This window comes from Brassica napus, chromosome A10, assembly GCF_020379485.1.
Source record: "Brassica napus cultivar Da-Ae chromosome A10, Da-Ae, whole genome shotgun sequence".
Taxonomy (NCBI): domain Eukaryota; kingdom Viridiplantae; phylum Streptophyta; class Magnoliopsida; order Brassicales; family Brassicaceae; genus Brassica; species Brassica napus.
In genome coordinates this window covers 12,956,463-13,079,278 of record NC_063443.1, presented here as the reverse complement: position 1 = coordinate 13,079,278, position 122,816 = coordinate 12,956,463, and the positions used below count along the sequence as shown (strand labels likewise).

Sequence of the window (122,816 nt, the reverse complement as noted above, 5' to 3'; positions counted from 1 at the left end):
AGAACTTATAAGAAATTGGAAGAGATCAACTCAAACTTTTCTCACCATCATCGATCTGAGAGGTGGTTCCTATGATGAGCTAACAACGGAGGTCTCAACGAGAAGATGATGATGTGCGACGTCTCACCTTCTCGACCCTCCTCGCAGAAATCCAGTTTGCAGCAAATCAAAGATATGATTCTTACACTGAAGAATCTGAGTTCAGTAGAGGAATCATTGATTATATGTATGGTTTGGATATGTCTAGCAACGGATGGTGTCATCCCATCAAAACTTGGAGAACTCTCAAAACTACGAGCTATGAATCTATCTCGCAATTTCTTGTTGAGCTCTATACCAGATAGCTTCTCAAAGCTGTGTTTTGTCTTATTACTTACACAAGCCTCATATCTTCATACAGGTGGCAACTCTTTGATTTGTTTCCAATGGATTCCAAAAAGATGGATATTGGCTCTAAAGATTTGATCAGCAGTCTACCAGACGTATTTATCTGCCACATCTTATTCCTCTCCATAAAAGATGTTGCTTTGACTTCAATTCTCACGAAAAGGTGGAGATGTCTGCTAGCTTTTGTAACAATCTCGATCTTGAGAACACCATCTACGACCTTACTAAAATGGGTAGACAGAAAAGGCTTCATTTGCGTAAAAGCTTTAAGCTTTTGTGGATAGAGTCATGGCCTTGCAAAGGACGCTCCGTTGAACAAAGTCTCTCTATGGTGTAGAATCGGTTCTGGTCCATCTCGTGTCAATGGTTGGATATTCAAGGTGTTGGAGTGTTGTGTTGTTATCTTGATATATACATCTCTTCGGCAGACAAGTATCCATTTCCTCGACAGGTTCTGACGAGCAAGACGTTGGTTAAGCTGAAAGTAGCAGGTACATATGAGTTTGTCATTGATGTCAAAGAAGTTTCTCTTCTAAAGCTCAAGACTTTGCATATGAATGCTGTTTCTTTCGCTGAAGAGAATTTTATAATATGAATGAATCAGTGTTAAAACAAACAAAAACTTCCCAATGTGAAAGCCATAACAGCAACTATGTTACCATAGAGAATTTCTTCAAGTCTATTCACTTGTTTAGCAGAATTAAAAGGTTGGAACATAATATATTTTTGGCAGAATAACTTGTTTCAAAAAATATCACAAGCTTTCTAGCTTCATTTAGTGCTCTTTGTTAATGTTTGTTTGATATAAACTAACAAACGTTTTTTGTAGTTTAATGGTTTAAATTATTACTAAAATATTTTTGAAAGATCTTATCAAAACCTACCGAATTCTCCTTTTAAAATTCCCATCAAAATACTTGGATTCAATAAAACCCTTCATCAAAATCTTTGAATTTAACAAAATCATCTAAATCTTAAAATCTTGAAAACCTTCTCAATCTCTAATTCAATAAACTCCCCTAAAGATTTTAGAAGTTCTAAAGTCTGATGATTGGTAATAATTTGACTTCAAAAGCTTTAGATTTAATTTAAAGTCTGAACAGCTAAACTCCAGTCGGACCCTAGATCTTATATAGTTTCTGATATATTTTTATCGAACTAGAAAATTGAGGTTTTGTTAGTTCGATTTAGTTTACTTTATTTTTGTAGAACATATCTAGTTTTTTTAGTTCGATTTAGTTTTAGCTTCACATATATTATGCTTCGTAAAATCCTGTTAGTTACACGTTCTTCAACCAAAGGTCCATAACGTAACCTTGTGTCCTTGTCCGGTTGAAACAAACTTATATAACCCTAAGTTTATAACTTTATACGACGTTTAAGTGGTTCTCCTTTGTCAAAAACTTACAACAATAATATATTTTCTTACTCATCAAATGAATGCTTTTACTAAAAGTTTAAATGCGACCTTCAACATTTTTTTAGTGTAAGTAGCATGCGTTGATAGATGATCATCACTCGACAAGAAGCGCCTTAATAATGTCTTCACATTTCTGCTCCTCCTCGCTTAGAAGATGACCATAGCCTTGGACTTCGTGGTACTTAATCCATGGAAGCTTCTTTGATATGTATTCATTAATTTCGCGTGGAACAAATCTGTCTTCGGTACCTTGCCACATGTGGACTGATCCTCCACCTTCAGTAAACGGGTTTTCCAATTCAGTCGGGTCGAACTCCCATGTCGCGAATCCAGCGATCATGTCTCGGTGAAGACATTCATGGTCTCCCTGTTGCCGGACTTTTTCCTGGGGTCCACATAAATCATTAAAATAATATACAGAGTCAAACTGTAATACCTTTGAAAATGAAAACACTGCAAAGGAAACCGATGGACCATGTGTTTACTTTGATCCATGTGTTTCAAGAGGGATCAAGGCTCTACTATCAACGTCTTCTATGTGTTCAGTTTATAGTTTAATCCATATTAGTTGAAACAGGTCGCATGCAACCCTTTTTCAATAAGATTTTCATTTTCATTTGGAAAACATTTTTTAAGTTTTTACCGTTTGGGGATTCGGATTCTCCAACATCTTCTTTATGATGACCAAATCTGTATCGCTCAGTAACGCACTGTTCCCAGAGATTATACTAGAAGACGGAAACCATTTTTGAGTCAACCACCAATACAAGAGCCAAGGAACATAATGAGCCACTCTAAACGTCCACCGGACATCTTCGGGCAATAGCTTGAACGCTTTACACAAGATGTCCTGAGGCACTTTAGTCCACCAATAGCTGACAAATGGAACCACTAAGACTGCTCCAGCTAATCTATGCATCACCAATTAGGAAATTAAAATAGAAAGCGTAAGTACGTAACACGATGATTTCAAACTTTTACCTGTGGGGAATATATTTGAGGCAGCTATAAACCGAGTAAGCACCGACTGATAACCCTATAACATAGAACTTTGGTCCGATGTTGAGTTTATCAGCGAGTTCTTGAATGTCATATGCTTCGCTTTTGACCGTTCGTGAAGGGTGTGGATCACTTTCTCCATACCCTGCTCTATCGAAAAACAGAAAACATATCCCTAGTTCCTCAACAAGATCCTGCGACCAAAACAAAACTAAACTAAACAGAAAAACTAATAGCTCAATAAGATCATTGCAATTGAGGTAGGGATTTTTCAAAAATAAACTTGAATTCAAGTTTACATATAAAATGTGAATAATTGTTTATCTTTTCTGATTCTCACAAAACATTTTTGTCGAATAAAGGCAAACCCAGTTTTAGCTTTTATTTGAGTTTGGTATGCCTTTACATGTAAATGATTTTTTTTCCAAACAAAGTTCACACTGTAAGAGAGTAAACACTTGTTTAGCTTTTATCACACTTGTTTCTCTACTTATTTAATTCCCTTTCCTTTTTGGAACCATTGTAATGATATCCTGTTAAAAGGAGGAAGAACAAAAAGGGAATAAATAATATTATTATTAAAAAAAAAAAAAGTTCACACTGTGAGTAAACATTTTCTCACAACACACATAAAACAAAGACAAACAGAGAATTATCTTTTATCTTTACGTTTACACCTATAATGTTTTTCTCCATAAATCATATTAGAAAGGAATAAAACATTGCCAAGTTTTATAAAAAGTATTTCGTATAGCTTAATAAGCGACATGAGATTTTACCCTTAACAAAAGGATTTTGCATAAACGAGGAACCAGCTAAATAAATAAAAACCAGAGCGTACCATACCTTAGAGATGGGAAGTTCCATGTCTTTGGAGTTGTTAAATCCATGAACAACGATGATCTTGTGATTAGCACTGGCTCTATCAACGCCAGATTCTCTATAAGCAAGATATCTTCCATCACTGAGCTTGATTCTCGGAGAAGTAATCGGAGGACCGTGAGGAACGCCGCAGACTCGCGGCGGTGGAGGCTTCAATGATCGGTAAATGTAGCTTGCAAGGCAGACAACGATTGCAACGATCACTGGAAGCATCATTATTGTTATATAAACCTGAAACAAAATGAGGCTTGAGTTAAAAATGCATAATCTTGAACTTGATTGAACTTAATGAACTAGAAATATTAGAGAAAGAGAGAAACCTTGAGGGATGATGCCTTTAGGATTAGGTTAAACTATAGATCTCATATAAGGGAATAGTTACAGAGTACTATCGATTCCTCTCTTTTTTTTCTGAAATTACGAGTTTATCACGAAAAGAGTAACATAAAGAGATGAGTGATGAGAATGAAAAGAGACACAATCACCGTCAGATTGGAACCCACTTGTTGTCGCAGCAGACAGCAGGAGGCATGGTAGTCTAGCCACGCATTATTGTGACGTTGACATGCGTGTTAATTGCTGTCCAATCTCTTATAACTTTCATACATTTGTTCTCGTGAATCTTAGACTATCAACAATAATTTTTACTTTCAACACCTTCCATTTCATCTTCTCTATTTTTCGCATCCTTTTCTCTCTTTTCTATCAACTAATTCAACAATTACTTAATTTTTTTATTCTACAATAATTTGTTGAAAAAAATTTAATACATTTTCCTATAATTTTTTTCTTTCACAATTTTGCTTTCTTATATGTTTTTTTCTTTAAAACCTATTGTTTAAAATTAAATTGCAATAGTTAAGTTGATTAAAATTAAATAACAGTAATCAATAGTTGGGATTCATTTCATTAGAAAAAAATATAAAAGCAAGAGTTTAATGGAGTATAATAGAAAATTTATAGTACAAATAGATGATTTTTTTCTGTGTCCAAATCAAATGACACAAGTCTCTATTTATAAAATGATAAATTTTGATGTAAAAATAAATTTTAGAAAATTTACGTGACAATTTATCTCAAATAATTCAGATAAAAAAACAAATCAGAAATCTTTATGACCAATAATTAAATGACAAGTGGTCATTAAGGGCTCCACTTTATAGATTCAACATTGTTGAATTCTTTTAACCATGTTTAATACACTTAGGGGGGCGACTGGTTTTCCCGCTACCAACCGCAACCACCCGCAACCACCCGCAAATGCAGCTTTTGCGGTTGGTAGCGGTTGTCGGCGGTTTACAACAATCACTCAAATCGTTCTAAACCCCTTCAAATCGCTCAGAATCTCATAAATTCAGAAGCTAACTCCAGCTAGCGTTTGCGGTTGCGTGCGGCTACGGGAGGGTAAAATTTTTTTCTTTTTTTTAAAACAATATATATACAAAAGTAAAAATATTTAATAAAAAATTTAAATTGAAATTATGAAAATATTAAATTAATATTATAAAATTTTATAATAAAAACAATTTCAATAATTTTTCAAAAATTAAAATTACAACTTTCTAAATACATGTAAATATTGTTAATTTATAAAATGTAAATATATGTAAATATAAAATTTATATTTAGAAAGTTATAATTTTATGATTTTTGATATTTTTATAATTATATTAAATGTAAATATTGTTAATTTATTATTTGACTGTTACCGCATTTGGTAGTTAACCAGTCATAAATCACCCGCAAACGCACTAATTTTTAACCGCAGTACCAGTCGTACAAATTTCTTAAAACCGTTAGAAACTACAACCGTCCGCATCCACAAACTCCCGCAACCGCAACCGCAACCGCTGCGTTTGAACGAGTCAGGCTCTTAGTGTACCCCACCACTACATATATATATATAATATATACATACACATATTTATATTTAAAACTCCAATGGGTAGAACTCTCCATTAGAGGTGCTCTTAGAATTCAATTTGTTTTTCAATAGACCATTGTATTCTTTCAACTATTGAATTTTTTTATTCAATAAATCATTATAGATAGTCTTACGGAGGTGGATTACATGTTAAAAAGTAGCCAAAATTAAATAACTATACATATAAAGCTAACAAATAACTTTGAACAGTAAGATATTATTTACTGCTAAAACGTTTCCAGCTAGAAAATTTTACCATCTTGAAAAATATTTTTTATAAAAGAAAACGAATATTATATCTCAGTTAAAAACAATAAAACATTTTGAAACAAAATATGAAATTGAAAAATCATTACTACCTATTCTCTTTTCTTCTTGCTTTCTATCTTTTGTATTTGATATTTTCTAATTATTTTGTATTAGATTTAAGAACAAAATAATTTTGAGAATAATCTGTGACACTGTTGTGAACAAGGCCCAGTCCAGAGAGAGGCCCAAACTAAAATCCATTGCCAAGAACATTGACTTCTTTACATAAAAGATTTTGGTTTGGTTCAAGAAAGACTTCGGTTTTCCTTTCGAGTTAATTTTCCGGTACGATTCGGACTGAAACAACGTTTCTCGATCAGAAAGACACAAATTATAACCAGCGCATTAAGAATTTTGAGAAGGAATTAAAACTCAATTGAACCCCAAACCGAAATAACCGAAGCGGCTACAGAACGACCACAGAAACAGTGACACGGTACACATTAAAGATCGAAGATAGCAACATGCAGAGATTTAAAGAGATAAAAACAAAGAAACAACTCGAGACCAAAACCACCTGTCCAGAGAAAGACACCCATTACGACACGTGTCGAACCCCTACATGCTCCCGAACACTTGTTTATCCTCGGAGAAGACAGAGCAGCCCTCTCACTTTCACACTGCACCGTTAAAGACAGAGGACCCTCTCGTCTTCTATATTATCTGAAAAGAAAAAGTGACCTCTGTAAACACTCGAAAACACTTTGATCTTTCTTAAAATCAGACAGTTAAAAAGATTTGGATCGATGAAGGTGCACGAGACAAGATCTCACGCTCACATGTCTGGCGACGAGCAGAAGGTTTCTACATCAAACGTTCTTGTGATTTGTATTATAACGTGTATATATTATATAATATATTTCACTGTTTTCTTCAGAAGGGAAACTTGAGGAAGCACAAAGCAGAAGGGAAACTTCCAGAAGCAGAACAGTCTCCAAAGAAGGCAAAGTCAGAAAAGGATTCCGTCAACGGCACCGGAGATGAGTATAAGGAGTTTTGCAAAGCGGTGGAGGAGAATCTGTCCGTTGATCAGATTAAAGAAGTTCTTGAAACCAACGGTCAGGATTGTTCTGCTCCGGAAGAGACCTTGCTAGCGCAATGGTCAGTCTCATAACTCGTTTGTAACAACTTCTTTTCTTGTAATTGTTTTAATGTTTTGAAAGTTTATTTTTTTTCTTTCTTGAGCAGCCAAGATTTGCTGTTCTATGGGGCTTTAGATAAATGTCCTTTATGCGGAGGTAATCTCATATGCGACAATGAGAAGAAGAGATTCGTATGTGGAGGTGAGATTAGTGAGTGGTGTAGTTGCGTGTTCAGCACGAAAAGTCCCCCTAGGAAAGAGGAGCCAATTAAACTTCCTGATTCGGTCATGAACTCTGCTATTTCTGATGTAAGCTCAATCCATAAAGCCCTCTCCGCATAAAACTTTTTTTTTCCGGTTGTCTTATCTGTTGTTGTTTTGATGTAGTTACTCAAGAAACACCAGGACCCGAAGACTAGACCTAAAAGGGAGTTAAGTTCTGATAAACCATTCACGGGGATGATGATCTCCCTCATGGGACGTCTCACGAGAACACATGTAACGTAGCTCGACTCTGTTGGGCTCTTTATTGCGCTGCTGCTTCCGTGTTTTACACGCTTAAACATTTGTTTTCTCTCTGTTGTTGTAGCAATATTGGAAGAATAAGATAGAGAAACACGGTGGGAAAGTCTCAAACTCTGTTAAAGGGGTGACATGTCTGGTGGTTTCACCGGCTGAAAGAGAACGAGGTGGTTCTTCAAAACTGGTGGAAGCAATGTAAGGGAAAAGAGTTTTCGTCATAGAAGCGATTTGGTTCTGCTTTTAAAATCATTAAACTTGGTGTTGTTACTTGTGACTCAAGGGAGCAAGGTCTACCGGTTGTGAGTGAAGCTTGGCTGATCGATAGCATTGAAAAACAAGAAGCTCAGCCACTAGAAGCTTATGACGTGGTCAGTGATCTCTCAGTGGAAGGGAAAGGAATCCCATGGGACAAGCAAGATCCAAGCGAGGAAGCAATTGAATCCTTATCAGCTGAGGTTTTCAGTAGCCCACCTAATTGATTCTAGCTTCAAATACGACAGAGTATCTGATTAGTGTTTGATGTTTTCAGCTAAAAATGTTTGGGAAGAGAGGAGTCTACAAGGACACAAAGCTCGAGGAGAGTGGTGGAAAGATCTTTGAAAAGGACGGGCTCTTATATAACTGTGCGTTCTCACTATGCGACTTAGGGAAAGGGCGTAATGAGTATTGTATCATGCAGCTAGTGACGGTGCCTGAAAGCAACTTGAACATGTACTTCAAGAGAGGAAAAGTAGGAGACGACCCTAATGCGGAAGAGCGGCTTGAGGAGTGGGAGGATGAAGAAGAGGCCATCAAAGAGTTTGCAAGGTTATTTGAGGAGATAACAGGGAATGAGTTCGAGCCATGGGAACGTGAGAAGAAAATTCAGAAGAAACCTCATAAGTTTTTTCCCATTGATATGGTAAAGGCCCTTGTACCTTGCACCTCAAGGTTTACCTCTTTGGTATTGTATTGTGTAAAAATGTCTAGTGTTTTGGTTTCTACAGGATGATGGAATCGATGTGAGAAGTGGAGCACTTGGACTAAGGCAACTCGGCGTTGCTTCAGCTCATTGCAAGCTTGAATCGTTTGTTGCAAACTTTCTTAAAGTTCTCTGTGGTCAAGAGATCTACAAGTAAGTTTCTTAGCACAAACTTTCCACTCTACTTGTGAATGTTCTGATCTTTGGATCTTTTGTTTCAGATATGCATTGATGGAGCTTGGTTTAGATCCGCCTGATCTTCCTATGGGAATGCTAACTGATATCCACTTGAAACGATGTAGGTCTTTGTGGACTAACTAAAATCTTTTTATACAGTTCTTGCTGTCATATTTTGATTAATGTGTCTTGTCTCTATATTTGCTTTTAAGGCGAGGAGGTGTTACTTGAGTTTGTTGAGAAGCTGAAGACAACAAAGGAGACTGGTCAGAAAGCTGAAGCAATATGGGCAGATTTTAGCTCACGGTGGTTCTCTTTGATGCACAGCACAAGGCCGATGCGCTTGCATGACTTCAATGAACTCGCAGATCATGTAAGTAAAACTAATATTCTGTCTTTATTACTTATGTTATACGTCAGTAAAATGAAATTTTATAGTACTGTATCTATGTGGTTGCAGGCTGCGTCTGCTTTTGAGACAGTGAGGGATATAAACACAGCCTCACATTTGGTAGGGGACATGCGAGGAGACACACTTGACGACCCACTGTCTGATCGGTACAACAAACTTGGCTGCAAAATCTCTGTGGTTGACAAAGAGTCGGAAGATTATAAAATGATTGTGAAGTACCTCGAGACTACTTATGAGCCGGTGAAAGTCTCTGACGTTGTAAGTTCCTGTTTCTTATGCATGGACTTGAAAAATAAATGAATGTTGTAGATAATTTAGCTACAATGATGTTTTGTGGTGTTGTTTCAGGCGTATACTGCGACAGTGGTGAATGTATTCGCAGTTGAATCAAAAGCAATTCCTTCTTTAGATGAGATCAAGAAGCTACCAAACAAGGTTCTTTTATGGTGTGGTAAGGAATCAAAATCTGTGAATACTGTTTGTTCCTTTTTGTGAAACTAGTCAAACTCAATATTTTTGATGTTTTACTTCACTCAGGGTCTAGGAGCTCAAATCTATTGCGACACATCTACAAAGGGTTCTTACCTGCCGTTTGCTCTCTTCCAGTCCCTGGTTACATGGTAATAAATGTTGTTCCTGTCTGGCCTTTTTCTCCATATGCTTTGATCTGAACACAGATTATTGTGTGGTGGTATTCTTTTTATTAGTTTGGGAGGGCGATAGTATGCTCAGATGCAGCTGCAGAAGCAGCAAGGTACGGTTTCACAGCTGTGGATAGACCAGAAGGGTTTCTTGTGTTGGCAGTGGCATCACTTGGTGAAGACGTTAAGGAGTTCACAAGCCCACCAGAGGACACAAAGACATTGGAAGAAAAGAAGGTTGGAGTGAAAGGGTTAGGAAGGAAGAAGACTGAAGAATCAGAGCATTTCATGTGGAGAGATGACATCAAAGTTCCTTGTGGAAAACTAGTCCCATCGGAACATAAGGACAGTCCTCTTGAGTACAACGAGTACGCAGTATATGATCCAAAACAGGTAAACAAGGCAAACCAAATCTGTTTTATGTTTTACTACACTTAACTATGTTGCGACTTATTAGCGTATTGTTTTTTTTTGCTTGTCAGACGAGTATAAGATTCTTGGTGGAAGTGAAGTACGAGGAGAAGGGAACCGAGATAGTTGATGTGGAACCAGAGTAGATTCAGATATGGGCCGAGACGGTTTTTGGTGGCGAGAAGAATCCATGGGCGACGGTTTTTGGTGTTTCATGTGTTTGTATATTAGGTTTATCAATGGCGAATGTATTAGAAGTAGTTTTCTTTCTTGGGTTGTAAGGAAAATGTTGACCTATATGCAACTGCTATGCTGTGTGAAGCTTTTTGCCATGTATATAACATTTACACAGTTACTGTATGTTCCTGGCTCATGACTTCACAACTTTGATATGGGATGGGCTCAAGTTAAAGGCTGTTTTTGTCATCTCGACTAAAAGCTGTGTATAATCCAGAAAACACGTAAGAATTCCCAAATATTGAATGTAGACGCTGGCATGTTATTTGACGTTCTTTGGCTCATTAGTATATAGGGTCTACATCGATTAGTATGTTCGTTTTGCTTGACACACAAGCATAAGGTCTATCTTGGTTACTAGACACCGAGCGGTTTGGGACTTTGGGTGGTGTGAAGCCACCGAAGACGGCTCTTGGTGTGTTCGTGTTTTCTGTATTAGGTTTACTGCAGTGGCTAATGCAAAAGTGATTTATTTTCTTGGGTTGGAAGGAAACTATTAAATAACTGTTCTGCTGCGTGAAACTTTTTGCTACTATATATTCACACCGTTGTTAACTAATTTATACTGTTAAAAATGGTCTAAGCTGTGTTTTTTTTAGTTTACTGAGATTGCAAACAGGTTGTTAACTTGCGCATTACGTGTAGTTAACAATATCTAGCCAGAAGCGTATTGATTTGTTTCTGGATGTTTCCGTCTTTCAACCTTCATTTTTTGTTGACAGAACATACATTTCTATTCTGATCAAAAAAAAAAAAAAAAAAAAAAAAAAAAAGAACATACATTTCTGTTTTTTTGCATTTTAGTTGTTACCATAGATTTGTGAGCAGAGCAACGTTTAAAAAAAGAGCTTGTCGATTCTTGGATTGTTTAGTGTTTACCGTACAACAACAAAAGACGTACATATCCATCTCTGTGATCATATCACAACTGATCCCAAAATCAAGTTATCAAGACAGCTTTCCAAGTTTAAGGTAATTTAGCTGTCTCTGTAGATCCATAAGCAGGCATCAGCGGAAGAAGTATCTATGTCGTTGAGACCCAACTCCTCGTTTTGCTCCCACGACCTCTCGAACTCTTCATCTGTAGTTCAAACATTAACAACACATGTTATTCAAAGCACATGTGAGTAGTATCTTTAGAGTCAATTTCATAATGCTATTTACAGAATTCAACAAAACTTCAAATCCATCTTTCCAAGACATAAGTAACTCATTTCTAACTCTGATCTATAATGACTGAAATTTAAACCAATTTAGGCAAAACGAGGAACTTACATGTAAGCTGATGATCATCTTTGATATCATCTGTTACTGGTGAAATAAAAGAATTTGCTAATTCATCATCAAGAATCAAAGTCCATGGCTGCTCTAAGCTTAGGAGCTGCAAGAAAATAAAAACGAAAATCATTATTTAAAACCATGTGACTTAATCCTTTGGTTTTTTTCCTGCTCATCAAGAACAACAAAGATGGTTACCTTGGTTAGCCTGGATCCAAATTCTTTCCACTTGTTCTTCTTACTTTCATCTAGACTGTCACCAAATGTGAACCCGTGAACTCTCGCTAGACCTGTTACCACACTTGGGATCAGTACTTAAGAGCTATATAATTCAATCATTGGCAATAACGAATCTCGAAATGCTTCCATTATCGAAACAATGAAAGCTTTGCAAGGCAGAATAATAGGATACTTGGACTTGACTTATGCTATGGTTTAGTATTATATGTTCCACAATACTTGGACCACTTAAAAAATGATTAAGGCGTGGACAAAAGATAATGTTGAAAGATGAATACTCACTTTCTCTGATCTGTGTGACCAATCCTTCCACTGTTGTTACCATTCCACCAAGTGTACCACCAGCTAGCTCCAGATCAAGCTCTGGGATTTTCACTCCTGCTGTGTCCGACTAATACACGCGATAAACAAAATGAACCATTAATAATATACTATACTACGAAGGTATTGCTCCAAAAATACAACATATAACAATCCATTTCATAGCCCTACGTAGTGGTCCATAAGGTTGTCTACTCCAATATATACCAAAGGCTGAGAATGAAAATAAACTGAAGTAAAAAAACTAACCTTGATAACATCTCGGCTAAGGTCAGCGACGTTCTTCACAGAGAGAGTAATTTTCTTTCCCTTTTCAGGAATAGCACCACCAGGCTTCAACTGCTCACGATTATTACCCCACAAAAAAAAGTTAATAACCTTAGACATATGTCTGCAACATATCTCTAGCAAGATCAAACCCAAAGGTAAACCAACCTCAGAATTGCGATAGCCACAATCCTCACATGTGGATGCCATGACAATAACCTCCTGAAAGTAGGGGATTTCTATTTTCTGTCAAGTGCTAAACAACAAGTATAATAGGATAGGAAACTTGTTTCTGAAAAGGATACTAGTCACGAACATCCGTGTCTCACACAGCTTCGTACATGCTCCGCAGGTTGAAGGGAAAGTCATCACCTGTTAGTTAGAACAATTGTAACGTCTTTTCTCGAGTGATCATAACCTTTAACATTCCAAAAGTTATAGAATTCAGAAGTTCACCTCTTCAGGCGCAGAGTATCGGAACAAGTTATCGGAAATATCAGTGTTATTACTCTGAGCAATAGCTCGATGACCACCTGTTGCTCCGATAGCACCGTGAGGTGTAGAAGTTGTTGTTGCAGCAGAAGGCGCGCCAAGGCCTCCTTCTGATTGTGATGGGTCAGCAAGGTATCCAAGTGTTGCTTGTTGCTCTGGGGTTCGGTCGTAGAATTTGATGGTTAAAGAGGGATCTGATGATGGAGCATGTCTGCCATGTTGCAAGAACTCGTCATAAGCAAATAAAAAGAAACATAACTTCTTCTATCTTTGGTCCTTACGGGTTTTCGATGAAACTGTTTCCAGCAGGATCATCCAAAATGAAGGTGAAGGGTGTCTCCGCTTTAGCACAAGCTCTCAGTTTGGACAAGAATTGGTCTATGGCTTCAGCAGTTTTGGGATCAACTTTCTGTGTGCAGCAAAAGATTTAGTTAAAGATTCTTTCCTGTTAATATAAAATAAATGTGAACTTTTTACCTTGCGTTCTTCTTGAAGGGCACTTAGTTCATCGGCAGCCCGTGCTAATATCCCTTCCACCTGTATATTAAAAACAAAAACAAGAATTCGAAATTTGGAAACTTAAACCAGAAACAAAAATTTTAGTTTGTACTAAAGAAATAAATACCCCAAAAATGAAAAAAAATGAACTGTTCATAAATTGTGAATCATAACAAGATGAATAAAAGATATCAAGGACTTACAGTAGACAAGCTTCCGCGTTGGGCCTCTGGTGGAATCTCAAAATCCAGTTCAGGAATCTGAATGCATATATTCGCAAACTACTATCATTTTTCAGCTTCAAATTACTACTATTTTTCATAATATGAGAAGCAGGCTAATTCACCGTTTTCAGAAAGATTAGGGGAAGCAAATTCGTATAAATATGCAGGAAGCGGCACAAGTTTGCAAAATAAGAGTGTACTTTTGATTCCATAGAAAGACTCACCCTAATAGTGGCTGATTCAGATTTCACAACTTGCCTGTCAAATATCTGCATTCACATAGAAACAAGAAGGTACAAATTAGCTTAAGGAGCGAGAGAGACAACAAAAGCATGATATTCATGTTCCTAGCATGGATTTGAATCAATGTATAAACCTTCACATCGCCAGCTGGAACATCTAGATGGTAACAGCATCCTTGGGGTTGAATCTTGCCCGCAAACTGAACTTCATTGTTCCTACAAAATGGATAAGAGATTAAAAAATATGAAAGGCTTTTACCTTTTCAACTGAGAAAAAAAAACAGAAAAATATTTAGTGATTGCACCTTTCTCCGCAATGAGGACATTCAAACGCAGATATTAAGACCTGTAAGCTATAGTAGTTTAGCAGTGCGATTTGAAAATTTATAAATAGAACGTACAAGTTTCTTTAAATCGAATAATTGATACTTTGTAAATCTCTGAGTCTGGAAATGAACGAAAATTAGTGAGATCTACAAAAAGAGTACGACATACCTTTCTGAAGTGAGGAATCAGGGTCAATAGAAATCTACTTGTTCCCTGGTAAAAATAAATAAGAAGCTATTTTATGCACAGAAGAAAAGCTCACCATAAATAGATTTTTTTTCAACTAATTGCCACTGACTGAACCAAAAATATCAATATACTCTCCGCAGGTTTCTCAGTGCATCATACAAAATATTGCCAATAGGTTGTATTTCATCCCAGCTACATTCCAATAACAAACCCGAGAACCATTGGATTGGAGAAATAAGTAATGATATCTATGTGCTAAGTACAGTTAATAAACTATTGGAAACAAGGTGAAAAGACTGAACAGAAACTAGCATGTCTTGTTCCTAGACATTACATTAGTTAACAAAGGTTTCATCAAAGTATATATAACTCATCTTTTCCTGTGACAAGGGCACAAGGACTACATAACCAAGATCATGAATCTCAAAGAAAACTAAGTAAGTATGCGTGTGCAAGAGAGATAGAGAGAGAGATGTACATTTTCATGGCAGCGCATGCACATGCTCTCAACAACATAGAGAGGAGCACCAAAGGAGTGATCCGCGGAAACAGCTTCAACCACCGATCTAACATCAATTTGCTCATCTTCTCCGTTGTCCATCATCTCTCAAGTTTCTTCAAACAATCCCAATAAGGAAAACAAAAGATTAGCTAAAAGCAATGATACTACTCTGTCTCCATCAAAAAGCTAATTAGGTAAAATGATTATGAGAGGGTTCCAAAACCAATCCATAAGCTAAGAATCTATAAAGGGTCTCTACAGAATCCATATTTTGAAGAAGACGAAGATGGGGCCGTTGCAAAGTTTCGTTTTTTGTGTGGAAAATTGCAGGGAAAGGAAGAAACTTTATTACAAGTATTGGAAAGGTTTGAGATATACATAACCATGTAATGCAAAGCAGAGGATATAGGACAGAAGAGCGAGTAGAGATACGGAACAGAGAGAGAGCTTTGTACCTCGACCAGGTTCGGGAAAGAGCAGAAACAGAGAGAGAGCTCAAGCCGCCGGGAGAGTAACGACGATTTAGGGTTCGTTAAATTTACTCGCCACGACGCCGTTTCTAGTATTTCCAATCATTAAAACGACGTGGTATTAGAATACATTTGGGCCACAGCAGACCGGCCCATTAACACAACCAACCCCAAGTTAAGCGATGACAGGTTCTTGGAGACTTCAATGTATAGAACTAATTCGGAGAAAGAGAACCTATAAAGGAGAAATTATCATTTCTAGTTTTCTAGTCATAGTTTTTTTTTTTTTTTGCTAAAAACAAGGTAAAAAACTTAACAACAAGTCATAATTTAGTCATAGTATTACGAACTAAACAATATGCTTGTATAATTTTTTAGTATGTAAATGGAATAAGGACTACACAAGATGAACATTTAGGGGTATCTATCACTTCTAGTATTTAAGTATATAATAAGTTAAAATACATCAGAGATGAAATATCAAGTAAAGAAAAGTTCTCAATTCCGTGTCAATTCAAGTTTAAGCATCATTAAAATTGTTGTGCGACTTCTCCCGTCTGCACTTACAATCCTAACTCTTATGGTTTTTGAGTCTTTTGACCAGGAAGTGAAGCATCTAATGGATTTTTTATTTTATAGTATATAATATAAGCTATATACAATTGGTCTTTTAAGGTCAGTTTCTAATAAGTCAGCCATAGACTATATTTAAGTCATAGAATGTATCCGCGTAACGGTTGGGATGTTGGGTATGGGTTCAGAAGTTTTAAGGGTGTCCACTTAAATTCACATTCCACATGACACCCATATCGAAACTTACAATAAAGGGAGAAAATGCATTGAACTAGACATCGTTCATGTGCTGTACAGTTAGCAAGTGTCTTAATCTCTCAATAAAATGTCTCCGTAAGTCCACTACAGCCGGTTCCATATACCTATCTATTTCTTTTTCGTTTATTTGGGGGCACAAAGATATGTACCCTAATAGTTTGAGTTGATGTTAATGCTGTGATATTATATCCAAATTCAAATACGATATAATTCATATTACGTAACAAAAGGAAATTCCATCCATGTATTATTGAGAAGATGTAGACAAAATATGTCGTAGTTTATGTTTGTGTCGATAAGCAATGATTTAGTGAAAGTTTTGTCTTTTTGCTCTAAATAATTGTAAATATAACTTCAGTTTTAATTATTAACATGTTATAAACATGCCATACATTTATATATAAGTGAAAGTTTTGTCTTTGTGCTCGAATATATAAATGTATATATAACTTCAGTTTTTTTAAGTGTTATAAACATGTCTTTCATTCAAAGCGCCCCTTGCATAAGGCAGATAAAGCAAAGGATTTAGGCCACAAATTTTGATTAGTTTTTAAAGGCCACATCTTCTATGTTTTTTAGTAAAACTGACTATGTACGTTTTAATTTCTTAGCTGTCTTAAATTTCATTCTTTTAAATCATTTTCAGAAACAAATTCTTTGTTCTGGTAACCTTTTTAATTTTGTCATCGTGAGTTGAACACATTTTTTTGATTTAAATATGTTTCATATTTAAAAACACTTTTTAAGATATTTATAATTATTTACATTGAAAATGTTTTTGCTTTAGGCCACCAAAATTATTGGGACGGCATTCATTTATCCTATATATTCCAAGTAGTTTCTTTTTTTTTTGCTAAAAGATTATATATTCCAAGTAGTAGGTTTAAATTTTAAAACGATTTTGTTCTGCTACTGGTAGCTTCAGTTATGCTTCCAGTTTTATTGATTTGAAAATATTTTAGTTTTCGACCTGCTAATGTTATATACTTTCAAAGTTCTTAACACATAATATAATATACAGGTACGAACTACATAGCTGTCGTGCGGTCCGCGTATACGCGGTAGTCTTTGATTCTTCTTTGCCTGTGTAAAATTTACTCTAGAATTGTGATGTGGATTTTTAATTTGTAGCTATTTGATTTTAGTCTTAGAATACAATTCACAGTTGAGATGGTCTTTAACTTTTTAAAAGTATAGGAGCCTAAAATCATAGCAACCTTGTTTCGAGTTCACATAAGGTGTCTAACCATAGGAGCTCAAAACCACAATAATAACCTTTCTTTCAAGTTTACATGGAATGTTAATTTGTATTCCGTAGGTGTTTTATGAGAAATGGATTTTACAAAATAGTTCTCACAAAACTAAGTAGTTTGTTATCCATAAACCATAAGGTTGAATGGTTGGTTGGTATGTAATGAACTTCGGGACCAGTGGAGAGAGGATAATCCGTGTGGAACACTCTGTTAAAAAAAATGATGAGTTAAGAAGAGAAAAAATTGTGGAATTACTTATGGGCTAATTGGCTGAGTAGCTACAAAAAAAAATAAAGTCAAGGGAATGGACAAGATTTTGACGTAATGCATTCGTTCGCTTTTTGCCTTCTTTTCTGCCGGTTATGTCCTTATACATAAGAAGTTACCGGTTCCAACTCATGGAAAAAACAACGTGGTGATTTTGTGTCCCTTAATAACAATGACACACTTTATAAAGCGCGTGGGTAAACCATATTCAAAAGTAAAGGAAGGAAAACATGGAGAGAGACGAGTTGATGAAAAGCTTAAGTGTGAAAAAAACAACGGTGTTTAACGAAGAATGCAAGAATGTAGTTCCATACTATATATTTTAGATAGAATTCAAATATATGGGAGACGTTTCCATTCGACATGACTAACGTAGAATAGAACCCTGTTTGTAATTTAGTAATATAATCACGAACAAAGACAGTGGAGTGGGCGGTTGGGGAGAGGCAATGATGGATTTACTGCAATAAATTTACAATTGTGGTTTACAACTCTTCTGTTTTTAAGAGTAGGAGAAAGCCACAAGAATGTAGTTCCATACTATATATTTTAGATAGAATAATATAAGTACAAATATATGGGAGACGTTTCCATGTATATCTTACATACATATGACGAATGTTCTGTTCCATATCACCTAAGTAGTATAGGATTATAAATCCACTTATAATCCCTAAATACTAAACATATCCCAACCACAATTCCTAGATACTAAACATTATCTCAATCTCACCCAACCCCTAAATACTAAACCCTAAAATTTAATCAGTAAACCCTAAAAACAAATATAAACAATAAACTCAAATATAAACCCAAAATCCAGATAGAATGGAACAAAATAAATAACATAGTACATATTGGTGAAATTATGAAATGTCTATGATTGCATAAAAAAGTTAACGTCGACAATAACCATACTTCCCCACCTTCTAAATACTAAACCCTAAACTCTAATCACTAAACCTTACCCAAATATAAACCCTAAACCTAAATATAAATCATAAACCCAAATAACATGGAATAAAATAAATAACATAGTACCTATTGGTGAGATTATGAAATATATATGATTGCAAGGAAGAAGTTCATGCCGACCCAAAACCATACTCCCTCACTTTCTAAATACTAAACTCTAAACTTAAATCACTAAACCCTAATCCAAATATAAACCATAAACCTAAATATAAATCATAAACCTAAATATAAATCATAATAAATATAAACCTAAATATAAACCTAAATATAAATCATAATAAATATAAACCTAAATATAAATCATAATAAATATAAACCTAAATATAAACCATAAACCTAAATATAAATCATAATAAATATAAACCATTCGACTCAACATCACATTGTATTATGTTTTATCTGATGTCATAATAAATTTTATTCCATTTATGTTTAATATACTATTTCTCTTTACAAAATCATATACACATCAATATAAAATATGGAAAGGTCAATACATTCAATATTGTTTGTCATTCACAACAATAAAAAATAAGTATATCTGACGACATCAGTGAAGATAGTACATGCAACCGCATCGGAGAAAATAATTTTGTTGTTGATTCACTAGATAGAAGAGAAGAACATACAGTCATAGAATTATGAGAAGAGGGACAATTGCGGCAGAAACGAATACAATAGTTTCGATTGTATAGATGGAGGTGATCGCCACTGAACAAGTCATGTCACTCGCCACACAAGTCTTCAAAACTCTATTATTCACCACAATCCTTCACCATCAACAGAGACAATTTCATCAACAATTTCATACATCACAGAACATCACGTATTAAATTATGATGATTAATTATGTGGTGATGTCAACACACATTATTTTTAAACTGAAAACCACTTCTATAACATATACTATACTATTAACATAATAATTACTATACTATGCGGGTAGACATATGTACTACTCCATTTATATACAACACAGTCACCCACCAAAATATAGTTTATATATTATGGAAATAGACATCTATACTACTTTATTTACTTCTATATAGTATATTTTATTTACAAATTCACACAAACAAAGTATTAGAGGTTGACATAGCTATCTTCATCAGGTCTATTTCCATGTATATACACAGTTAACTATATTGTCATGCAAATGGAGTACAAGCACCATGTATATAAACAGAAAATCCCAAACTTCTGGTTTCTTTACTTTACAATATCAGATTCCGACATGTAATATGTAATGAATGAAAATTCAGAAAATTTAAGAGCAGTAAAACAACTTACATAATAGGCAATGTGAATTTGTGTTACCGCCGTTACGGTGCCGTCTTACTCACGCCTTTTGTCACCTACCGAGCCTTCGATAATGGTCTTCTTCTCCACAAACTCACCAAAAATGTAATCGGTGGTGTCTTAATCGCTCAAATATGAAGATGAATCTATTGACCTTTCCATATTTTACCATTTGCTTTGTTAATTGTGTGAGAGTAACTAAAGGCCACGTCTTTCTTTTAGAATCACTAGTTAATAATTTAGATTATAATTTTTTTGCAGGTTTTACCGGTTAAATGAAAGGGTAGGATGGCAATATTATAGAAAAGACACATTGTGTATCGTTATATTAGGGAAATTGACTACTTCATGAATTATCCTTTTTTTCTTGGTTATACAGGCATATTTCCCATTACTTATCCTCCGTTTTTAGATAAATTTGAAAAAGAAAAAAAATGTATAAGACCCTAGGTGGGATTTATAACACACTTCAAATATTTTGAAAGGAATAAAAATTACACTTTTAGAAAACTTATAATAATAATATTTTTAATAAAACACCCTTTAACACAAAATTAAAATACCTCAAATAACTAGATAAATTTATTGTTATTTTAAGGCTAAGACGGCACTTGATGTATTTTTTACTTGGGTGTTCTTGATCTACATAGTACATACACAAATTTGAAAAGACTATAACATTATGGTAAGATATACACGATTACGTGAAAACTCTTGTGTTTATTTACGTAAATGAAAATAAATTATAAACTAAACTTTAGAAAGTTTGGTGAAAATGTAAGGGCAAAGTTATTCAATAGCAATACACAAAAACCGCTATACAGAGTTTTTCTGACAATTTTAACTTTTCATGGACATTTCTATACCAAATCAACCCGAACTCAATATTTTTTGTCATCACTAAAATGTACACTAACTTTTAACAACTTAAGCATTTGGTCTATAACGATTTAGGATGAGAAGCCATTGTCGAAAGTTCAAAGACGGGTCCAACCCCACCTATATTGAAACTCAGCTATGTAAAGTGTATATTCAAATGGGTGAAAATATATATGATATATCATGCATAGATGAAAGTGAAATGAGAAAATTTTATATAAAAATAAGCCTTAAACCTACTAATTTTTTTTTGTGTGCATAACTAGAATTAATTTCACTGAACAAGAGACGGTACAGAGACCAAACCCGGTACAAAGTCTGCAAGGGCTTGTTTGTTCATTTAGTTTTGTAATGGAAGATATAACGGCTCACAACTCAAGATGTCAAACCTCTTTGAAATGTCAAAGACACGCAAATAGTTGCCGTTCATATTTGCCAAATTTCTTCTAGATAGACAATAGTTTATTTAAATTATATTAAACGAATATATGTATTTTATGTGTTTTCATGCAAAAGCTAATCCGACCGGAGTGATAAAATCCCCAACTGTTTGGAGCAACATGTACATTATGTAAATCCTTGTATATATAACATGGACGTAATGTAGATTACTGAGCAGGAGAAGAATTCAAAGACAATGGGAATCAATTATATCAATGTAGGGTAAGTCCAAAATGGAGGTACTTGCGTGGAAAACATACCTCTTTAGTTTCTACTACCAAACTTTATTGACACAATAACTAACTAATTGCAAACCCTTATAAATTGACGGCAAAGGAAGTATAATTATCGGCAGCTTTCAGCTTCCAACTTTTAATTGCATATATATTACGTGTCGTCCGCATGTTCTACAAGATTAATCATTACTAGATTTTGATATGTGCATCTGCACGAAAGTTTACTTTATCTTTTATATAAATATATATTTGTTGTAAATAGACAATAAACAGTATTATATTATTATATTATTATATGTTATTTTGTTTTTTTAAGTATAATATAATATTTCATATATTACTTTTTTCTAAAAATATATTACTATTTATTTTTCATGTCACTGTTATATAATATCATATATGTGTCATCATATAACTAATCGTATTTTATATGTACCATCATATAAGTAATCATATAATTAATAGTATTTTATATGTATCATCATATAAATAATCTTATATATTATATTTTAAGAACTTAATATGAAATATAAAAACTATAATTTAGGCTCGTGGTTGAAATTGGACTTTGTATTATATTTTTTTTATATATTTTTTTAATAACAAATTAAAATGGTTTTTCAAAAATATTTTAGTAAAAGTCAATTTTTGAATACATGTATAATTTTGAATCAATTTTGATATAAAAGACGAGCCAGCATAAGTACACTTGGACCAATATTATACACTCGCACACACAGAACATCCGTGGTTATCCGTGTGTGTCCGTCAGCACACACATGACGTCTGTGGCTGTCCATCAGTACACATATCAGCACATTGGTCCTTGGACTCAGCACACTGGTCCTTCCCGTGGACTGTTCAGGTGATTTTGGTCCACGTGGGCTGTCTGTTCAGTACACACAAGACGTCCGTGGGTGTCCGTCAACACACACAAGACGTCTGTGGCTGTCCGTGTGTGTTCGTGTGTGTCTGTCAGCACACACAAGACGTCCGTGGCTGTCCATCAGTACACATATCAGCAACGTGCTCCTTGGACTCAGTACGCTGGCCCTTCTTATGGACTGTCGGGTGATTTTAGCCCACGTGGGCTGTCTGTTCAGTACACACATGACGTCCGTGTGTGTCCGTCAGCACACACAAGACGTCTGTGGCTGTCCGTCAGCACACACAGAACGTCTGTGGCTGTCCATCAGTACACATATCAACACGTTGGTCTTTCGACTCAGCACGCTGGCCCTTCCTTTGGCTGATTTTGGACAGCCATAGACTGTCCTTGAACTGCCGATCAGTACACATATCAGCACGCTGACCACACATATCAGCATGCTCGTCCTTCCCATAGACTGTTCGTGTACTGATTTTTGACAACTGATGCACCATGTCAGTATACATATCAACACTCTGGCCCTTTCCGTGAACTATTCATGTACTGATCTGGACATGAGCTCGAGTTTTGGTGGACTGGACTGTCCAAGTCAGTCTGATTGAGTTCGAATGAACTGATGGTCCAAGTGTACTTATGCTGGCTCGACTTTTACTAAAATATTATATCAAAATTGAATCAATTTTTGAATATTATGTATAATTTCGAATCAACTTTGAATTAAATTTGAATCAATTTTTCAAAACACTTTCTAAAAGCACTTCTACTTTAATAAGTTAAATAATTATTTTAGACTAAATATGTTTTTAGGTAATTTGATTGGACTACTTTTCGTATATTTTAAAGCTAGCCCAAATATATAGTTTCTCATAATATAATGGATTTCTATTTTTTCTTAATAACTAAATCCTATTACTTTTTTTCTAATATACTTCTATCCATGTTTCCAAACAATATTTTTTTTACTGCTATTCATGTTTCAAGACACTTCTTAAAGGTACTTCTAGTTTAATAAGATAAATTATTTTTTTCCTAATATACTGTTATTCATGTTTCCAAACAATATTATATTTTTTTTACTGATATTCATGTCTCCAAACACTTTGTAAATGTACTTCTACTTTAGTAAGATAGACTAGGTAATAACCCGCGCCTTGCGTAGAATGTGATTATTAATTTTGTTATTTTTAATAAAAATACTTAAATCGGTTTAATCTAGATATTGGTTCGGTTTTAAGTTTTTTTTCTTGGTTTTAATCTTTTAAAATATAACTATTATTTTAAATTAATATTCATTCTAGTTTATTCGGTTAAAATGTTTGATTTTTTGATTTTTTCGATAAAAACCAAAAATTAATATTATTTGTTTATTTTCATGTTATAAATTTTAGATAGTCGTCATGTCGAACCAATAGTTTCATATTATAGTTTTTAAACAGATAATAGTTTTAAAAAAGAAAAGAAAATTATTAAAACAAATCATTTCACTACAATTTGGTCGGTAGTGAAAAAAACATTAAGAAAAATATTCCAACTTTCAAAAAAATTAGATACTTCAGTAACGGATAACGAATCGAATCAAAATTTATGAATATTTTGCTCAACTTTATCCGTAAACAATAAAAATAATATATATAGTTTGGTTTTTGATTCGTTATCTATTTTTATTTGAATCAAAAAATCTAGAGTTTTATTGGAACCATATATGTGAGTTTTATATTAAAAAAACGCAAAGTAGATAATGTGAACACATTTATGAATATAGTGTAAATGCGTTAGCATACTTATTATCAAATCATTGTAAGATTACCGCGTGTCTATTATAGTGTGAATGCATTTATTAAAATGTTTCTCTTTTAATACATAAGGATATTAAGTTAAACGAGTTGAATTTGTTAATTGAAAGCTATACAAACTATTTGTTACCAAAATAACCTACGTCGTATAGTTTTTGTTTCCAAAAGTTATGGCCATAGAAACCAGCAAATAAAACTAGCAGATGGAATTTGAGTGGTGCCGTATATATGCTGACAAAATAAATAATTAAAAAACATTATTGATTGTTTTTCTATACATAACGACCATTAGAAGACTAGGTGATTTTGATTGACGTTTATACGTTTTAGTTTTGCTCTATCTGCTGCGCAAAACTAAATCATAATTATCTTGATTATTTAATACAGATATGGATCCATGTTTTAAAATCTATGTGATGTCCGGAAAATGATCTATTCATGGATTGTACCTCTTCTAGGAAAATTAGTTTGGACCTCTCCATAGATCTGGGATACCCCCAGATTAATCAAAAAATAATGATCATTAGAAAAAAAATGAAAAAACTGCACCGTAAAATGTAAACACAATGCGGGCATAGTGGCGACAGCAGTGATGCTCACTTATAGACACATGGACACCGATAGAAATTGTCTTAGATGTGCTGGCCTAATAGAGTCGATTAATTATCTTCTTTTTTAATGCCTCCCAACTCTGCAGGTTTGGACTTTATCGGACTATACGTCCCTTCCGGATTACTTCCCGAGTACATCTATATACCAAAACATGAACTTTCTGTTTTGGAAGAGAAGATAGATGGCTCCAGTGAGACCACAATTTGATACATTCCCATGGATCTATTGGTACATTTTGAAGGCGAAGAACGACAAACTATTTAATGGAAAAGTTGTATCTCCGATTGACACTCTCTAAAATACGTCTCTTGAGGCAGAATGTTGGAGGAAGGCTAACGAAAAAGAGAAAGCAAACAAGGATCATGACGATCCTCCTACTATAAAGGTTGATACATTGCTTCCTTTGATACCTCGAATACCTACATGTCAAATTGATGCGTCAAGGATCGATAATAGCAGTGTTAGTGGCTTAGGGTGGAGTCTTAAGGATCAAATGAGTTTTGAATATTTCGGATTACGGACGTGCAGCAGGAACCTCTCAGCTTTGCATGCTGAAATGAAAGGTTTACTCTGGACAGCCTCATGTATGAGAGACATGAAGATATCCTCGATACGGTTCGAGACAGATTGCTCGGACATAGTGGACATGATTACAAACCCAGAGGATTGGCCAACATTCGCGACAGAGATCGAGGTGTTCTAAAGATTACATGAAGATTTCGAAGATGTGAGACTGATTCATATTCCTCGGAGTAGGAGTGGTCGAACGGACGCGTTAGCAAAAGATGCTAGGCTAGAGGCTATATTTTTACCCATGTAAATTAGATTCGGTCAAACAGAAGTACTGCTTGGAGAATCGGTTCGTCTGACCATCACTTGATTTAGCTTAAATGGGTAGTAGAAAAAAAAACGTAAACACAGTAAATGGCTGAGTATCAACCGTAGCACATGGAACAGAAAATCTTTTCATAATTGTTGTCATAGTTAGCAGCTCTAAAAATATAGATATCAAATTATCTACAGTTAGTGTTAATAATTTTGTTTCTTTACCTACCATCAACTGTCCCAATAGTTTAATGGATCAAATACTTTCTTGAGTTAGTATGAATTTCCGGGAATCTTTCCTTTTTTTAATGATGCGGCGTAAGATACAATCATAAACATAGTTTAATTGTGAAATCTATTTCGGGTAGGTTGTTGACCTGATCTCTAAACATCCGATATCACGTTAACGTTGTACGAACATGTCTCATGTTTATGAATTATGAGAAACCTTATCTATAATTCTAAGCACAATTTATGTAATGAAATCTATTAATTATAGGTGTTATGTCATTGTACAACTATCCTCATTACCACAAGTAATAAATGATTTCAAAGGGAGGACTGAGATAGCGAGATGATGGGTCGGCATGCAGTCACGTTTCTTAAATGGTGATATTTGATATTTGTGATTCTGAAAAATATTTATTTAGTAATTAAATAACATCCAATATTTTCTGTAATTAATGGGTAGGTTGGTCGATGAAGAAATTGTAAATACGATAGGCAGTAATAAGGATCGCAATGTTTACGAGTCTATATATAGTAACCTTAACTCAGAAAGCTTCAAGTCACCCAATACAATCAAGTTTTGTCTGTTTGTCTTAAGTTGATTGAGTATAATTTGTTTCAATATGGAATCCAACTGTGTTCAGTTTCTTGGGGACAAGACGATTCTCATCACCGGTGCTCCTGGTTTTCTTGCCAAGGGTACGTTCTTTCTACATCTTCCTGCACTTCGAGTCTGGTTTTTATACCATAAGATTTTATCATTCAATAACCTGATGAAAATCTCGTAATCGATTATATGCTTCATACTATTTTCTTTGAGAAAATGCTACAGTAAAATGCTTCAAACTATCTTTGTAGTTATAGAGATTCTTACGATTTTAATTTTCTTCCGGGTGGAATTGGCTATTTTATTGTATGGTTGCCATCAATATAACTTTCTTGTAGCTAGTGAGTATCTAAACATTTCATTGATCTTTCCAAACGAAATTTTACCGGTCGGTATGTATATATGCGTTCCTCGTTTCAATTGATATATAAGAATAACTGTGACAAGTTTTTTGAAGATTTAAAAAAAAAGTTTTTGAAGATATATACTGATGAATTTTTCATGATTAATTATCCACTTCATTTATTGTCACACACCTTATAGATTTATGTGGCCCATTCATATTACATATATCTTCAACATATTCAATGAGTTCCTATGTATTATATTATATTTTAAAATTTAGTACTTTTATATTATAGAATTTGTTGCGACGGTGAAATATATATGCTTGCTTCATAGATTCTGCGTTTCCGATTTAAAAACAAAATTCCTACGCAAATTATATATATTATATTTGCACCAAATATCACCTAATAATATAACTAATGCTCCTTAATCATTATGTTTGATGAAGATTGAGTTTATAAATCTTCACATATTTTTTTTTTAAATCTGGGAATGTATGTATGAGAGTTGTATTCTTGTAGACGAATAGTATTTAATTTTACATTCTGTTGATAAGTTGATTTTAGTTATTAGTACATCAAAAAAGGAAAATATTTATTTCTTAAAACAACAACTCTGGAAAAAGTAAGAAATAAATAAACTTTTCTTGAAACAACAACTTTTGGAAAGTCAGAGTTTTAGATACAAGAATTACTTAAAATCTCTTGTGTGTTTTTCTTTTCTTAATTAGTTCTAGTAGAGAAAATTCTGAGGTTGCAACCAAATGTGAAGAAGATGTATCTTTTGTTGAGAGCTTCCGACGATAAGGCAGCCATGCAACGCTTACGTAGTGAGGTATGACATAAGTTAATTAATCAAATCCCATAACTAAAACACTTATTTACGTAAATAATAACCCTAGAGGTGATCCATCTATACTATTAAAGCAGGATCATATTGTCATAATTACCTTAGGGGCATGTTTCCTTCACTAACATTGCATGTTTCATTAAGGGCAATTAAGTAATATTAATAACAAATCTATATTGGGTCATTATTTTTGGATCCAGCCCAAATCAAATCTCTCTTGGACCATTTGGGCCTATTAAAAAATCAGATTCAATTCTCACTTTTTTTTCCTTTGGACCATTGAGTCCAAGTTCAAATAATTTTTTTTCAATTATTCTTAATTATTATTTTTTTCTTTTCTTAATATAATTTAAGCATTCATAAAAATAATTGAATTTTTTTATTGAAAAGTATAAATCTTTATTAAATGTATATAATTTTTTAATTAAAATATTAACCCCATAATAAAATTAATTTATCAGAGTTATACCAACTTAATTCATTAAAAAAATAAAGTTTAATTTTTTTTAACATAAACAGTCATTTAAAATGAAATACGATAAATAAAGATAAATTTTTTAAATCTTTTATAAAATAAAACACAAATATATGAAAATGTGACATTTACTAAATATTTGTCAATTGAAAAAAAAAAAAAAAAAAAAAAACCCGCGCTTTCAAAGCGCGGGTCAAAATCTAGTTACTTAACTCAAATGATATTGACAATATATTTGCTTTGTTTACAATGATACAACAGGTTGTGGAGATAGACCTTTTTAGGGTGCTGAGGAAAGATCTAGGTGAAGAGAATCTGGATAAATTAGTGCATGAAAAAATCGTGCCAGTTCCCGGTGATATATCGGTTCATAATCTGGGATTGAAAGACCCTGATCTTTTACAACGGATGTGGAATGAGATTGATATCATCATCAATATCGCAGCAACAACGAATTTCGATGAAAGGTATGACCCAAAAAGTTGTATAAGTGATATATACTTTATATAATGGTTAAAGTTATAACATGTGATTCTTGACGACTACTTTAAAGATACGATATCGGTCTTGGCATCAATACATTCGGAGCTCTCAATGTTCTCAACTTTGCCAAAAAGTGTGTTAAAAGACAATTGCTTCTCCATGTCTCAACCGGTGAGTTTAATATTTCTCACAAAACCCCATCATATATGTACCAACTACCAACCTGGCTTACCTTAATTTGCATTTGTTAATTTAGCATATGTCTGCGGAGAAAACAAAGGACTATTCCTGGAGAAACCATTCAAGATGGGGGAGAGTCTCAGCGGGGATAAGAAACTAGACATCAATGTAGAATTCGAATTGATGAAACAGAAACTGAAAGAGCTAAAGCATCAAGATTGTACTGAAGAAGAGATCTCACAGTCGATGAAAGATCTTGGAATGACAAGGTATGCGGCCTAATCATACCCTAAATGTTCTTAATTAAATGTTACTTTCATCATACGTTATTCTTATAACAAAACAATTTTCATATAGGGCAAAGCTTCATGGATGGCCAAATACATATGTATTCACCAAAGCAATGGGAGAGATGCTAATCGGAAGCTCTAGAGAAAATTTACCACTTGTTATCATTCGTCCAACAATGATTACTAGTACTCTCGCCGAGCCGTTTCCTGGCTGGATCGAAGGATTGAGGTGCGAACCGGTTAATATCATAATTCTTTTTTTTTAATATAAATCAAATGAGTATGTCACGAGTTATATATAACGTGTTAACTCAAGATTCATATTTAATAATTTTTACTATGACGTTCAGAACAATAGATAGTGTGATTGTTGCATATGGCAAAGGAAGGCTCAAGTGTTTTCTTGCGGATTCAACCTCAGTCTTTGACCTTGTAAGCACAAATCTAAGCATGACTCGACACCTAATTCAATTTATAGCATATTAAATAACACATATATTACTTGTTTAAGTTAAATACATATAATCCTCTTATAACAAATTTATGGAAAGTGCTACATCATTTTCAGATACCAGCGGACATGGTGGTAAACGCAATGATCGCAACCGCAACAGCTCACTCTGGAGAAACCGGGATCCAGACCATATACCATGTCGGCTCTTCTTTTCAGAATCCGGTCACGTTTGGACAACTCCATGACACCGCGGCTCGTTACTTCACTAAAAAACCTCTGGTTGCTCGCAACGGCTCACCAATCATAGTATCAAAAGGAACGATTCTACCCACCATGGCTCAATTCAGCCTCTACATGACCCTTCGTTACAAGCTTCCTCTGCAGGTACTTTAACCTCCACTCTGTATATATAATAAAAAAATCGATAATCATTTTGATTTAGATAACATATGTATAGTATAGTTAAATATTCGGTGGTAAACCATTCTCCAGAGAGAAAATGTGAAAGCTTCGATGGCTACGTGCTGTGGAAATTTTGTATAGTGCGGATTCGAATTCAGATCTATTGGAAATCTACGGATACGATAAAGTTTAAAATATTAATATTTAATGAGTTTTAGTTAAAAAGAATTTTAGTATAAGATATTAATATTTTATAATTTGTTTTCTCAACATTGTTTCTCTTTTGTTTTTTGTTGTCTTTTTCATTACAGATACTTCGGTTGATTAATATCATTTACCCATGGAGTGAAGGAGATAAATACAATGACCTTAGCCGCAAACTCAAGCTAGCTATGCGACTAGTTGAGCTTTACGAGCCTTACTTACTCTTCAAGGGCATGTATGTATTTTATTCATAAATTTTCACCAAAGACACCAAGTAATATCGCTCTTATAAGGAAAGGAGAACAAATAATACATCATTAACTATACTACAAATGAGTTTCTATCATATCTTTATGTCGTAATCGCAGCTTAACTAAGCCCTTAACATTATAAATTCTTGTTATGTGCAGATTTGATGATTTAAATACCGAAAGACTGCGAATAAGAAGAAAAGAGAACATCAAAGAGATGGATGGATCGTTCGAATTTGATCCCAAGTCCATCAACTGGGACGATTATATCGCAAACATACACATTCCTGGCCTCATCACCTATGTTCTTAAACAGTAAATTATAGTAATTATGTGCTTGAATACTAGTAAAATCGTATTGTGAAGTATTGAAAGGAGTTCGAATCAATCTCCTGTGTAATATCATTATATATATCAACGCATTGTATGAATATGATTATATATGTCACTATAACTGAATTCTATTTCCTGGCTTCATTAAATATTATAGTGAGATCTACAAATATTAATAGAATATGCGTTGCCTTGTATGTACTAATCAACTATTCCAAGAAGGATGAGATAGCCATGACACTTCATTGTCGCGTGCTAGATGTCTTTCTTCCACCATCTTAAATTTGTATCATGGTAGCATGCCCCACTTACGAGAAAATGAATCCGAATATAATAATATCTATACAAAGGTAGGAGAAGAAAAATCAAACCCTTAAACTGTTGCATATAAATGACAAATAGTACACTCTGAGCTCCTACCGGCAAATTGCACTCATTGTGTTTATCGACTTTATGTCTGTCAACTTGCTATCGAAATTATTTTATTAATATTTCAATTATTGTAAAACGGATAGGTTCCGAATGGTAACTACGATTTGAGCGGTGCAGGACAAGCGGTTCAACTGCGGTGCGGTTTTAACAGTTATAAAAATATATAGATATATGGTATATGTATGTTTCGAATAGTGACTCTAGTCCCGCCTCGCCCCGCAGTTAAAAGTAACAAAAATCTTTACATATACTGTATATCTATATATTTTTATAACTGTTAGAACCGCACCGCAGTTGAACCGCTTGGTCCGCACCGCTCAAACCGCAGTCACCATTCAGAATCGTAGAAATTTTTGTTATTGTTAACTGCAGTACGGAGCGGGACGGTTGTAAACATTCAGGTTTCGAATGGTAACAAACATCCACTTGAAAGTTTTGTTTTGAATAGATAAAGACAAATTTGGCTCTCATTATGAATAGCTTCTGACATAAGTCAGACAACTATATAATAACTTAACAATTTAGATGCATGCATCTACCACGGGCAAAGCTCACAGATATGAGCCAGCCAAATGTCATAGGCCAAACACATGGCCTTGTCAGTTTGAATTTAGTTCGATGGGACGAAACGCAAGTGGTAATAAAGATGTGTATCCAATTTTGTTGGACTACCGCAACAAAATCAAAGCACTGACTATACTTAGCATATGATAAAAATATCATTCCCTTTTATGACAAGTTTCTAAGAGAAACTATTTACACAAGAATTCTGTATCATTCTGTTGGAAGGGACAGAACAGTGGAGGAGGACATAGTCAATGGCTCACATTGAAAAAAAGATTTGTGAGCTTTCATACAATAAACGGTTGTTGAGTCTTCTTGCGTCCTCGTGTCCTTCTCGGGTTGGCGCTGATCATGCAAGAGAAGGCATTTCTCAAATCAGAATCCTCTTCACTGGTGAGGAACTTTGCTGCAGATGGATTTGCCAAGAGGAGCTTGGCCACGAGGTAGCCTGCGATGGACCAAGTCTGGTAAAGCCGTGCCTGTTTGCCAATGAATCTTGCCCTTTTGGTGTCGTAGTACTCAGGCCATTTGTCAATAGCAATCCGTCTCTCAGCTAACTCAACCGCCTTCTCTGCAATCTCTGGTCTACCCATTTTGATGCTTGCTACTGTCAGCTGATAAAACACCAACAAGGGACCAAGATTTCAAAACCAACGCCATATAGCTTCGGAAGTTCACATTGATGAGCTCAAAATGATAAGCTCAGAATCTAAAAGGGAAAAGAGAAAAGTCTGAACAAACCTGCCATAACAAAGTTGGCCAGGAACCTCCATTGTGATAAGACCAAGGACTGCAACCAAAACCAAATATGCTCAACATGAAAATATAAAAACATGTTATTGAAAATCATATGGAAGAGATAACTTTACGTGTTCTTTGGATCACTTCCGGTTATAATTCTCCATTCTTCACCTTCCATTGCAGGGTAACAGATCTTAAACGGCATGTCTGCCACAAGTTCTGCCCATTTCGCTTCCACGAAATCAAGAATCGCATGTGACTGGTCATTAGTAGCCAAGCTGCTCACAATGGACCAAAGGTTCCCCAAGGAAAAGAATCTGAAATCCATGTGAGCTGGCTGAAGGTTTCCAATCAAATAACCTCCTCTGTTGGGCATAAAGTCCACTAACCACGAAGGTATCTGATCTGGATAGATGTTGAACTTATTAACCGCGTCGTAAGAGTACTCCTCTGTCTGGTACCGGTAAATTTCGTTTATCTTTTTCATGTCCAGCCAGTAGTATTCCCTGATGTGGAAAGATAACGCAACAAGGCGGTTGTTGAGAGCTCGGATTAGATCATCTGATCCATCCTCTGGTGTAAGCATCTCACGTGCACATACCAAAGCTGAGTAAAACAGTGCCTGAAAGTGTAAAGTTAGAATCAAATGGCTGGCAGATTCAAATTGAATTTAACAGTGTAACACACCTGAATCTCCAGGGGGTGACCATGGATACCCATTCGACGGTCTATCATGCAGGACCCATCAGTTACTAGTAAAGTAGGGAACATATCGAAACCATCAGCGAGACAGAGCTTTAAGATCATCTTGATTCCGGTCTGCACATCAACTCTCTCCTGTACGGACACATCGCCTGTGCATTTTCCGTATGCTCTTAACAATATAATCCACCACAGCCCTGGAGTTCCAAAAACAAATGAAAAAGCGAATCAAGTTAACATGATACCAGAACAAATCTGTATTATCCTTTTCCACATGGTTGAAAGATTAGAACTTAGCTTCTCTTACCAGAATCAACCGGAGCAACACGTCCAATTGCCGCTTCCCCAAAATCAGGATCTAAGACTTCCTCTGTCATTGAATCATCACCATCAAGAGGAACCGTTTTCACCTTGAAGCTAGCAGGCATCAATCCTTGACCAGGACTATGACAATCCATGGTTTTCTCCCAACTCTGGTCATCAATAAGCATTACATCATCAACTCATAACAAAACCAAATAGCTTCAACATGACAATCTTTTATCACAAGAGAGAGATTCTGTCACCTGTAACTGGAGAGTGTAAAGGATAAAATTGCGGACAATGTCATACTCTCCTTTAAGAAGAAAGGCAATCCCCGAGGGAATGAAGTCACGAATGAAGACCTGATCATAGTTCAGCACGCTTGTAGAGTTGGGGTCATTAGCAGCGATAGTTCCAATAGGACTACCACAGTAGTAAACAATAGACTGCCTCAAGAGATCCCAAGCTTCGTCCTCGATAGAGTTTGTTCCAGCTGATTGAGTACTACCATTGGACGAAAGATTTCCATTTACAGGTAGAGGCATTTCATCCAAGTCGCTTTTCAACCCGTCAGAAGGAAGTAAGTTGGATCTGATGTCCTCCTCAACGTCGTTTCTTTGGCATCTGCATCTCGTGGACTGCAACTTCTTACCCTTGAAAACACAGTCAGGGCTCTGAAACGTGTCTCCTCTCGCCAAAGTGTTGGTACACCTTAAGCCCCTTCGTTTTCTACTAGAGGAGGGTTTAAACGAGAGGAGGGGAGTGGAGTTAAGGGAGAAAGAAGGTAGATGACAAGATGAAAACAAAGATCCCAATGGAAGACGTAGAACTGTTTCCGAAGCAGCCATTTTGATCACCCTATTATACTCAGGGAGATGGCTAGAAGAACTGATCAAACTTCAAAATGATACCTGCAAAAGAAACAAGCTTTTACAACGAGAGAGATAACATGAGCATCTTCAAAGGAAGAAACTTTACAAGGGGAGTTAACATGAACATCTTCAAAACTGAAACTTTCTTAATACCCATATAACGGAATCTAATTTTCAAAAGATCTAATTGCATCATAATATAAAATCATACTTAAAACTCAGAAATGAGCAAACTTTAGCTGAAACATTCATTCATTCATTACCAAAGCCTTAACTCAAATCTTAATTCGGTAATAGCTCGAATCAAAACCATGTAATTAAATCATTAAACAAAACATGCGAGCATAACGAAATGAATCAGAAACTCCGTAATCACAGAGAACCTTTCTAAATGAAATCAATTTCATTGCTCCATCAACGAATCCGATTCATTTACATGTTCGTAAAGAAGAGATAAAGATACTAGCTTACCTTGGGTGTTTCAGATTCAGCTTCCGGAGAATCAGAGGAAAATTTTGACGGGAAAGAGATGAAAACTCCAATCCTCGAGAGATGGAGAAGAACAACAAATCTGCTTAGGTCACACGTGTTAACACGAACAATTATCTCCATCAACCACGAGTTAACACGTGCGAAACGATGACGTGTCTTAACTCTATTCACTTTTTCATAATTGGTTTATTTCTTCTTCTTTTTTTTTAAATACAGTATTTAAATATTTGTTGACACATCCTTACTTGCTGTTGTGTTAAAAACATTCAGGACTCTTAAATTCACACATGCAGTTGACACTATTACAGTAACCATGGATGTCCGTAGCTCGACGATGGTAAATGATATAGCAATCTGTTTGGCACACGGTGTCCAAACACCCTGACCCGTAGTAACCAACCTGCACTCCACAAGTTCGAGACAACTGTAAGGAGCAAAGACGCGAACCATCCTCATCACAGTTAAATCCAACTGCTGTACTCCTTGAATGTTTCGCTGCACACCGTATGGATGTTAGCAGGAGTGGTAAGCATATTGGTATGTTCTGCTTGTGCTATGAATGTGCAGGATTAGGCATGAAAAAGTTAGACCTTAAGGCTTCGAATGTTTAATCCTCCCCGCACAAACTAGTAACAAAAATCTTTATGTATATCATATATCTATATATTTTTATAACTGTTACCACACCGCAATTGTACCACTTGTCCCGCACCGCTCAATCTGTTGTTACTATTTGGAGCCTAAGGTTTCAAATGTTTTAATCTGCCCCGCACCACATCACAATTAAATTAACAGTAACAAAAATCTTTATATATATATCATATATTTATACATTTTATAACTGTTAGAATCGCACCGCATTTATACCGCTTGTCTAGTGCCGCTCAATCTGCTGTTACCATTTGAAGCCTAAATAAACAAGTGGCTGGAGCCGTAAATGCTAAACTTACATATGGATGTTACTAGGAGTGGTAAGCATATTGGTACGTTCTGCTTGTGCTATGAATGTGCAGGGCTAGGTATGAAAAAGTGGACCTTAGTTGTCCTCTACCCTTTTGGTTTTATTATGGTGTATCATTAGCACTGATAAGTTTACTTGGGGACATCATCTTGAAATTTGTTGGTAGTGAGTAGTTTAGGCTGGTGAAGAAGAAGACGATGTTGTTGATTTAGAGCATCTCCAACGATTACTCTATATTTTACTCAATAACACCAAAAAGAGTAGGATTTTATTCCAATATATTACTTTATTTTTCACTCCAAAAATGAATATTTTAAGAAAAATTATTTTTGTTTAATTAATAATTATTACTAACACTTTCTATTTACAAAAACTTACCAATTAACCCTAAATATCTTATGTTTATTAAACATCCACAACATGTAATTTATTTAAATTAAATATTTATTATTAAAAATACAATAAATCATAAAAATATACATAAGATAAATATTTTGCTTCAATAACTGAGTATTAGAATATTTTTCTCTCGCAAATGTTCAACTAGTGCATTTCAGAATGAATAATGAGTTTCTTTATCCATGATTTTCTTAAACTGGGCAAGAAAATTTTAAAATCAAACATTTTCTTTGTTTGGGCAATGCTTCACCGATTATGGCAATTCCAAAAATGGTATACCAGATTATTAAATTACTTATTTTATGTTATATTTTTATTTTATATTTTAATGTTTAGTTTTAGTATTTTTATTAGTTTATGCAACTTTTATTTAAAATTATTAGATAATCTCTTATGAAAATTTATATTATTTTTTTTGAATATTATTTAAGTATGAAATAAAAAAAGTTCAAAGGACCATTCTATAAATAAAAAAATTTCAATCCAACTCAACACAATTTATTCTTCCAAAATAGAGTAAAAGAAAGTATGAAGTAAATAGTACTCCAACCCTATTACACTTCACATTCTATAATGAGATTTACTCCATATTTTTTTGTTTATGACTCCATTATAGAGTAGAAAATGAAGTAGGATTGAAGTATTTTTACTTCATATTTCATTTTGAAGGAAAAATGGAGTTGTACATTGGAGATGCTCTAATATGTAGAATTACTCCATAAATAGAGTAATACTAGCCATTACTCTATTTTAACGTTAAACATATTTTACTCTAAAATGATGTTTAGAATAAAAAATGGAGTATGATTGAAGATGCCATTAAACTGTTTTCTAACTTTTATGCCAATTGCACTCTCCTTATTTACACCCTTGATAGCTAGCACTCATCTACCACTTCACTCATAAAAATGTCTATAAGAGGTAGTTTTAGAGCATCTCCAATGTAATACTCCATTTTTTTTTCTAAAATAGAGTAAAAGTAAAAATTGAGTAAAAAAATACTCTAACCCTATTTCATTTTTTACTCAAACAAAAAAAAAGATTACTTCATTTATGGAGTAAACTCTATTATGGAGTAAGATTTGGAGTTGAGTTGGAGTAATCCTTACTCTATTTTCACTTTTACTCCATTTTGGAGAAAAAATGGAGAGAGATTGGAGATACCCTTAGTTGTTTCAAACTCATATGTTTCAGGAAAAAGCAGAGCAATAAAGAAGACAAAGCCCTGAAAGCAGAACGTAGCGGTAAATCTTTTTAAGAAAACAGCAAAAAGAAGAAAAAATTTAGACTCACAAGAATCAGAATAAGTAAATTACAAGCATCTCTCACTTTCCTTTTGAAGGTTGGAAATAACTGTAGCTCTGTCTGCTTCACATCCCATTTAATTACCTTTGCCTGCGCTTGTATGCTATGAGTTTATTTTTCATTTTTACTGGGGCAATTTCCTAGCAAGTGATTGGTGGAGTAAGTGGAAGCTGCGTGGAGTCAACTTAAGGTAGCTCTCAAGAAGTCAAGAAAAACGCTTAATCAAAATCAGCAAACAAAAAGAAACACGTCTCTTCCTCTCTAAATATCTTCAATGCACGCAAGCATATTGTTTGAAACAAAAGTTTCAACTTTCATTCAACTACCACTTCACTCTTCATAAAGATAATGTCTATAGGATGTCTTTATTGTTTCAAAGTCATATGTTTCATGAAGAAACACATCAAGAAAGAAGACATTAAACCCCTGAAAGCAGAAGGTTTGACAAAGGTTGGAGAAAAAGATGCAAACAACAGCGTGGAGAAGAAAAAACCAGAGACATGCAAGGAACCTGTGTACCGCCTTATAGAATGTAGCTCACGTGTAGGTAGCAGTAACATGGAAGAGTACGAGTCTGAAGGTTTTTATGTAGGTGTCTCTTCTTCACCAATGACTAATGATTTCAACAAAGTGAAGACCTTTGATTTTCGTGAAGTCGCAAAAGCCACGGCAAAATGAAGAAAAAGTGTTTGAGAGATAACTGTTGTGTATTTAATTACATGTTCGTATGTTACCAATGCAACCATCTCTCTATTAAGATAAAAATATTAAAGAAAACAACGAAGGATTTATTAGACTCAAAAGAGTCATAACAAGTAAATTACAATTACCTCTCACTTATCTTTTGGAGGTTTGAAATAACTATAAGCTGCAAAGAAAACCTGTAAAGCCGCAAACATAAGAAGCAACAAAGCTGCAAACGATGATGCAAATGTCCATGGACTATCAAAATGCGTGTGAACAAACTCTGCACAATGAACATGGAACCCTTTGGAACTATACTCATTAACCCCTTCAAACACCTTCGCTAAGTAACTCCTCTCTAAGTCCAAAGCAACATCTTTGCCAATGCTTTTATAAAACCTAGACACTTCTTCCTCTGTTCCAAAATAGTTCTCAAGAATCCTTCTCTCGCTAAGAAACGCTGCATCACTCTCTTCGTTTATAAGACAAGCCATGAACGCTACGTAGCTCGTTATGTGGTTTGATGAATCTGCATATAACTGCTCAAAGGCTACACAGTTTAAGAACACCGTGGCGGTGAAATCATCCATGACTACTGGAGGAATATGAAGCACACCGTTACTAAACCTTATGTCTAAGATTGAATCTGTGTTCATCCTTGGTTTGAATTTGATTCCTCTAAGGTGAAGCTTCTTGGCTGATAAAACGAATCCAAGAAAACCATTAGCTTCTTTGATGCTTCTTTGACAAGTAACAGGGACAAATGTCTTGCGTATCAAGTCAAGAAGATGTTTAGCTTCGAGACTATAATGCTTTTCCCAAAACGTTTCTGGTTTTTGTAATGAGTAGTCGAAGAACTCAAACGCTAGCTCGTTTAAACAGCTAGAAGTAACTAAATTCGATGTTTCGAAAAGCGTTTGAAGAAGAACATAAGGAACCTGGTTCTCTAGAAGGAGAAGATCGGCTCGAATCGACGGCAAGATCCATGGCATTCTGAAAATGGGATCATCAAGATTAGTGTAAACAACTTTGCCAGATACTACTAAGAACAACGTGAGGATAAAGCAACCATCAAGAACCATCATCTCAACCAACTTTTCAGATTCCAAACCAAGATCCTCTGAGTAAGAACCTCTTATATCTCCTTCCAAAGTAGATACAGCGTTGACTAATTCTTGAGGATTAGTTCCCTTCTCTTGCATTTTAGCCACCAAGAACTTCAAGAACCTGCGTTTATGCTGCTGGGCCATTTTGAGATGTTCCTTTCCGTGGTGGTAAGGACCGATGGAGACGATCTTGGGCTCGTATGCTTTGAGGTTGATCCGCGCGAGGCTGTGTGGGATTCTCAAGATGCAACATGACTCTGAACCAGCTGTTTCTCTCAGAAGCTTAGGATCAGTGTCTTCTGAAGTTAAGCTATGTATGTCTACTACGACTGATGTCGGGATGGGATCATGACTGTTTTCTGCGGCGTTCTGTTGTGTCTGTGGATCCATTAATCTAAATCTTTAAAGTTCAAACCCACCTCAGATCCTCTTCTGGTAAGGTGGAAGACTTCGAACATATGTTCTTTTCTTGATTTCGTCTTCGTCGAATTTTTATTTTTTTTAAAGTGAAACAAAGACATCCTTACGAAGGAGGTGAGAAGTTTACACTTGCAAAATGTTGACAAGTCTCCACGTTAGGTCGGCAAAGGAACAAAAGTATCTTTTCACCCAAGACTTTTCTTCTTTGCAAGTGATGACAACTTTTATAAATAAACTACAATTATGTCACCGGATCAATTATCTTATCCAGTCAATTAGTCTAACAAAATTCACAAAGCATGATGCCAATTTGTTTTACAAAATACAATATACTGAAAATGCTCCGGTTTCATATTCAATAGGCTGGAGCCAAATAATTAAGTCCAAAGCAGATGGTAATTTCGTATCATATGTAAACTGAAAGTATATTGCAAATGACTAAAAGTTATTATTTCACCATTTGTATATATATCTTTCTCCGCACCTTATTATCCTTTCTCTTTCACTTCAATTTTATAGAAAATCCAGATTATTGTTCCTTAAATCATTAAAATCCGATGGAACGTTTAATAAGAAATTTTGAATTCTTCTAACTCACCAGAATTTTCGATTATATCGCATTAATAAACCCTATTATCTCGACACTCGATTTCATAAAACTTTAATTGGTGATAATGGTGAAAGTGAAATTATGGAAAAAAACATATGAGGAATGGCACTGTGAACAAAAATATATTACGTTTTTTTGGGTATGATGTTGCGATCCCACAGAGGAGTTGGTAAGTTACGTCAAGAAGTGAAATCAAGTTTGCATTATTACATAGTTGGTAACAGAAAACAGCGACAAGAAAAATGTAAATGTAAGTTTTTGGACAAGAAGCCCAAGCTGCGACACTAGCGAGAGCTAGCCATATAATCCCTTAAGTCCTCTTTTTACTTGGGAGGACGAAAATAAGGATAGGCTGTGAAGAAAGCTTGGAACATGGTAAGCACAAGAAGTATCAAAGCAGCACAAGATGATAGACATGCCCACGGACTTTTGAAATATGTGTACTTGAATCCTGCCCATTGTACGTGGCATCCTTGCGAAGTGTGCTCGTTCACCCCCTCGAACACATTTGACAAAAAACTCTTTGATATAGAAAACGCAACGCTTTTGCCAGTGTTCTTGAAGAACAAAGATACTTGTTCTCCAGTCCCAAAGTAGTTCTCTATGATCCCTTTCTCGCTTAAAAACGTTGCATCCTCTTCAGTGTTTATGATGCATCCCATGAAAGTAACATAGCTTGTCATTTCGGTCGAGCATCTCATACTAAACTGCTCAAAAGCCACAGAGTTGATCAAAAGAGAGCTGAAAAAGTCATCAAATGTTAGTTTTGGTATTTCAAGAACACCGCTCTTTAAAGTTATGTCAAGAGGTGTCTCAAATTTTCCTTTTTGCTTAAATTGTATTCCTCGGAGCTGAAGTTTTTTAGCTGAGCCAATCAAACTTGGTGTCTCCGCTTGAACATTCTTTTTGGTATGACGACTCAATATACTGAAACATGTGTTTTCACTTGAACAACAAAATATATTGTTGTATATTTCTTCTTCTGTTTGCTGCGTTTGATTAGGTATAAAAGTTTTGCGGATGAGATCTAAAAGATGGCTTGCATCAAGATTCTTTCTTTCTTCCCAAAATTCTTTTGGCCTTCTTATTGAGTAGCTAAAGAATGCAAAGATCATCTCGTTTAGGTTAGATGAAGGAAATAACCTTGACGTCTTAAGGATATCTTGAAGAACAAAAAATGGAACCTGATTTTCAAGGAGGAGTAGATCACTTCTAACGGTTGGTAGAATCCACCTCAACGTGAAAATAGGGTCATCAGCATAATTAATACGCCAAGTACTCCTCTTTGAAACTACAATGAGCAACGTGAGGATGAAGCAACCGTCAAGAACCATCATATCAATCAGCTTTTCTCGATCAAACTTTAGATCCTCGGAGTATGAACCTCTGATCCTCTCTTCCATTACGGATACTGCTTCGCGTAAATGCGTCATATGCACATCCTTTTGATTTGTCTTGGACAAAAAGAAAGCAAGATATCTTTGTTTGTGCTCCTGGATCATCTGAAGATGATCTTTATCAACTTCACCATCACAATGGTGGTAAGGACCGATTGAGACAATCTTCGGTTTGTAGGCTGTTTCATTGGCTTGGAAGAGAGTGTGAGGGACTCTGAAAATGCAACAAGATTGACCACCGGCTGATTTCTTCAGACGTTTGGGGGAATATATAGGGTTCTCAATTTGTATGATGCAGCAAGAGGAATCGTCTTCTATTCCGGAGATTGTTGTGCCTCTTCCAGTGGTTTGGCTAGAAGAATTCATGTCATCTAGTTTTTGATGTTTTTTCCTTGACAAGAAAATGTTATGTGGTATGGTATATACTTGTACATTAAGACGAAAATATAACTTTTTTTTTGTCGCCAGACGAAAATATAACTTAATCGTAATACTATGACTTTATACCTGCTTTTTTTTTGTTTGACATCGACTTAAATATATATACCAGCAATACGGCATGCAAACTGACGTTCAAATTAAGAAGAGTCAGACATTCCTTATGATCACAATTTTAAATTATCATAAATTTGAAAAGAATTATATATGCACCTATGTCATAACTAGGATTAGAATTTATATAAGAATTTTGTTTTGGCGTAGTTTGTGATTAAAATACTGATGCAAAACCCAAACCAGTTACGTTCCAAAATGATCAAATTAAACCAAACTTTTAGAACGTATTTTGTCAGGACATCGTACGTGATCGATTCGTCTAGGTTCTTTATTAGCTTTCAGTTCTTTTTCTTTTGGTTATTAGAGGCAGCTTCTTCAGAAGATTCCTAGTGAAAATATATGGTAGGATACTCATCCAGTCATCCTAAAAGTCCAAAAGAAAGAGATATATAAAACCAATAGACAAGTATAACTTCATTGGAGTAAAGTGAGAGACATAATACAATTAAGTTTAAGAGCCAAAACAACTAAAACTAAATTTTCATTAAAAAAGGAGCTAAAAATCAGTTTCAATTTAACTTCATATGATTACCATTTCCATAAAATCTGTCAGAAACTAAACCCTAATAAGATCGTAAAATATAATATTGGAGGTGGGGGTCCGTATATCCATACGGACTTCCGATTGACCCGGTTCTAAAGAGAAATGAAACCCAAATAAGAAAATAACTTTCAAGCCTGTACCCGATGATCACTCTCCTACATGCATGTTTAGATAGGGATCTGACACATGCGATGGAACGGCTCACCACAACAGGATGCAAGACTTGGCTTCGGCGCCGAACATAGCTGTTTACTGCCTTGCCGACCACTGTTCATATCAGTTGCTATAATAATATCTACATGGAGAAGCTGGAATAGAAAAAAAAAGAGAAAATGGCTTATAAAAGGGAAATTGCAAAACAAAAGAATGATGTAGAAAGAATGACTACCAACTTTTAGATTACTGACAAATTGTTCTTTGTTCTCGAGATTTCAAACTTGTATCATCTTTTCCGAATCGATTTATACATTTCATTAAACAGAATTTTTGAATTTACTTTTTCTTATTATTTTTTGATTAGTCTCTAAACTCAATTATAGATTTTAGACTTCAACATATAAGACTCGAGAGGATCATACCACTTTATTTATTAGATAGATAACAATCCTCAGATTTAATATTTCTTCTTCTTAAAAAAAAATATTTATTTTTCTAATCTGTTTCTTTTTTTTTAATAAAGAATCTTCATCAAATCTGTTTATTGCAGCTATTTTGATTTTATTAACGGCATGGATAACGGCATTGGGTTGGTTCAAACATCGACGTCATTAAGTTGCATCCTCCTCATCGTGGAATCTTACATGGGTCTTGACATTTTGCTAACCCTGAGTAAAAAATCTTATAATATTCCATCTATTTTATAAATAATACTAGTATTTTGAATTTTGCATATTTTGTTCATATTAGTTCGCAGTATTAACTATTTGCAATACTTTGTTGTTATATTTATATTAGTGTATGCATTATGCATACTATTAAATATAAGTTCAGGTCCAAAAATTAATACTAAATTAGGAAAAAAAATCAAAAATTAAGAAACATAATGAATAGGATTGTTAAAGTGGAAGACACAAGACAAAAGCTAAATAACGAACTCATATTTAATTATATTTTTATTCATATTTAGTTATGTTTATTAAATCTATTTAATTAAAATTAATTAGTTTATTGGTTAGCGTTCTTTAAAGGTTCAGCTCTATCCAGTTGGTTGTAATTAATTGTATTGTTTGGTTCTTGCGAGCAAGTCTAATAAGATCGTTCCAGTCTAGTCTAGTCAAGCCCAGTTTTTGGCGTAGTTGAAAGCTTGGTACGCTAAACTTTCTCTATCGGATTGATTCACTCATGAGATTAGTCGGACGACTCTGACCCAGGATTACTATAAGAAAGATTTATAATAAAATGCATTTATAGTGTACGTATATCATGCACTATGACTAAATTTCTAGATAACGTTCATAAATAAAATCTACACCTAAAGATAATATTATAACATTTTTTTACAACAATAACTACAACTATGTAGACGTTCAGAAATAAAATCCACCGATTCGGATTATTATTTCCTATTCTTAAGAGATTTTTAAACACTAATTAGAGTTTAATTATGCACATTTAATGCGTCTGCAAAACCAAATTAAGCAAATACAAAATAAAATTCCATATAAGGCTTCACTCACAAATATTAAATTTTTAGAGTACTCTATGTTCATTTATGTATAACTCCACATCTCTGCGCACATAGTACCATAGTTAACAACTATATAGTATAATATATTTCTAGTCCAGGTCTGCATTATTTAAGATTTGTAATCTATACTATTATTTGCGAAGTAAATTTTCGTAATGGAGCTTTCACGTTGAAAGTTAGAGTGATTAATATCGTTTATACCCTTAACAAATAAAATGTATAAATAAATCAAAAAATAAAAATGAAATTTTAATTGATTTTGATTAGATAATTGATTAATATTAAGAATAGTAAGAATTATCCAAAATCTGAAAATATAATTTAAAAAAGAGATAACTCCTCTATATATTGTATTGTTATCTGAAAAAGTCTTTAAGTAAAAAGTTAAAAACATAAATTCTATAACTAAATATTAATTAAATAAAATTATTAATTATATAATTAAAAATAGAATATTGAATTATCTAAAATCTAAAAATATAATTAAAAAAATAATTTCTATATATATTGTATTGTTATCTGAAAAAGAATTTTAGTAAAACGTTAAAAACATAAATTATATAATTAAATATCAATCAAACAATTTTTTTAATTATATAATTAAAAACTATTATTTGCGAAGTAAATACTCTGTAATGGAGCTTTTACGTTGAAAGTTAGAGTGGTTAATATCGTTTAACCCTTAATGAATAAAATGTATAAATAAAATAAAAAAATAAAAAACGAAATTTTAATTGATTTTGATTAGATAATTGATTAATATTAAGAATAGTAAGAATTATCCATAATCTGAAAATATAATCTAAAAAAGAGATAACTTATGTATATATTGTATTGTTATCTGAAAAAATCTTTAAGTAAAAAGTTAAAAACATAAATTCTATAACTAAATATTAATTAAATAAAATTATTAATTATATAATTAAAAATAGAATATTGAATTATCCAAAATCTAAAATTTATAATTAAAAAAGATAATTTCTATATATATATATATATTGTATTGTTATCTGAAAAGTTATTTTAGTAAAACGTTAAAAACATAAATTATATAGTTAAATATTAATCAAATAATTTTTTTAATTATATAATTAAAAATATAATATTGAGTTATTTTAAGATTTGTTTTAGTAATGAATCTATCTATATATATAAAAATATGTTTGCCTCTCTCCTAAGCTATCCACGTAGAAAGTCACTATCTCACAGGCCGACACATGTTTCTGGGTTTTATTTATTTGGCTAGACTTGAGTTTAACTTTGGACTTATACTATGAACAATTGACAGGCTTTTTACTCTTTAATATTATTGAATGTGTTAATTATTTCTTAATACATAGTAGATAAAACAAAAAAACACACATTACGATATAGACGTTATATTATCATCAAAACAATCTTTACCATATGTACATCATCGTGTGATAATTTATAAAGTAGCAACGAATATATGAGTTCAGCAAATTTGCAATTACCTACTTCAAAATTTTAAGTAAATAAGTGTGTTGAATATTATATTCATATGATTTAAAAGTCTTTACAAATTTTTATTTTTAAACATACACCAAAATTTTTATGAAAGTAAATATCCATTCACATTCTCAACCACTTCAAATACCACCAACGCCAAAAAAATTTAATCAAGTGCACGAAAACTATAATATATTTAAAACAATAAATACATCAGTTAATGAAAAATCCTTTTAAAAAAATATTATTGATGCATACATAAATATTAATAGAAATGTATAAAAAAAAATAAAAGTAACAATAACTTGAAGAACAAAATGTATAAGACTAAGAATATTAATAATTTATGGTATAAGAAATATTCAACTTATTGTCACAAAAAACTTAATAAAAAATACATACTTTGTTTTAAGAACATTAAAAATTACGTTAAAATATTTAACATTTTAAAACAAATTATGAATCAATAATATTAATAAAAAAATTTATCCGAAAAGTTCAGTACTAAATGCATAAACAAAAAAATAAACAAACCCTAAACCCTATAATCCTAAGCATTATTCTAAACCAAACTTTAAACCCTACTAACCCTAAACCCTACTAACCCTAAACCCGACCTAACCCTAAACCCTACTAACCCTAAACCCTACTAACCCTAAACGCTACCTAATTCTAAACCTATCTAACCCTAAACCCTACCTAACCCTAAACCCTTTCTAGCCATAAACCCTACCTAACCCTAAACCCTACCTAACCTTAAACCCTACTAACCCTAAACCCTACCTATTTCTAAACCCTATCTAACCCTAAACCCTACCTAACCCTAAACCCTACCTACCCTAAACCCTACTTAGCCATAAACCCTACTAACCCTAAACCATACCTAACCCTAAACCCCTTCTAACCCTAAACTTGACCTAACCCTAAACCCTGCCTAACCCTAAACATGATCTAACCCTAAACCCTGCCTAACCCTAAACCCTACCTAACCCTAAACCCTTTCTAACCCTAAACCCTACCTAATTCTAAACACTACCTAACCCTAAACCTAAACCCTTTCTAACCCTAAACCCTGCCTAATTCTAAACCCTAAACCCTTTCTAACCCTAAACCTGACCTAACCCTAAACCCTTTCTAACCCTAAACTCTGCCTAATTCTAAACCCTACCTAACCCTAACCCTACATAACCCTAAACCCTACCTAGCCTAAACTCTACCTAACCTTAAAACCTTTCTAACCCTAAACCCTTTCTAGCCATAACCCCTACCTAACCCTAAACCCTACTAACCCTAAAATCTACCTAACCCTAAACCCTACTAACCCTAAACCCTACCTAACCCTTCCTAACCCTAAACCCTACCTATCCCTAAACCTTACTAACCCTAAACCCTACCTAACCCTAATCCCTACCAACTCTAAACCCTACCTAACCCTAAACTCTACCTAACCATAAACCCTATTTAACCCTAAACCCTACCTAACCCTAAACCCTTTCTAACCCTTAACCCTTCTTAACCCTAAACCCTGCCTAACCCTAAAAACCCTACCTAACCCTAAACCCTTTCTAACCCTAAACCCTACCTAACCCTAAACCCTGCTAACCCTAAACCCTTCCTAAGCCTAACCCTAAAACCCTACCCAAACCTAACCCTAAACTCTACCTAACCCTAAACCCTACCTACCCTAAACCATGTTTAACCCTAAACCTTACTTAACCCTAAACCCTTTCTAACCCTAAACCCTTCCTAACCCTAAACCCTGCTTAACCCTAAAAACCCTACCTAACCCTAAACCCTACCTAACCCTAGACCCTGTTAACCCTAATCCCTTCCTAAACCTAACCCTAAAACCCTACCTAAACCTAACCATAAATTCCATCTAACCCTAAAAATCTACCAACCCTAAACACTAAAAAATAATCTCAAAACTTAAAGCTAAAAGAACCTAAACTCTTACCGCTATGTAATTTGTTGTTGTGATATTCAAATACCAAATTACATAGCGGATTTTAAATCTTACATCCATTATTTTAATTGCCAAAATATTTTGAAAGTTGTATCTTATGAATAAAAAAGATAAATTATATTTTAATAACGTTAAATTTTGTTAAAATAGAATGAAAAATTATTATCATAAATAAATTAAGAATTTTGATGAAATTTGAAAATCTTCGAATCAATAACAATTAATTAGTAATATTTCAAAAACCCTTAAACTATTATAGCAGTAGAATCTCAAAAAAAAAATTAAAGTTCTCAAACATTTATTTGCCAATAACCATCCTTAAATCTTTGCTCATTCAAAAAAATAATATTCTTTACACAAATTGGAATCAAGTTTTGTTTTTTGACTAGAGACCCAAGTTTAAATTATACCACTAAAATATTTTAATATTTAATTGTTCAGAAATAACAAGTTAATGTTCTTAAAACATAACCATCCTTAAATCTTTGCTCATTCAAAAAAAAAAATATTTTTTTCATAAATTGGAAACAAGTTTTGTTTTTTGACTAGAGATCCAAGTTTAAATTATACCACTAAAATATTTTAATATTTAATTGTTCAGAAATATATATTTATATATTCGAGAATGGACAATGCATAGATGATACTAAATTGATCGCAATAATTCTTTTTGAAAAACACAATATAACTAGTAAAGTATACAAAGAATTTTTCAAAAATTTATGAAATATTTAAGCTCGCATCGCGGGCAAAACACCTAGTCTAATCTATTAAGATAGGAGTACAAAAAAAATAACCATGAGTTTTTCTCAAATATTACCATCATATGCCACTGTCTAAACCGTGATTAATGACATTACCAAAACCGGTTTCAATTAAAAATCTTACCCACTCATCACTTCTTCCCTTAACCAATCCGAACTCTTATATAAATAAGGACACAAAATACAATGACATCTTCTTGACGTATACAGCTCCATTATAATTAAGTTTATAACTTTTTTTTGGTAAAAAGTTTACAACTCTTGTATGGTAAACCTAACCATATAATTGTCATATATTTAGTCAACTAAAATTCAACAAAGAACATATCACGATTATTATTATATTTACATTTATCATTTGAATACTTTTTTTCATGGAGGATTATTATATATAAACATTTTTACCAAGCTATTGCTAATAATAATTGATGAATAAGAAATAACTCTTTACCATTTGAATGTAATGTACCCGTTTATAGATAACTACAGTAAATGCCATTCGAAAAAAAATCCTGTTTTTTAGGTATAAACTTAACCGAATAATATCAAATTTACAAACAAATTTTGAAATACATTTCAATATTTTAAACGCAATATATTAAAAAGTAATATTAGCTAATCTCCTACGTATATAAAAAAAATATTTTTACAGAACGTGTATCTCAAGTTCTAATCCACAAGGGAATATTACTATTTTAACAACCGTCTAACTGATTGAGCTATTTTTTAGTTAACATATCTAAAAAAAATTATCTTATCTATTAAAAGAGAAGTACAATTTTTATCTACCATAAAAAGTCATACTAGCTTTATTAGGTCCATTTTATTAGTTACATTTATTTAATTATTTACATTAATCTATTAATATTTAAAGATATTAATAATAAATCAATTTTAACTGTAAATTTAAATTTATTTTAGTTATAATAAAATGTTGAGAAAAAATCTAACAAAATCTTTCTAAAATTTTAAAATATTTTATTTAAACTAATACCATTGATCAATTTCGTAATTAATAATATATACTATTATACATTAATTTAAATAAAATTTTATTATAAAACAAAATAAAATAAAATGTATGCTATTTTTCAAGTTTTATAATTATATTCTATATCTTCTTTAGTAAAAGAAATACCATAAAAAATTCATACTAGGTCTATTTCATCAGTTAATTATTTAAGTTAATTTATTTAATATATAACATTTCTAAAAATTCTTATAATTTATATAGATATTAATAAATAAATTTTACCTGTAAATTTAAATGTTATTTTTACTTATAACAAAATATGTTGGAAAAAATTTAACAAAATCTTAACAAAATATTAAAATATTTTTAAATTAATGCAGCGATTGATTTCATAATTAATAATATAGTATTATTATAATGTATAACTTATAAAATCTCACAATATACTAAAATAAATAACATAAAAATATAAATTATGCTAAGAAAATATCAGTTCTATAGTATAACTAAATAAAAATTTAAAATGTATTCTATTCAGTTTGTAAAAATTAGAAAAAATTAAAGAGATTCTCAATTTGTTTATTTCATACTAAGAATTTATTTTACAAAACTCGAAAATATATTAATATATAATCACAATTAATAATAAAGTAAATGTATAAAACAAATCATTATACATTAATAATATCGAATAAGAAACATAATCAATAACATTATAGATTTACACAACACGTTATAACACTAAAATATAAATCATATGTTTTAAAATTTTGCGATAATATCCGTTATATATTTATAAAATGATAATCTAGCCGCACATGTGAAAAATCTAGTGCTACTTTCTTTGTGCGGACAAACAAATGTAGGGAAAGAGTTGTTGGAAAGAGAAGTGAACGTGACTATCTTTTGACTGATAACAAGATCTCCACCATATCCACGTTTTATGTCCCCATATGTCTCCTTTCCGTTCGTTGTCAGTACTCAATAGACGCCTTTTTAAGAAAACGAGAGAAACATAGCTAGACGCAAATCTAAGAAAATACAACATAAAGAGCGAATTGTTTTGTAAAACCATTTATTCATCTTGTTCACCAAACTGGGCGTTGTTTGAAATTATACAGTAGAAATAGTCATATAGGCCTGGCTTGCCGGTCGAGGAATGACTCAATGAAGTCTGGAATTACGTTCCTTCCTAGGACTGTAAACCGCAGCAGGAAAGGTGATTTTGCCAAGAGCTGACTGTTGAAGATCTAAAAGTGATAAAATTTGGACTGAAAAAATAACATTTGATAAGACTTGCTAACGTTGGAATGGAGAATTCATATATATTACATCAAACCTTTTCCCTTAGGATAAATTTGTTTTTAATGCTTAGTCAAGTTGTTATTTATCTAATTTTCAAAATTGTATTACGTGGTCATGCAGCTATATAGTATAATTTTCATTTACGAATTTGGCTGCAGAAGTAAAAGAAAAAAAAAGAAGATAAATTATAGGATGACGACATGAAGGAAGTTTCTTTTGATCGAGCAAGTCAGCCAAAAACTAACGTTGACTTGGCGATATTACACCCCAAAGTTGGCTAAACTTTGTTTTATTTTTATTTCCTGGTTTGGTGGATATATGTATTACACTTTGTCTCTAGCAAATGATTTTGTTACAACAACCCACTTCAAATATTCTACTCATGCTCGATAAAATGATAGAAACTATTCAATAACATACATACGCGTAGTTCTCATTATTTCTCGTAAAAGGAGAGTCTTTAGCTGAAATTTTTTAGTGAACTCCAAAGTCAAACAAACCATAACGATCCCACGAGTCCAAGTTGTTCAATAGCAGATCTGAATCAAACATGTCAGTTTCACTGACAGATGACAACGGAGGAGTATAAGAACTTGATAGTGATGACTGATTCTCTTCCATCACATGTTGACAATCTTTATCATCACCGGTTATCTCATGGTACTGGTCCGTGCAGGTTTCCTCTTTGATGATTGATTCTTCATGCTTAACCGATAAAGAAAAACCGGTCGAGTGACTTCCCTTCTCCTGATCAAGTTCTTTCCCGAATCGTATAATCCGGGCACTTCCCGCATCATCTACCTGGTCTTCAACCGCAGTGAAAACAGCATCATGATTATGGTTAATCTTGCAAGTGTGGTGGCCAAAGTAAGTGGTTCGGTACACGGGAGGGTTTTCTTTGATTTGCTGTTCATGCTTTCTTGCTCCACAGTCATGATCTATGTTGTAAGAACATCTATAGTAGCTCCTGTATTAACATTAATACATACTCCTATTACTATCAGTGATCAAATTTGATTAGACTATTTATAATATTACCTTTCGTATTTAGAGTTTTTTATAGACTTTTGGCCGTATTTCCTCCAAAGAAACCCGTCGTAGTAGGGATCCGGTGAATCGTCCCTCCAGTTCTTAGTTGAATTTGTACTATTAATCTTTCTGAAAAATATGATTGAATCAAAATATTAGCATACATTCACATATTCCATTGATTAATCACACATTAATCTATGTGTTGACATTATGTGTATAATTAAAAAAAAAACAAGATATATAAAAAGTTTAGTTTACTTTGAACCATTTTTTTAGCAAGGAAACATTCAAGGGCTAATTGTTAATCATCAATACCTTCTCTTGGAGTGGGGAAGAGGAGGAGAAGAATCCATTGAAGATAATTCAGAAACCTGATCATCCTCCGATTTCGGTTGATCAGATAAGATTGAGATGGCGTTGGAAAAACAATGGACGATGGATTTAGCAAGATCATAGCTTGAAACCGATCTGTCATCAGCCATTGGATCCTCTAGCCGGAGCTTCAAACGCTTGGCACAGCTATGTCCATAAAGGATAGCTTGCACCACCTTTTCGTGGGGAGAATTCATTTTCAAAGAGTAGTGTGCTTTGTGTGTGCCTAAGTTTCTTAGCCGTTTTCTTTCTCTCAAGTTTCTTTTCGATACTATAATATCTGAATGGATAGGGAGATCACACACATATATATATAGGGCAAGTGAAAAGTGGTGCAAACACGTTAGCAGACGAGGGCATGAGGAATAAAAAAATTGATAAGAAAGTGTTAGGAAAGTACAACATGTTATATAGTTAAACCATATATATACGCAATAATTATAAACCGTATATATTACGTATATGTTACACATATCCTAGGGTGTATTTTAGTATAAAATAGTAAAATAAAAATTAGGATTTAGGACATGTGCTCGGCTCCACCAGGTAGTTGCTTTTTTGTCTTTAGCAGACACCGATTGTGGGAGTACTAGATTAGGGGAAAATATAAAGGAAATTTAGGTGTTGACTTTAGTATATGATCTGCCATGTAATAGAAACCAACGTTTCGTTTTATATAATCTTCCATTTTATTATACTAATCTACGCGGTTCAGTTATCATTACAAAAATATTGTTTTTGGCTAAGTTTAAGAGAAAAATTAATGGCTAGTCATGTGTGAACGACAGAAGGAATCTACCAAAAAGATGTGTGTTTAATAGAAGGTCGGATAGGTTAGAGAGACTCAGAGTTATGATTTTCCTGAAATTTATGAATACCAACATTGTTTAGTTATGGACAGTTCTCATAAAAGACACTAAATAAGATTTTTACCAAAATAGCATACAAGAAAAAAAAGTGACTAAAAAAGATTTCACTAAAAAGATAAAAGACAATTTTGTTCTTACTTTATAAATATATAAATATAAATAATTATTTGAATAAATAATAATAAATAGATAAATTATATTTTCAAAAATATGTTTTTCAATTCGAACTTTTGATTTATTTTCAATATTTTATTTTTAAATCAAAAAATTATTTTCGAAACTATTTTTAAACTTATTATTGAAAATTTTAAATATTTTTTTAAAACCGCATCTCCCCAACCAAAATATCATTTTTTAAATTTAAATCTTAAATCTAGATTAGTTATTCATGAAAATATAAACATATTTTCTTTCTTTAATAAAACACATTGGTTATTTTGACTATTGTGTCTTATATTTATGATAAAAACATTTTTAGTGTTATCGTAGAGAATTTATCTTTAGTTATTTGTTCAAAATTAAATTTATATAAATCCTATATTGCTTGAACTTTATCTTCTAGTTTCTATTCTGGTTGATATTACAAAATCCAAAAAATAAGCTGTTCAGCGGGAATTGTTTGTGAGAACAAGATAAAAGTTAAAAGGAGCAATAGGGATGCTACAAACCTACAACAGAGACTATATAGCCTATAGGAGAGGAACTATAGAGCCATGGACCCATGGTTGAAAACTTTTGAGATAGGATTCCATCGATAGATCATTCCCTTGCATCCGGTAATGAGAATCCAACTTTACATGTATAGTTTTCTCAACAAAAAACAACTTTACTGAACAGACCGTGCTTAGAAAGTCGAAAGTCTTGTGTTAGCTGTTAAGTTGTTTCCTGATGGAATAGACGATAGACTGAATCCATAGTATCATCAATTTTAGTTTTACTGTTATTAGCATTAATTAACGAATTTCACCAAGTGTCATTCAGATATATATGATCATTTTTTTTAGACTTATTCTTGGGTTCACCCCCTAGGTGAACCTGTAGGTTCACCAACCAATAGGATTGTGTCATTTTAGAATCAGTATATTTTAAAAAAAGAAACAAAATATTATCGAATCATATTATATTTTTAAAATAAAAATTGTATTAATCACAAAAAGAAGATTTTTTAATCGCAAAAAAAAAAGAATTTGTTTTTCAAAAGTATTTTAACGCTGCCAACAAATATTAAACCCTAAACCCTAAACTGTTAGGTAAACCCTAAACTCTTGAATAAATCATAAATCTTAAAATTTAAGATTTGATCCAAGAGTTTCAGATTTATCCAAGGGTTTAGGGTTTATCCAAGGGTTTAGGGTTTAGAATTAGGATTTAGGGTTTAGTGTTTTGTTGATTGTGTTAAAAATATTTTTTTTAAATTCAAGAATTTAAAATTTATCAAAGAGTTTAGGGTTTAGATTTAGAGTTTAGTGTTTTGCTTATGGTATTAATTTTTTTTTGAAAACTTTTTTTTGCAACTACTATTATTTTTATTTATTTATACTTTTTTAATTTGAAAAACGTAATATAATTTGACAATATTTTGTTTTCTTTTTTAAAAGATATTGGATTTGAAATAACTAAATATTATTGGTTGGTGAATCTATAGATTCACCCTAGGGGGTGAATCCAAGAATAACTCTTTTTTTATCGTGTATCAAGATTTATTCTTGGGTTTACTCCCTAGAGTGACCTCTAGATTCACCAACCAATAGGATTATGTTATTTCAAATTTGATATCTTTTATAAAAGGAAACAAAATATTGTCAAATTAAATTATGTTTTTTAAAATAAAAAAGATTAAAAAAATAAAAAATAAAAATAATAATAATTACCAAAAAAATATTTTTATCGTCGTCATGAAAAAACTAAACCCTAAATCCTAATCTCTAAACCCTTGGATAAATTATAAACTCTAAATCAAAAACACTAAATACTAAAACACTTAAGAGTTTAGGGGGGTGTATTCAACCAAGAATTTCAAGTGATTTGTATTAAAATGACAAATCCACGGTTATTCAAACATGGATTAAAAAAACACCTAAAATCCAATGTTATTGAACTTGTCATTTCATAAAACATTTTGAAATCCACTGTTATTGAACAAAATGTAAGTTGGAGATATTAGAGTACTTTAATTGTTTATAGAATGTTTGAGGGGAGTTCCTTGGTTATAAAAATTAAAATCCAAATCTCACTCTTTTAGATAAAATTCTAGAGTGTTTTAACAAAAATCACACCAAATTCTCTAATTCTCCTGCAATCATCTACAAACTCATTAAAAATCAAATTAATTCAAATTTCAGATTCAATACACCCCTCCTTAGTGTTTAGTGTTTTTGATTTAGAGTTTATGATTTATCAAAAGGTTTAGGATTTACCCAAGAATTTAGGGTTTCGGATTTAGGGTTTAGGGATTAGGATTTAGGGTTTAGTATTTTGCTGACGACGTTAACAATATTTTTTTATAAAAAAATTTCTTTTGTAACTACTATGATTAGTTCAAATAAATATTCTTATTACCAAGTTCTGGAAGTGTTCAAATCACAACTATTTAGAATGTTTAGTGTCAATTATAACGACAAGACAAATTTCTTGCAATAAGTGCACCGTGGTCATATTCATATTATACTTTGCTTTATAACTTTCTTTAAGTTATCTTATGGTTTTGGATTTATTCTTATATATAGAAGATTATGATTTAGAATAAAGGAGGATATTAGATTGGTCCTCTTAGGTTTGATCTTTTTCTTAATATAAATATGTACCTTTCTGGTATGTAAGAGGCACGCTTTATCGACGTACACCATATGATTCTGCTTTTGATTTTTTTTGGAAAAATTACATTATTATGCCGCTGACATTTAATTTTAATTTGATTATTATTTAGTATGACAGTTTGCACTCTTATTGATATGCTAATTTCGAATGTTCAAAAATATTTTAAAACTTATCATAAAATTAAATTTTAGGTTAAGTTTTTTCAAATGACATATAAAAATTTTAGAAACTAAAATTGTCATATCAATAAATTTTGCATTTTTTCATTACCATTATTTTATTTTTTCAAGTGACATAATAAAAATTTCATCAAATTCAAAGAAGTTACAAGTTTTCTCAATTTTATATAATACTAAAAAGTATGAGTTATTTAATAAAAATAATTCAAAAATGTTATCATATAGTTTTTGGTTTTAAGGGGATCATCTGATATCGGATCTGGGTTCATCGCGGGTTATGGATTTTTACAAGGTTTATCAGATTTTTAGTTAACAAAATGTTATTAAGTTTGAACTTGGTTATAGATAGGTCCACAGATATATTGGTTCAACCATGGTGTGGGTCGGATATGAAAACATTGCTTGAAAATTAAACACTATAATAGAACAATTTTTGTGAAAAACTAATAGAACAATTTTAAATTATTTGTTTACTAATATAAGTTATAAATTCAATGAAATTTTATCAAAATTAGTGCGCGGACAAAAATCTAGTTATTTTATTAATCGAGAAGTTTTTGTTTTCTTAGGCTTTGATTGGTGACATGTATTACACTTGATTTAGTTTGAGTTAAACATAAAAATAAAAAATATTACCAATTATGAATTAATTTTAAAATTTTAAAGGTGTGTTTGAGTTATAACTGATTATTGTTGAGTTACAGTTTTGAGTTATAGTCTTTGTAAAAATGATAATTCAAATCTTAAATCAACATCAACAAAAATTTCATGTATTAGGACTTGAGTTTAAGAAAATTGAGTTTATCTAATAACTACCACGTCTACTTTTTGGATTTTAACAAATTTAAAAATTTACAATACATAATAATCATGTAATTAGATACATGTAGTTTATATTAGCTAATACAATATATTTAACAATTTAATATGGTATAATACTTGTTAGCCATTTTTTTCAAAATTATACAAAAAAATATATTTCATTTTAATTATTTTTAAAAAAATCTGCAATTTGTCAATTTTGTTTGTTAATTTAGAAAGTTATGTAAATGAACTATTTTGTATAAGTTACAATTTAATTAGTTAATAAAACTGTTCAAATAACTTTAATTTTTAATATTGTTTGGTAATTAAAAATTTATGCACATAAATTATTTTTGTATATATGGGAGCTTTATATATATCTTTAGGTAATTATAATTTAATAAAATTTATTTTTCTTAATATTTTTATTAAAATTGTATTGAATTTTTTTTTTTAAGAAAATAGTACATACTGCAATTTATATTTCGAAAATGTTACCAATCAATTATGTTGATAACATATAATTCATATTTTTTACAGTAAATTCATCACATAAATCTTAGTTTTTACCATATAATTTTTACTGTAAATTACATCAAATTATAATTTTTATTGTAACTCAACTCTAAAACTACATGTCACTGATCGAAGCCTTAATCTCTTAATCTCATCGAGGACATTGATTTTTTTTTTTTGTCATTGGCTAGTACATAGAATAGGTTTTACTTTCTTTCTTTTTTAACTTCAACTATGTATACGAGTTCGAGGATTTAGCTTTTTATTCGGGTGGATAATGTTTAATTGATTTATCCATTAGATGATTAATTATTTAGATTCGTTCGCCTGTGACTTTGATCTGATCTGTGAAACTCATTGCTCACATGTGTTTTAAGCTTGTTATAAGCGATTAATCTTGCTGGCTCACAAACTTACATCAACCTAGGCATTTTTTGGGTGGCCGATTCGTACTTTTAACTAAACAAATGGATAATAGGAGTAATAAATAACCAATCCAATTACGTTCGGCAATCATATTTCCAAACAACACATGTCTTTGCGAAAAGCCAGGCTTGGTTTAACCAAATCTTAGAAAGAAAGAAAATAGCCACAACTTTGAGACAACATATATAGACACCTGCGTTTCTTAAATTATCTTTGTAAATTTTATTCCTTCTCTTCTCTGCCTTCATGCTACTTGTAAAAGATGCCCCATTTGGGAAGGTGGAAATGAAGAAGGAATAAGTTTTTTTTTTTATATCATAGACAGCATCGTATAGTCTTTTGATTGTGGAATTAACTAGACTAAAACGGCAGACACAATCACTTTAAAGTTTAACCGCTACGGAGTATATTTCTTTTAATATAGTATTTTACTTGTTTCAGTTTAGTTGTCGTTGCATAATAATTTTTTTTGTTTCAAAATAAATATCGTTTTATAATTTTAATTTAAAATGTAATGACTTTATATTTCAATATGTTTTTCTATTGGTTGAAATGTGATTAGGGGTATTGGTAATCATGTTTACATTTAGTAAATATACAAAATTAAATGTTTCATCATTAAATTGTGTGTTCAAGTTTAAAACGACAACTAAAATGAAATCAATTGAGTATTATTTAATGACAATTTAATATGAAGTTCGATTTTTCTTTATAAGACAAACTTATAGGAAGTCCTTTTACCGAAGATAAACTTATAGGAAGTCTTTTTACCGAATAAAATTAACTTATCCTCAATCATTAACGATTAAAGAAGATTAATGAACAAAACTTGTGTTGACCCACTATGGTGAACAGTCAAATTCAACTCATCTCTTATCACCAAAATATCACGTAGTATTAATAAAAAGAGATATTGAAAGAAAAAAAGTAAAATAGAAGAAAGAAATAATGACGTCAATGACGTTAATGCCGTCAGTAAAATTCTAATTTCTAAACACTAAACAACCTTAAACCCTAACATCGGCATTAACTTTGTTAATATCGGCGTCTTTTCTTTTCTCCGGTTATCTTGCTTTTTAAAAAAAAAATTAGTAACTTTTTTTTTAATTAGTTCTACATGACCTTTTGATTAGTGATAAAAGGTGAGGTGAATTCTTGCGTTCACCAAAAGGTGAACACAAGTATTTTTCAAGATTAATGGAACCTTTTGTTATAAATGTTTTGCCTCGATTGAACATGTTCTTGGGTTTAAATGTCAAATATCTCAAGATATTTTGAAATTCCTGAATTAAACAAATTAACAAACTTTTAGAGACCTGGGAGAGTTTGTGTCCTAGTTAGGGCATTGACTATTTTTTTCGCTACCACTCGCGAGCGTAACTTTTGTGGTTGGTAGCGATTGTTGGTGTTTTGATACAATCACATAAAATGTTAAAAATCATTTAAAACCGCTCTAAACTTCTTAAATTCAAAAACCGTTTCATCTAGCGTTTACGGCTGTCAGCGGTTGCGGAAGGATAAAAAAAATATTTTTAGTAAAAATTATATAAATATAAAAATAAAAAATTATATTATTTTAAAATTGAGATAATATAACTACTAATAAACATAGTATATTTTAATTTATATAATAAAACCTTAAAGCAAAAATATTTACTATAATCGTTTAGACTTTAATATATATATATATACATATATCAACCCAAAAATAATTTTTAAAATTTTAATACTATGATTTTAGAAATATAATTTCATATTTATTATAATAATATGATTTGTAAATAATATTTAGAATATAGATAATATAAATACTATATATATATAAATTTATATCATAATGCTTTAAAACAAAACTATTTACTATAATTGTTAACACTTTAATATATATATATACATATATAAACCCAAAAATAATTTTTAAAAAATTTAATACTATGATTATAAATATTATTTCTATATTTATTATAATAATATGATTTATAAATATAATTTTATATTTTATATTTATTATTTTGTTATTTGGGTTTTCAAATTATTATTTTATAAATATTTTTTTGTTTATTAAATAATTTTTATTAATTAATGTTTGTATGTGGGTAAACGAGTAAAAATGATCCGTTAACTGTATTCATCCGCATCCGCAAAATCTCACACCCTCAACTGTAACTGTTGCGTTTGAACTAGTCATACACTTACTCCCTCTATTTATCAAAGAGTGTTACTTATAACATTTTTTCATTTCTACATAAAATGTCATTTTAGAACTCCAATGCATTTTATACTTATTTTCAACTAATTTTTTTTATAAATTGCACTGATCTAAAAAATAGATTTATTTATCCCAAATATTATTAGTTAAACCAATGTAATTAATAAAAACATAAATACATTTAATCATTTTTAATATGTGTGAAAAATGTCTAAATGACACTCTTTATGACGGAAAGAGTTTCTTCATAATTTCATTCTTAATTTCAACTACCAAAATCTGGATTTCTATTTTACAAGCAGCTAATTTTTCTATTTTAAAAACAACTTACAGCAGGAAATATAAATTCTTTTGTCGAGAGTTTGAATATCGTACTGTGCGAGTAAGAGTTATTGAGTTTCCCTCATTAAAAAATCCCTCAAATTTGGGGTGTATTCAATTAAGAGTTTCAAATGATTTGTATTAAAATGACAAATTCATTGTTATTCAAACGAAGATTTTAAAATTCACTTATAATCCGGTGTTATTGAACTTGTCATTTTATAAAACACTCTGAAATCCAGTGTTATTGAACAAATTTAAGTTGAAGATTTTAAAGTGCTTTAAATGTTTTAAGGGTATTTGAGAGGGATTTTTTAGTTATAAAAATTCAAATCTCATGGTTTTAAATGAGATTCTAGAGTTGTTTAACAAAAATCACACTAAATTATAATATTCACCTAAAATCATATAAAAACTCACTAAAATCAATTTACCAGATTTAATACACCCCCCCCCCCCCCCCCCCCCCCCCCCCACCATCCAAACTTACATATAAAAGACTGACCAACCGATAAACAAATTATTTTGAACATCTGATATATAAAAAGATTGTTTACTATGCATAACGCAAACAAAAGTATGATAAGAGCTTTGGCAACCCCCGTGAATCTAGTATGTGTCCATCTGCATCTCGAGAAATTTGTTGGGCAGCTGATGAGTAGAACAAAGAAAATATATATAATATATATGTGTACATGATAACCCTGGAGGATCCATACCCAACCTGATCACTTCCCGTTTTACCTAGTACTCTAGTCCGTACTAGGTAATCTCTTGTAATCATCTATTTCACTAAAATGGACCAGTTCTTAGATTTATTGACCTTGAGACTTTCTCTCATCTTCTTTTCGGACCATTTCCCGCCCCCCCCCCCCCCCCATCTCTTTCTCAAAGAACCTTCGAAAGTATTTTGGACTAAAGGTCAAGTACGTAGTTTTAAAACAAACAGGAAAGAATCCTAAAATAAGTGAACCACTGGCAGAACCCAAAAGTGATGCAATGCATATTCTGGTGTTCCTAGTGATCACAAGTTTATGTTCTGTTTGGGCTTTGTTGATTAATGGGTTTCAAGTAAATTTGGGCCTTCGGGTGTTTATGTTTATCTTCGTACTTTTAGATTAGTCTTATTTTTTCTTTGAATAAATGTTCAAAACCCGAATACTTTTTTTTAGGGAAAAACGCCATTTAAATCCCCAACTTACCAAAATAAGCTAAAAAAAGCTCAAACTTTTATGTAAGCCAAATAAATCCCAAACTTTTAAAAAATTTCCAAACTAATCATAAACTTATGTTGACTAGGCTTTTTTAAACATCCTAAAGTCAACTGTTAAATTTTTTTAAACTTCCGTTAATTGATGAAACAAAGCGTTTTGCTCTATCAATAAAAAAACATACTCGTGGTCTTCTCTTCTTCTTCATCGCCACCAGCGAAATTAAAGAAGCTTCCGTCACACAGCTGAACAAATCTCTGTCCCCTGAGCCTGCTGAAACTAACCCATCTCAGTCACGACTCAAACGTGGGAGAGGCAAGAAGCACAGACTGAACAACCCCTGAAACCACCTAGCAACTCGGCGTAGTCAGCCGTAGATCGTCTCTTCCTCATCACCACTCTGATTGGAACAATGGGACGATTGTTTTAGCAGCAGCAACGGAATCTACACCTTCTGCTCCGAGCCGGGAGACAGTGGTGAAAGTTGTGCCTTCGATGGACACTGTGGTGAAAGTCTTTTGTCTCCACACTGATCCTAACTTCTCCCTGCCATGGCAGAGGAAACAGCAGTACATCTATGGTATGGTAGTAGTGGTTTCATCATCCGAGGAAGAAGGATATTGACGAACGCTCATTCCGTTGAGCATCATACTCAAGTTAAGCTCAAGAAACGTGGCTCTGACACAAAGTATCTAGCTACGGTTTTAGCCATTGGAACTGAATGCGACTTTGGTAAGTTTCTTGTTATTTTTTTTAGTTTGTATTGCAATGGAACAGTTTATTGATTGTTTTTCTTATGGATTATTGCAGCCTTGTTGACAGTTACTGATGATGAGTTTTGTTAGCTAATAAGACCAAGTTATTAGGGATTTCTAATGGATGAAGAAGAAGAGAAGACCACGAGTTTTTTTAATGATAGAGCAACACGCTTTGTTTCATCAGTTAACTGAGTTTAAGAAAAATTAACAGTTGACTTTGAGATGTTTAAAAAGGCTGAGTCAACATAAGTTTATGATTAATTTGAAATTTTTTTAAAAATTTGGGATTTATTTGGCTTACATAAAAGTTGGAGCTTTATTTAGCTTATTTTGGTAAGTTGGGGATTTAAATGATGTTTTTCCCTTTTTTTTTACAACATAAACTTCTCTAACAGAAGATCAAAATAAAGCTAATCATTTTATGGAACCTTGGTCATATAATCTCGTCGAGTGGCAAACCACAACCTAAGCCACCTGCCCTTGCTCACACAGAAAAGTTAATCTGCTTCTAATTGTCTTATCTACAAGAAGAGCTAGGCGAGCCCATGGCATTGCTTTCTCTCCATGCCGCATGTTGTTGCGTTCCCCGCCAGAGTTGATATATAGTCGCTTGGAAATTATAGCCAACCAAAAATAGTTGCAAAGGATTAAACACCCTGAGATGCAGAAGCGGGAGAAGCTCATCCCATAATATTGTGTAGTTACGGCCCAAAAAACAAACATTAGAGAATGATGTATGCTTGATGAGTACCCACATTCAAAGGACAAGTGATTGCTAGATTCCTGAGGATGTCCACAGAGTACACAGTCCACTTTCTGTCCTATTTGCCAACTTTAAATATGATTACCAGTGAAGAGTCTATTCTTTTTTTTTTTTGCTAAAAAAGAGTGTATTCTTCATTGCTAGCCAAGTGAGAAAAGTATATTTTGGTGTTGTATTTGAGAACTAAATATCCTTTACCCACGCTTGCTGCTCATCATATTCCTTGAGCATATTATATGTTCTTTTTATGATGAAAGCATTTTTGAATTGTCTCCTTTATAGAACCACAATCTCTTTAATAAGAAGTCCTTCTCTTATTAATCAATCAAAGCTTTAGCAATACAACTCAAACCTAAAGCTTAATCACTCACACAATCCGTAAGTTGATTCATTCATCATATGTCTCAATATATAGACATTACACTTTCAATATTTCCTAAACACTTTAGGTTTAACATAAATCATTATTTCCTAATCCTTACAAACTTCCATATTACTCTAGGATTAGGTAGCTTCCATCTCAAGTTACTTCAAGCTTATTCCAACATTCTCCCGCTTAAGCTTGACTTCATCTTCACACATGTCTAGAACTCCAATGAGTTCTCTCATTTCTTTAAAACGATTTCGACTGAGAGCTTTTGTAAGTATATCAGCTCTCTGTTCATTCCCCGGTACATGCTGAACTTCAATTTGTCCATTCTCAACACATTCTCGTATAAAGTGAAACCTTCTATGAATGTGTTTGCTTCTTCCATGGAACACCGGATTCTTTGTTAGTGCAATTGCGGATTTGTTGTCAACTTGAACGACTACCTTCTTGCATCCATCACCAACGGTTTCACTCAAGAGCTCCTGGAGCCATATTGCCTGCTTTGCTGCTTCCGTGGCCGCCATAAATTCCGCTTCACACGATGACAATGCCACAATTTCTTGCTTTTGAGAACACCATGTTATGGGACTATCACCAAAGTAAAAGACATGACCGGTCGTGCTCTTTCCGTCATCGTCATCAACATTATGAGAGCTATCACTAAATCCCATCAGCTCTTGCTTCGATGCTCTCTTGAAGTGTAAGCCGTATGAAGTAGTACCACGCAAGTAACAAAATACTTGCTTTAGGGCTGCTCCATGTGTTTCCTTAGGTTCACACATATATCTACTGAGTAAGCCAACACTAAAGGATAGATCAGGCCGTGTGTGTAGTAAATATCGAAGGCAGCCAATGCTACGTCTGTACTCTCTCTCGTCAATGATAGTCTCGTGAGGTGACTTGGAGAGTCTTATATTCACGTCCATAGGTATGTGAACGAGATTGCATCTATGCATACCAGCTTCTTCAAGAATCTTCTGTGCGTATCTGTCTTGTGTCAGCACTATGCCATTGTCGGTTTGTCGTACTTCAATACCAAGATAATAAGTTAGTTTGCCAAGATCGCTCATCTCGAACCTTTGAGCCATGTCAAGTTTAAACTCAACGACCAACCCCATAGATGAACCTGTGACTAGTAGATCATCGACATACACACAAACCATCAGTAGATCACCCTTTACCTCCTTTCTATAGAGCGATGGCTCTTTGGAACATCGAGTGAAGCTAAGATCCTTCAGAATCGAGTTAAGCTTAATGTTCCAGGCCCTAGGTGCCTGTCTTAAGCCGTAAAGAGCTTTATGTAGCCTGTAGACTTTCTCTTCTTTGCCTTTGACTACGAACCCTTCAGGTTGAGTCACATAGACTTCCTCTTTCAGCTCCCCGTGCAAGAATGCTGTCTTGACATCAAGATGGTGAATTTCCCATCCCTTTGAAGCTGCAATAGCAATGACTAGTCTGATAGTTTCTACACGAGCAACAGGTGCGAAAACTTCATCATAGTCAATGCCGTGACGTTGAACATATCCTTTAGCCACTAATCGTGCCTTGTATTTGCTTATACTTCCGTCTGCGTTCCGTTTAATCTTGAACACCCACTACAGGCCTATAGGTTTGAAGCCTCTTGGTAGATCAACAAGGATCCAAGTTTTATTTTTTTCGATTGACTTCAGCTCATCCTCGCATGCTTCTCACTCTATCTGATCTTCTTTGCTCTGTTTCTTCTACTTCTTCATCTCCTTCATTCGATACTTCCTCCTCATCTTGTTCATTCTCACATTCGATTGGTGCTGCAACTGTAGAGTGATCATTATTACCATGCGAAGCTCTTAATTCAAACTCAAACGTATCAGGTTCCTTTTCCTTTCCTCCGTCGACAACATTCCAGTTCCAAGGTTTCTCTTCGTCGAAGTATACATCTCGACTTACCACTATCCTTTTGCTTAAGGGATCAAGGAGTCGATAGGCTTTAGAGCCGGGCTCAGTCCCTAAGTGTACCAACGCCCTTGATCGATCATCAAGCTTCTTTCTTCCTGCTGTCTCTGTTCTCGCATAACAAATACATCCGAAAACTTTGAGATGTGCGACATTTGGTTTCTTGTTTCTCAATGCTTCGTATGGAGTTTGACCGAGAAGAGATCTTGTAGCAACTCTATTGATCAAGTAGGTGGCGTGTCTGATCGCTTCTCCCCACAACTTGTTCGGCATACTCATGTGTTTTAAGAGGCTTCTAGTCATCTCAAGTAGAGTCCTGTTTCTTCTCTCGACAACCCCGTTCTGCTGCGGTGAATATGGAGCTGTAGTGTGCCTGTTAATCCCTTGTGTGTCGCAGTAGCTGCCAAACTCAAGAGAGATGAACTCTCCACCTCTATCGCTTCGGAACGTTTTTACCGTTGTCTTTGTTTCTTGTTCTACACGTTTTGTGAATATTTTGAATTTTGCAAACGCCTCACTCTTCTCCTCAAGTAGTATAGTCCACATATATCGTGTAAAATCATCAATTAACACGAACACATATCGTTTTTGTCCTGATGTTGGAGGAGAGATGGGGCCACAGAGATCACCGTGAACGAGCTCAAGAGGTTGAGTAGCTCTGTAGGAAGTAGCTTGTGGGAATGGATTTCTAATTTGCTTCCCGATCAAGCAAGACACACACGTTTCCTTCAAGATTTGTATGTCCGGTATGCCAGTTACGTAACCCTTGCTTAGCATCGTCTTCATGGTCTCAGTGTTGATGTGTCCTAGTCTTGCGTGCCACTTAGATGATTCCGACGATGATGTGAGTTGTAAACATTCGATGATATCAGCCTGCAACTTCACCTTGTACAGACGATTTGTTGATCTTGTTGTCTTGATCATTAGATATCCTGTCTTGTCAAAGAGCATCAACAGTTCGTCCTTCATTCTAACTTTACACCCGGCTTCAGTTGCTTGTCCCAAGCTTATAATATTACTTCGTAATCCAGGAATATAGTAGACGTTGCTAAGTGTCTTCTTCTCACCTCCTTTTAGAATAAACCTAATCGAACCCTTTCCTTTTATATCAATACGAGAATCATCACCGAATCGAACTTTTCCTGCAACACCTTCATCCAACTTATGGGAAAACAAACGGTTTCCACTCATGTGGTTACTTGCTCCATTGTCGAGATACCAAACATTTTCCATGTCTTGTTCAATATCAAAGTTGCTAGGTTTCACTTTCTTTTCATTAAGAAACACTACTTCGTGCATCATCAATTCTTCGGCTTCATGCGTGTCTTCATCTTTCTTCTCGGTGGTTTCTTGTAGTTTGAGCATCTTGTCGGGACATTCAGAAGCGTAGTGACCAAGTTTATCGCATGAGAAACATGTAATATGACTCTTGTCTCTGTTCTGACCGCTTTGACTCTGTTTCCAAGCCTCCTTTTGCGCTTGAAAACCTCCTACACGTCTTCGGCCTCTACCTCCTCTCCAATTGCCTCGTCCACCACGTCCTCTTCCTCTATTTGAGTAATTTTCTGACTGAGAATCATTAGCATACATCAACTTCCCATGATCATCATGATCTTCTTCTTCCTCACTTATCCTCTCTTCATATGCTTTCAATCTCCCAACTATGTCCTCAAAGTTCGTTGTGTTGAGATCCAAGACTTGTTCAAGGGATGCAACCATATGTATGTACTTTCTTCTTGGTAAACTTTTCAAAAACTTCTTGACAAGCTTTGGTTCTTCTATGATTTCGCCTAAAGAAGCAGATTTAGATGAGATTTCTGTTAGCTTTCCGACGAAGGTATCGATGCTATCTTCCTCCTTCATCTTGAGCTTGTCAAAATCTGCCATTAATGTCTGTAATCGTGCCTCTCGTACCCTCTCAGCTCCAACGTGACGGACATGAATAGCGTCCCACACTGCTTTGGCCATGTCGAGACTTCCAACTTGTAATGTTAATGCTTCAGGTATGGATTGAAATATCAAAGCAATAGCCATATTATTTTTTTCTTCATGCTTGTTGCCTGGATCAATGGTTTCCCAAACCTTGTGAACCTTGAGAGCGATCTTCATCCTCATTGCCCAAACAGTGTAGTTCGAGGAAGTTAGCATTGGGAACTTGATGGTCGATGGTTCTGTCTCCTTGGTGTTCGTCTCTGTTTCATCCTTGACATCGGCCATGGTGTCTTACGTTCTTGTTTCTTCTGAGTAGCTCTGATACCAATTATAGAACCACAATCTCTTTAATAAGAAGTCCTTCTCTTATTAATCAATCAAAGCTTTAGCAATACAACTCAAACCTAAAGCTTAATCACTCACACAATCCGTAAGTTGATTCATTCATCATATGTCTCAATATATAGACATTACACTTTCAATATTTCCTAAACACTTTAGGTTTAACATAAATCATTATTTCCTAATCCTTACAAACTTCCATATTACTCTAGGATTAGGTAGCTTCCATCTCAAGTTACTTCAAGCTTATTCCAACATCCTTTGTATCTCCAACGTGAAACATCCACCTTTTCTCGGCGTCTGCTTTGTTCTCTGTTTTCGATCTCATTTTCTATTCTGTTGAGAATGTCCACTCGGTGATGTAGCCGTCGATGATTTGGAAATTTCCAAAATTTCGATGAAGTCCAAAGATAAATAGATCCTAGAACTTTCCAGTCCACCAAAGGTTTATGGAGGATAGTCATCACTGCCAAAGCTTAAGTGGTGGATAGTGCATAGGTCATGTATTTTATTCATGCTATTACCAGATACCCAAATTTCAAAGAGTTCGATGCTAGCGATGGTTGTTTCTCTTGAAGACTTGGCTCTATTTCTCTAACCACATAGTCTATTACTATTTGAAGGAGACGATGTTTCTGAAATTTTTGTGAGCCATTGCCTTCAACCTTGTGCTCTTTGGGATTATCTTGTCACTCAGCTGTCAAATTAACAAAAAAAAAAAGTAAATAAGAAAACATTTGAGTGCTTTACACCGAACCCGACCAACCTGACGGATTCCCATCTTTAACACCGAAACACGATCCATGTCTAAAATCTCTTTTTGACAACTTGTTAGATCCATATATAACCATTCAGGCATTCATACCTCCTAGCTATTTATCTTTTTACCGTTACAAAGCTCAATGTTGCTTCTGATTCCATAATTTTTCAAATATTATTGCTATAACTAAAAAAATGTATATGTTGAATTATAATATCAAATTCTTAAAAAAACATTTTTTGAAAATTTTAAAAGTGAAACACTATATTAAGTTATTATTAACTAATAAAACGTGTTATAGTAGTAAGTGGCTCAATTTTCAGAAATGAAAAATTAGCATAATCTAAGGGGGGTTATTGGAACATGAATTTCTGTGGAATTTGATGATTTTAATAGTTGAGAGTATTTTACAAGTTAACTAGATTTAACAAATTTTATAAAATACTTTTACATAGATTTTCATTATTTGTGTATAGAATTCTATTGATTGTTATTAACTTTTAAAGTAAGAAATTAATGGTGGTAGAAAAAAAGGAAAGAAAATCATTTCAATTAAAGCAATTCTTAAACAACTTTTAAAAAAGTTTTTGTCACCAAAAAGATCTCAAGAAATAAAATGACCAAAAAATTGAATTTCTACTTCTTACTTTATAGATATATAAATAATAAAAAATAAAAAAATATTTTTTTATATAATTTCGAAATATATATTTTAAATTTGAATTTTTGTAAAACAAAATTGAATTATTATTTTTGAATTTTTTTTAATTCGAAAGTGCTTTTTAAAACTATTTTTACAATTTTTATTTTAAATATTTAATATTTTTTTTCTATTTTTAAGTTGTGAATTGTATTGTGTTAAAGTTGTGATTTGTATATTATTTCATTCTTCAATTTTAGTTTTTGGATGTGAGTGTATTTTATTACATTGATTTCAAAAATCTTATAGATATAGATGATATTTTCAAAGTTGAGTACTATGAGTAAAAACAAAGAAAATTTACATCCCAATAACAATAGATTTTAATAGAATCTTAAAATCAATGAAAACTAAACTTTTCCAATAACAAATGATTTTGAGTGGAATTTAAAAATCATCACCCAATAACAATGGATTCTATTTAGATTTTAAAAATTCACAAACCAATAACAATGAAATCTCAAAATTTAATAATTCCTCTAGAATTCTTTGCCCAATAACCCCCCTAATTTAGATATGTTTCAGTGGTCCAGATCCGGCCCTGAATCTAACAAACTAAAGTGATGTAGATGTTCCACATATGGCATGCTTAAGAAACCAAAAAAAATCTGAAATCCAGTATAGAAACTTCACATGCTCATTTAAGCTCTATACACATGAGGTAAAACATGCACGTATGAAGTTAACCAATCTTAAGCATATAAAATGTTTGCAGAAGTAAAAGATTTGAACTAGACATTTCATTTGAAATCTCCTCCACATTTTGTTATAAAGTAGCATCAATAATGTTAGACAACGGGTCGATATGATGTCATTTTCAGTGGGAATTGATTTAAGAGCACGGCCACATGCTACTTTAATCATATCAATATGAAGGAAATAATGAAGAAGTTACAATTGTGGGTCCAATTTTCATGTGACTTGAGAAGAAGAAATGAAAGCGCAAGAAGGATTATGGCAAAATGGTATGGCTGAACCAAACTTTTTTTGATAAAGTGGTTCACAAAAGACATTGAGCTGACTCAAATCCATGCACCATGTTTCTCTTTCCATTGGATTTTTGATTTCTGCTCAGATCTTGTTCCTGAAAAGAATGATATCCTTTGTACCCCTTATTAGGGTTGAGTGATTATTATATTCCAATCCAAGGCCAATGGTTCATTTTACATTGTATTAATATCCAAAATCGAGTAAGCATTCTTTTGGTTTGATATCGGTTTTGGTAGGAAAGTAAAATCATTTAAGCTATGTACCTACATTTCTAGTATTCATAAAATCAAACGTATAGAGAGTTCGTTGAATACATGCATGAATATGGAGAAAATTACAAACAAACAAAAAGGTGTGGTTTCTTTCAGCTCTTGTTGGTATGCATTTGTAGGCCATTTCAAATGAAACTTAAGAGTGCCAGAAGGAATCATTTCTCGTAGTCAGATACTGAAATGAATACTATAAGACAATAACATCACCACGGCTTAATATTTATGTCGCATAATCTTGTATATGTTTCCAAATTAAAAATAACATTATATAGCAACCGACAACGATGTAACCTCAACCAACCGGTCACGCACTATTTTGTCACCATCGATCAGAAAGGTTAACATATTATTGCATCTTGTTGTTACAAAATGGTAAGAGAGATTATGATAGGATTATTCGGAAGGGGAGATATTATCGAAGTATATGAATTTCAAGGAAAATTTGATTGCAAAAAATCTTTAGTTAGATTTTTAACATACATATATAATGGAATCACTTGTTGAAAATGTGAAAAGTGAAAACTTGATAACCGTTCAAATGGTAATAAATAGCTTCATGAATATAATCAATCGCCAAAAAGGTTAGAAACTTTTAATTAGATTAGTTATTAACACATTTAAAGTTTTTAAACCAAAAATGTACTATGCTTTGTGTGGTACGCTAAACCTTAGCTAGTGCGGCTATGCATCACAGCTAAACAAGTTGAACTTTTTTAGTGAATGAGAACAGACATTGGACCAAACGCAATCAATATAAAAAATTCGTACGAGATGTTCGAAATACGAACTGTGACCTGACAAACACATGCAAGTTGTCGAAGACTAGTTTGAAAAAAAAAACAAATGAAAACCAAACAAAAGGTTTTATTTCAGAGACAAATAGTCATGTAGGTATTATCAGAAGGGTTGCACAAAAAAAAGGTAATGTCAGAAGTTTGTACATCGAAATCTAGCACATCAAAAAGCATTATTGTTCACACACATGAACACAGAAACATACACATGTGTACATTCATTCACACGTACGCGTTCATACGTGCACATGTCCATATGGAAATCTCCACCTCTATATAATAAGATGCTTCAAGTGTGTGAGGAAGCTAAAAGAGTGATTATTAATGGCGACTTCAGGGTTTAAGCATTTGGTGGTTGTGAAGTTTAAGGAAGATGCTAAGGTTGATGAGATCTTGAAGGGATTAGAGAATCTTGTTTCTCAAATTGATTCTGTCAAATCCTTTGAATGGTTCGTCACTTCTATTTTTTTTTGTTAATAACTAAAATAAAATATTGTATTTCTAATTAATGACCGTACGATTTGATGATAACTAGGGGAGAAGATAATGAGAGTCACGAGATGCTTAGACAAGGATTCACTCATGCATTCTCGATGACTTTTGAGAACAAAGATGCTTACGTTTCTTTCACAGGCCATCCTCTTCACGTTGAGTTCTCTGCCGCTTTCACCGCCGTCATCGACAAGATTGTGGTCATGGACTTCACCGTCGCCGCCGTCAAATCTCCCGTTGTTGTAGCACCGTGAAAACTCATCGTACTTGTTTCTTAATTAATCTCGTTTTATAATTTAATCGAGGTTTGTGAGTTGTTTCGGTTTGTGTAATTCTGTTGGTTAAGTATGTTTTGGTTTGATTCCTTCAGTTCCGGTTCGGAATAATAAAAAGACTGGTTTTGTGGGTAGTTTGGTTATTGTTTATTTTTTAAGTGAAAACAAAAATATAATCTTGTGTTAAATGGAATTCAAGTAAGTAATCTGTTTTTTGAATGAAGGTTTTATCAAAGAAAAAATAATCAAAACTAAACTACAACTCGGAACAATCATTGCTAACTACAGCCACTACACTACCTACCCATTAGCGTTTGATTATGAAACTGAAAAACGTGAAACTGAAAAAAGTGAAATAATGTTTTGTCTATAATTTTCCTAGAAACGACGTGTATTGATATCCATTAAGCAGCTAGAAAGAAAAGTTAACGGGCCTTTTGGCCCAACTAAGAGATTGAAAGATGAGAAAAACATCGGGAAGAACGAAGGGGTCACCAGAGAGTGCGACTGTAAGGTGTATGGGCTTTAACAGTTAATAGGCATGTTTTCACTTTGTAAGTTTGTTAAGAAACTGTTAGGTGCATAGAATAGAAGGTTTTATAAACTATCCGGGATATTGCTCCAACAGTCTACGTTGGAAGCTGTTGTAAAGCCACTGAGCCACACACTATTAAAGTAACCCTTGATCAGAAGAAGCTCCGTGGGTTTCTGCCACTGCAGTCATCAAGAAGTAAATATGATCTAAGTGTATTAACTATAATAACTAACCGAACAGGGGCGGATCTAGGATCATAACTAGCTGGGGGCACACACACAATTTTACATTATACATAATTTTTTATTGGGAGCACTTATACAAATATCAAACTTATTGTTAAGAAAATTTCAAAAGTAGATGGGGGCACGTGCCCCCGTAACTTATGCTCTACGTCCGCCCCTGTAACCGAAGGGTTAGGAAACTTTTACGAAATTACCCTTCACAAAGTCATAGGTATGGGTATTACTATTACCTGAATGACTGAATCAACCCAACCATGTTCGTTGGCTGATCATTAGTATTAACATGTGGTCAAATTGACTTCTCTGTTAATAACTGCAGAATCCTGATATGTAAAAAGCATGTAAAACACAATACAATTACCTCATTATCCACCTGACCATGGCAGACAAGAAATGTATAACAGAAAACTGAAACATGATAATCGATTATAAAAAAAAACCTTAGTGAATATTGGAACATCCAACCATAATTTTCATGTTATTAATAATTCATATGTGATACATGATAAGACAATTTCACTGTTGCGCCCACATCTTTCAAAACAAAGCTATACCATATAGACTGTGTAAGCCAAATCAGAAGATGCAATGAAAGACGTAAGACCAAAAGAGAAACAAACGAAACCATTAAGTTACAAAAAAAAAAAAAACAAACGAAACCATTGAAAATAAAAAGCTTTATCACGTGCCATGTTAGTTGGCTACTTGTTTGTTAGGGCACCATTAATGGAGGAGCTTAGAGGGGGAGCTTAGCCAAAATATTAATAAAATAATAGGTGGGACACACAGAAAAAATTAAGCGTTGGTGCTTCTTCTGCCTAATTAGGCGTCGTTGCTTGGCTTTTTCGCGGACCCCATTGACACGTAGCGACCCGTGATTGATTCGTTTTAATTTTTTTTTTTTAATTTAGAAAAAAAAAACCAAAAAAAAAAAAAAAATTAAGCACCTCAGTTGGGGTGCCAGGGTTAAAGATGGTCTTACTTTCTTGATTATGCAAAGACGTAGTAGAATCTTCAACGAACGTGCACATGTAACATGTGCTTCTCTGTTTAAAGTGAAGTCAATTTTGTCAACAACAAAAATAGATAGTCAAAAGAACACACATATTTTTAAAATCCGCTTCACTGGTTTCTCGGTTCGTTTTGACTTCGGTTAAATTTGTTTAGGTTTGGACAAAAATATACCAAATGGGACTATGATTTGACTTTTGGCTCTATTTTGTTTGGTCTGTGGAGACTAATTTACTTTCTAAAATAAAATAGACGACTTTGAAAATAAATATAGGAAAATATTGAACTAGAGAATCTGTTCAAAATGGAATGTTAGAGAAAAGTGTATTTTATTTTATGTTGTTTTTGTTCGGTTTGAATTTTGAAACCGAAGCGAACCTAAACCTGATGGTTTGAGAATAGCATTATTTTAGACAACTAATTTGTTTTGCTTGGATTTGGTGTTCGATCATAACTACATGAAACTTTAGAACTTTTTATAAAACAGAACAGTTTTTCTTTGATATTCAAGCTGACTGACTGAATTCCCAACTACTCTTTTTGTTCTCTAAGATCATCTTTGCTATGTTATAACGTTAGATATAGACGTGCATAATGTTTCCAGAAACAATATATTTGATAGGTGGATTCAGACAAACTTGCCGTTCTCTTTTTGACATGGCAGGAAATTGGTAAAAGAAATTTGCCAATTTTATTTAATTATGTGTTTCCAGTTATTCCTACCATTTTGTAAAAACAACAAGAGGCGAATTTATCCAAAAAAAAAACAAGTGGCGAATTTAGAATGAGAGAAATCATATTGAAAAGGTGAAGAAGTGACCAATCATGTTTGAAAACAAAAAGTTCTAAAAATATTTTAAAACGCTAATCAAGACTCAGTAGAGATGGAAAGAAATGTAGAAAGAATAAATTCAACATGCTTAGATACAATGTTAGATAATTCCACTTGGCTTTCACCAACTTTGCCATATTAAACCTTTATAAATATATGAATTAAAAAAGGCTTCAACAACCCCATCAATTTATTTTTACGGCCAACAATAATCGTTTGTTGATTATTTTATTATTTGTATTTATCATGAATATGAGAATTCCTTTCTAAACAATATGAAGAAAATGAACAAGAATGTAGTAGAAGCTGAGAGTCACTTTTAGAATCTGACTACACATTTTCGAGACTCACATGATCGTGGCATGTTGGAGCTGTTAGTGATTCTTGTATTTCCCATGTTCTATTGATTTCTTACATAAATATTTGTTAATATCTTGTTCTAAAAAAGACATTTTTAATATCACTAATTGCTAACCTCTTTTAGTTTTCTCATTGTATATATAAGTGGGAAGCTGGTGCACACACAAAAACATAAGTAGAAAAGGTTATAAAATGTCAAAAGGTAATAATAAAGAGATAGTAGTTGGTTAAGTAGCTTCTTTGCCGTGTGCAAATGATGGCAAAGAGAATGAAAACATTAGGCAAAACACTTAATTTGCATGTATGTTTAATGTTCATATAATTGCAACTAGGAATCTGCCATTTGTTTCGCACTAATATTATAATTTATGCTATTGAAGAATATTCTGAAATTCAAAAAAGGAAAATTTAAACTCCAACAATAAGTATTTACTGAATACATTAACTATCAAATATTATTCAGAAATAATCCACTCTACCAAATCGTTAATCTACACTATCACTCGAACATTTTATATAACCCGTCACCATGTATAAAATTTGTTGGGTTTACATAGTCAACATATAAATGAACACAATATTTCTCTCGAGACTGAACCAAAATAATCAGCATAAACCATTTGTGTGTTTCATATTTTATTTGTGGTTCACAATTTGACACTCATATTTAAACAAACTTATAGTAACCAAATTGTTTAAATTGAAAAATGAGCATTGTAAGTATATATGGACAAATTTTCATAATTTATTTTCAATAGTAAAGTTATATGTATTCATATTTTAAAAACCAACGTTCACCCAAAAATATAATTGAATATAAGAATTAGCTAATAAGAGTTACAATAGATATGAAAATTTAACAATCGCGTATTTTAGACAAATTTATGTGTAGCATATTAATTTTCAAATTCTTACGGTATAGTTAATATGTGCCTTAGTTAGTATATTTTAATTTAACATTTGTTCCTCCAAAACGTATTTTTAAAAGTTTATTCGATTTGTTAGTTCTTTTATTATCATATTTTGTTGGATTCTGTTTGTTTATTGATTAAACTAATAGTTTATTTAAAATCTAAACAAAATCGAAGAAGTGAAACAAATATCCCTATAAACTAGCAACTTCCTAAAGTATACGAAATTAATATATATTCATACAAAATCAATCTTTTTTTTCCAAATCTAATGAAATTAACTATACATAAGAAATACAAAACTATAAATTAACAAAGAATTTTCTTAGTTATTTTTGAAAATGATGCTTATTGATAGATACAAAAATTATATTTAAATATTTGTATTTCTTAAGACGAGATAATATAATGATACTTATAAAATGTTATATTAAGATTTGATTATATGATGACTGAATAAATTAGGAAATAATCCTTAATTAGTAAAAGAAATAGTTTTTAAATTTATAGTTAACAAATATGTCAATTTTTTATTACATAGTTGATCATGTTATTGTTTACGTTTTACGGTTGAAGTTTTGTTTGGGTAATTTCATCAAACATTATTGTTTATGTTTTACGGTTGAAGTTTTGTTTGGGTAATTTCATCAAACATCAAACATGCAACTTATTTATAAAGTACAATATAAAAGAAATTTTTAAATCATTAAAATTAATATAATGATAACCTAGCTTTAATCAAAGTGATACGGATTTGATTTTAAATCAGTAAAATTAATATAAAATAGGTTAATTAAATAAATTTTTATCTAATATTTATATTTTAAAAATTAATCAAAAATCAATCATGCGCTTTCAAGCATGGGTAAAAGTCTAGTTAAAATTAAATTTAAAATGTATGCGTATACGTTGGAAACTTGGAAACATAATGTTTGATCATTTGAATATAGGAATAAAACAAATATGACAAGAGAAATTATTACTTCTCAAAATTGTAAATCAAATGGATACAAATCGGTACAAAACTTTTTATACATTTGTTTAGTAAATCAAAGGGCTTTAGTAATAAAACCTTCAACTAAATATATATCATAAAACAATCCTTCAACTAAAATTCGAGGAAATTTTTTTTCAAATTTAATTAGTTAACGTCTGTCACATTCCGTTTAACCACAATGAAGAGTGACATAAGCTATTAAAGTTGAAAATTTCTATCGTTAAATTTTTGATTGAGTGGTTATTTACGATCTATATTTAATTAAAAAATTTATTATTAAAAGTCATTTAAATGTTTTAATTTTTTTAGTATTACTTATGTGTTGTTTAAAACTCTTATATCAACATAATAATTTAAAACTAATGTATAAATTCTTATACATCACTTTATCAATCGTATAACCAGTTTATAAATCTTTATAAATATTTAGTATTTTTATAAATTACTAATGATCTTAACAATGATTTATAAGCTTTTACCGTTTCTGTTATTTGTAAAAGTAAAATAATGCAAGGTTATTTATGATACTACCGAAGCAGGAAGTAAAACTATAAGGAAGAAGAGTAGATTAAAATATTGTTTTATTGATTAATAGGACAGCAGTACAACGTATTAATTTGGAAATCAAGGAAACGAAGAATAAACTTCCACTATTTTCATGAATTAATTTTCCTTAACACTCATAAAACTTAATATAATTTAACAATCTTAAATTATTTGATATTTTCCAATAGTTATCTAAGAAAACACATAAAGGGTTCTTCTCCTTGATTTTTGAACCAGTATATTGTACTCCTACCATGTTGATCAATAAAACAATATTTTTGATCTATTCTTTTTGTTTATTAATTTATTTTATGTTTCCTTAATATTACGAATAACCACACATTATTTTATCCTCTGAAAAGCAGCAGAAATTGTAAAAGTTTATAAAATTATTGTTAAGCTTTATTAATCATTAAATATTTATAACAGCTTATAAATTGATTATAAGAGTTTTTAAAAAGGAAAAAGTGATAACAAAAAATTCAAACCTTTAACAATTTTTAATAATAAAGCTCATCAACTAAAGATGAATCACGAAACAATCTCTTAACTTAAAATTTAACGAATTATTATTTTTTATTAATATTTGTCATCCTATGTTACGGTATTTTTAGACAAAGTGTGATTAAAATTAAGTATTACTTTTGATAAATTTTTAGTTGAAATGTTATTTTACAATCTATCTTTACTTGAAGACTTTTATTACTAAAACCCTATATCAAAATATATTTTAAATAACAATACATTTGTAATCTATTGCTGGCTAATTTCTCCCAAAACATCATAAAGGCTAAATATTGTTCGTTTCTGCGATATTCTAAGAATATGATGTGTGAGCAATACACATTTCGTAAGAGTTAGAGATATACGCTATATATAGATTATGATAATCTTCATCCACAAATAATCTTTGTACTACTTTTTGTATGTCTATGCGTTTTCATGTGAGAAAACACTAAATTAGATATAAACCTCCGAATATGTCTCACGAGCTAGCTCTTTGTGTGTCTATGGTAGCTCGAGTTGGGCCGTCGTCTAATTCATGCGCTTTCCTTGAATGGTTCACATAACGTTTGCTCTAATATCTGATGCTAATATTATTCTATTTTTTTAAAAGAAAACCAGTTCAGTTTCAAAAATTCATATTAATCGTCTTGAAGCCATCTAAATTTCAAACCTAAAAATATTTTAAAATAATATGAAGGATATCTAAATATGAACCGAATCCATATATATTGAATTCTGCTAGTGAGTTTATATATGAAAATTGATATTTATGTGATTTATAGTTTAATTGTTTGTATCTTCTATATAACCTTTATAAATAGATTTATCATATTATTTGAAATATTTATAGTTGTATCATGTATGGCATAGAATAGCAACATAACTACTTATCCTAAATGCTTCCTCGTACTATTTTTTCTAGAAAAAAAAACTCATAATTAGATTATACAAAACTCATATGTACCATACATTTAGTACCGAATCACTTACAATACCCAAATAGAGAAACATAAAATAGAGGTCCATGTGTATGATAAATCCCGATCCTTGTCTTCAACCAAAAAAGGTAAACTTTTAACCACTAGATCTCTACCACATGGTTATTTGATACTAATACGTACACGACGTCTAAAATACTCTTATAGATAGTAATCTTGTTAAGGATAAAAACTCAACTAAAAAAGGAAACTTGAAAAATATAACAAAATCTAGAAAGACATTAGCATTAACCACCAGTATAAAACTAACACGTATGTACGTGTAACCCATTATGAATGATCTTTACTCATAATTAGCAGCAACCATTAGTTGGAGGCCGCCACTGGTTAACACGTACCGGGTTACTCACCATACTTTCTTTCCTAACAAAAATCAGAGACATATTTACACATGTAATTAACTCATAAAACTTTATAAAATATAAACGAATATTGGAGGAAAATCAAATGAATGTGGTAGGTGGAGGATTTGACGGAATAGCCCTGAAAGACACGCTAAGACTTTCTTTTGGAAAAATCCATCAACTCCGCTCTCAGCCACTATATAATCTCCTCTGTCTCCCACCTTTGTCTCTCAGCTTGCAAGTTCTCTTATCAACAATAGAACTCCAAGCTTTGTACCTACTTCAAATACGCAGTCATTTTATTTGTTCTTTCTTAGCAACAATAAAAGCAGTAAAAAAAAAAAAAGCAGTAGCATTTTATTTCCCCCACTCAAATCATGCAAACTGTTTCGCCTGCGTTCTCGTGTGATCTCAAATCCCTAATCCAAACGAATCTAACGGCGCGTTATTCTCACGTAAATAGAAAGCGCGTGTCTGTTCTTTGTAGTTACAGGTCTGAATCGTTTAGCTTCCCTAATGGTATTGGCTCGAGCCGAGCTGATTGGCAGAGCTCATGCGCTATCTTAGCCAGCAAAGTAGCTTCCGCTGAGAACTCCAGCTCAATCACCCGTGGTTTAGCTGATCAAGTAGCCGCCGTTAACGGACACAGTAACGGCTCCGTCAATCTCAGCCTCGTTCCGTCAGAGACGAAGAACGGAAAGCCTGGATTGGTTCAGCCGTTAACAAACACAGATCTCTCGCCGGCGCCGTCTCACGGATCCACCCTCCGTGTCGCGTACCAGGGAGTTCCCGGCGCGTACTCCGAAGCTGCCGCCGGAAAAGCTTACCCGAACTCTGAAGCTATCCCGTGTGACCAATTCGACGTCGCGTTTCAGGCGGTGGAGCTCTGGATCGCCGATCGTGCCGTCCTCCCGGTGGAGAATTCTCTCGGCGGTTCGATTCACAGAAACTACGATCTCCTCCTCCGTCACCGTCTCCACATCGTCGGCGAGGTTCAGATCCCGGTCCACCACTGCCTCCTCGCTCTCCCCGGAGTCCGTGCAGACTGCATCACGCGCGTGATTTCGCATCCCCAGGCTCTGGCTCAGACCGAAGGATCGCTCAACAAACTCACTCCCAGAGCCGCGATCGAGGCGTTTCACGACACGGCGGCGGCGGCGGAATACATCGCATCGAACAACCTCCGCGACACGGCGGCCGTGGCCAGCGCGAGAGCAGCGGAGCTCTACGGGCTCCAGATTCTCGCCGACGGGATCCAGGACGACGCGGGGAACGTCACGCGCTTCCTGATGCTCGCGCGTGATCCGATCATCCCTCGCACGGATCGTCCCTTCAAAACCAGCATCGTCTTCGCCGCTCAGGAGCACCAGGGAACCAGCGTCCTCTTCAAAGTGCTCTCCGCGTTTGCGTTTCGGAACATCAGTCTGACGAAAATCGAGTCGCGGCCGCACCACAACTGCCCGCTCAGAGTCGTCGACGACGGAAGCGTGGGAACTAAGAAACACTTCGAGTACACGTTCTACGTGGATTTCGAGGCCTCGATGGCGGAGGCGCGTGCCCAAAACGCGCTAGCGGAGGTACAGGAGTACACGTCATTCCTGAGGGTGCTGGGAAGTTACCCAATGGATATGACGCCGTGGTCCACGTTGCCTAGCGAAGACGCATGACCGTATTATATTTGTCCAAATTATAATAACAACATATTGATAAAGAAAATTTCGTATTTTATGTGTAACGATACTGGAAATCAAAGTAGAAATGTAGAGCTCGTTTTGCATATAAAAGTAGGAGAATTAATCTTATTTTATTTCTCCTACTTGTTGTATTAAGCTACTTTTGAAACAAAGACCGGTTTGTAGTTGGGCTCTGATGATCAAAATCAAATGAAGAACTTTTTATGTCAAGTGGAAAAAAATTCTTAAATTACTTACCATTTTAGTTTGTCAACTAAAATACCATGTTTTCGATTGAATTTTAATGTTTGGTAAAAAAGACTTTATTTTTTATAATTAGTAGACGACTAACAAACACACGTACATAAATTATATTATGTGCTGAGTCTTAGTATATACAATGTTCAAAAAAAAGTGTCTTAGTATATAATATATAGTTTCAAATGCATATTTTCAGTATTTTAGTAAATTTATAAGCATATACAACTAGAATTTTATTTTTGTCATCAATTATTATTTTTTAAAACTCATATATCATAATTTCGATTGAATTTAAATGTTTGGTAAGAACTTAAACAGTTTTTATAATTAGTAGACGACCAACACACACATGTAACAATCATATTATATGTGCCATTTCCTTTCATGATCATCTTCTTAATGCTGAGAGTCTAATAGTATATATAGTTTCAAATGCATATTCTCAGTATTTTAGTAAATTTGTAAGCAAACATATAGCAGTATTAATGTTGAAAAAAAACATATAGCAGTATGATCATTAATAATACTATAATAGTATTCGAAAATACTATAATAGTATTCGAAGCTATCTTCTAGAACTCCCATGTTAACCAACTAAACAAGAAAAGCTTCAGATTCTAAACCTTTAAGTTATTAAATTACATGTTGATAAAATAAGTTGTTAAATTTTACAAATGTCAAACTTAAGGTGTGAACATAAGTTCAGGTTGATATTTCTTGCGTTGAAACAAAGTACAACCTCCATCTGTTCCTGTACTATGACAACTTCCGTGAATTTTCTTTGATAATAAAACAAAGCTCTCAACTATCTTCAGAAAAATCACTTTGACTTGTCTAATGATCGGGCATAAATTTCCACGAAACTTAATGTTAAATTGTTCATATGTTGTTTGAATTATCTAACACCCTTTCACTATATATATATTGGAGGTCTTCTGTACAGTATTCCACAATATATCTTTCCCATATTGAGTTTAAACTTCTTTGCATGTGCCCAAACGGTGAATTAGATGTGGTGGAAACCGGAAACTCTTAACCCTTATGCTTTGCACAATAGTCCACGATTAAACTTGCATATGAATAACGGTTTACGTGTTTTAACCTATATTCAGACAAATGTGGACACTGATACAAAATTCATGGACATTTTATGTTTCTTCATGACGTAAGCGGATATATGTTTTAGGTTAATGATCATCCTTGCGATGTTATCTATTTATATATTGTTTACAAATCATTCTCCGTCAAAACTAAATGCTATCTACAAATTTCATGCTTTTCTTTTGGTCACAATCATAGTATCATACGCTTATAAATGACTTACGTAGTAAGTTTTAGCTTGGTTTTATGTGAAGACAAAACTCCCAGTAAAAAGTAACCAATAATTAATTCAAAAGAGAGTTTTGGTCGTTAGCATAAATATTACGATCACGAATACTTGGGTCCATGATAGTTATATAGATGATAAAAATCATGTCATGCCGGCCTACTCATAAACACTCATGTTATATGTGGAACAAAGAAGCTAAATAATATTTTAAAATGTGGAACAAATATGATGACAAGGATACAATATAATCATGTCATTTCGACCGTAAAGGGTTTGGTGGGAGAGTGAAATTTAACATCTAGTCGGAAGCTTATTAACCTCGTTATGTTTTTTATAGGCCAGAAAGTTGTTTATGTCTTTTGTTTTTGTATTAAGTTTAAGTTTGGAATCAGTTTCGGTACTAGCTATATGCATAGCTTGCATTATCATATCTCAATCATATTTTTGAATCCAGCTTGGTCATGTATATATCCTTTATTAGGACAGACAAAGATGACTAAAACACTTCCATTATCATGTTAATTGTTATTAGTAAAGAAAAGTTAATCAAGACAAATATAGCGAAAAGTTAACCCAAAAAGACAAATGTTGAAATCAAGAGTGGAGTGGGGTGGTAGGTAAGAGAAAGAGAGATCATATCAAGCACAATGTGGTAGTTGGTGAGTGTGGAGGAGCCATGCACTTAGGATCTACCGACTTGTCTGGATCTTGGTTAAGCATTCGGTTTCAGTTTTGATTTTGATTCTGATTCCGGTTTAAGTTACAATTCTTAGTGATTGGACAAAACTCTATATATGGGAATGTTCTATTTGTGTTCCGTGAAATGGTATAAGATTAAACGAAGTTATAATGTGTTGCAAGTGGGAGTTTTCTTCCGCTTTCCATAATTAACTTTCGTAAGTAAGCGCAATATTTTTCCAAGGTATACAAAGACATGGAAGTCTGCATCAATCAATTTTAATGTTAATATTTTTCATTGTTTAATTATTCTTCTGTTTATTTGTATAGTATTGTCTAACTGGTTATAACTTCTATTGTAGAATGATTATACATATACTTTTTTTAAAGATGACTATACATATAGATAACAATCCAACCGAACAAAGAAGTGATCGGGTTCTTGTGTTAGGTAATGTGACGTGGAAACATTATATTATAAATTTTTATATTTGTGTAAACACATTTTAAAATAAGCTTGGTTTTCCATATGTTCCTTTAAATATTAAGATAAATTTTAATACATAAAATTGAAGTGATCAATGAAGATACATCTGGTTTACGAAAAAGATGTCTAACCATTCTAAATATATAATATAAAAGGTGTTTATATGTTTTTTTTCAAACACCTTTTCCAACTCCATTTGAAAATTTGAACAGAAGCTTATGATATATTTAAACCGAACTTAAACCCACCATAAGCTGTTTTTAAAAAAAAAAATATTACAAAGCACCTTTACTGTATGTTGAAAAATATAGAAGAGTTAAACCACACTAATAATGAATAAGATGTGTTTTTTATTTGGGGTAAAAAGCAGGGGCGGACCCAGGTGTGTTGAGTGTGTGGCACATGCCACATACTAAATAATATATATCTCTTGTGACATTGACAAACATATATTATTGTGTAGCTCATATGGCTCAAAGATTTTGTTGTGCCTCACTCTCTGTGTTCGAATCCACCAAACGTTCATTTTTTTAAATTTCTTTCTACACTTTTAATCACATTTCCATTTATCATTTATTTTGCTACCTAAAATTATGTTTGTTTACAATTGTTTTCTTTTCTTTCATTTCTCTTATATTACTTTCTCCAAAATAAAAAAATATAATGGAATTAAAAAAATTTCAGTACTTAGATTAAAATAAGATTAAAATAAGAAAAACTAAAATGAATTACCTTAGATGAATTACCTTTTTTAAGTACTTAGATTAAAATAAGAAAAACTAAAATGAATTACCTTTTTGTAATACAAATATTATGTTCTATATATAATTTTATAATATTACTTAAAATGGAATTTTAAAAATTTACAAAAATTATTTATCTTTCAATTGATCTATTTTCTGAAATTTATAAAATGTATACTTTTAGTGACTAATGTAACTTTAAAAAAAAAATTATGAAAGAAATTATATTTAATATTTTAATAAATATACATATAGATATATATAGATTGTGCCACATATTAAATTATTTTCTAGGTCCGCTCCTGGTAAAAAGTTGTGTTTATTTGTTTGTGGTCTAACATTATATCTTAAAGGCTAAAAATGTTTTAGATCATATCGATTGGTGATCATATGGATTCAACATTAGTCACAAACTTAGTTAGAGATTTTAACGTAATGCTGGGATCCAACTCTAGGTTGTTAATTGTGCTTCTTTTGTGTTCATCTCCATCCATGTCCTTCAATACGAAATTGAAACGGCCCATGTCCTTCAATAGATTCAATGTTCGGCCCATACTACATCCGATATTATCCAACATGTTGGACTTACAATCCAAACTCAGATCTGGTAAACAAGTTAGGATCTTAATTCCAAATCGCCTCCCTCAATAAACTTACAGGGCGAAAATGAAAACTAAACAAAATAAAGAGGGTAGAATCATAATTATCTGAGAATATATCTGTTTCAGTGTTCGTTCTATACAAAAAAACACCAAAACCTCACCCTTTGCAAAGCTTATCCGCACACACACACTCTTCAACACTCACTTCCATCTCTCTCCCATGGCTAACAACGACGACGACTCACAGCCGCAAAATGACTTCCCAAGCGACGAAGAAGAAGAAGAAGAAGACCAACAATCCCCCAATGCCAACTCGGACGAAGAACCCGGCTCGGACTCGGACTCGGACTCATCCTCCGAATCCTCCGAATCCGAGAACGAAGGCGAACCCGAACGCGAAACCGACGGGTTCAACTACATCCGCCCGAGCGACCTACCGCCGGACCCGAACACAACCCCGGAGACCAACATCCGGCGGTTCAACCGCGTCCTCGAGGGGAAGCGCGTGAAGCGGATCCAGGAGGAGGAGGAGAGGAAGTACAAGTTCTACGAGGACCTCTTCGACTTCCCGAAGGACCGAGAGCGGTGGAAGGAGGAGGATCTGAGGGAGGTGTGGGCGGACGCGCCGCCGGAGATGACGAAGCCGGGGTGGGACCCGGTGTGGGCGGAGGAGGAGGATTGGGAGGTGGTGAACGAGGAGATTCAGGAAGGGAGGGATCCTGGGATTCAGCCTTTCTACGTTCCCTATAGGAAGCCGTACCCGGCGATTCCGGATAACCACTATGACATTGATACTCCTAAGGCTGTTGTTGAGGAGCTTGATAGGATTGAGGAGTTTCTTCAGTGGGTCAGCTACATCTTCCCTGACGGCAGCTCGTGAGAACCTCTTTAGTTTGATGTTTGAAGTTGTGAATTAGTATTAATACTAATAAAGCTAGTAACTTTATTAGTTTGTTTTTAATATGAGCTCCATCCATGTTGGCTTTTGACGAAGCTTTGCATTTTATGGTTCTTATTTAAGTAGAGTGTTTGGATTGTGGAGCTGGAGGAAATGGCAATGTAGGTTGAGTTTTAGATAGGGCATTGGAAACTTGGTAGGAATCAAGTTCAGATCTTTTCTGCATCTGTTTGGGTTTGCTTTGTGATGGATAGATACTTGCATTGCATCTTGATTTAAGTAGCTTCCTATCTCATTTTCTTCTCTCTTTTATTATTTTGGCTTTAAGGTATGAAGGCACAGTATGGGATGACTTGGCTCAAGGAAAAGGTGTTTATATTGCTGAAAATGGGCTTGTGAGGTATGTGATGATATCTCTATTTTCCTAGTTTTACATTGTTAGTGTTTTAAGATAATTTGTTTTTGGCTCTGTATATGAATCGTTAGGTACGAGGGTGAATGGCTTCAGAATGACATGGAAGGTCATGGGGTTGTTGAAGTTGATATCCCTGACATTGAGCCCATGCCAGGTTCCAAGTATGGTTATCATTCCTATATACTATTAATCTTCCAATGGGATATTTATGGACATATTCGTTTGAACGAGCATGATATTGTTCTTTCGGTCTTATGCAGGCTTGAAGAGAAGATGCGTGCTGAAGGAAGGATTATCAAGAGAGATTATATGTCTCCAGAAGACAGGAAGTGGTTGGAAATGGATGTCGAGGACAGTGTTGCGCTAACTGATGGGAATTACGAAGTTCCTTACTATGAAAACGAAGAGTGGATCACTCAGTTTGGCGAAAAACCGTGAGTTTAGCAATGATGTTACTAGATGGCTTGCATTTGCATCTCCACAATCATTTGAGTGGTTTGGTTTAAGATGAGGATTTATATATTATATGATTTTGTATAACCAGGGAGAAAGGTCGTTATCGCTATGCTGGTCAATGGAAGCATGGTAGAATGCATGGGTGTGGTGTTTACGAAGTTAACGAACGCATCCTATATGTAAGTAGTAGTGATAGCTGGTCTTTTGCATTCTATCTAACCTGATTGATCCTAATATAAATTCTGTATTTGGTATCATCCATGATGGTCAAAGTATAATCTTTTCCTCCATGAGCAATTTGTTCGTGGTTATGACACAAGTTTACACATCATAATGACGATGCAGGGTAGATTCTACTTTGGAGAGCTATTGGAGGAGGAGCATGGCTGTACCGTAGATATTTGTGCGGTAGTTACCCATTTTTCTCTTTCTCAATGATACATGTAACTTCCAGCAATATAGGAAAAGTATTGATAAATATACTGATGTGAAAACGTTTTTCAGCTGCATTCTGGTTTGGCGGAGGTTGCTGCAGCTAAGGCTCGAATGTTTGTAAACAAACCGGACGGAAGTATAACCCCTCTTCTTTAATCTATACCATGTTTAGTAACCGTTATTTTACAGTATGGTGTTAGTTAAGTTAGGAGCTAAAGGTCTTTTTCTTCTTCTATAAATGCAGTGGTTAGAGAAGAAAGAGGCCCATACGGTGATCCTCAACATGCTTACTTTTATGAAGAAGATGATGTGTGGATGGCGCCAGGTTTCATCAACCAGTTTTACGAAGTGGGTCATTTATCTTATCAAAGCTTTTTTGAGTTTAGTTGTCTTGATCACCCTAGGGGCTTAAGAGATTTGTCTTTTTTTTTGGGTAGGTACCTGAGTATTGGGAGACTTACGTAGAAGAGGTGGACCAAGAAAGGGAAATGTGGTTGAACTCTTTTTACAAAGCTCCTTTGAGGTTACCAATGCCTGCTGAGCTCGAACATTGGTGGCAAAACGGTAATGACCACCCTTAACTTTTTTGCTTTTACATGGATCGAATATTGAGTTCTACTGAATGTTTTTTGTGTTGTTGATCAGTGGAGGTGACACCAGAGTTTGTGTTACTGAACAAAGAACCCGAACCTGATCCAGAAGATCCTTCGAAACTTGTCCAAACGGAAGACCCTGTTATTCTACACACACCAACAGGTCGGATAATCAACTACGTAGAGGATGAGAAGCACGGCGTTCGACTATTCTGGCAGCCACCTCTGGAGGAAGGGGAAGATGTGGATCCTTCAAAAGTCGAGTTTTTGCCACTTGGCTTCGACGAGTTCTACGGGAAAGAAGTGGCGGTGAAAAAGGAACACCCGGTGAAGAGATTTGTGCTTGGTATCGAGAAAGCGTTGAAGCCGATGCTTGACGGAATAGAGAAATGGACGGAGGAGAAGAAGAAAGAAAACGAGGAGAGAAAGGAGATGCTGGAGAAGGAGCTTGAGCTAGTTGAGGCTGAGATTTGCTTAGAGGAAGCTATAGAGGATATGGATGAAGTGCTAAAGATGAAAGAACAAGAAGAGGAGAAGAAAACTGAAATGGGTTTGGCTGAAGAGGAGGATGAAGAAGATGTGGTGGCTGTCCCGGTTTATAAAGAAGAGAAAGTTGTTGTCACTCCTAAAGAGAAGATACAAGAGAAGAAGAAACAGGAAGATGATGATTCAGATGATGAGGAGGACGATGATTCAGATGATGATGATGATGATGGACCATCGAGTTTTGGATCTGTGGACAAACGTAGGAGCTCTCCTTTTTCATCATCCTCGTTGTCTTTTGCTTCGTGCAGCCTCTTCCCGGCGGTAATATTCTCTCTCTTTTTGTGCTGACTTTGGATTTGTTTACTCGGTTAGTGTTCACGTGTGTTGTATTCATTTACAGGTACAATCAAGACTAGAGAGTTCATTCCTTGCATGGAAGCAACACCGAGCAGAACCGTCAAAATTGATCCAAGGAATCAACAAAGGTGGAGATAACAATGCATCAGCTTCAATCCATTTCCCCCCACTATCCAGCAACAAAGCTGGCTTGAAGATGGGGAAGGTATCGAACCGGGGTTGTATCCAGAGAAGCTCAAGATCTCAGTCTCAGTTATCGTCTCTGTCACGTCTACTATCTTCCAGTGCGTCATGTTCTTCTCATGATAGAAGCTCCTGTGAAGATCAAGGTTGGCTGTGGAAGACACCGGTTGGGGAAATAGATGCGGTTTTGTCGATTCAGGTTCAGACAAAATGTTCCAATTTGTTTGCAGAGACTCCGGCTTTGTCTTGATTCTCTTCATCTTTTAAGCTTTAGAGTTGAGAGTTTCTTTTGGCGGTGGACATTGTCTTTTTAGTTGTTTGTTGTTGTCTTGTCTGATAAAAACATTTGTCACAGCTGTTTCTTTTAAAATAAACTGAAGATTTTTTAATGCTTTTAAGATAATTTTTAATTAATGAAAATCACAATCTCTAGAATATTTGAATGTTTTACCTGAAAATATGTAATTAATTATTTAATATGTGAAATTTCCAAAAACGTAAACTTAATTACGCAATATTGCAATTATTATATACTTTTTAAAAAATGTATTCCAATATTATTGAAGCGTTACATGGAAACACAAATCGACGCCGTAGAGAGACACAGCAAAAGCCCTAAAAAAAACACTTCTAAAACCTCTCTCTCTCTCTCTCTTTCTATTATAAATTGTCCCTAAAACCTCTCTCTCTTCTGCCGCTCTCACTTTTTTTATTTACTCTCTCGCAGTCGCAGCCCTAATCTCTCTTCCTCCTTGATCAACAATGAAATTCTGGGGTAAGATAGATCTCATCTCGCCTTCTAGAAACTCGTATACTCAAGTCCTAGGCTCTTTACTTTTCGAGTGGATACTTGTATTGATGCTCCATCATGTGTTTGAAACCTCGTTACAGCTATTAATCATCACTATAGCTCTCATTCTCGTTTGATTTCGTTTTCCGTTTAGGTCCTTTTAGCTTTTGTCTTGTTGGATTGCCTGTTCGGTTCTACCTGTTCAGACATGAGTTTAGTTTGTTTAGTCTATTTGGTCGGTACATGTTTCTTCTTGCGTTTGTTTAGTTAGATTGTACTTACCAAATAGTCAGTTTTTTTTTTTGGTGCTACATTGCGATTGTTTATACGATATGATTCACTACTAACAAGCAGTGAGTGATTGATGCAACTTGATTTGCTTTTTGGTAGGAGCTGAAGTAAAGGCTGGGATGCCTCTTAAAGTGAGGCCTCAAGTAGACCATCTTATCCACTTGTCTCAGGTTTGTTTCACACTTTTTGTTTTTTTTTTTTAACAAACAGTCTCTTTATTTTTGGGTTGTTGTTTTTCTCTGACAGGCAACAATTGATGGAGCCAAGAAGGGAGAATCTGGTCTCTTGTACGTGAATATTGATTGGAAAAAATATGTCATTGGAACACTCTCTCAAGACCACATTCCCCAGATTACCTTTGACCTTGTCTTCGAGCAGGAGTTTGAGCTCTCTCACTCTCTGTCTCAAGGAAGTGTCCACTTTGCTGGCTTCAAATCTCCCAACGTCGATCAAGAGGACTACCCTTCTGATTCTGAAGAGGACGAGGTGGTGGCTGTTCCTGCTACTTCAACTGTCACTTCCGATGGAAATGCTGCTGCTGCTGCTTCTAATGTCGTCAAGGCTTCTGAAGTGAAGCCTGAGTCAGACGAGGATGATGATGATGAGTCTGACGAGGAGGAGGATGATTCTGAAGATGATGGAGCCGACCCGGAGAAATTAGTGAGTGTTTTGTAGCTTTAGATGACTTGTTTATTTATGAGATTGGTAGCGTGACTTAGACTCTCTCTGGTGATGATTTTTTGTAGATGGAGGTTGACGAGGATGATTCAGAGGATGAAGAAGAGGACTCTGAAGAAGAGGAGACCCCTAAGCAGGTAATATACATTTCATATGTGCTCAGTTTACTTGACTTTCTTTAGAATTCGTTTTCCTCACCTTGCTTTATATTGTTAATTAATGTAAAGCCTGAGCCAATCAACAAGAAGAGGGCGGCTGCATCTGCTTCCAAAACACCTGTCCCAGCAAAGAAGAAGACGAAAACAGCAGTAGCAGCCACTCCTCAGAAGACTCAGAACACAGGTGACTTCTTCTTGTCTTTTTAGATTTTGACTCTTGAGTATCATTACATGTTTGAATGGATGATTGCAAGTAGACTATAATCAGAAACGTTAAGTGGCACATAAAGCGTTTTCTTACAACTCTATTGTCTTTTTTTGAGTTACAGAAGAGAAGAAGAAGGGCGGGCACGCAGCTACACCACACCCAGCTAAAAAGGGTGGAAAGAATGCTAACCAGAGCCCAAAATCTGGAGGTCAATCATCCGGTGGTAACAAGAAGTGAGTCTTCTTCTCTCTCTCTTTCTCTTGAGGCCAGTGATGTGATAATGTAATTCTCTTTTTGTTTGTTTTGAATCGTGTGATGATTGATGATGATGGTTAATGAATGGTGTGTGCAGGCAAGGGAACAAGGGCAAGGGAAAAGGAAAGGGCAGAGCCTAAGTTGAAGTAGCAACTATGAAATTTTTTAGTTTTTAATTTGTCTTAAAGATTTTATCTATTATCGGAAAAAAGTTATTCAAGTAGTTTGCAACTTTATGTAATTCAGTATGAGTATTGCTGAGATGATAAATAACTTGGTATGCTACTACTGGTTAAGGGTGTTGAAAAATACAAACATCGTCTTCAAGTCTAACAACATTAATAACACAAGAACTAGAACATCTCCTGAATCTCATGAGTTCCTTAACGACGTTAGACTCTTGCTCTTTTCCTTCACATTCCAACCGCAGCGTAAACTTCTTGAGGACTACGGAGTTCTCAAGCAAGTACTTAACTAGCTTCCTGATCATCTCAATCCCAGCTCCACAGTTTGGTCTTGTCATCTCAACATACTCGAGGCTCGTTTGCAAACACTTTGGTACGAATGAGAACCACATTGTATCCGAATATCTTACACCTTTCAGCTTCTGCAAAATGTTATACATGTATGTAAAAACCCAACAGATTAATAAAGATAATTGTATTAGAAAAAGAGATGAAAGTAAAAAACATTACCAAGACAAGGGATTGGAGATTCGGAAAGCTCTCAAGAAAATTTGGCAACATATCAGTCATATACAGTTTTGTTTGTAACCGGATCATGTTGGGAAAACAAGGAACCGGTTCGAAACTCATGTAGTGAGAGATGATCTGCAGAAAAGCAAAGAAGCAGTTATATAACTTTCTTCATCCAAAGAGACATTCAAATGTTCATTTACTCCCTCCTACCTTCAAGGTTGTTCCACTAATAGTCATGTCCCTTGCACTAGAGAGCCCGTTGAGCATTTTACCAACAGCACTGAATCTCTCCATTGACTCATCCATATCCCAAATATCATTCACATTGAAACTTACATCAATCTCTACCTTTGCAGATGAAGCCACATTGCTTATTACAAAACTTACCGACTGGTCATCTTCAAGACTCAGATAGTTAAGTCTAGGAGCATCAATCAAAACCTCCCAGTCGTTACTATCATCATTATACCAAGACTTGGAACTATCAAGAACTAGTTTGAGACTGTTCAGTGTTTTAGACCGAACACGTAGAACCTTCACAGTTTCATCTACGTTTCTAACGACCGTTAAAGATTCAAGAACCGGGCAGGAGGAGACGAGCTTCTCGAGAATCTCGTCGTCAGCGTATAGATTCTCTTCCATATGCATTACCTTGAGATTAGGCAAAGATAAAGACTCGAAGCTAGGCAACGCAACCAAATAGAGTCTTAGTGAAACTAAAGTCTCACATAAGTAAAGGCTTAGAGGGGTCGTCTCACTCATGAAACTCATACGACAGTCAACTTCAAGATGTTGGATCTTACGCAAAACTGCGGTTTCGATCCACGACGCGAGCAAAGAGGGATCCTCATCATCTTGTCTCTTGAAAGCAAGGTTGAGGCTGTGTAAACACGACTCCTGGGAGAAGTCTAGAAACCTGGAGACGAAGCTGGTGAAGGTAGTGTAGTCAGGGAAGTCATCAATATCAAGATCCAAGACTGGAATAAAAAACCAGAGATTCCTCCATCTCTTGGACAAGACACTAGTAGTAACAGCATTCTTTGTAGGAAGATCGGAGAGTATCTGACACAGCAAAGGATCAGGCAAGAAGCTTATCCAATCTTCTCCGGATCTTTGAATCGTTCCTTGTTCATTCATTGCTAGATTAGCTCGACAAGTCGTCTGCATTGTCACACCTGAATTAAAGATCAAAGAAAGTGAAAACAAAAAGTCAACGTTTATATTCTTGGCCGCCGCCGAGACCTATAGCCGGCTGAGGTGATCGGTGCTTCTTTTATAATGGTTTTGGGATGTAAAGAAGGACAACAAAAACTGAAAAAAAGGTTGAAATCTAATGAATAAGAAAAAAATAACTGATTAGTAGTAAAAATCATATTTCAGTACAAAAACAGTCAAAACTTTCCTAAAATAGTAACAACTTTTTTGAAGTGTTACAAAAAGCTATGTGACATCATAGTTTGAGATGTCTCATCTAACTATTCAAGCTCGAAAACAACTTGACAAGAAGCAGAGCATCTCCTTCATTTCGAGAGTTCCATGAATATAATTGATTTTTCAGGAAATACTTTAGCGTGTTGGTGTTTGATCATTTACCAAAAACCTTCACCGCTTCACGTTATAAACTATAATAAAGTACAATTCTAAAAATGCTCAAATCTTCGAGAACAAGGCAAGACGAGATAAGCGACTCCATACACGCATTTTAGTTCTCTACAAGCTTATTAGTTCCTGTCCTACGTGCTTTAAGGATCTTTACCTTTTTAAATAAATACTTAAATATTTATTATACTACAACTTGAGGTTAAATAGTACTCATCATATTCTTGAGAAGGCCATGCTGTAAGCAACATGTCCATAAGGTGTAAACGCAAATGATGACCGTGTGATAACACGGTACAAATGAGGAAAAAGTGCAATAATTGATTACCTTTGCACCAATCCAATAACTCACACGAAATCTTGATTAAAAATCATAAGAACAAAACTAAAAACACTTCCAAAAAACAAGAAGAAAGATTGAAATCTCACAATTACCGAATCACAAATCCAAATGCTGAATATTTAGAAAGGCAGACATGTAATTAAATCCAAAGAACCCTTCGAGCCTCTCTCTCTCCTCCTAAGTCTCTCTCTCTATCTTCTTCTCAAACCATTTTCCCTATCAACTTTCCTTGTAATTTTCCATAAAAATTTGTGTTTTTTATTTTTGCAGAAAATTAGTAACATCCCTCTCTTTTTCCCCTGAAATATAGAAAACATGACTACTAACTCGGGACATATGTCCCAATCCAGCCAAGCCCACTGATGAAGAATGACATGGTCTGAAGAAACAAGTAGATGAAGTAATTGTTCTTCCCGTGAGCATAGTCATAGCATCCACACACGAACAAGAACGCCGCAAATCCAAGCTCCAATGTATTCAATCTGACACAAAGTAACTCATAATCATTACCAACTGTTTATATACATAGTTTTGTAATAAGACATTGTGTTCCGTATAAAAGTACACGTACCGATCAGGCAGTTTGAAGATTCTTGGGAACTTTTTAAGCCCTTTTGTATTCCCTTTAGCGCTTTGACCGCTTCCAAGCTTAGCAGTCACGACCCATTCGTTAGCTCTACCTGCCTCAAACAGACCAATGAGAGTGGCCTTTGTCCGGTGCAGCGACATCACATTCTCAAATAGGATCCAATAGAACAGCAGATGAATCGACCTTTTTGAAAGAACAAAAAAAGAAAGACTCATTATAAGGAAGAAACTACAAAGGCAGCTAACTTGACATACAAGTAACTAATCAAGGAATTTCTTTTAGCAAAACACCAGGTTGTGACTTAAGGTACAAGAAACTAAAAAGTTCACCTGGGAGTGCCCACGGAGTTGAGGACAGTGATGATGGAAGGGATGTAAACGGAACCCCAAATTGGAACTTTAACTTCAGGGACAAGAATGGTCAGAGGAAGAACAACGCAGTAGAAACAAAATGTGACCCAATGTGCAATGACTTTCCTCACAAAGAAGAAGCTGTAGATCACATACACTTTCTTCCAGAACCTCACTTTCTGCGCCAGATCAGTGACAGTCAGATTAAAGAGTGAGACATCAGAGGAAAAAGAGTAGTTTTGTTTCGTTTATTACCTTGTTTCTAATGATCTCCATAACCATTTTCCTAAAGAGATTTGCAGGTCCACAAGACCATCTATGTTGCTGGAAACGGAAGGCTCTAAAAGTACTTGGTAGCTCACTTTTCACCTAATACAAAAAAAAAATGTATTTATACATATACCAATTTTTCACAAGTAGTAACAAATATCTGTAGTTCTTAAAAGGGTAGATGATTATAACATAACTTGTGAATCAGCTGTCATGTGCTTAATGAGAGAATCTGTGCACCAACTACTTTTTGCACTGTGACTAAAAGGATTCTAGCTATTTAATTTTAATTTATGGAAAGAACTCAGAAATTAAGTACCTGAAGGTCACCGAGGTAGAGAAATTTCCAGCCACGGAGACTTGCTCGGACAGCGAGGTCCATGTCTTCCACGGTGGTCCTATCTTTCCACCCGCCGGCTTCATTTATCGCCGCTATTCTCCATATTCCGGCGGTTCCTATAAATATTTTTTTGATAAAATAAACTTTTGTGTTTAGCTATAGTATTTTATAAATTAGTGTATTGGATTATAACCCAAAATTTTTTTTTAGATAAACAAGAAAAACAAAAATCTATATAGTGTCCAGAAAATTTAAGATCCAAGCTTCATTTGCTTCCACTACAAGTCATATCGTAATGAATGTGTCCTCTTTACACAACTGATTAATTAAACACATGATTTAAGAAACCAAGCTTGCTTATCTTACTTATCAGACAAGGGATATGCCAACAACTAGTATTAAATACAAGTACACCTACTTGCTTCACGTTTCAGAATCCCACTCCTCTCAGTCAATTATTGGTTATTTCAGTTCTCTAGTAATAATTGTACACGAATCCCACTCCTCTAATCAATTAGTACTATTGATTGTTTATTTGTTAATTTGATTCCTTATAATAATATAGTATTATATATTTCAGTTTTCTAGTAACAGTTGTACACTATCATAACATTAGAAAAGAAGAGGTTTGGGTCCACATACTGTGCTTCAATTGGTTGGACAACATACCAACTACATCACACTAAACTCACCATATCAATAGTCAACAATCTTTACTACTAGCAAAAACTCCCTAAGTTTTGTCCCTTATTGAAAAATTAAATGATGTTTTGAGTAATCATTATAGAGATTATTAATATTATATTTACCGTTGAAGCCGAAGAAAGCATGTGTTGATGAACCGACTTCTTGCTCAACAGTGAAATGGTAGTCCAGCGACATTTCTTGCATCCTTGTCAATAAACATTCATCAGAATTCACTGCAGAAGTATATAATAAAATCAATTCATTAGTACACAAATAATCAAAGGTCTAATGTGGCACTATCAGGAAGTAACGTCCTTCTCTTTTGTTTTTATCTTTAATAATCAATCATATTCACATAGCTTTCTCATTATTTTATTATTAAATTCAGTAAGTTGGACTTATGTTAAAAATATATATATATAATAATATACTTTTTTTGTCACAAGAATATAATAATATACTAAAATACCAAATAAGTGTCGGCAAGAAAAATGCAGGTCCACAGTGACTCGATACTCACACTGTACACTAACACTTAACTACTACTGACAAGAATGGATCCCACACTTGAACGTTTAAAGAAAGGCAAAGAGCACATGGAAAGTGTCAGAGACCCGACGATTTTCTAAAGACAGAAAAGTGTTAGACCCAACTCATTAAACCGGATCGAACTGAATCAGTTTCACTGACCGATACGGATCCGAAATTTTGGAGCATATAAGATAAACATGACGTTAGCACAATTATACAAGAAATGCTATTTTCAGCGTTTATGTTAATATACGTTGACCCAGAAACACGCAACTAGTCCGACCCAGTATTGACGTTAGTAATTTATTTAGTCCAATGCAACAAGGTGTACAACGTAAACAAAGGGCAACCATGTTAACACAGTTTGGAGCTACCCCGCCGACACAAACAGAACCAACCCTACTTCTGAAAGTCAGTCAATAGAAAAAAAACGATAATAATATTATAGTATGTGATTGAAAAAAATACAAAACGATGGAAAAAAAAACATTTCAAAAAGCCAAAATAAAAGATAAAAGTATGCAAGAAAAAGGAAAAAGGTTACAAATGTGAAAAATAATAGGAATATTATTTAGAAAAAACAGTGAAGAGCATATATCACCGACACAACTAATGTAGCTACCAAAACCACGAGCTTTCATTTAATGATCGACACAACATTAAGTTTTATCACAAAACATAAACAAAGACACCGATTCAGTACTCTTTTGACCCTGACACTTGACAACATTATCAAATGTCATTTTTTCCACTTCTATAGTATAACTAACTACCAGTCTTATAAATCAATGACACAAAATTTAAGATACTCAACCATAAATGAGGGTCTATCTGAATTATCATTAATATGTTGAATTGAATTATTATCATTACCGAATCTCCATCGAGCCTGTACGAGGGCAATGTTGGGATTGTGGACGAGAAATGGGATGCTACGGCGAAGAAAATCAGGTTCAGGCTGAAAATCAGCGTCGAAGATAACAACATACTCGCAATGTTTGACATAACTGCGTTTGAGTCCTTCCTTCAACGCACCGGCCTTGTACCCAACTCTATTCTCCCTGATTTGATACCTTATATTGATTCCTTTACTTGCCCATCTTTGACACTCCATCTCCACCATTTGCTGCACATTTTAAGTATCATCATTTAAACCACACATTTAAGATAAAACAAAATTTATAACAAGTTGATCCAAAAGATTTCCTCTTTAATTATTTCTTGGTCCTAATATTACATCTTTTTGTTTAGGAAATAAAATCTTGTGAAAATATTTAAAGGTGATTTTATTTAGAGAAAGTTGTTGAAAAATAATGCAAAGCTATATTTGCTGAAAATGGACCAAGTAAAACAAAGACTAATACCTTAACAGTAGGATCTGTTGAGTCATCCAACACTTGAATCACGAGACGATCGGACGGCCACGATAGTCCACTCGCCGCTCCTATTGATAGCTTGTAAACCTGAAGGCAATAATCACGGAGAACTTTTTCACTTTTAGCCCCTATAATTATCATTTACTACGATTAAGCCTTAAACTACTTGTTTATACTTAAATCCCCCAAAATATCGTAGAACATTTAACCTCAGTAATATGATGAAAACGTGGGGAAAATTGATCATCCGTAAAATATGAGGGTACTTTTCACAAAATCTTAAAACTTGGGGGTAAAAAATGTAAGAAAAATATTTTGATGAGAACAGAGGAAAAAAACAGAGTAGTGAACAGATAGAGATGAAAGAGACCTCTCGTTCGTTGAACATGGGGATTTGGACGAGGACCACAGGGAAGTTAGAGCTTCCAAGCTCTTCATCATCTTGAATGGGCTCGAACTTGTAGCGTTTGTGAGGTTTTTTCCAGAAGAGCTTGACGAGGACGATGACGATTCCCATGTAAACCCTCTCACATAACAGCATGAGAGACATTAGCAAGCAGATGTAAACCGCTAGCTGAAGAAGAGGGACAATCACCGGGGCCTTAACAAGCTCCCAGATCATGCCTAGTTGGCCTGTGATCTCCATCTTCACGCCGTCGAATGTCTCCGGCAACACAAACTTCGGTGTAACACCATCCATTTTGGCTCTCTCTCTCTCTCTCTGGATTGTTACAGTGAGGTTTTTGCTTTGTTTTGAGTAATGTGGGGTTTATGAAGCGAAGGAGAGAAAGAAAAATGGAGGTTTTTTCTCTCTCTACAGTTCTAGAGAGAGAGAGAAAAAACTTATGAAAGAGAGAGAGAGCAGAAGGAGATTGAAGGTTAAGGGAGAAGGAATAAACCAAGGAGTATAAATGGTGAAATTTTTGTTTTTGTTTTATTATATTACTATTTACTTATTCAACGTTTGTAGATATTTTTCCTTTTTGGTTGATTTTTTTCTAGAGATTTTTATACAGAGATGAGTTGAGGTTAAAAAGTAGATAAACACAAAGTGACATTTGCTTTGTGGGCTTTGTGAGGAGTTGAGAGTCCATTGTAAGATGATTTTTATGATAGTTTGAATTTAAATTAATCAATTTTTGAAATAAATTCTTAAAAAGATTCTAAAAAATAAAAGATGTTTTAGAATTTGTAGGTGATATTACTAGGAAAATAAATGATAGGATAGTTAAATGTAAGGACTTCCTAGGAGATGGTTAAAAATAAAACATTGCATGTGAAAGAAGTAAAAGAAGTCATGACTTCTATTTTAATAGATAAGATGGTTTTAAGTTTAGATTAATTAATTATGAAATAAATTTTAAAAATATCCTAAAAATATTTTGTATAATTTTAAGGTGATATTATTAGGAAAACAAATGATATGACAATTAAATGTAAGGACATCTTAGGAGATGGTTCAAAAAGAAATATCGTACCTGAAAAAAATCATGACTTCTATTTTAATAAATAAGATATAAGAATTTCTTGAGAGATGATTAAAAATGAAATATCACATATGAAAGAAGTCATAAATTCTATTTTAATAGATAAGATGATTTTTATGATAGTTTTAATATAAATTAATTCATTTTTGGAAATAATTTTTAAAAGATCCAAAAAGGATTTTCTGGAATTTTTAGGTGATAGTATTAGGAAATAAATGATATGACAAATAAATGTAAGGACTTTCTAGTAGATTGGTTCAAAATAAAATATTATACATGAAAGAAAAGTCATGATTTCTATTTTAGTAGATAAGATTAGCTGGTTTTGGAAAAAAAAAAGAGGCTCTTAGAGCATCTCCAAAAGACACTGACACTCTATAACTTCAAATATGAAGTTTTTTGCTTTCCAAAAAGAAACTTCAAAATTTCAAATTTGAAATTTTGAAGAGTGAAACTCTATATTTGAAGTTTCAGTACTCAAACTTCAAATTTGAAGTTTCATATTTTTATTTACATTTTGGTCCCTACAACTACACATAACATTTATGATTCATATAAATATTTTTTTGTATATTGTTTTAATCCTTATAAAAATTATATCTCATAAATATTTTAAGTTTTGTTTACAAAATATAAGTTTTGCACATAGAATTAAATAAAACTTTAAAATAAGATTTAAACTATTTAAAACTAGATTTATATAACAAAATATACAAAAGAAACTTAACAAAAAAAGCTTTTAAAAAATTACATGATGACATAACTATTACACAAATTTAAATATTACAACACCACTAATAGTCAGGTAAGTTTGATCTCGAACCTTCAAAATTTCCAAATATTGATCAATTTTTATTTGTGTAACTGAAGATATGGTTGTTGTTGATGATGATGTCTTTTCGTACAATTTTTTCTTGTTCATATTGAATATATTCACGAATATAAATATCATCGATAAAAGTTAGTCTTTTAACAATATTTTATGTTTCTTGTATTATTTTCTTGTTTTGATCTAATGTATTTACAAGTATTCATATTACCCGATTTCAATATTTTTTATTTCTAATCTACAAATTAAAAATTAGGAGAGCCATTTTTTTACTTTGAAATGCACTAGTAGATCTTATATGCATTACGAAAATCACTTTATGGAATAATATGATACTTTGCTTGAAGTTTAATATTAATTAAGTTATTTTGCTTAAAATGTTATATTTTAATTTAATATTTTATTAATTAATATTTTTGTAATATGTTTATATATGTGCTAGTTATTTAAAAAAAGTTTTATGAATTTAAATTAGTTATGAGAAATATAAGGACTTTATTATAAAATAAAAATAATTTTGAAGTTGAGTTTGAAGTTTTGCTTTTGGAGAATAACACATTTAAACTTCAAATATAAAGTTTTGTAAACTTCAAAATAGAGTTCCTTTTTGGAGATGCTCTTAGCATACACTTTTCTAACTTTAAAACTGCCAATGCAATAATAATCATGGATATATTAACAAATCCAATGTTTTAAAATAGGCGAATCTGGAAAAGTTAAATTGTTAGATGATAATATATTTGTAAAAAATAATGTGAATGAAAATCCTTAAACATGAATATTTGCAAAAGTATGATAATTTTTACACCTTAACTTTTATAAATATTTGCACAAAAATATGATTACATAAGCTTAAATCTTAGACATTGTTATGATATTTCACCTTGTACTAAATAGTTCAAAAATGGAAGCACCCTTGCCTGTAAGGTTTATCGAGACGTAGCATATTATATGAAATATGAATTTAACTGCGGGTGGCGATGGTTTTATCATGCATTTTATGCTTTCTAAATTGTCTGAATCGCAAACTTATCCGCCGCTAACTAGTTGACAATTTCTTGATACCGTAGAATTTTGACGATGACATCTTTGAAATGGTCGGTAGAATGTCACTGGTTTAACCTATTATGTGTATGTATGTCTACCGAAGTCCGCGGCGTCGATGACTATAATTCCATATGTACAAAAAAGTTGGTTACACAGACAAGTGTATTTTATTAAAGTTTTCATTGTTTGTTCCTAGCGGTTTTGTTTCCTAAACGTTCTTATTTTCATATTTTTTTCTAGTCACAAACATTTACAAATGTATACTTCTGTAGGAAATCCATTTTTCATATACAAAACCTCTAAAAAATATGTGCAATGTCAATGGAAAATATTGTTTTATTTTCAGACTTTGTTCATTTTTTTCTTTAAATAATAGTAGGACATTGCGTTGATTGGAAGGTATTGCGCTGCCACAAATAGGAGTAATAATGAAGTGTTAGTTTAGTCATTTGGCATCCTGATTTGTAATTACGTTACCAGCTTTGCTATTGTCACAATATGTATTCATTATGATCGGAAGTCTACTCCACTTTCAGGTGATGCTTCAACTGTTTCACGATAAAGTCACAACACGAAACTATTTCAATAAGATATAGTTTATAAAAAGTGGCTCAACAAAGGCAAAACTCTCGTGTTTTAGAGATGACGAGGACTAGTTTGTTTCTTTTTATTGTCAGTTTCCCGAGATAATTAATTACACACCCTACTTACATTGCTACATGCAGTCAGATATTTCTTTTCTTGAATCTCAATGTTTGGAGAATTAGCATGCGCACCTGACTAATAACTTTCAAGACTACATATTACAAAAGTTTATCATTCACACCGTGAACTATGTAACAAGTCATCCTAAACACTGTCAACTATAATTGGTCAAATCAATTGATTGATCTTGCTTTTTCGAGTTCATAACTAATCTAGCTAGAAGTTGACTGGTCAAGTAAGATAATCTTAATATTAATCCGCTATGTAACATGGTGGTTTATCCAGTTAATATTGATATGTACTTTAAGATGGCTAATAGCATATAAATATTTTCACTAATTTTTTTTGTTTGTTTTTGCTTAATCTAAATTAATATGTTTGGGATGAATCAAGCCTAAGACCGGAGATACATCCCAACATTACTTTACCACTTGGCTATTTCAACTTTAGCTACTAAAATTTTACTTTTGTAGAAATAGTTTTCCCCTTCAAGAATTATTCAGATCTAGTTAAACAACTTCTACTTGGTAGTAACCAGATATTCATATATAGTTCGTAGTCCACGTGATGAAACTCGTTATAAGGACATTCCCTCAAAAGCTCCACAAAAGCTTCTGTAGCTAGCCGAAATTTCGGACTTAACTACAGAAATGAAATTGATATCGAAAAAAATATTATTTGTTTCTCGAGGATGAGTTAAATAACTAACATAAAATATAGTCCCTTGTTTTAATCATGTGGATCATCACTACTAACTACTCTTTCCGTTTCGAAAAAATTCACGTTTTATACAAAAAATTATTTAAAAATATATATTTTAATGGTAAATTATAAACTTAAAAAATATATCTGTTAAAATCTTATTGGTTAAAACTTTCAGTAGTAAATAGTTAATTATAAAAAAATAGCATTAGTAACCATTATTTAGTATATTTTTTTAATATGTGTAAAAATTTTAAAATTCACATTATATTAAAACAGATGAAGTATTTTCTCTGTTTTTGAATGTAAATTATTTTATTTAAAATTTCAAAGATTTAGAGTTATTACTTTTAAAATGTATTATTTAACATATAAATTAAACGAATTATAAAAAAAAAATCCATAACTTAATTGATCATACAATATCTGTTAGCAAAATATGTTTTCAAAGATAAAAAAAATTATATTTGAAACATAAAATATTTGTAAAATAATTTGTATCATATTAGAGGAACTAATATTTATTTACTTTTTGTACTTTTCTTGACGTTGGAAATTGCAAACCTCCTCATTAATTCACGCAGGTCCAAAGTCTAAACAAGTGCAACTAAATTTTCTTTTGTGTCCGAAAGCTCCTCAATCAAAGGACAGATGTATGTGTAGATTATTCTTTTCTTACTTCACAAAATTAAGGTTTCTTTGACAAATACTCGTAATGGCATAATAAAGACAATATCCTCTCGTGTTGACATTGCCTTCAGATTTTCTTCTGACTTTTTACTCGGTTTAAGCTAAAACATTCATCTTTGATTCTTTTCTATAGAATAAAGATATTATTTGTATGTAAATTTACATGTAATACGAAGATAGTTTGACAGCATTTAACATGTGTCCAGTTCCAGTATCATTGTGTTATCCAAAGCGTTACATTTATATATCCGTAACAGAAAGAGCTGTTAAATATCACTTCTTAGTGGAACAATCAGATTGGCTTCGCTTTTCATTCTTTTTTTTTGCTTTTGGGTTAAATTTTCTTCTTCTTTTGTTTTCATTAGGACTATAATAGAATACCTTTGAATATCTGAGCCAATTTATCACCATACGCCTTTCCTTTTCCTTCCTCTGTTTTTTTTACCGGCTACCTATCTAGACTAAATCAAATAGAGAAAAGACAAACCGATCTTTCGAAAAGCATTTTCATATGTCTGAAACTGATCTATATGAAAAAGTATAACCTCTAATCTTTGCATCTTTTGCTAACATGTATGTCCGACCATTCCAATTTTGAGGAATATGAGACAGTTTCACATCTTCGAAGTAATCATGTAACCTTTGAAACACCTCGATCTTTGTCGCGAATGCTGGCCAGTCCATCAGATTTATAGTCATATCCACTAAATCCGAACAGTCCGTCTCAAACCGTACTGAAGTAATCCTTCTATCTCTTATACATGAGGTTGCCCAAAGTAACCATTCCATCTCAGCATGCAAAACTGAGAGGTTTCTGTTACACGCCCGTAATTCGAAGTATTATAAGCCCATTTGATCCTTAAGACTCCACCTTAAGCCATTTATACTGTCATTATTGATGCATGATGCATCAATTTGACAAGTAGGAATTTGGGATATCCAAAGGGACGCTGTCTCAACCTCTCTAGTATGGAGATCGTCATGATCCTCATTTGCTTCCTTCTTTTTGTTAGCCTTCCTCCAACATTTTGCCTCAAAAAACGCATGTTGGAGGGTGTCAATGAGGGATACGTCTTTCCCATTAAAGAATTTGTCGTTCATCGCCTTCCAAATGTACCAATAGACCCATGGGAAGGTATTGAAATGTGGTCTCAGAAGAGCCACTTTTTTTCTCTTCCAAAACATGAAGTTCATGTTTTGATATATGGATCTACTCGGGAAGTAACCAAAAGGGACGTATAGTCCGATAAAGCCCAAACCTGAAGAGCTGGTGAGCATTCAAAAAGAAGATGATTAACCGACTCCGCTGGACCAGCACTTCTAAGACAACTCCTATCGGTCCCCAAGTGTCTATACATGAGCCACACAGCCCGAGATAGCCTACACAAAAAATGTTTCATCTTACTCGGGGTCTTTATCTCCCACACATGGCTCTGAAGGCTCGTGAAACTTGGTTCTACAGCCCCTTTCTGTGAAAGACTCAACTTGGTCGATCGAAGTAGGTCATAGCCGGTTTTAACTGAATAAACTCTTGATTTTGTATGGTTTAAAATATATCCATCTGGAGCACGAGAGCGAGAATGTTTCAGCCCAAGTATCAAAGGGATATTAAGAAATCCCGTAGAAGTTGTATATCCCACTCCTTGGTATCATTCCTAATGAAGGACTGAACAAGAAGTTGGGGTAGCATGTATACAATGTGGTCAGCGGGTCTAGGTGGTCGAGCCAATACATCTGGAACCCAAGACTCACTCCAAACCCTCGTATCTTGACATGTACCACTTGTTTTTCGTAAACCCGATATGAGTAGAGGTTTTGCTGCCATGATACTACTCCATCCATATGAAGATGAGTATGTACGCCGATCTTCTAAGGGAGAAGTGTGATTATAGTACCATCCTTTTAAAACTCTTGCTAATAAGGAGTTCGGATAATGAATTAGTCTCTACAATTATTTTGCAAGAAGCGCGATATTGAAGTCATGAAGATCTCAAAACTCTAGTTCTCCCGAATCTTTGGGGGTACAAATCTCGTCTCATGCTATGTAATGTATACCTCTGCTGTTCTGTTTTAAGTTCCACCAAAAATTAGACTTTGTGCTCTTTAGTTTATCGGGTAATACCTTGTGGAAGCAAGTAATACGACATCACAAATGTCAGAACTGCTTGAGCCACAAATTTGACTTGAACTTCTTTTCTTCCTTTAGAGTTTCGATGACCAAGTGTTGACTTGTCCATTGAACCTATTTTGTACAAAGGAGAACACTTTTATCTTTGAGCCACCGAATTGTTCTGGTAATCTAAGATACATCTCCATGCCGTCTTCTGAAAAGAAACCTAAGACATCTTTTATATCTTGCTTTCGGAAACCCTCTACTCAGTTTCCAAATAACATTGATGATTTGGATACATTTAGTCGTTGTCCAGATGTCTTCTCATATATATCTAGAATGTTCATGATATCCTTCTTCCGTTTAAAGCTGATATACACTAATTTTTTGATGTTTTATCCATGCACTTGGATTTTTTTTTAAATTGTTTAACGATAAATAAGAATCTATTGATTTACTCAAGTCATAGAAAAATTTATTTTTACAAAGTAGCGGTACAATAATAATAACCTCTCCTTGTTTACAGAAAAAAAAGAACTCTCATATATGCATAATATTTCTGTGAGTAGGCCACGTAGAAAACATATTGGCTTAGTTGACTAGTGGTTGATGATTATAAACGAGTTGTGACTCAACTATCAGCGTACATAAGGTCTTAGAAATTCTTCGTTATAAGAATATTCACACACGTTGATACCTAACTTGAGGGAAAGTTGACGATCCCTAAACCATAGACGAAGAGAGTTTAGCAGTACTGCACGTCTGCATCGTATCTATTTTGCGTCGGTTATGGATATAACTTATATAATATCATATGTGTTTTTTTTGGGAGAACTCTTATATCATATAAGTAAAAAGTACATTGATTGGCATGTTATAGGATTTCAAATCGATCCGTTTGTCATTTAGCTACGAGAATTACAAAATACATACAAACTTTGGTACATCAGTACACAGATTCTCATAGAGTACAAATATGATGTACAACAGTAAATATGTATAACTTTTTTGACAAATTGAATATAATTGGAGCCTGACTAGACTATTACCATATCGAGTTACAAATAATAATCTGAACTCCAATCACAAAGAGTTCTCTACAATAACAAAACAACAAAAACCATATAGGCTTAAGATACACTTGGAAACCTCTCTGCACATTCCTCAGAACTGTGACAAGTGTCCATCATCTCTTGAAAAGAACAAAACTCATTCAGTTATAATCTCTGATACCCTTTTACACAGACTGGGACAAGTTTCATGTCAGAATTCAGGCATCAGACTTGAGAAAAGTTTTATACAGTTTCAGGTAAATAACATCTCGAGTTGAGCTAAATATGTGTTTGTCACAAATAGTAAATTAGATTCACATGAATTTAAGTACTTCTCCTTGCATTGGTATAAAATTAGCTCATTTTTATTGCTCTCACTCTCTCACTTGTTCTTCAAAGGAGGGTCTGAACATCCACTGAATACTTCCAAACATATTATAATGTTTGGGACATCTTTGTAAAACGTAGTGGTCGATTTAATACTATAGAGCAAGTATCTAGACTGTCGTACATATTATAATTTCAGTAACTGTACTAGTCTAGTGATTGCCGATTTTCATTATGTTCTAGTGGTGATTATGCCAATATTTACTGGACACTATAAGATTACTTGTCAATTGAAATCTACAAAATGTTGCAAATCATTTTTAGGTGTAAAATACCAAACTTAAAAATTAAGTTAAGACGATTTGTCCAAAAAAAAAAAAATCAAGTTAAAACGACTGTGAACTTCTGTTTCTCTATACATTAAGTTTCAACGACATCAAATAAATCATCACGGAGAAACAGATTGAAAAAATGTTTAGGAACAAGAATAAGCTTTTGATACAAACCACCTGAACTCACGATAACACGAAAAAAAACTTGCACTCTGACATTTGCAACAAGTATTCTCTTACCCAATGAACTTATAGTAAACCAGCAAGCATAGCTCCTGGATCATCAGCTAAGGCCGCTGGGCTAGGCGGTTGAGCTACAGGTGGTGGTGGTGCTGCTGCTGGAACTAGAGCTCGAGATCCCATTGGAATAGCAATTAGTTGTTCCTTGATGAATTCTTTCAACCTGTAGGCAAGGCAAAAGAGGTCAAGCGTAAGTAGCTGTGTTTGAGAGGTTGAGTTCGTGATAAGAGGCAGAGTTGTCATACTCGAATGTAAGGGTAGGATCTCCTGAGCCTACTGTCATTCGCAGTTGGGTTCTGTCTGCTGGGTCTGTTTCAATTCTTGCCTGGAAAAAAAAACATAAAAAAACACGGACAACGTGGGATAAGTATAAGAAATTAAGGAGCTGGAAAAAGTGGCAAGTGCCAAAACCACTAAGACAAAAGTTGGTTGAAATCTCACCAAACAGAGCATGGCTCCTGTAGTTTCAGAGTAGAAGGTTGTGCTTGCCACTAGATTATTAGGGTTCGGATCCTACAACAGAAAAGCGTAAAAGTTTAATTTATAGAATGCATGTGTGCAACAAAGCATAAGGAGGGACTCAGATCGTAAACAAATACTTACAAGCCCAGGGCATATTGTCACCCGGAAACTGTTGAACAGGTTCGCCATTTCCGGAAGAGCTAGAGGTCTTACACCTCTTACCTGCAAGAAATTGCAGTATCCGATTATGATTAACAGTGTGACACCACATTAATACTATCCTAAGCATATGTAGTAATCCCAGAAGTTATCTTTAACAACTTTGAGTAACATGAACAGAAGCCATGTGGATATCCAACGCTACACACTACTCATATACTTTTATTCGATATTTTGTCAGAGAAGCTGAAATACATACAACTTCCTGAAGTTTCAAGGGTGGTCCTGAAAGTGCTCTCCATTGCGGGAAGAACTCTTCAGATGTCAATTGTAGAGGTTGAAGAAACTTATTCAAGACTGCTGGGATCCGGAGTTTGGCACCAACCTATAAAAGATCCAGCTTGTCAGGTAGAGAGTCGCAGATACTAAAGAAACCATTCACCAAAACAAGTAAAGGAGGGTTGCGGTAAGTACCACGATTGTACCAAGCTTGTACGAGAAATCCAAAACCGCGACATCTCTGCTAGGGCGGATGTTCATCACTTCAAGTGGAGATTGTACCTATAACCACGACAGAAATTGGAACACCTCAGTAAACATAAGGTTACAGAAAAGAGGAGAGTGTGTGATTGAGTAGTAAAATTGACAAAATCAACAGAATGAAGTACTTGTGCTCGAGGAGGAATTGTATCAGGTACTGGAGACAGTTCCAATTTTAAATGGGCAGGGGGTAGTATTAGAGCTTGGACTGATGTAAGTGGATTAGTGCTCTTGTTTCCCAAGAAGAGGACAAGTCTCCCATGGTGTCCTCTCCATTCAGCTTTGATGCCGATCTGAGTGATACCAACACTCAACAAAATGAGGAACATAAGAAATAGAAAAGCTCATTCTCTGCAACCATTATTCGCGTAAAAATCAAACCTGGATATAAGGATCCTCGTATAAGACACCACTGTCTTTCAAACATAAAGCATGAAATCTCTCAGCAATATTTCCTATGACCTGTTACAGAAAACAAAACTGAATAAGAAAACAATCCAAGCATGCAAATAATAGTTAATATATACTGTATACAATGTCAATGCAACAAGTTCATCAGGTTTCGCGGCTGTAGCATTATTACGTCGAACAAAATCAAGAAACTCTGCAGAGAGTATGAACAGAACATCTCAGGTAGGATTTCCATTCAAGGTAAACGTTTTACCTTTTCCAAATAATAAATTCAAAAAGAGAAAACAGAGAAAAATAGCCAATAGTTAAAAACCTAGGGAATGAATGAGCTAAAAATATTAGAAGTATAATTTAATCCATGTTCAAAACTACCATTCCAAAGAAAGCAAAGGGTTGTTCAAAAAAAAAAAAAAAAGCAAAGGAAGAATGAAACAATACCTCCACATTGTTTGTTTGCTCTCCAACAGGTACAATGGCGGAACCATCCACTTCATCTGGAACTCCTTCTGTTCCAGTGGGACCGTGCTGTTCAGTTGACACAACTCCAGGTGGAGCCTCTATAGCAAGAGGACCAAGAAGGTCGCTAAGGAGATCTGGTGATGGAGCTTGTGGATCTGTATTACTTGAAGTTCCATTCGGCTGAGAGATAGATCGGGCTACTGACTGGGGTTCCTGCTAGACACGCAAGGAGAAACAAAATGTCAGGGATAATAAGATAAAAAAGTATGTGTATCGGTATAAGATAAATGTCAGGGATACGTTATCAAGCTAAGGAAAATGAAAAACGTATCGGTAATTAGGGCCGACAAATAGAAGTACTCAGCGTGCTTCCACTTACACTTGGAATCTTCAAAGGTGGGGGTGCCCCACTAACAGGCTGTGGGTCAGCCAAAACCAAAGCATTTGAAGGCTGTTGCTGTGCTCTAAGCTTGATGGCACTCTGGTCTGCGGTATCTTCAACAACTTCTGCCTTTTTAATCAATGACGACTATGGAACAGACAAAATCACCATCAAATCATCCAGTATCCAAACGTCCCATCAAAGTAACTCTAATGGAATCATAAAATAATTTACAAACCTGACGTTCCGGAAATTTCGGCATCTCAGCCAATACATCCATAAAGGCAGCACCCTTTTTACTCAATTCAAAGTATTCCACTGCCCTTTGTTGTATCTCCACATCAATACAACTCTCGTACCTGCCAAAACACAAAATCATTTAGGAAACTTGATTTGATTACATAAAAGAAGAGGGCATAAATGACAAGCAAAACATTGAGAATGACAAGGTTAGCAAGTCTTACTTCTTGAATACAGCCCAAACTTTCTTTTCCAGTTCTGGATCCCGGGGTTGAGTGTGCATAAGAAGCTTTGCATAAGTGGAAAGAAGAATAGGAATGGTGGGAGTCCTGAGAAAGAAAGAAAAAACATTTAAGGCATACCCGAAGACAAGAAGAGCACAATGCAGAATTTGTGTTGTCCTTACGATACTGTGGGAAGCTTCTCATGTAAGATGCTAAAGAGTTCGCTTGCACTGCATCCAGGTTGTCTAGCTAGAAGGTGGCCATACTCCCCCAGTATATAAGCACTGACCTGACATTTAGAGAGAGAGATATTATATTGTGGTAACCAATATTTTTATGTATATAAGACACTTTTAACGTTGTATCATGACCACAATTTCGATACAGAAGAGATTGTGTCAGAAAAGTAGTAAGTAGGTATTTAGGGGTATAACTTATCTGCGCAATGCAATATTGAAAATTTCTTATACAAGAAGTGAGGATGTACAACCTTCACCATTGTCTCATGTATGGCAATCTTGTCCAAATATTCTCTTGCTTTTGATGCGGCGTAAGGCTGTCATATTAAAGAAAACTGTCAGCAACTTCCGAGTGTCCTGAATAGGATAATATACGACATATTAATTCTTTCAAATTTTAAATACCTGAAGGTCTTCATTATTTGTTACAAACTGAACCACACGAAACCAAATGTCATCGCTAACAAAATCCCCAGCCTTATCGATCAATTGAAGGATCACATCTACATACCTAAGAAATATCAAAGTTAACATTTAGTGTAATGAAAGGTTGACCAATTGGCTAATGATGTCATCGTAATTATAATTGTATGCATTGAAAAAGTGAAGATCTTTTTTTTTTTTGGTGGTAGAAGTTACGCTTACCATGATAGATCAGGAGCAAACTTTTCAGCAAGAATGGCAGCTTTAAGTGATAATTCCTCACGCATGGAAAACTCTGCTGTGCTAAGATACTGCAATGTATTTTTCAGTTCAATATAAGCATAAACACTGCACAGCTAAATCATTATTCTGTTGAACATCACAAAATTAAAAGGTCTACAAACCAAGAAAATATATTAATATGCACCAAGGCCAACAAGACTTACCTGCAACAACTCTTCGACTATATCCTTTGCATTTGACACATCGCACATCCCATAGAGCAAATCAAGAGCACGTCTACGAATACTGCAAGAAGTTCAAGCACTAAGTGAATCTGATGCCATTAGCAAAAGATATAAAACAAACTAGAATTTCTGGAAACGGCAGCTTCCATTTGCGAAGGAAAAGGAATTAGACCTACATGGACTTTGCTACTTATCCAATCCAGTTATCTATATATGAAAAACGTCAAAATACTACTGACCCACCAGCCAAGAATTGCCACCACAGGTGCATATACAAAAATTGTTTCTTAGAATAAAACAAATCAAGAAAACATGTTTCACCAAAACTACATTGCAGAGATTCAGATTTAAATTTAGAGTTTGATATATGCCATCCAAATTCCGTAATTTCAAATTCAGAACTATGACCAATTTCATGATTGACATCAGCTATACTCAGTTTTGAATTAAAGCATCAAAAGATAAAGATTCTGGTTCACAAGCCATTGAAGTTGATACTGAGATGGTAAAAATCCAACCTGATGTCGGGGTCTTTTAAGGAGGTGATTATCTGAGACTGATGCTTCTTTATGACATCTTGGACATCGGTGACCATTAGCATTCGTGTCATGTTCTCCTGAAATGTTGTCAAGAAATGCATCATGACAGGCCCGTAAATGAGTGAAACAATAGCGAATAGCATTATGCACCACCAACAGTAAACAAATTTAATGTTCTAGCTAGGCTTAGAAACACGACGTGTGTATTCGAGATCTCACCAAGCCTAGATATCTGATGTTGGGCTCACGGACAGAAATAAACTTTCCAAGAAGAGCAACACACTGTGACATCATTTCCTTCTCAGCATCAAGATGGATGACCTATATCAAAACACATCATCAAGTTAGGAAATAGCTCACCAATCCAGATAATTGTTGAGCACATACAAGTCAACTATCCATGATAAAGCTCTTAGAAATAACTCAAGCAGAAAATAGAATATTATTTACTTTTCAACAAGAACAAGAACAGTAGGGAACATACAAAGAACAGCATGCAAGTAACTGCAAGCGACTCAAACTCATTTTCTCCACCAAAACCGAAAATTTTATTTTAAAACCTTCACATGTATTTTCTTATTATGTTTTGATATAACAGTGTCTTATGTGAAGTTGAGGAGGAAAATGAATGGGAAGGGATGGATCAGATATGTTTTTGGCATCAACTTGTTCCCCAGCTATCTGAACGAACTTACCAGGGATAGAGCTTCAAACAGCACAGCGTGAGATGCATTGTTCTTATTCACATTTTTTACAACATCTGTCCCCATTAATATCCGCTGAAGGACCTGAAATTTTCATGAAATGGCATCAGATACGATATAAAAACATATGATAGAGATTTACTTGAGAAATATTGAACCTCGAAAAGAGATTTTCTGGTACTGGGATCTTCAATGGTTGGAAAATACTGAAGAGCCCTCATCGCCTTAACCTGTGCTGACCACATATATATAAGAATCCAAGATACCGTAACAGAAATAGAACAAAGCTTGGGATTATGTGCTCAATAAAAGTTAAGGCCAAACCTGGAGCCACGGAGATGGGATGCCGTAGTATGTGTACTCCTGAGGCACGTCCTGGTTCCTAGCAAGGCGCTCCAATATTTTGACACACTTAGGTAGACAACTCGAATATGCCTCATGATTATTTGATACCAAAGCTACAAGAAGACTTGTCGAGGATGTCAAGACACCGAGATCCCGTTCATCCAAAAGTTGTGTCATACGATCCGCCCTGGAGGCACACAACAATCAGAATTTACGAACGATGCCCAATTAAAATGAAACAATCAGTTACCCAGAGTGTTAGTACACACCAGCCATCAACGTTGATGGCATCAGGATTTTTCCTGAACAAGCGCAGTAGGCACAATGCCGCTTTTTTCCTTACGAGCGGTCTGCAGCTGCTAGAAATCTACAGCAAAGAAATCCCATAGCATTAAATATGTTTACTTTTATGGATAAATATCCATAACCCATCTTGTTGGGGTCACTTACAAGCAGCTTTTGAACATCAGGTGCCAATGATTCCGCAAAATCTCTCCCACCAATATTTCCAACCTACAGGACAAAGCAAACAGGGCAAGGTATGAGAGCCATAGAAGAAAGGACACACCTTTTTAATTAAGTAGAAGGCTTTGAATAACTAGAAAACAGACATAACGTGGCCAAAGACTTCCACTGAAACAGTCACTTAACCGCGTTCATAATCCGAACGACTTCACTACACTCTAAGATCTCAACACAACTATGGACAAAAGAGCACATACCAAAGTCAATGCCAGGCACTGGAAAGTCTCATTCCGACCAATTATATCGTTCCGCACTGTATTTATTGCCAACTTCAAAAAATCATGGTTCTCGTTGAGCAAGCATGATGTAACAATGTAGCCAACCTGTAATCATCGATGAAAAGTTCGATACATACAACTAAGATAGGAAAGATACCACAATATAAAACTGAAAATGCAAACCCAATACGCATGGCATCATTTATATTATTATATATCTTGGTTAAGAGTTGCTATCATGTTGTTAGTATATACTTAGTAAATGCCCCATTACATTACCAGGTTCAATTAAACAGAGTAAAATTCCAAAACGCTTGAAATAGTATTTAGATCTCCCTTATTATGGTCTTCACTAAAATCTACTTTTTTCATCTTGAACATTAGATTTAATCAAACAAATACCCCACCTATTTCTCTTCTCCTAGCTTTAGAAAGCAATATGTAACTGTTTAAGCTAGCAAACAACATTACTAACCTGCTTTTCTGGATACTTTGGAGCAGAGATAAGAGAAACCGCCTCCATATGGCCAAAATCCACATCGTAACCTAGCATATGTATATATAGCATCTTCCAGACATATTTCTTCTTTTTATATGGTGTCAAAACCTGCCAAACAGAAAACAATCAAAGAATGCATGCTCAGTTCAATTCTAACATGAAGCTCAGAATATTGTTATTTCGTAAAGTTCAGCTAACCACAGATGAACACTACCGGCCAGCTACAGCTCTGCTACTTATAGTATGAAATCAGCACTTCAACCAAAACGTGATACAGCAACACAGCTTAATCTACTTCGTAATGAGCTATTCAAATCTATCTGTATGCTTGATTTCTTTCCTTGAAAATAACCTAACGAGCTTCCAAGTGGAAAGCAGTAGTGATGTTTACAACGGTAAGATAATGGCCTAATCTCCAAGCATATACAAGACAAACACAATACTGCCTTATCAAGGTGCACATTACATGATAGAAATGAAACAGCTATACACAATCTATCAACTAACTCTGCATCAACCTAGTAGCTCTAGCATTGGATTCGTATTGAAACTGAGCCTAACGTTAAACAATCTTGAAGGAATAGGTAGCTGCAAAGGATACTACATCTCCAGAATCTCTATTCAATACAAAACCTCACAGCGGATTACAGGGAAGCCCCTAACCTTCTCGTTTTTGAAGCACGTGCGTATGTTACCCAGCTCCTTATCAACTCGGAGTCGCTCCGCCTCCTTGTTCTGGCAATTACGAATGTCGCTGATGAAAACGGAGAGTCCTCTCATTCCGGTCATGGCGGAAACAATTCCTCAGATCCACCGTTCGCCGCCGCCTCACAGGAGCAGATCCGACTCGCGACCACCGGATCTAGCTTCGACGGAAGGCGTAGAGTACAGCTCGAGCGTGATGGATTCGCCGGAGCGCAGATCGAAACCCTAATCTAGAGATGGAAGACGGCACTTTCCAATTGAAGAAGATTCAAAAAGGGAGGGGGGAGTGATCTGGAGAAGGTGAGAGAGATAAACCTGCGGGGAACGACGGGAGACGACTTCTATTTTTCTTTTTATTTTACAGCTGTGACTTTTCTCAATGTTTGTGTATTTCAGTTTTTTTTTGTCTTTTTATTACATACTAGAGTTTTTAACCTATTACATACTAGAGTTTTTAACCGCGCTACGCGCAGATAAGATATTATATGTATTTTTCAATTCTAAAAAAATAATGTATAATATTGTATTATATTATTTAAAGAATATAAAATAAGACTATATAACATAAATATTTTTTTTAATTTTCTTTGTGAAAATTATTATGTTGTTTGATTGTTGTACTTGATTCGCATATTTGCATAGATATATGTGATAGATGAATAACTATATTTTTATTATCAGTAAATAATATATATTTATTATATAATATAAGAAAAATAAAATTATTTACTTTTTAAACAACCTTGTCTCATGTTGGGGACTCGGTTATAGACATATTATATTCGAAGAAGGCATTTTACAGTTATCAATCTTCTTAAAAGTCAAGAAACAAATCTGAATATCAAAACAATATCTCATACGATCTCTTTGTGGAATAACTACTCTAAAGTAATTGAATTTAGGCATCAAAAAGGACTGAAAATGGATGTGCATATGTGTTATCTAAGTCAGTTTTACAAAGTACTATTCATAGTTGATATATCATTTATGTCCATCCTATTTTTTTTGGTCCATCCATTCTTAAACATCTTGAAATAATTGATGCTAATTAATAATAAAATTTTGGCTGGCAAAAAAAATCAAATTTGTCTAATTATCGCTAAAATATTTTATTAATATTGTCTAAGAAGCTTTCAAGTGATATCATAGTTTAATTTTTATTAGTTTTTTTTGTCAATTTTTAGAGTTTTTTGTATTTAAGATTTTTTCCATATTAAGCTTCTATTTCTTTCACTGAATTGATATATATATATGTCATAAAATTACCATCAAATCATTTTTACTTATTTATTATTTTGTTTTTAATGAAAATACACCTTTAAATAATTTAATTTAAAATAAAATTATATATTAATTTGTTGTATTCTAACAATTTGATTGATTTAATTAATTTGCTTTGGTGGATAACTTAAAAAAATTTCATATGAATCGGAGAAAGCAATCTTATGTTGTTATATTATATTTATTTGTGTATATAGAATCTATATATAATGCTAGTGTAATAAAGAAAGAACATTATTTTTTGTAACTTCAAAAAGATACATTATTACAACTTGAAATTAATCAAAATTGAATAAAATGGTAATTAAATATTTGTAAATCTAATTGTTTTTTTTTATCTTGTTCAGTTGGATTCTCATGAAAAGAAATCGATAGGTTAAACAAATGTTTCAAAATTTGAAATGTTTCAAAATTTGTTGTGTTATTGTTTTGTCTATAAATTACAAAATTTATTGAATTGATATATTTAATTATTGCACCCTTAAATAATATTTTATTAAGACATTGGAGAACTATGTTTTGAGTTGTTTTGTCAAAATTGTACAAAAATCTATGCTTTTCATATTTGTCACAGAAATTTATATGTTAAATTTACTTTTACAAAATTCTTAACTTTGTCACGAAAACAAAAATCTATGATTTTTCATATTTTTCAATATTCTCACACTTTCAAAGAATATATTAGCTTAGTCACTTACTTATTTTTTTTTACAAAACAAAGTATCAGAGTCTTGAAAGTTGAACTCATATTATTGTAATTGTACATAAGAGTTTGTGATTACATACTCAGTGATTCTTGTATATGTGTTCAAGAAAGTTTCAATGGCTTAGTGGTAACTGTTCTATATTAATGTCATAATAACCCGGGTTCGATCCTTTCCTTCGCATTGTTTTTCATAATGTCACAAAAATCTATGCTTTTCATATTTGTCACGGAAATTTATATGTTAAATTTACTTTTACAAAATTCTTAACTTTGTCACGAAAACAAAAATCTATGATTTTTCATATTTTTCAATATTCTCACACTTTCAAAGAATATATTAGCTTAGTCACTTACTTATTTTTTTTTACAAAACAAAGTATCAGAGTCTTGAAAGTTGAACTCATATTATTGTAATTGTACATAAGAGTTTGTGATTACATACTCAGTGATTCTTGTATATGTGTTCAAGAAAGTTTCAATGGCTTAGTGGTAACTGTCCTATATTAATGTCATAATAACCCGGGTTCGATCCTTTCCTTCGCATTGTTTTTCATTTTTTACGAAAAAATAAATAAAATGACGTGGCAATTTCGGACTCTCTGATTGGTTGATTTTTCTATCCTACGTGGACACCTTCTCCATGTCTTATATTTGCCTTTTAGTATAGTATAGATACTAGGTTTTGATTTATATATAGGGAAATTATAAAAATAATTATATGTGGAAAATTTGAATAGAAAAATAATAATATATACAGGTGATTTCCACTTTTAAAAAACTATAGCTTATATGGTTAAAAGTACAAAACGTAGGGTAAGAAATGAGAAGATTTAACTTTGAAAACTAATTTTGAATAATAAAAAATAATTATGAATATAAATTTTAGAATTTAATATATATAAAAAATTATTATTATAGGTATCAAAATAATTATATGTGGAAATTTTCAATAGAAAATAATAATAATATTTACAGGTGATTTCCCCTTCTAAAAAACTATATTTTATATGGTTAAAAGTACAAAATGAGAAGATTTAACTTTGAAAACAACTTTTGAAAAAATATAAAATAATTATAAATATAAAACTGTAGAAATTTAATATATAATAACTCCAGAGCAATAAGTTGTGAAAATACATCTAACCAGTCTAAATATTTTTTGAATGTTCAATTTACAATATAAATTTTCTTAAAAGATACAATCTCTTAAAATTATTTTTAGAAACTTTAAAAATTATAAGTAAGAAATACAAACAAAAAGTTATGATAGGAAAATAAGGAGTAAATTTTCACCAAGAAATTTAAAGTACATACTCATTCATTTTTACCAAAAAAAAGGGTACATATTCATTACGAGCTCCATTGACAGTATTGACAACACATTATTAACTCTTACCACCAACTATTCCAATAAGATCCATCCACCCAAAAACTTATCACATTTGAGTATATTCTCATAGTTGTTTTTAAAGCTTCTAAGTAGTGGTTTCCTAATGAGCTGAGCCTGATAACTCAAAAACAGAATTTGTTGGATCAGTGTATCAACATCAATGAAATTTTGGAGGAAGAAAAATTTGATTATAGGAGGTATAAAACAGGAACAAAGAAACAAAAGATATAGATGTAGCAGTTGGATGACAGGGGTGGCCAAGCTGTTACTGAGAAGATACTCTCTATCAGATGATGCTGCCATCAAAGTATCCTAAGAATATTTTGATTCCTTTTTATTATATTTTCTTGTAAACATGTCCAAAATATTTTATTTATTTTATGCTTATATTTGCTTTTAAATATTTATTGTTTTAAATATATCCACCTACCAAACTATTCTCCTTTTCTTCGGTCAAAAAATCTACTCTTCTTTTCTTCCCAGGTGAAAAAGGGGGTGAACATATGTTCCATAAGATATGATGACAAAAAATATATGTTCCATAAGATATGTTCTTAGGATACTTTGATGACAAAAAATATATGTTCCATGTATGGATCTACGCAAACGTCAGAAAGGCAAAAAATGACGTCTACCATAATCTGCCAAATACCATTTTTTATCATACAATACGACCTTTTTACATTTAAGCTATATATATTTTCGAAATGAAAAAGCGATCATCCGAAACTAAGATATCTTGTGGCATTAGTAGCACTTGGTCTACGGCACCTCTTTAGCCACATCAAACTATTCTCTCTGCTTCCAAAATCATACATATAATGTACATGGTTTCCTCTATAGAGCCTCTCTAGATCATAAGAGGCTCCTTGCATTCCATTTATGTGGAACTTTTTCTTGGTTAAAGAATCACCAACCATCTATGTTGCACCAAAACAGATACGGGGACAAAAACGAAAATAGAGATGAATAATGGCAAAACCAAAAAAATATAGATGTGAGTGAAATAATGTAAAGAGATAGTGAAGTTGTATCTCATCTCAGTTTTGAGGAGGACGAGACAGATTTGATCTATCCCTCGAAACAAATAGGAAATAACCAGAATCGAACTCTAAAGTCCAAGTCTAAATCATAAGATGATCTTGGATACATATCTGATCCACACTCTTCTCATACAGAAACAATATTGATGACTATCAATAGATTTCATCCCTGAAGATTGTGTAGTCTCTTGTCTCCATATTACATGACACTAAAGATCGATAATCAAATGGATGCATTACCTTGGATGCAAAATTACCGATAATCGGGAAGTCGGTTTTTTAGAAAAGTTTCCAACAATCATCATAATTCAAACACCACATCTCTAAAAGTTCGGAGCTCTCAGACATACATGACAAAACCCCGGAATGTAGTCAAGATTCTTTTGATATTGTCTTTGTTGTGACCAGAATATTCCGGCAATTGCACAACCCGAAAATGATCGGATTTAGAATAGAAATCATGAGCTACAAATACTCCGGATACAGCTAGTAAAGTGAATCTTCTAATTCAGGCTGATATGAAACAAGTTAGTGATTTGACAAGCACAGTGAACTACCTTGGAAGTCCACCTCCTTCATGGATCCAAAAGAAAAAAATGGAATGGATGATGGATCCAAAAGGAAATCGATTCATTGATGATTAATAATAAAATTAAACCATGTTTTAACTTCAAATACTTCTTAGATAATATTATTGACAATAAAAGACTGACTCTATTGTGGGTTTTGAATATATTTCAAATTTGCCCTCAACTAGCTGGTAGGATTATAATCACTAAAAGTTTTGTATAGAAATCTGAAAAGAAAAAAGCCAAATAAAATCCCTAAAACATCTTTTTGTTTTGTTTTGATTTTACCACTGGTATTACTTTATTACCGAAAACACAGAGACTGTTCCAAAAACAGAGCATAGTTCGAAACGTTATAAAACAAATAACAAAAAACATCACATAAAAACCATACTAGTATCACTCCATCTAAAAAAATGTTTTCAGCTCCCAAAATCTCAGATCCGACCACTCTCGACCTCCATCCAAAAGTACTCGTCATTTCTCATATCCTCCATCCTTGCTTCATGTGTTGCAGTAGCGTAGGAAAGTAGTGAAGTCGTATCTATCATCTCAGTTTGGGGAGGACGAGGCACCGATGCCATCCACCGTGGGATCACGAATGGGCAAAACCAGATACAAACTCTAAAGTCTAAGTCTTCTTCGTCTAAATCTGTAAGTGATCTTGGATCCCATATCTCATCCACACTCTTCTTACAAACAGAAACGTCAATGAAACAACCATCATCAGATGCATCACCAAGGATTGTGTAGTCTCGTTTCCTCAAGTTACACGATACCCAATGGTAATCCCGTTGACTCCATAGATAGACCGTACCCATATCAAATGGATGCATTGCCATTGGTGCATAATTACCGATAATTGGGAAGCCGACTTCCCACAAAATTTGCCAAGTATCATCATCATTATTCAGCCTCCAAATCTTCAAAACAGTTTCGTCATGTTTTGCTAGTGTTCTGACATACACGACAAAGCCTCCTGATGGTGTTAACGTTCGTTTGTAGTCCTTGTTGTAATCAGGGTAGTCCGGTAATTGCACAACCCGGAACTGATCGGATTCAGAATAGAAATCATGAGCTAAGAGTATTCCAGGCACACCGAGACAACCAAAGTACATCGTACCATTCAGGTTGATTTTAGACATGTTGCCGATTTGATGAGGAGAGTGAATTACTTTAGAAGTCGAGATCCCTGTCTCAGAGGAATACACAAACACACTCAAGACACTGGAGAGATGATCATTTGTCGTTTGGTAAGAAGCTATCCTAACCACTTTAAAGGTTAAAACGACACCGTCCTCGTCTAAGCGAGTCACCAAACCAAACACATAAGTATTACCACCTGTCGGATCAGATGGAGGTGGAGGGATTTCGACCCATTGCTGAGAAACTGGGTTGCCGACGTAGCAGTAAGATTTATCAGCGCCGTCTGTGAGCAGAACCAATCCACCCGAAGAATCGACATAGTCGCAGTCACCGCAAAGATAACGTTTGAAAGAGTGTGGGATGAGCGAAGCTGGAGACTTTGGAAGATCCCATGTTTTGCATCCGTGGAAGCCTATGAGTTCGTCTGCTCCGTGCAAGAGCGACCACGATGATGAAGAGGAGGAGTCTCGGTGCAGAGAGAGAAAGAGACGGCGGAAATAAGGTGACTCGAGTGTTGATTTCCATTTCTTGCTCACTGATTTGAATCTGGAGATGGTTTTCAAGGGCAGTCTCGCTAGAATCTCGGTCTGCATCACCTCCAAGAGATGGGTTTGTTGTGTTTCCATCGCCATGTGGAGATGGTCTCTAGCGAAGGTGACGACTAGGGTTCCGAGGTTTTAATTTGAGTGAAGGAATATATAACGGATTAGTTTATAGAGAAAAATCTATATCTATATTATTAAAAGAGAAGTACCCACTAAAAAATACCCCTAAGTTTTTTAACTTATTTACACTTGCATGCCACTGAGAATTAAATTAAACTATCTAATTTAATGCTTGTCTTTTTCAGTTAAATTAATGAGTTTTCCTTAATCAAATTTAAACTTAATGTCCTTAAATGAACCTACCTATTTTAATGCTTGTCTTTTTTCCAGTTAAATTAATGAGTTTTCCTTAATCAAATTTAAACTAAATGTCAATAAATGAACCTAAAAATACATCATATTTAACGTAGCTTTATTACGGACAAGTACGGCCCAATAATGAACTTAAATTTTATTTTTACGAAAACGTGAATCACTTGACGTATGTAATATTTAAAATATATTAACTATAATATAACAAATTCATATAACCTACATATACTTTAGTTTGAAATGGTCATGCTCAAGTTTTATATAGTCAACTTACATCATCCATTGATCGGTGTACAATATTCAAACCACCTATAGTTTTCGTTTTCTTTATAGGATGTATCAACCAATCAATCATCATATTGATTTTATAAGCTTTATAAAAAACAAATCAATAAATACAAAGCCTATAAATAATTTATTATCAATAAAATTATGAAATTATTTACAATTT

General features: G+C 33.7%; 15 protein-coding genes and 2 pseudogenes across 19 annotated transcripts; 7 read left to right on the top strand and 10 right to left on the bottom strand.

The window, feature by feature from the left end:
- Positions 1-1,730: 1,730 nt before the first annotated feature.
- On the bottom strand, positions 1,731-4,252 carry LOC106371651. The gene is made up of 5 exons (XM_013811736.3): positions 4,009-4,252; positions 3,653-3,919; positions 2,789-3,000; positions 2,451-2,718; positions 1,731-2,192 (listed from the first exon to the last, which is right to left on the bottom strand). Exons 2-5 carry the CDS (start codon positions 3,902-3,904, stop codon positions 1,902-1,904), a joined length of 1,023 nt encoding a protein of 340 aa, XP_013667190.2. The 5' UTR covers positions 3,905-3,919; positions 4,009-4,252; the 3' UTR covers positions 1,731-1,901.
- A 2,314-nt stretch (positions 4,253-6,566) lies between these two features.
- Positions 6,567-10,483, top strand: LOC106371650 (protein ADP-ribosyltransferase PARP3). Of its 2 annotated transcripts, none has more exons than XM_013811734.3 (15): positions 6,567-6,721; positions 6,799-7,022; positions 7,110-7,311; positions 7,390-7,500; positions 7,592-7,719; positions 7,805-7,979; positions 8,054-8,425; positions 8,511-8,638; positions 8,707-8,783; positions 8,875-9,035; positions 9,123-9,332; positions 9,423-9,525; positions 9,612-9,694; positions 9,782-10,108; positions 10,198-10,483. In XM_013811734.3, the coding sequence occupies exons 1-15, from the start codon at positions 6,668-6,670 to the stop codon at positions 10,270-10,272; spliced, it is 2,430 nt and encodes an 809-aa protein (XP_013667188.2). In that variant the 5' UTR covers positions 6,567-6,667; the 3' UTR covers positions 10,273-10,483. The 2 variants fall into 2 exon arrangements, with proteins under 2 accessions (XP_013667188.2, XP_048599016.1); XM_048743059.1 differs by having other exon boundaries at positions 6,582-6,721; positions 6,802-7,022.
- Positions 10,484-11,198: 715 nt separating this feature from the next.
- LOC106371649 lies at positions 11,199-15,532 on the bottom strand (annotated as a pseudogene).
- A 10,865-nt stretch (positions 15,533-26,397) lies between these two features.
- LOC106371648 (fatty acyl-CoA reductase 1) lies at positions 26,398-30,948 on the top strand. The gene is made up of 10 exons (XM_048743058.1): positions 26,398-26,640; positions 27,627-27,730; positions 28,482-28,687; positions 28,774-28,874; positions 28,960-29,152; positions 29,241-29,402; positions 29,524-29,605; positions 29,742-30,011; positions 30,341-30,468; positions 30,644-30,948. The coding sequence occupies exons 1-10, from the start codon at positions 26,565-26,567 to the stop codon at positions 30,801-30,803; spliced, it is 1,482 nt and encodes a 493-aa protein (XP_048599015.1). The 5' UTR covers positions 26,398-26,564; the 3' UTR covers positions 30,804-30,948.
- Positions 30,949-31,928: 980 nt separating this feature from the next.
- Positions 31,929-35,027, bottom strand: LOC106371647 (alkaline/neutral invertase E, chloroplastic). Its single transcript, XM_048743057.1, has 8 exons — positions 34,903-35,027; positions 33,823-34,470; positions 33,564-33,729; positions 33,242-33,453; positions 32,683-33,176; positions 32,555-32,603; positions 31,998-32,427; positions 31,929-31,966 (listed from the first exon to the last, which is right to left on the bottom strand). The coding sequence occupies exons 2-7, from the start codon at positions 34,405-34,407 to the stop codon at positions 32,101-32,103; spliced, it is 1,833 nt and encodes a 610-aa protein (XP_048599014.1). The 5' UTR covers positions 34,408-34,470; positions 34,903-35,027; the 3' UTR covers positions 31,929-31,966; positions 31,998-32,100.
- A 2,865-nt stretch (positions 35,028-37,892) lies between these two features.
- On the top strand, positions 37,893-38,376 carry LOC106370413. Its single transcript, XM_013810421.3, has one exon. The coding sequence runs from the start codon at positions 37,937-37,939 to the stop codon at positions 38,264-38,266; it is 330 nt and encodes a 109-aa protein (XP_013665875.2). The 5' UTR covers positions 37,893-37,936; the 3' UTR covers positions 38,267-38,376.
- LOC106370415 (UPF0481 protein At3g47200-like) lies at positions 38,317-39,912 on the bottom strand. Its single transcript, XM_013810422.3, has one exon. It carries the CDS (start codon positions 39,766-39,768, stop codon positions 38,422-38,424), a length of 1,347 nt encoding a protein of 448 aa, XP_013665876.2. The 5' UTR covers positions 39,769-39,912; the 3' UTR covers positions 38,317-38,421.
- A 762-nt stretch (positions 39,913-40,674) lies between these two features.
- Positions 40,675-42,171, bottom strand: LOC106369744 (UPF0481 protein At3g47200-like). Its single transcript, XM_013809860.2, has one exon. The coding sequence runs from the start codon at positions 42,169-42,171 to the stop codon at positions 40,732-40,734; it is 1,440 nt and encodes a 479-aa protein (XP_013665314.2). The 3' UTR covers positions 40,675-40,731.
- Positions 42,172-51,180: 9,009 nt separating this feature from the next.
- Positions 51,181-52,878, bottom strand: LOC106370410 (annotated as a pseudogene).
- An 18,761-nt stretch (positions 52,879-71,639) lies between these two features.
- Positions 71,640-72,339, top strand: BNAA10G13830D (stress-response A/B barrel domain-containing protein At5g22580). The gene is made up of 2 exons (XM_013810419.3): positions 71,640-71,887; positions 71,974-72,339. Exons 1-2 carry the CDS (start codon positions 71,763-71,765, stop codon positions 72,182-72,184), a joined length of 336 nt encoding a protein of 111 aa, XP_013665873.1. The 5' UTR covers positions 71,640-71,762; the 3' UTR covers positions 72,185-72,339.
- Positions 72,340-79,362: 7,023 nt separating this feature from the next.
- On the top strand, positions 79,363-81,393 carry LOC106371643 (arogenate dehydratase 5, chloroplastic-like). The gene has a single exon (XM_048743056.1). The coding sequence runs from the start codon at positions 79,869-79,871 to the stop codon at positions 81,156-81,158; it is 1,290 nt and encodes a 429-aa protein (XP_048599013.1). The 5' UTR covers positions 79,363-79,868; the 3' UTR covers positions 81,159-81,393.
- Positions 81,394-85,417: 4,024 nt separating this feature from the next.
- LOC106371642 (protein TIC 100-like) lies at positions 85,418-89,475 on the top strand. Its single transcript, XM_048743055.1, has 11 exons — positions 85,418-86,141; positions 86,492-86,563; positions 86,650-86,739; positions 86,839-87,012; positions 87,123-87,213; positions 87,380-87,442; positions 87,539-87,605; positions 87,714-87,817; positions 87,907-88,033; positions 88,115-88,869; positions 88,949-89,475. Exons 1-11 carry the CDS (start codon positions 85,486-85,488, stop codon positions 89,336-89,338), a joined length of 2,589 nt encoding a protein of 862 aa, XP_048599012.1. The 5' UTR covers positions 85,418-85,485; the 3' UTR covers positions 89,339-89,475.
- A 203-nt stretch (positions 89,476-89,678) lies between these two features.
- LOC106371641 (histone deacetylase HDT2-like) lies at positions 89,679-91,819 on the top strand. Of its 2 annotated transcripts, none has more exons than XM_013811722.3 (7): positions 89,679-89,863; positions 90,269-90,339; positions 90,416-90,829; positions 90,916-90,984; positions 91,075-91,189; positions 91,335-91,446; positions 91,566-91,819. In XM_013811722.3, exons 1-7 carry the CDS (start codon positions 89,851-89,853, stop codon positions 91,606-91,608), a joined length of 837 nt encoding a protein of 278 aa, XP_013667176.2. In that variant the 5' UTR covers positions 89,679-89,850; the 3' UTR covers positions 91,609-91,819. The 2 variants fall into 2 exon arrangements, with proteins under 2 accessions (XP_013667176.2, XP_013667177.2); XM_013811723.3 differs by having other exon boundaries at positions 89,684-89,863; positions 90,416-90,826.
- Positions 91,761-93,878, bottom strand: LOC106371640 (F-box/FBD/LRR-repeat protein At5g22660-like). The gene is made up of 3 exons (XM_013811721.3): positions 92,377-93,878; positions 92,164-92,298; positions 91,761-92,075 (listed from the first exon to the last, which is right to left on the bottom strand). Exons 1-3 carry the CDS (start codon positions 93,331-93,333, stop codon positions 91,761-91,763), a joined length of 1,407 nt encoding a protein of 468 aa, XP_013667175.2. The 5' UTR covers positions 93,334-93,878.
- A 231-nt stretch (positions 93,879-94,109) lies between these two features.
- LOC106371639 (glucomannan 4-beta-mannosyltransferase 2-like) lies at positions 94,110-99,395 on the bottom strand. Its single transcript, XM_013811720.3, has 9 exons — positions 98,622-99,395; positions 98,240-98,338; positions 97,749-98,001; positions 96,467-96,577; positions 95,637-95,773; positions 95,303-95,416; positions 95,027-95,226; positions 94,680-94,880; positions 94,110-94,590 (listed from the first exon to the last, which is right to left on the bottom strand). The coding sequence occupies exons 1-9, from the start codon at positions 98,949-98,951 to the stop codon at positions 94,431-94,433; spliced, it is 1,605 nt and encodes a 534-aa protein (XP_013667174.1). The 5' UTR covers positions 98,952-99,395; the 3' UTR covers positions 94,110-94,430.
- An 8,194-nt stretch (positions 99,396-107,589) lies between these two features.
- LOC106371638 (AP-2 complex subunit alpha-1) lies at positions 107,590-115,707 on the bottom strand. Of its 3 annotated transcripts, none has more exons than XM_048743052.1 (27): positions 115,272-115,707; positions 114,585-114,716; positions 114,089-114,214; positions 113,817-113,879; positions 113,636-113,733; positions 113,346-113,553; positions 113,180-113,251; positions 113,013-113,105; positions 112,537-112,638; positions 112,297-112,394; positions 111,758-111,839; positions 111,534-111,622; positions 111,294-111,399; positions 111,140-111,205; positions 110,832-110,938; positions 110,650-110,754; positions 110,424-110,544; positions 110,183-110,332; positions 109,783-110,019; positions 109,315-109,395; positions 109,062-109,226; positions 108,868-108,954; positions 108,653-108,778; positions 108,376-108,456; positions 108,214-108,285; positions 108,018-108,097; positions 107,590-107,935 (listed from the first exon to the last, which is right to left on the bottom strand). In XM_048743052.1, exons 1-27 carry the CDS (start codon positions 115,395-115,397, stop codon positions 107,782-107,784), a joined length of 3,027 nt encoding a protein of 1,008 aa, XP_048599009.1. In that variant the 5' UTR covers positions 115,398-115,707; the 3' UTR covers positions 107,590-107,781. The 3 variants fall into 3 exon arrangements, with proteins under 3 accessions (XP_048599009.1, XP_048599011.1, XP_048599010.1); XM_048743054.1 differs by having other exon boundaries at positions 108,871-108,954; XM_048743053.1 differs by having other exon boundaries at positions 109,783-110,016.
- Positions 115,708-120,530: 4,823 nt separating this feature from the next.
- LOC106370408 (F-box protein At3g26010-like) lies at positions 120,531-122,147 on the bottom strand. The gene has a single exon (XM_013810418.3). The coding sequence runs from the start codon at positions 122,078-122,080 to the stop codon at positions 120,740-120,742; it is 1,341 nt and encodes a 446-aa protein (XP_013665872.3). The 5' UTR covers positions 122,081-122,147; the 3' UTR covers positions 120,531-120,739.
- Positions 122,148-122,816: the final 669 nt, after the last annotated feature.

Excerpts from the sequence above, each read along its gene's own strand:
- LOC106370415 (XM_013810422.3), bottom strand. The coding sequence starts at position 39,768 with ATGGATCCACAGACACAACAGAACGCCGCAGAAAACAGTCATGATCCC.
- LOC106371647 (XM_048743057.1), bottom strand. The coding sequence starts at position 34,407 with ATGGCTGCTTCGGAAACAGTTCTACGTCTTCCATTGGGATCTTTGTTT. Across the intron at positions 33,730-33,822 it reads TTTACACTCTCCAGTTACAG|AGTTGGGAGAAAACCATGGA; the intron begins GTGACAGAATCT and ends ATTGATGACCAG. Across the intron at positions 33,454-33,563 it reads TGTTGCTCCGGTTGATTCTG|GGCTGTGGTGGATTATATTG; the intron begins GTAAGAGAAGCT and ends TTGGAACTCCAG.
- LOC106371648 (XM_048743058.1), top strand. The coding sequence starts at position 26,565 with ATGGAATCCAACTGTGTTCAGTTTCTTGGGGACAAGACGATTCTCATC. Across the intron at positions 29,153-29,240 it reads AAAGATCTTGGAATGACAAG|GGCAAAGCTTCATGGATGGC; the intron begins GTATGCGGCCTA and ends ATTTTCATATAG. Across the intron at positions 30,469-30,643 it reads TACTTACTCTTCAAGGGCAT|ATTTGATGATTTAAATACCG; the intron begins GTATGTATTTTA and ends TGTTATGTGCAG.
- LOC106371638 (XM_048743052.1), bottom strand. The coding sequence starts at position 115,397 with ATGACCGGAATGAGAGGACTCTCCGTTTTCATCAGCGACATTCGTAAT. Across the intron at positions 113,252-113,345 it reads TCCCATCTCCGTGGCTCCAG|GTTAAGGCGATGAGGGCTCT; the intron begins GTTTGGCCTTAA and ends TGGTCAGCACAG. Across the intron at positions 110,755-110,831 it reads GAGAAGCTTCCCACAGTATC|GACTCCCACCATTCCTATTC; the intron begins GTAAGGACAACA and ends TTTCTTTCTCAG.
- LOC106371650 (XM_013811734.3), top strand. The coding sequence starts at position 6,668 with ATGAAGGTGCACGAGACAAGATCTCACGCTCACATGTCTGGCGACGAG. Across the intron at positions 7,980-8,053 it reads TTGAATCCTTATCAGCTGAG|CTAAAAATGTTTGGGAAGAG; the intron begins GTTTTCAGTAGC and ends TGATGTTTTCAG. Across the intron at positions 8,639-8,706 it reads TGTGGTCAAGAGATCTACAA|ATATGCATTGATGGAGCTTG; the intron begins GTAAGTTTCTTA and ends CTTTTGTTTCAG.
- LOC106371642 (XM_048743055.1), top strand. The coding sequence starts at position 85,486 with ATGGCTAACAACGACGACGACTCACAGCCGCAAAATGACTTCCCAAGC. Across the intron at positions 87,606-87,713 it reads TGTAAACAAACCGGACGGAA|TGGTTAGAGAAGAAAGAGGC; the intron begins GTATAACCCCTC and ends CTATAAATGCAG. Across the intron at positions 87,818-87,906 it reads TCATCAACCAGTTTTACGAA|GTACCTGAGTATTGGGAGAC; the intron begins GTGGGTCATTTA and ends TTTTTTGGGTAG.
- LOC106371651 (XM_013811736.3), bottom strand. The coding sequence starts at position 3,904 with ATGATGCTTCCAGTGATCGTTGCAATCGTTGTCTGCCTTGCAAGCTAC. Across the intron at positions 3,001-3,652 it reads TGGAACTTCCCATCTCTAAG|GATCTTGTTGAGGAACTAGG; the intron begins GTATGGTACGCT and ends TTTTGGTCGCAG. Across the intron at positions 2,193-2,450 it reads AGAATCCGAATCCCCAAACG|GAAAAAGTCCGGCAACAGGG; the intron begins GTAAAAACTTAA and ends TGTGGACCCCAG.
- LOC106369744 (XM_013809860.2), bottom strand. The coding sequence starts at position 42,171 with ATGAATTCTTCTAGCCAAACCACTGGAAGAGGCACAACAATCTCCGGA.
- LOC106371640 (XM_013811721.3), bottom strand. The coding sequence starts at position 93,333 with ATGCAGACGACTTGTCGAGCTAATCTAGCAATGAATGAACAAGGAACG. Across the intron at positions 92,299-92,376 it reads TTAGTGGAACAACCTTGAAG|ATCATCTCTCACTACATGAG; the intron begins GTAGGAGGGAGT and ends GCTTTTCTGCAG. Across the intron at positions 92,076-92,163 it reads ATCTCCAATCCCTTGTCTTG|AAGCTGAAAGGTGTAAGATA; the intron begins GTAATGTTTTTT and ends AACATTTTGCAG.
- LOC106371641 (XM_013811722.3), top strand. Across the intron at positions 90,340-90,415 it reads ATCTTATCCACTTGTCTCAG|GCAACAATTGATGGAGCCAA; the intron begins GTTTGTTTCACA and ends TTTCTCTGACAG. Across the intron at positions 91,190-91,334 it reads TCAGAAGACTCAGAACACAG|AAGAGAAGAAGAAGGGCGGG; the intron begins GTGACTTCTTCT and ends TTTGAGTTACAG.
- BNAA10G13830D (XM_013810419.3), top strand. The coding sequence starts at position 71,763 with ATGGCGACTTCAGGGTTTAAGCATTTGGTGGTTGTGAAGTTTAAGGAA. Across the intron at positions 71,888-71,973 it reads TCTGTCAAATCCTTTGAATG|GGGAGAAGATAATGAGAGTC; the intron begins GTTCGTCACTTC and ends GATGATAACTAG.
- LOC106370413 (XM_013810421.3), top strand. The coding sequence starts at position 37,937 with ATGTCTATAGGATGTCTTTATTGTTTCAAAGTCATATGTTTCATGAAG.
- LOC106370408 (XM_013810418.3), bottom strand. The coding sequence starts at position 122,080 with ATGGCGATGGAAACACAACAAACCCATCTCTTGGAGGTGATGCAGACC.
- LOC106371643 (XM_048743056.1), top strand. The coding sequence starts at position 79,869 with ATGCAAACTGTTTCGCCTGCGTTCTCGTGTGATCTCAAATCCCTAATC.
- LOC106371639 (XM_013811720.3), bottom strand. The coding sequence starts at position 98,951 with ATGGATGGTGTTACACCGAAGTTTGTGTTGCCGGAGACATTCGACGGC. Across the intron at positions 96,578-97,748 it reads ACAGGCTCGATGGAGATTCG|TGAATTCTGATGAATGTTTA; the intron begins GTAATGATAATA and ends ATACTTCTGCAG. Across the intron at positions 95,227-95,302 it reads TGGAGATCATTAGAAACAAG|AAAGTGAGGTTCTGGAAGAA; the intron begins GTAATAAACGAA and ends GATCTGGCGCAG.